The sequence below is a fragment of the Calliphora vicina genome, chromosome 1, assembly GCF_958450345.1.
Source record: "Calliphora vicina chromosome 1, idCalVici1.1, whole genome shotgun sequence".
Taxonomy (NCBI): Eukaryota; Metazoa; Arthropoda; class Insecta; order Diptera; family Calliphoridae; genus Calliphora; species Calliphora vicina.
The window spans coordinates 31,373,009-31,494,904 of NC_088780.1; the positions used below are offsets into that span (position 1 = coordinate 31,373,009).

At 31.3% G+C, this 121,896-nt stretch overlaps 22 protein-coding genes across 23 annotated transcripts; 15 read left to right on the forward strand and 7 right to left on the reverse strand.

Annotated features, from left to right (window-relative positions):
• Positions 1-469: 469 nt before the first annotated feature.
• Positions 470-11,920, forward strand: Ssdp (Sequence-specific single-stranded DNA-binding protein). Its single transcript, XM_065507062.1, has 2 exons — positions 470-621; positions 8,365-11,920. Exon 2 carries the CDS (start codon positions 9,654-9,656, stop codon positions 10,974-10,976), a length of 1,323 nt encoding a protein of 440 aa, XP_065363134.1. The 5' UTR covers positions 470-621; positions 8,365-9,653; the 3' UTR covers positions 10,977-11,920.
• Positions 11,921-26,222: 14,302 nt separating this feature from the next.
• LOC135948957 (uncharacterized) lies at positions 26,223-26,876 on the forward strand. Its single transcript, XM_065498408.1, has 2 exons — positions 26,223-26,554; positions 26,620-26,876. The coding sequence occupies exons 1-2, from the start codon at positions 26,243-26,245 to the stop codon at positions 26,791-26,793; spliced, it is 486 nt and encodes a 161-aa protein (XP_065354480.1). The 5' UTR covers positions 26,223-26,242; the 3' UTR covers positions 26,794-26,876.
• A 1,341-nt stretch (positions 26,877-28,217) lies between these two features.
• Positions 28,218-30,930, reverse strand: MED17 (mediator complex subunit 17). Its single transcript, XM_065507073.1, has 4 exons — positions 30,770-30,930; positions 29,368-30,711; positions 28,869-29,292; positions 28,218-28,348 (listed from the first exon to the last, which is right to left on the reverse strand). The coding sequence occupies exons 1-4, from the start codon at positions 30,862-30,864 to the stop codon at positions 28,265-28,267; spliced, it is 1,947 nt and encodes a 648-aa protein (XP_065363145.1). The 5' UTR covers positions 30,865-30,930; the 3' UTR covers positions 28,218-28,264.
• Positions 30,931-31,128: 198 nt separating this feature from the next.
• Positions 31,129-32,317, forward strand: LOC135956548 (RNA-binding protein 42). Its single transcript, XM_065507084.1, has one exon. It carries the CDS (start codon positions 31,222-31,224, stop codon positions 32,161-32,163), a length of 942 nt encoding a protein of 313 aa, XP_065363156.1. The 5' UTR covers positions 31,129-31,221; the 3' UTR covers positions 32,164-32,317.
• A 74-nt stretch (positions 32,318-32,391) lies between these two features.
• On the reverse strand, positions 32,392-33,777 carry Taf12 (TATA-box binding protein associated factor 12). 2 transcript variants are annotated; one of them, XM_065507101.1, is made up of 3 exons: positions 33,737-33,777; positions 32,874-33,087; positions 32,392-32,810 (listed from the first exon to the last, which is right to left on the reverse strand). In XM_065507101.1, exons 2-3 carry the CDS (start codon positions 33,048-33,050, stop codon positions 32,490-32,492), a joined length of 498 nt encoding a protein of 165 aa, XP_065363173.1. In that variant the 5' UTR covers positions 33,051-33,087; positions 33,737-33,777; the 3' UTR covers positions 32,392-32,489. The 2 variants fall into 2 exon arrangements, with proteins under 2 accessions (XP_065363173.1, XP_065363167.1); XM_065507095.1 differs by lacking the exon at positions 33,737-33,777 and having other exon boundaries at positions 32,874-33,470.
• A 1,650-nt stretch (positions 33,778-35,427) lies between these two features.
• Positions 35,428-40,152, reverse strand: LOC135963219 (zinc finger protein 568-like). The gene is given in 10 exon segments (XM_065514989.1): positions 35,428-35,460; positions 35,462-35,503; positions 35,505-36,318; positions 36,382-36,719; positions 36,784-36,976; positions 37,033-37,346; positions 38,172-39,063; positions 39,126-39,460; positions 39,525-39,741; positions 39,801-40,152. Coding segments are annotated over 10 exon segments (3,432 nt in total). The 5' UTR covers positions 40,055-40,152.
• A 1,970-nt stretch (positions 40,153-42,122) lies between these two features.
• LOC135963229 (zinc finger protein 62-like) lies at positions 42,123-43,653 on the reverse strand. The gene is made up of 3 exons (XM_065515000.1): positions 43,483-43,653; positions 43,117-43,418; positions 42,123-43,047 (listed from the first exon to the last, which is right to left on the reverse strand). Exons 1-3 carry the CDS (start codon positions 43,651-43,653, stop codon positions 42,165-42,167), a joined length of 1,356 nt encoding a protein of 451 aa, XP_065371072.1. The 3' UTR covers positions 42,123-42,164.
• Positions 43,654-45,839: 2,186 nt separating this feature from the next.
• Positions 45,840-50,618, reverse strand: LOC135963237 (zinc finger protein 208-like). The gene is made up of 6 exons (XM_065515012.1): positions 50,425-50,618; positions 50,059-50,360; positions 49,365-49,985; positions 46,973-47,138; positions 46,607-46,908; positions 45,840-46,533 (listed from the first exon to the last, which is right to left on the reverse strand). Exons 1-6 carry the CDS (start codon positions 50,593-50,595, stop codon positions 45,882-45,884), a joined length of 2,214 nt encoding a protein of 737 aa, XP_065371084.1. The 5' UTR covers positions 50,596-50,618; the 3' UTR covers positions 45,840-45,881.
• Positions 50,619-54,095: 3,477 nt separating this feature from the next.
• On the forward strand, positions 54,096-65,331 carry LOC135963245 (zinc finger protein 91-like). The gene is made up of 7 exons (XM_065515024.1): positions 54,096-54,281; positions 54,363-54,667; positions 54,723-55,609; positions 63,040-63,188; positions 63,259-63,647; positions 63,708-64,277; positions 64,352-65,331. The coding sequence occupies exons 1-7, from the start codon at positions 54,120-54,122 to the stop codon at positions 65,253-65,255; spliced, it is 3,366 nt and encodes a 1,121-aa protein (XP_065371096.1). The 5' UTR covers positions 54,096-54,119; the 3' UTR covers positions 65,256-65,331.
• LOC135956574 (zinc finger protein 271-like) lies at positions 56,013-57,890 on the reverse strand. Its single transcript, XM_065507112.1, has 3 exons — positions 57,598-57,890; positions 57,040-57,545; positions 56,013-56,977 (listed from the first exon to the last, which is right to left on the reverse strand). Exons 1-3 carry the CDS (start codon positions 57,754-57,756, stop codon positions 56,107-56,109), a joined length of 1,536 nt encoding a protein of 511 aa, XP_065363184.1. The 5' UTR covers positions 57,757-57,890; the 3' UTR covers positions 56,013-56,106.
• On the forward strand, positions 60,502-61,616 carry Ho (Heme oxygenase). Its single transcript, XM_065507123.1, has 2 exons — positions 60,502-60,670; positions 60,774-61,616. Exons 1-2 carry the CDS (start codon positions 60,544-60,546, stop codon positions 61,478-61,480), a joined length of 834 nt encoding a protein of 277 aa, XP_065363195.1. The 5' UTR covers positions 60,502-60,543; the 3' UTR covers positions 61,481-61,616.
• A 1,142-nt stretch (positions 65,332-66,473) lies between the features above and the next one.
• Positions 66,474-68,693, forward strand: LOC135963254 (zinc finger protein 91-like). The gene is made up of 3 exons (XM_065515036.1): positions 66,474-66,643; positions 67,136-67,702; positions 67,769-68,693. The coding sequence occupies exons 1-3, from the start codon at positions 66,474-66,476 to the stop codon at positions 68,616-68,618; spliced, it is 1,587 nt and encodes a 528-aa protein (XP_065371108.1). The 3' UTR covers positions 68,619-68,693.
• Positions 68,694-69,275: 582 nt separating this feature from the next.
• On the forward strand, positions 69,276-72,452 carry LOC135948878 (zinc finger protein ZFP2-like). Its single transcript, XM_065498330.1, has 4 exons — positions 69,276-69,402; positions 69,467-69,858; positions 70,770-71,363; positions 71,419-72,452. The coding sequence occupies exons 1-4, from the start codon at positions 69,319-69,321 to the stop codon at positions 72,332-72,334; spliced, it is 1,986 nt and encodes a 661-aa protein (XP_065354402.1). The 5' UTR covers positions 69,276-69,318; the 3' UTR covers positions 72,335-72,452.
• Positions 72,453-73,254: 802 nt separating this feature from the next.
• Positions 73,255-75,142, forward strand: LOC135956595 (zinc finger protein 235-like). The gene is made up of 3 exons (XM_065507135.1): positions 73,255-73,517; positions 73,598-73,953; positions 74,013-75,142. Exons 1-3 carry the CDS (start codon positions 73,371-73,373, stop codon positions 75,070-75,072), a joined length of 1,563 nt encoding a protein of 520 aa, XP_065363207.1. The 5' UTR covers positions 73,255-73,370; the 3' UTR covers positions 75,073-75,142.
• Positions 75,143-76,289: 1,147 nt separating this feature from the next.
• Positions 76,290-78,121, forward strand: LOC135948879 (zinc finger protein 670-like). The gene is made up of 3 exons (XM_065498331.1): positions 76,290-76,476; positions 76,541-76,908; positions 76,976-78,121. Exons 1-3 carry the CDS (start codon positions 76,330-76,332, stop codon positions 78,042-78,044), a joined length of 1,584 nt encoding a protein of 527 aa, XP_065354403.1. The 5' UTR covers positions 76,290-76,329; the 3' UTR covers positions 78,045-78,121.
• A 3,215-nt stretch (positions 78,122-81,336) lies between these two features.
• LOC135963266 (zinc finger protein 571-like) lies at positions 81,337-91,601 on the forward strand. Its single transcript, XM_065515047.1, has 5 exons — positions 81,337-81,522; positions 81,596-81,930; positions 81,996-83,022; positions 89,681-90,138; positions 90,539-91,601. The coding sequence occupies exons 1-5, from the start codon at positions 81,388-81,390 to the stop codon at positions 91,584-91,586; spliced, it is 3,003 nt and encodes a 1,000-aa protein (XP_065371119.1). The 5' UTR covers positions 81,337-81,387; the 3' UTR covers positions 91,587-91,601.
• Positions 85,317-87,527, forward strand: LOC135956603 (zinc finger protein 37-like). Its single transcript, XM_065507144.1, has 3 exons — positions 85,317-85,492; positions 85,574-86,016; positions 86,079-87,527. Exons 1-3 carry the CDS (start codon positions 85,343-85,345, stop codon positions 87,256-87,258), a joined length of 1,773 nt encoding a protein of 590 aa, XP_065363216.1. The 5' UTR covers positions 85,317-85,342; the 3' UTR covers positions 87,259-87,527.
• Positions 91,602-98,233: 6,632 nt separating the features above from the next.
• LOC135963272 (zinc finger protein 501-like) lies at positions 98,234-99,768 on the forward strand. The gene is made up of 3 exons (XM_065515061.1): positions 98,234-98,377; positions 98,450-98,727; positions 98,790-99,768. The coding sequence occupies exons 1-3, from the start codon at positions 98,234-98,236 to the stop codon at positions 99,766-99,768; spliced, it is 1,401 nt and encodes a 466-aa protein (XP_065371133.1).
• A 4,942-nt stretch (positions 99,769-104,710) lies between these two features.
• On the forward strand, positions 104,711-107,657 carry LOC135948880 (phenoloxidase 1-like). The gene is made up of 7 exons (XM_065498332.1): positions 104,711-104,890; positions 104,952-105,127; positions 105,201-105,381; positions 105,458-105,907; positions 106,352-106,979; positions 107,047-107,302; positions 107,371-107,657. Exons 1-7 carry the CDS (start codon positions 104,711-104,713, stop codon positions 107,564-107,566), a joined length of 2,067 nt encoding a protein of 688 aa, XP_065354404.1. The 3' UTR covers positions 107,567-107,657.
• A 2,909-nt stretch (positions 107,658-110,566) lies between these two features.
• On the forward strand, positions 110,567-113,065 carry asun (integrator complex subunit 13 asun). The gene is made up of 4 exons (XM_065507166.1): positions 110,567-111,472; positions 111,533-111,834; positions 111,913-112,541; positions 112,611-113,065. The coding sequence occupies exons 1-4, from the start codon at positions 110,636-110,638 to the stop codon at positions 112,961-112,963; spliced, it is 2,121 nt and encodes a 706-aa protein (XP_065363238.1). The 5' UTR covers positions 110,567-110,635; the 3' UTR covers positions 112,964-113,065.
• On the forward strand, positions 113,027-114,135 carry Mst89B. The gene is made up of 3 exons (XM_065507178.1): positions 113,027-113,182; positions 113,242-113,627; positions 113,734-114,135. The coding sequence occupies exons 1-3, from the start codon at positions 113,128-113,130 to the stop codon at positions 114,001-114,003; spliced, it is 711 nt and encodes a 236-aa protein (XP_065363250.1). The 5' UTR covers positions 113,027-113,127; the 3' UTR covers positions 114,004-114,135.
• Mat89Ba (nucleolar protein 6 Mat89Ba) lies at positions 114,029-121,447 on the reverse strand. Its single transcript, XM_065507155.1, has 8 exons — positions 121,344-121,447; positions 119,924-121,280; positions 119,571-119,859; positions 119,398-119,508; positions 118,650-119,329; positions 115,175-115,732; positions 114,699-115,102; positions 114,029-114,631 (listed from the first exon to the last, which is right to left on the reverse strand). The coding sequence occupies exons 1-8, from the start codon at positions 121,374-121,376 to the stop codon at positions 114,161-114,163; spliced, it is 3,903 nt and encodes a 1,300-aa protein (XP_065363227.1). The 5' UTR covers positions 121,377-121,447; the 3' UTR covers positions 114,029-114,160.
• Between the last annotated feature and the right edge of the window lie 449 nt (positions 121,448-121,896).

The window sequence follows — 121,896 nt, forward strand, 5'->3', positions numbered from 1 at the left end:
AAAAAGAAGAGCACTACCACCAACTACAATAATAACAACAATAATAAAAAAATATAAGCAGCAGCATCAAATGTATGTGTAACACAAAATCATAATGAAACAAAAAATGTGAAAAAAGTGCAAAAAAAAATGAAATATTCAAATCAGAAGAGAAATAAAGCAAAAATCCAACCAATTAACCAAATAAAAAAGTAAAAAAAAATTCATAGATATTTAACCAAATTAATTAAAAGCAAAAGCACACATAAAATCGCGCCTTTTGTCATGTCCCACTGTGTAGTATAGTGTATGAAATGAATATCACCTGAAAATAATTAATAATAAAAGAAATAAGCAAAAGAAATTGATTTTATGCACTTTACTGGTAATAATATCTTTACTTTTTGTGTCTGTGATTATTTCCTAATACATAATTATTAAAAATAATAATAAAATTTGTGTTGTCGTTGTTTTAGTAGATTCAAATTCAACCAACAAACAACTTGTTCATAAACAAATTTGGAATTTAACTAAACTGCATTCAAAATATGTATAAACATCTTGGAATTCATTAATATTCAACAAATGCAAAAAACAATTTTTATTTAATTTTTGTATTTATCTATAAAAATAGATACCAAGGTTTGTAAACATATCAAATCAATAATAATCATTATCTTACCATTGTTTTTTTTTTTCATATTTTTTCATCTGCTTTGAGTTGCCACCTGTTAATATTTGTTTATAATTAACTAAACTTTTATTCAAATAAGTAATAAATAAGTATGTGGATAAATAAATTAATCACTCATTAGTAAGAAACATCTTTTTAACTTTGATTAGCTAGAAAATATGCTTGTAGTCGAAATACAATTGAGAATTTAACTCTGATGTTCGGTACAGTGGGCTTTTTTTAATTTAATAATTTGTCGTAATTAATTTAATTGATTTATACCTATAGGGGTTTGAGGTATAAATTAAACGCTACAAATTAACTAAGCTTTTTAACTTTAAAATCATTTTAATACTGAAAACAGTTATTCAAACGTTTGTGTTTTATAATCTCCCATTGTTTAGGAGTAATATGCCTTAACAAACTTCCATAAAAACGCAAATACAGCTGCGGTCAAAATAATAGCACCACTTAAAAACTGTTATATTGATTTTTGTTTTTTTTTAATAAACTTTCAAACATTAATAAAAAAATTTTAAATTCAGAGACCCTATTGAGCGAAAAAGTATGCCCTTCTGAAAGAGGGGGACATGAAGAAAGAATGAAAGAAAATGATAGGTAGTGTTTTGGATATAGCAAAAGGAGAAACAAAAAGAGAAAAATCTGAATAAAAAGGACAAAAAATTGGTTACTTGGATTTGAATTCACTGTAAAACGTCCCTTAAATAGCCAACATATTCCCCTTGATAAAACCTAGTATGTTACCCAATTTACAGCCAGCAACACTCCTAAGTTCATCAAAAAATCTGTTACCTTAAATCTATGACTCTATAGTCTCGGGCATTTTCACATACTGTCTCCAACTACTCTACATAAACACACACCCTACAAAAATCCTGTATGCCATTATTCCATTTACCTATGAAGGCCCCAATTGAGCAGTGACCGGTTTTGGACAAAAGGCCTTGGAAACTTAACAATCCGTCCTACAATTCCAGGATAGGTTGGTGGAGTCATGGAATCTTTCACATATTTGTATAGTTCTAATCACTAGTGATGAAATTTTGAACCTTTTTCGGAAACCCTTCCATTATGGTTTTTATAGTGCTTTCTGTCACTTTGTTCGAACAGGTTGTCCATCTCCCACTAAAATCTACCACACTTTTGGACACCTTTTTTTGAGTTCTTATATGTATCTTTCTTATATATTTCGGTATTTAAAGAGCCCTTTGTAACAATTGTTTGGCTTGTTTAGCCGCAACTGCATTTTGCTTGCCGTACCAAGATCTTTTTGGGAAAATTTTCTGCTTTTGGGTCCTAAACTTTTCTACAACATTCTCTCGACTATCAGCAAAATAGAAATATTGACCTGGAGGCTGCAAAAAATTTGCCAACATATATTTCGTCATCCATTATTCAGCAGGTATATTTTTTTTAAAATATTTGACTTCAATTTTCGTGCTCTGTCTTAGGCCTCATGTCTGGAACTTTTTGTTTTTAAACCTGCATTGGTTTTAAATTTTCGTGCCAATTAATCCGAGTTCTGAACTAACCGGATGTGGTGGGAGCTCTTTTGAAAATGCTTTCTATTTATTGGCTATAGAAACATCATGTAGACCATTCCGACTACCTGAACGTTTTATCAGCGGACAAGTTCTCCCGCTACTGTTTAATAACATTGGAATCAGTTTGAAGGAAGACCTTTGATTGTTTGGCCAACTTTTTGTAGGACCAAGTTGGGTTTTGTTGAAAATATTTGATAATTTTAGTACGCACTTTATTCTGGTTACTCATTTTAATCAGATTAAACACAAATGAATATAATTGGCATTAAACATAATAACTGACATGCTTTACAAAGGTAACTTGATCAAAAAAAATCAAATACAGTGAGGCCTCGATTATCCGTAATTCGATTTTCCGGCAACATCAATTATCCGTGAAAGAAAAATACACAAATTTTGGATCGATTTCAACTTTTTTGCATCTATTAACCGTAATTACCTCTATTATCCGGGATTATAGCAAAAAAAATTTTCGATTATTTTTGAACAACAAACACAATATGAATAAAACGAAAAAAGGAGAATTCCCCATTCAAAACTGAATATATTTAGAGACTGCTGAAGAACCAAAAGTAGATTTCGCAGTATATGAATGGTTCTGGAAACAACGAACACCAATTTCTGGATTAATAGCAAATCAAAAGGCTAAAATATTCCACTCAAAATTAAACAAAAAAGCGACATGAAATTCACATATGTACTTAGGAGACAAATCTGCAGCTAATTAAATAGCTGCCACAATTTTTGTGGGGAAATTTAAATGAATTCATATTAATAGAAAAACTCAGCAATGAACAATTTATAAAATTTTCCACCAAATGTGACGTCTTTGATACAACCGATGCACCCTGATCCATCGCGATGGATCAGGCTGCAATATGGAGCTTTAAATGTCATTATCGAAAAACTATAGTGCAAAAACTATTCATGTCAGTCAATAGATAAGAATTTCAGAAGGCGGTTTAACACCACGAAAGCACGGTTGTCAATAAATAATGATTGGAACGCTATTACTTCTGCAATTTTGAAAAATTAGTGGAATAACTTACTCTGCCCAGAAAATGAAAGGGTGTGGGCATATGTACGAAATTAAATAAAATCCTTATATTATTTAAACATGTACATAAAATCCTTAAAAAAACTACTCAAAATTAACTGGGAAAATTGATTATCCAGAATGCTTTCGGTCCCGACCAACACGGATAATCGAGGTCCCACTGTAATACTTGAGTTAAAAGTTTTAATTAAAAACATGTGTTAAGAACTTTTCGATCTCAGTCCTTATGCTACTATTATTACAATCAGATTGTTGGTTCAGAAGATCTGATTTTCAGACCATTTCTTCGTTTTCAGATACAGTATCTCGAAAACTAGGTAACGGATCGTCATTCTTTATTCAATTGATGGATCTATTTATTATGGAAAATAAAAAATATATATATAAATCTCTATATCTGCTTATTATTCGTTTACCTAATGCAAAAATTTGAGCTGCTTATCCTTGCCGCATTTTTTTGCTAGAGGTAAATGTTTGAAAAAATATATGGTTCCAAAAACCGTGAAAACCCTCGGATTGTGAGCAATATTTTACAAAAAATTTAAAAATAAATTAAAACAAATTTTTTTTTAATCTTTCCTGGAATAATTTTTAATCATAAAAGAAAGCCTTTAAAAAGAAATATAAAAAATCAAAGATTTTAAAAAAATTTTTTATTTTTCTTCCCATAAAATTTATTTTTCCTCAAATTTCAACATTGCTAACCCATAAGTTGGCACCTAAAAGGCGTAGAACACTTTCCAAATACTCATTTCATAGATTGATCAATTATCTATTATATGCCTTTTAAATTGTTTGATTATCTCATTTGGTTCAAAAGTTTGTATTTTTACAACGAAAAAACTCTAACGTCGCCACTGAGAGATGATGCTATTATTTTGACCGCATAAAATCAAATATACCTTTATATTTGATTGAAAGTTGAATATTTCTTTAAGAAAACTTTACTCATAGAAGAAATACAGATTAATTAACGATTTTATATTATATTTAATTAAAATTACTATAGAAATAATAATAGTTTGCCAAGTTAATTGTTTTAAGGTTCTAAGGTGCTATTATTTTGACCGGCACTGTATGTTACATACATATTACTAGACCATTTCTCGCAAACTTTTTGAAATTTCTGCCAAACCATTCACCTAATTCCCAAAATGGTCACAAATCCTCTTAATATTTTTTCCAAAATACTCAAATTTATTTACATTCCAAGATTGTTTAAGCTATCCCAATATTACAGTTCCAACAAGTACACATTGGACCAGATATGTTATGTAGTATGCGAACCATTCACTCTGTTGCTAAAATGGTCACTAATAATACTCTCCAGCAATATTACATTTTTCAAATTGAAATTTCTCAAATTTCAATATTATTTCAGAAATCCAACTATTACAGTTCCAATAAGTACCCTTTGGATCAAAACTTCTATATAGTGTAGTATGCGAACCATTCACTCAGTTTCCAAAATGGTCACTAAAACTCTCCAGCAATATTACATTGTTCAAAACGAAATTTCTCGTATCCCAAGATTATTTCAGAAATCCCACTATTACAGTTCCTACAAGAACACCTTGGACCAACATATCTATATTGTATAGTATGTATTCGAAATATTCACGCACAAATTATCACTAATCCTCTCCAGCAATATCAAATTTTTCAAATTGAAATTTCTCAAATCCCAAGATCATTTCAGATATCTCACTACTACAGTTCCAGCAAGTACCTTTTGGACAAACACTATATAGTGTAGTATGCAAAACATTCACCCAATTACCAAAATGTTCACAAATTGTCTCCAGAAAATGTTTCAAAAAAAAAATTAAATTTTTCAAATATAAATTTCTCCAATCCCAAGATTATTTCTGATAATCCATTATTACAGTTCAACCAAGCACCCCTTGTTCTAACACGTCTATATAGTGTAGTATTCGAACCATTCACCTAGTTTACAAAATTGTCACAATTCTTCTCAAGCTTTTTATATCCTTCACTTTCGTTCGTAATTTCTGCAAAATCGGTCCATAAATAACGGAGATATGAGCAAAAAACCGGGACAACCTCGATTTTTGACCTATATCTGGATTACTAAGTATTAATATAGACGATATGGATATCTAATCTATATATACATATATAAATGAAATGGTCCATGTATGTAATGGCTTCACGTGAGAACGTCTGGAGCGACCCCATAAAGTATATATATTCTGGATCGTTATAGATAGCGGAATCGATATAGCCATGTCCGTCTGTGTGTTGAAATCAACTTTCCGAATCCCCCGAATAACTTACATACACGATTCATACATCAATGTCTCCGAAATTCTTCCGGCTCGGTCGCTATTTAAAATCGAGAAAATCGGTCCACAAATGGCTGAGATATAAGGAAAAAACTAGGACAACCTCGATTTTTGACCTATATCTGGATTACTAAGTCATTAATATATACAATATGGATATCTAATGATAGATATTTCAAAGACCTTTGCAAGGACGTATATAAGACCATAGTAATGTCAAAATCGGAAAAAAATATTTTTTAACCCGAATTTTTTTTCATCAAAATTTTTTTTTTTGTCATAAATTCTTTTTCCAAAAAAATTAATTAAAGAAATTTAAAAAAAAAATTTTAAAAAACTTTTTTTTAAAAAAAATTAAAAAACAATTTGGAAAAAAGAAATTTTTTTAAAAAATTTTAAAACATTAAAAAAAAAATTTTGATTTTGTTTCAATAAAAATATTTAAAAAAATAAATATTTTTAAGTATAATTTGGTGAAGGGTATATAAGATTCGGCACAGCCGAATATAGCTCTCTTACTTGTTTTTATTCGATTCGAAATTTTCAGGAGATGGTTTGTAAAAAAATAAAAATTCCGGGTAAAACTCGGAAAATTTTTTTTTACTCCATTCAACTCTAATAAAAAAAAGCCCCCTAAAGTATGCAGTTCAAATTTAGATATTTTATTTGCAAATAAATAAGAACAGGCAGGTGTATGTGGGTTGGAGAAACTTGAAGAACTAATATTAGTAAATAGCTACCGGGCGAAGCCGTGGCGGTCAACTAGTGATAGATATATCAAAGACCTTTGCAATGACGTATATAAAACCATAGTAGGTTGGACGTGCAATGGGTCAAAATCGGAAAAAATATTTTTAACCCAATTTTTTTTTCGCTAAATAATAAAAAAAAAATTTAAATTTAAAAAAAAAATCGAAAAATTTTCATTTTTTTCCAAAAAATTAAAAACTGAAAAAAAAATTAATTTTGTTTACCTAAAAATATTTAAAATTTTTATTTTGAAGTATAATTTGGTGAAGGGTATATAAGATTCGGCACAGCCGAATATAGCTCTCTTACTTGTTTTTTTTTTTTAAAAAACTCAAATCCCAAGATAAAAATTTTACAGTTCCAACAAGTACCTCTTGGACCACCATTTTGCATACTACAGCGAACCATTCACACAGTTTGCAAAATGGTCACAAGTCCTCTCAAGCTTATTTTTTCAAAAAACTCTTATTTAAATTCCAAGATTATTTCAGCTATCCCACTACTACAGTTCCAACAATTACCTCTTGGAACAACACTTCTATATAGTATAGTAGCGAACCATTTACCCAGTTTCCAAAATGGTCACAATTCATCTCAAGCTTTTTTTTAAAAAAAATCTAAAATTTATTTAAATTCCAAGATTATTTCAGCTTTCCGACTATTACAGTTTTAATAAATACACCTTTGACCAACATTTTTATATTGTATAGTATGCGAACTATTCACCCAGTTTCCAAAATGGTCACAAATCCTCTCAAGCTTTTTTTTTCAATATTCTAAAATCTATTTAAATTCCAATATTATTTCAGATCTCTTACCGTTTAAATAAGTTCAACTTTGACCAATATTTCTATATAGTGTATGTAGTAAGCGACCCATAAGTATGAGGCATAGTATATGCACAATATTTTTTGAGCTATTGAAACAATAATATAGATTCTCTAGTTCAAATCCATTTTCCATGGAAATTTGTGTCGGAAAACAATGAACTTAATTTAGATCAACAATATTTCTTTATTCTTAAAACATATGGAACTTGTATGTAAATAATTATAATCAAATTGATAGTGCACCACAAAAATAATCGATATTCTGGCAGAAAAACCAAAATTGACTTTTTGGTCTGCATTAAAATTCCATACTTTGAATTGTATATTAACACAATATCAAATTTTACTCTACTGCATGTGTATTCGATTATTTTTTTTTATTGTATCTTGCACCAAATATTTTTAAATTGTTTTATAAACTTTTGGCAACCCTAAAAAATACCAATTTACTCTCTCGCTCTCTTTCTATTAAGTTCTCTCACAAAATTTGTGTTAAATAAATAATGCTAACGTTTTAAAATGTGTGTTAAAATTAAAGCGATTTTAATGGTCAGAATGTTGTATGTAAATAATAGACTTATTTTTTTGTGTCCAAACAATTTAATTTCAATAATATTTAATAACATTTATAAATTACAAAGACTAAGATTAAAATTTAACAATAACAAAGAACGGACCAAAAACATTAATTTCACACAAGAATATCTCAAAAAAGCGATAAAATGCATTTCCACAGATTTTAAAAAATTATTAAATTTTATTAAAATTGACAAAAATTTTTAATTTATTCAATTAAACTTCCAATAAGAAATTCTACAAAGAAATAATTCTCAATGGATTGTATTCAGTACGTTTGAAGTTCTAAGGATTTAAGCCTATAAATTAACTCGTAAAGTGTTGTAATTGTAGAATTTTTTATATCTAGTTGATTTTGATGAAACCAAATCAAATAAATATTTGTTGTAGGAAAGAGTAATATCGATTTATTAGTTGTTACGCTTTCTTTGTCAAATATTTCAACAATAGAAACGTACTTTCAGTTTAATTAATTGTATATCTAGTTTAACTGTCGTTTAAAATCGCTATATTAGCAATATTGCTCGCACTGTACATTTTTGGCAATTCTCTCATTGTATCATTATTCTCATCTTCAATTTTATTTTCATATTGAATTTTTGCCTTCTTTTTTTTCCTATATTTTCAGTTTGCGAAACACACACAACAAATACCATTAAGGAAAAAAAAACAGAAGAAGAAAAACGTCACACAACCAAAAAGGGGGAAATTGGTGTGAGTGAAAGAGTGAACAAATCAACACCACAAAAATAACAACAAAAACAGAAGAAAAAAATAACACACATACACTAAAAAAACATACGAGGTGGTTGTTCAACTAGCGAATACGAAGAAGAACAAGCAGCAACACCATACAACAACCAGCAGTAGCAACCACAGCAACAACAAAAGTAGTAATAAAAATACAACAACAACATTAAACAAAATACACAAGCAAAAGAAACGGTAAAACGAAGAAGCAGCAGATACAAGAAGACAAATATGAACTAATTTTTTTTTTCTGAACGAAATTCACACAAAAAAGAAAAGTAACTGAACGGCAGAGACCGAGAAAGAGATACACAAAGAGTGAAGAAAAAAAAAACCAAAACGAAACGAACGTATAATGAAATATAAAATCATTTTTATTGTAAAAAAATAAAGCAAAAGTAAATTTTTTGATGGTACGCAAATTTCAACAAAAAAATTAAATTAAAAGAAAACGAAAATATTATTTGAACAGTAAACACATGATAAATATTCCAATTACAAGAAGAACCAATAAGATACTGAATTAAAAGTTATAATTAAAGCAAATCGTTTAGGACTTGAAATAAAAAATTTACAAAATTGAAATTGAAAAAGTTAATAAAAATTTCCTAAAAATGCTGGATGTTATAGAAACTAGGAGAACGGCTGCGTGAGCAGACACTCTCTCTCATCCATCCCCCCACAAAAGCACAATATTGTGTAAGTGCGAGTGTGTATGAATGACGGTGGAGCACATCACCAGCAAAAAGAATTAGCGGCCAGCAAGATTATCTCTACATTTATTGAAAGTATTTAACAAAAAAATAAAAAAAAAATATATAGAAAAGAAAATAATAAAAGCAACACAACAGAAACCAAACGAAAGAAGATAAACTAAACTAACTAGTGGAGTTAAATAAATAAAAAAGAGTGAGCGCCAATTAATAATAATTTTAAAGAAATCTTCAAGATTTAACACCACAACAAAACACAACAATAACAGCAAAAGCAGCAACATCAGCTGGAAAGGAAAAACAACAAACAAATATTGAAGAAGCAACAAAAAGAAAAAAGAGGACTTGAACCAGCTCCTTAAATAAACTACCAACTATACAATACCATACTAACTTTAGTAAATAAATAAATAATACACAACTTGACATCACATTTTTGTTGAAACCAAATAAAATGTATGGCAAATCGAAAACGTCGTCGGTGCCTTCAGATGCTCAGGCCCGTGAGAAATTAGCACTGTATGTGTACGAATACCTGCTGCATGTGGGAGCCCAAAAAGCTGCACAAACTTTCCTCTCTGAAATAAGATGGGAGAAAAACATAACATTGGGTGAGCCACCAGGTTTCCTGCACACATGGTGGTGCGTGTTTTGGGACCTATACTGCGCGGCACCCGAAAGACGTGATCAGTGCGATCATTCATCAGAGGCCAAGGCCTTCCACGATTACGGTTTTGTTAGTTCGGGCTATGGCGTTAATGGTATTGGCCCTGGAGGTCCTCACAGTGCCGGCGGTCCAGCGCCCAGTCCACTCGGACAAATGCCACCCGGTGGCGAGGGTCCTATGGGACCAGGCGGTCCAATGGGAGCGAATTTCTTCCCCAGTTCCACAATGAGACCTTCTCCACCAACACATGCGTCAAGTCCGCAACCCCCACCATCACAAATGATGCCTGGCCAGCCCCCCTTTATGGGTGGACCACGATATCCGGGTGGTCCGCGGCCCGGCGTGCGTATGCAAGGTATGGGCAATGAATTTAACGGTCCCCCAGGACAACCCATGATGCCGAACAGTATGGATCCAACGCGGCCGGGTGGCATGGGTCCCATGAATCCTCGCATGAATCCTCCCAGAGGGCCGGGAGGCATGGGTCCCATGGGCTATGGCGGACCAGGTGGCATGAGAGGTCCAGCACCCGGACCGGGTGGTATGCCGCCCATGGGTATGGGCGCTGGCGGAAGACCACCGCAATGGCAGCCCAATGCGACAGCACCTATGAACGCGTATTCGTCATCATCGCCTGGCAATTATGGTCCCGGGCCGGGCTCTAACGGTCCGCCCGGACCTGGTACACCCATAATGCCCTCGCCGCAAGATAACACACAAGCGGGCCCTGGCGGTCCTGGCGATAACATGTACTCGCTAATGAAACCAGAATTTCCCATGGGCGGAGGCCCTGACGGCGGCGGTGGCGGACCTGGTGGCATGGGTCCCATGGGTGGCGGTCCCAACTCAATGGGCCCTGTACTTAACGGTGGGGCCGGTGATGGCACCGGTCTTGATGGTATGAAAAACTCACCAGCCAACGGAGGACCCGGTACGCCCCGAGAAGATTCGGGCAGTGGAATGGGTGACTATAATCTGGGCGGCTTTGGGGGGCCCGGAGAGAATGATCAAACGGAATCGGCGGCTATACTCAAAATCAAAGAAAGTATGCACGAAGAAGCGAAAAGATTTGAAAAAGATTCAGAACATCCTGACTATTTTATGCAATAACCGCCCGGACAAAATATACCACCACCAGCACCACATCCCCCAACACAAACACCACAACAGCAGCAACAACCATCAACATCAGCAACCACAACAATTACACCACATAGTAATTCCTCCTCCAACTCCTGCTCATCCTACAGCAATTACCAACAAAACAATGCCACCTGTGCGGTAAGTGGTGCAGTAACAAACGATGACGAAACAAATGCAGCAGCCTCAGCCGCTGCCGCAGCAGCATTACAAGCCGTCAATATGATGAATAGCACCATTAAAGATCCCTCAAATTCATCATCGACATCAGCGGCGGCCTCGACTCTTACCACGGCCATGCTTCAGCATTTATGGTCATCTATGGCAGCAGCCACAGCAGCGGCAGCCTCCAAACATCAAGAAAAATTCTTAGATACTTAAGAAACGTATAAATGTATGATTCCTTCTCTCTAATCTAAAACTACTCTATTACTCTACTTTCTAACAACTCCACTCCATTCTAAATCAATCTCCAAGATAAACCTTATGATGATAAAAACATGAAAATGATGATGATGAATGATACTGAAATCTCTTCTCTCAAATGCATTGGCAACAGTTGAAGAAGTAAAACAACACAAAAAACCATTTTAACTTAAGCAGCAAAGATAGAAACAAAAACAAACATTATTACTGGTAAATGGCATTAAACAAACAAATAAAAAAAAATTAAATAATTTTTTTTTTTTTAAATTATTATTTTATTTTGTAAATTAATTATTTTTTTTGATGAGAAAACCTAAAAAACAAGATAAAAAAGAAAAGAAAAAAATAAACCACAACAACAATTATTATATTATATAAAAATTAAGCCTAAAAATTATATATATATAAAGTTTTATAAAACATAAAGAAAAAAACACAAAAAAAAATAAATAAATTATTTCAAAAATATTACAAAAAACGAAACCAAACATCCATTACATCCATTCATATAGATAATATATAAATAATAACAGTATAAAACAGACGATACGATAAATAAAATTAAAAAACTAAAATCATTTTCAAAACCACAGGCCACAACACAGGGACTAAGTTGAAGAAGTAGAAGTAGAAAATTTGAGGATAAACTAATTTTGAATTTCAATGTTTGTGAAATTGATTTAAATGAATAAAATATATTTATATATTTAAAAATCATGTAATTTCTCAGTTCAGATTCTCTCAGTTCCAATAAATTTTGGTCTAACTCTGTCTCATTTCTTTGTGTGGTCTTTGGAGTATGTTTATTCTGTTCTGAATACTATAAAGAAAGGCCGACTGTCCTGCGGATTCTAGTCTATGGCTTGTCTTGCTATGTCAGTAGATTCTCTGGATCATAGAAATTACAAGGTTAGCTGAAAGTAGTACTGGGAATGATTAAATGGTTTGAAGTGTGAAGCATGTTATTAACACGCAATCAAGTTGCTTTTTTACTCACATTGCTTGGATGAGATTGGCATCCCATCTTCCCTTAGTCAGTCTAATTATGAGCATTATTCTGATAATGCTTATAAAAAAAAGAGTTAACTGTAGTCAAAGAACAATTCTTAGCCTGGTTGTACAGCACGTTTTGCAAATAAATCAATATGATGATCGCCCGTGACCACCATTACTTTAGCATAACTGTTGGGATTGATGTAATGATTAGCAAAACGTGTAGCATACCATAGACATGTACTTGTCATAGACTTTGTCACGACGATTAGAAATTTCCATTTGTATTTCAGAGTTTTTAACATAGACAACAACTAGATAGGTAACTGAGAGCCAAAAACCTAAGTCTGTTGTCATAAACCTAATTCAAGAATGTATTGCATGTATTTTGATTTTGTATCACCAGTATGCAAGGTTGCCAATTTAGCCATTTTCCGGCTAGATCTAGCGATTTTATTTTCATTTAGCCATAAAAAATGGCTAGATTTAATCTAGCCGGAAGATCTAGCCATTTTATTTTGTCCTAGCCATTTTTATTTTATACTTTTCTTGAACATTTTTGTAATTTTTTAAAAATAAAAAAGTATTTTTTATCAAATGACAAAGAAACTGTATTTTTAAACAAATTCGTCTGTTGATGATTTGATGAGAATATTATTGGTTTTATGAAAACAGTCTTCTAAATAGTTTCAAAAAGCAAAATTTATCAAAAAGGAAAAAAAAATATTGATATTACAATCTTTAAGTCTGCTAAACCCCATTAACACGAAGTCGGTAAAATTTTTTTTTGAAAACTGTCAGTATAACTATTAGTTAACACATAATCAGACTTCGTGGTGATGGGGGGCAATAAATGTAATATTTTTGAATTTGTATTCAGTTATTTTTGGGTTTTAGCCATTTCTAGCCATTTTTAATTCAAAATATAGCCATTTTCTGAGCTGAAGAATTGGCAACCTTGCCAGTATGTGTGAAAAGAGAGTAATATTTTACTCTCTCCTTCCGTTCTATGCGTTTATTCTATGGTTTTTAATTTCTACTTAGAAAGTTATTAATTGTATTTCAGAATTTTCCAATTGTTTTTAATATTTTCGTATTGCTATTAGAATTTTCTGAAATACAATTGGAAAATTCAGAAATACAAATTGAAAATTCTGAAATATAATTGGAAATGTGTAGTAACATTTTCTTAAAATTTTTATTAAAAATTATAAATTGAAAAAAATTTCTTTGATTTTGTTAATTTAAACAATGAACAGATAATTGTTTTTTATGCACTGGCGATTTAAATAAGCAGCTGATCTAAATGATCTTCGAAAAATGTATGCTATAAGTGCTGTGAGTAATTTAAATGAAGTACCAGGTTAATTTTCATAATAAAATCTCTAAAAATATTAGAAATTTTAAATATGCTGAGAGCAAAACGCGAAAGTTTCAAAACATGCGATTTGACAATCGCGAGAGTGATAACAGAACATACCTGTAAGTTTTGACAGCAGTTGTTTAGCTTCTAAGGCTCTAGTATTGTAGATGGTTGTTGTAAAAGTTACACCCTTGTTCTTTCCTGGTGGAAAACACTGTCAGTTGATACACTTGATACTGGCTTGAAAATCTTTGGCAGAGTGAGACTCGTGTCGTTCCGGAGCGTAGATCCAATTATCGTGGAAACAATAATTGATGGTGGTAAATCATCCTGGTTGAACGTTATTATTTTAGGTATTTATAGACGACAATACTGAGTATTAACACTTTTCAAATTCAAAATATTATTGAAATCATTCGGTATTTCAAAAAATCGTTTCGAAAAAACATTTATTGTTTACACGATAATATTAAAAATATTTTTTTTCTTTGTTGATTGATATTTTTCTGCAAACTTTATTTTTATTTTATATTTTCTTGACATTTTGTTTGCCTTATTTGTTTTTATAAATACATACCCGATGCATATGAAAATAAAAAGTTTTTGAATTGTTTTAAACAAATTTTCAATACCGACCGTAAATCAAAAAAATAATTTGTATTTTTTGAAAATCTAATACAAGTTTTGTTTAGACTCTGAAATTGTATTATGATACTTGAGTTTTTGACAAATATTAATACTCAGTATTGCCGTCTATAAATACCTTTTGTAATATCTTGGTTGTGACATGTCCATATTTTCTAAAAGAACCCGCGATAATTTCCTTTAAAGTCATTAATGTTTGATTTAAACTGACACAATAAGATCTCATAGAAGTTAGTTCGTTCCAAATTAACATTTAGAGGGGACATTATCAGGTCTGTCACACATTTTGTTCTAAATTGTTTCAATTCCTCAATTTTTATGGCGATCGATTTAGATCGTATAATTTATTAATTCCAAAAATATTGATTAATGATTCTGTATTTCTGATTTTAATTTGACAGCGTTTTTTAAATTAAAACAAAAGTGAAGCTTTTGGTACAGAAATTTATTAAAAATTTTCGAAAAACAAATAATTACAAAGGAATATCAATTTCACTTTGAAAACTGAAAGTGGTTTCATTCCGAAAGAAATTTTCTTTTTCTGAAGAACCGATATACGGAATTAATTTCACTTTCGATCTAAATGGAATTCTTTGACAGGCCTGTATATCATGTTTTTAATGCTGTAATATCAGTTTCTGGTACAACAACAGATTTTAGATTGTAAAAGTGAATTTGGAAAACCCATTAAACACAAAAGTCGAAGGTATAAAAAAATACTCAAAATAATAGTTTTTTATTACTTATACATGCTCACCTCTTATGTTTTTGACAACTGAGTTAGGTCTTTGACAGGAGAAAAATATCCAAATCTCCTTATGTTGGGTTAGGTTCACAGATAGCCGTCCAAAAGCCTTTCGTGTTGTGTACAGTCCATGTGGGTCCATTGATTGTTCCCTGAGGAAAAGAAAATAAAGAAGATAAGAGATAGAAAAGCAAATAAAAAGGGAGGGCGATAAATTAAGTAAGAGTAGAGTTAATAAGAGAAGTTAGAGGAGAGAAGAATTCAAAGAGCTCAGACCATCATGCGACAGATACGGGTCCACTATTACGTTCCATTTGCATGCCCGGTCTTATTAACCATCTGCATAAGGCAGATTTAGAAAGACACCATCTAACACTTGTTTTGTAATGGTCCGGCACTAGGGGAATGATCGTTTAGAAACATCTCAGAATTATCTGGGAAGAAATTAAGGTGTATTTATCTGGGAAGAAATTAAGGTGTATTTAATCGGAGATGTTTCTAAAGGATCATTCCCCTAAAAGCCTGCCACGCAGATCACCCAGTGCCGGACCATTACAAAACAAGTGTTAAATGTTGTCTTCCTAAATCTGCTGGTGTGAAGTAAAACGATTTTCAAACTGTTTTAAACACGATTATTATTTGAATTCTTGAAAATTGCTTGTAATCATCATATTTTTTAAGTAATAATTGAAAAAACTTTGGTGTTATTGTGTAATATGATTTCGAAAGATTATTTATATTAATAAATATGAAAGATCTAACGCAACTGGAGCTGGTGATACCAGCAGGCTCCCACACTGTGTCGACTGTAAAATGTTTGAAAGTTTGGCCGGGCTGCCTAGTTCTTGTACAAAATCAAAGTTTCAGAAAAGGGAACATTTTGGAATCATTTCCAATTCGACATTTATTTTCAAAACGATTAAGGGGGTAAGCGAATTTGTAGAGGATTGAAATTAAGTTAACCTTTAGGAGAATTGATTTTTAACATAGTATATAATTTGGTAAATGTTGTGTTTTATTTATTGTAATTCAGTATATTTTTCAACATGATAGAGGAAGGAGGATGTTGATATTTTTAAACTAGTCTAGTTTGCAAAAATGCTGAGCAAGTGAAATTATGATTTCTTAAAGTTGACAATTAATGTAGTTAATATAATAAGGATGATTCTTTTACTTAGTCCTTGAGTTAAACACAAACTTCTAAAACATGTTAAAGATTTTAACATATAAAAAAGGACCATTTCTAAAAAATTAAACAAAAAAAAAAACATCCCAAAAATGTTTCAAAAAAAGAAAGAGTATTAAACAATTGTGTACAGTTTCCTTAATTGATGATAGCATATAATTAATTAATGTTTCTACACAGAAAAAATTAAAAAAAAAAATAAAAATAAACTTATGAAAATTGTATTATAAAAGAAAAACTAAATTTAAAATTAAACCAATTAAACTGTCTAGTGTTAAACTAAAATTCACAAATAAAAACTCACACTCTAAAAATTTGTAAAAAACGAAAAAAAAATTAAACATTTCTTAATATTTAGGTACTTATTTTTAAATTTAAAACTACTTAAAAAAAACCAATTATATACATATATAAAAAAATCCCTTTCTTGGCTTTCATATTTCATAAGATTTATATATATTAAATACATATATAGTAAACAAAAAAATACAATCTAAAAATTTTGTAATATAATTATTTTAAACTTTTTTTTCATTTTCTTTATAAATAATTTCTAGCAGAGTAGAGTTTTTAGGGGGTTTAAATTTAGTTTTGATTGTTAATTTATTTTCTTGATATTAAATATCTTTGATACTTTTACGTTTATTTATTTAGTTGTATGTAATAAACTCTGCCTAGTAATGTAATGAAAATAATGTACAGTTTTCAAAATGTGATTGGTGTTTATATTGTTTTTTTTAATATATTTATTTATAATACACAATTATTGTATAGATTAGGGGTGGTCAGATTCATAACATAATAAGCCACTTTTTATATTGAGTTATTAAAGTAAATAATATTTGCAAACAAACATATTCGATCCCAAAACTCTGGATGTAGGGTAGTAAAAATTTTCGAAATTATTTTCTGTTACAGTTGTTTTTTTATCCAAATATTTGTAGTTTCATGGTATTTTAAAATTTTTTAAAAAATTAAAATTCTGTTGTAAAGCTGTTATTACGTAATTTATTTGAAAATATAAGATTTAAATTTCAAATATTTCAAAATAGTTTTCTGGTCTAGTTTTTCTTTTTAATATAAATATTTGTTGTAACAGTTCCACTGTTGTCGAATGTTCTTTCCTGGGGGAAACATTATATTGATATAGCTGTCGTTGGGTTGACAATCATTGGCAAAGTGAGACTCCTGTAGGTCCGAAGCATATTATTCTTAATTTGTTACGTATTAACGCATTCAAAAAACACCCACTATTGTATTCTAAATTTCTGCCTTGATATTCCCAAATGGACCTTAAAGAGGAAGACATATAAAAGAAACTTTCTAAACAAATATAAAAGTACAAATACGAAAGACTTATGAGTCTACTGTGAATGGCAACCGAACCAAAGTTGCGTTGTGTCAGTTTCCAAAATGGTATTTAAGATGGCAACAGGCAGCTATTATTTTCTGTTGCCAAATTGGCATCCAGAAATATTTGGTTGTACTCTGACGACGCAACTGAAGTTCGGTTGCCATCCATAATCCACCCATAAGACTTTTGTATTTGTATACCAAGTTTCTTTTATATGTTTTCTTTTTTGGAGTGTAAATTTGGATATTATTGCTGGTGAGCACGTGAACTTGATTGATCCTGCTTCTATTTGTCGATATTTATAACCTCAATCATACTGTTGCACTCTGTCGTATGAAAAATGTTGGAATGTTTGGGCGGACTGCTTTTTCTTTTCTATATATTCCTCATTGGAGAATATACTTTGATGTTATTGTTGACGATCAAGTGATCTTGATTGATCACGCCTCTATAAATATCATAGATCTAAAGCAACTAGAGCTGCTGATACCAGCAGGCTCTCTCACTGTGTTTTCATCTGTAAAATGTTAGAATAATTGTGCAATTCCAATTATGGTTCCAAATCCACGTTTCAACAAATAGTGCACTGTTGGAGCAGTTTTGAAGGAATTTATCTAGAGTTTAACTTTTTTGAGTTCATATTTGAGTTTGATGGTCTTATTTTTCTCAGTTTTTATTTAAAAATAATCTAATTAATTCGTTTTAATTTAAAAACATTTTCACTTCATATTGAATTTGACGGTGTTGAAAAACACCAACAAAATTTTTCACTTTGTATACACATTTCTTAATCACTTTCTGAGTCTATTAAACGATGTCCGTCTCGCTGGTTGTCCTTGTAAACCTTGTGCGCAAAGTACAGGTCACAATTTTGAAGCTATGTATATCGATCAAATTTGTTACATACATTTGTTTCAGCCCAAGGATGAAGCCTATTGAAACTGGCTAAAATCGGTCCATTATTTCACTTAGCCCCCATACAAATGTCCTCCCGAAATTTGACTTTATCGGCCATAACTGTTTAATTTATAAAGGTATCTACAGAAATTTCATACCGATCAGTCCATAATTATTCATAGCTCCCATATGTATAAGACTAACTTCCGAAAATTATTCACCAAAAAAAATTATTGAACATTTTCCCCACGGTCTAACTTGATCCTGAGGTAGTAACATATTTTTTCTTATTTTAGAGAGAAATCGCATTAAAGTAGCTTCCTAAAACATGTAACTAAATGAAGTCCAGATTTTTAAAAAATTATGTAATTCCTTTAGCTCAATTATTTTTTTCTTCAAAGTTTTTGTTGCAATTTTTTCCGCGTACGTTAGTTCTTAATGTGTCCCTGAATTGTTTACAAGTTGATATAAATAACCTTTTAAAAGACACTTACAAAAACAAGACTATGTTCCACTACTAATCAGATTTACTGGTCAAACCTTGTCCGAATTAATCAGGGAGCTTACTGCGCAACTAAATCCGAAAAAGAAAATGTTTGGAAATGTGTGCTAAATGCATAGTAATTCGAAGAAGATTTCCTTTCGATTCGAAAGGATTTCTGCGGAGTAACTCCCCAGAAAACAACGGAACAAAGGAACGATTTCCTGAAAAAGAACCTAGAAATCTGACCAAACAAATTGAAATTAAAAAATTCTTATTATTTTTGGGAAAATACAAATTGAAGATGAAAATTCAATTTATTAAAATTGTATTTCAGAAAAGCAAGACAATATTGAGAACAGGGGGTTTATTTCCTAATTCTATTTCAAAGGAAATCATTTTGAAAAATCATTTGTATTATATCTGTATTGTTACGTTTTTACCTTTTAAAAAACGCTGGTTTATTTCCTTTAAATAAACCGGGTACTTTTTATTGCACATAAAAGCAGTTTAGTAGTTTAAAAATAGTAATAACTCTTAATGCAAAATTACACAACAATTTAAATAGTCACTTTATTTTAATCTACACTCTTATATTACACACTTTATAATGTACAAGTATAGATTGGTAATACAGTTGATGTTACTTCTAAACTAAACTCCGACTGCAACCGCAGCCACGATTTATAAACAGTGAATCTTCCTTCTAGTAGCATCATGAAAGTTCGACTTCTACAATGATCAACTTTAAGCTTTTATTCAATGTTGTATGTTCCATAGCTATGTTAATAATATCCACAGATATGTTAATTATGTGAACTGCTGTTAATTGCCCGGTAAAGAAGCCTCCTGAAATCGAAAGGATGAGAAACATGATGTAACTTTAAACCAGCCGTTAAAACCGTTATTTATTTTAATTCAAATACAATTTCGTAACAATATTAATATGGATATCTGAATTTCTATTTATTTTCCTCAATTTTAAACTGGATTTCTTATCTACAATTTTTATTTTCTCAATATTTAAGCGGATTTCTCATTTCTCATTTCCAATTTGTTTTTTTTTTTTCAATTCTAATACAATTTCGTAACAATATTAATATGGATATCTGAATTTCTATTTCTTTTCCTCAATATTAAACTGGATTTCTCATCTACTATTTTTATTTTTTCAATATTTATTTGGATTTTTCATTTTCAATTTGTTTTTTTTTTCAATACTAATTTGCTTTTCTGTATTCAAATTTAATCTTGATTTCAATTTGTATTTTGTAAATGCTAGTTTGATTTTCTTATAAACAATTTGTATTTTCTCAATTTAAACATGAAATGTTGTGGTACTGGAACAAAGCTATGATTTAATTATTCGAGTCCGGTCGATTATTCGGTTTAGGTCATAATTGGCCTAACAACAGTATTCTGTATAAGCAGGCGCGGATCCAGGGGGGTGAAAAAATGTAACTTTCAAGAGATCTGTTCCGGTTTCGGTCGGACTGTATTAATTAAGTTTCTTTTAAAATTTTTATTTCATTTTAAGGATTCTTTTAAAATAAGTGGAATTAATTTAGCATGTTTTCCTTGAAATTATATTTTTAAAAATCTTTTTATTTTATTTCACAATTCAATTAACCCTTTATGTTCGAAGAAAACCAACCATCTAGGCAAAATAATCATCCATTAAGGCCGGGTAACTTATCAAAATTTTAAACATAGTTAAGGCATAATCATTGTTTAAATATATTTTTTTCATACAAAAAATAATATTTAAACATTGATTAAGCTTAACTATGTTTAAAATTTTGATAAGTTACCCAGCCTAAAACCAATATTTATACCGTATAACAAATTGTAATGAGCTCCAATAGTACATTTAAAATATTAAACATAAAAAAGGAATTATAAATATAAAAATTATATATACCAGGATTTAATTTGTCCCCTCCTCCACCAAGAAACCATGCCCCCCTCCCCTACATATTATAAAATTTAAAACACATATTAACAATTTTATTGAGTAGTATTATAAACAAACAATATTTTTACTCAAAATATATACATACATTTAACAAAACAAAAAAACAAAACATGTTTTAGTAGAGTTTTTTAGAAAATTTAAAAAAATTTATTGAAAAAAATGAATTTCATACTATGAAGCAAAACTGATGATTTTATGATAAACCTGTAAGATGAAATAAATAGCATTTTTTATTGATTTCAATGAAAGTTTTTTTTTTTTTTTGTTAATGCTATAAATATTTTGTTGAACACTTGGTGGTTTATTGAAAATCATCACTCAATATACATAAGTATAGTAATAAAATTAATATCAATAAGTTAATCTATTATAATAATTGTACAAAAAGTTTAATATACATGCATATATATATTTTTTAAACAAAACAAAAAATAAATTAAAAATATATTAATTTAATAAAAAATATACCTAAAAAAAACTAACATTATTTACTTATCTTTTTTTATGTATTTATAAAAGAAAAATTATATACATACATATATTTTAATATTAATATATATTTTTTAAATATTAAAATAAAAGAAAAAGTTATAAAAAAATAAAGAATTTTGTATAAGGGTTATTATTAACAAACTTTTAAGTGTATTTTTAACCTGTTTTATTAGTTTGTATTTTAGCAAAGCAAAGTCTTATTATTTTTTTTTATTTTATTTTTTAATTTAATTTTAAAGTTTAAATATTCCTTTCTTTTAATATACATATTAAATTCTTTTCATATTAAATCAAAAAATATATATACAAATATTATTTAAAATAAATAATTATATACTAATAAACACTTTATATATATACAATACAACAATACAAACATACATACATATATTTAAAATAATTATTGAAATAAAAGTAATGGGAATTTTGCTAAAAGTAAATTATTATTTATAAAATAAATAATATTAAATATATATATAAATATAAAAATTATAAAAAAAAATCTTAAAAAAATTGAAAAATTTTTTGAAAAAAAAACCAACATCCACAAAAAACGACCGCAAAAAAAAAAAGAAACCAACTTAAATAGCCTATAAGAAAGATAAATTAAAAAAAATATAAATAAAATAAAGAAATGCATAAAAAAATTAATTATAATTAATAATTTAATGAGAAAAAATGTTTAAATAAGTATTTTAGTGTTAATTATACAATTAAAACAAAAAAAAAACAAAATAACAAAAAAGGAAAAGTAAAGTAAATAAAACATTATACACCACTCACACAAAAACAACTTTACACAAGAAATAACAACAAACCACAACAAATATATGCAGCAACACGTAAACAAAAATGCATTAGCAAACATCATAATGATGATGTTAATGTCATTATTATTATTATTATGATTTTTCATACATACATCCATACATACATACACATACAATATAAATATTCAGCTAGCACAACAACAACAATGATAATGATGATAAACAACATTGATAATGATGATGATGAATGAATGAACGGTCATACAAAAATAAACAAAAATAAAAAAATGAATAAAGTTTTAAAACAACAATATTTGTAAAAAGTAAAGAAAAAAAATTAAATGGTGTTTCATTTACAGAGAGAGAGGAGAACATAAAATGAAGGCCACTGTAAATGTAAGCCATCTTTGAATATTTACTGTTAGGTTAGGTTTGAAGGAGTTAACTGTTATTGCTGTTGATCTAAGTACATTAGGGTGGTCCTTAAAATAAAATTTTGTTATTTTCTTAACACGTAAAAATTACAGTTCCTCGATTTTTAAAATTATATGTCCAATAATAACGCATTTATATCCATAATTCAAAATAACTTATCAAATGTGAATGATTTTCATAAATGAAAAAAAATATTTATTTTTCTTGTTATTTATTGAATTTCGTTTACATAAATTCGAATAAATAAATATAAATTTAAACAATAACATTATTTAAAAATTTAGGTAACAAAATCTCAAGACCCTCACAAACATATAGGAACAAGGTCCACAAGGCAGTAGCCGCAGTACTTGGGATATGGACAAAGAAACCTTGCTAGTTACCTACAAGACGATTTGTTGGTCTGTGGTCAACTATTCTGCTCCAGTGTGATCGCCTTCGTTGAGTGATACTCAGTGGATAAAAATTCAAAGCAGTCAAAACACTGTCTTAAGGACCGTCACATGCTGCCTTTAAATTACCTCCAAACACGAAGAGACCAAGTTTATGTATAACGATCAAGGAACACAACGTCATTGGAGGAGTTATCCAAACTTCAACATCACACAGTTGGAGTATCCCCTGAGGCATGTAAGAAAGAGGGCCTACGCATATACGAGGATAGCATATATGACTGCTTTGAACGACATTCACAGAGACGCCATCAATTCCGCGGTAGCAGGATACCATATGAAATTCGTACTTGAAGATCAGGATGGAGCAATGAGCTTAATGCCCTTTGGTCCGCATAGACCGTGCTGTCCTGAACTTATGCCCAGATTGTGGTCCTCATGATACCCTCCACATATTCAACTATTCAGCCAAACCTATTTCACCTATGTCCTATGGATTTATCGCCAATTAAGGATCGTTTAAATATAGCCCAATTATGAAAAAAATTACCCGGGTGTTTTTTCCATTTTCTTTTCTTTAACATAGAATTTGAATAGGAAAAATTAAAAAACTCCCGTTGAAATTTCATAGGTGTAACAAGTATGTTACAATTTTATAGCAAAAATTAAGTCCACATCGATCGAATGTTTATATTAAATTAAAACATGCAAACAATCCCAAAAGAGCTTCTCTTATAAAGTTTGTTCATAATCATTTCAGATTTTGTAGGTGTTAGGACTGGATATACATATTTAAACGACATTAGGTAGGTGTTAGGACTGGATATACATATTTAAACGACATTTTTGATCTCATTTTGTAAAACGAAATGTCAAACGTAATAAATTTGAACTGCTTTATTTTTTATTTAAATAAAAATTCTATACTTTTTACTTTCTTCTAAATTTTTAACTAAAATGCGATATTCTGCCACTTAACGAAAGTTGCGCATTTTTAGGTACATTCTGAGTAACCTCGATTATTCTTGATATTTTGTTTTCCACTTGGCGTCGTGATAGATTAAAACTCTCTAGTCAAAGACCTAACTCAGTCGTCAAAAACCTAAGAGACAAAACTTAATTTTGGTTCAAGTTTGAGAAAGTAAAAAAAACATCATTAACAATTATGAAAACTTTGAAATAAATTTCAATTTGACTACTAAGACGCAATTTTAAACATGTGTTTAAAATACTGATATTTCGAGCAAGCTAGAAAATTTTTAATTTTGGTTTAATGAAATCTATAAAATTTAAATTATAAAATACCATCTTTGCACATATTTTGAATTTATATAATTTTTATTAAGAATTTTAAATAACAGCAAATACCGTTACCGCTAAATCACAGTTATCGAAATAATGCAGCGTTACAGTTGCATTTTTGCTCTTGATTTTAAGCTCTTATTAGTATTTGATGATCTTATTTTTCTCGGTTTTTATTTTAAAATAATCTAAATTCGTTTTAATTTACAGCACATCGATTTTATGCTCCTCTTCTATATCTTATCAATAATAGGTTATTTCCTTCCAAAACATCCATTTCTTTGCTTTTCGTTGCCACCTGAGTAGGGTTCCTACACGAAAAAAATGTACTTTTCGGTTTAATTTAGTATTAAAAAATTGAAAAGATTGATTAATTTGCTCCCGGGAAAGGAAAAAGTCCGGGAATATAGGAACCCTACACCTGAGGTAAAATACTTTTTCAAGTAGGTAGTTCTTCATTTATTAACATACGTTATTAGACATGTCCACAAGCGTTGCTTACGAAAAATAACTTATACATAATCCAATTTAAAGACGTTTCTATGCAATGACTCATGATCATCCCAATTATTTATTAAAGTAGCAGTAACAACAGGAAACTAACAAAAAAAAATTATACATAAATCTCATTCTTTAAGTGTCCTTAAAATAAAGTTTAGCGTCATGGTTGGCAGTGATTGAATGTCAATACAACAATGCATACAGTGGATGTCAAGAAGTACGAATGATATTTACAATGAATATCCAAAATACAAAATGCATTCATTTCTCAATAATAGTTCTTTAGTACAAATAAGTTGCTGTTCTTTTTTATGAAATGACCAAATGAAAATTGATTTTTTCACTTTTTGTAAATTTAAAACCATTACAAATTGTCTATTAATATCTAGTAATTTAATGACAAATATTGAGTTTCAGAAAATAAATCAGATCACAGAATTTAGCTGCTGCCAAAATTGATTATTTTAATTTTTCATAACATTAAAAATTCATTTTTAAATAAGAACAAGTTACAGACTCAGAAGGAGATCCCGAGCAGATTGGTATACTTTAGGGTGGGTGTTGGGATAGTATTGCACGTTACAAACATCAGCAATAATCAAATATACCCTCCCCAACAATGGTAGTGTAGGGTATAATTAAACAATATATAAGCGCATTATTCTATATTAAAAGAATTTCGTTAAAAAATACCAATTTTTCGCCATTGCGAAAGGACTTGAAAAAATACATGTCATTTGTACTACTGGACACCCACTGTATTGTATTTTTTTACAGTTAATTTTGTTTCTATTTTTGGTCAACCATGATAAACGAGAAACAAGGACAACAAAACCACCCTTAATAGGCGCAAACACTAAAACAAAAATAACGTACAAAAATAGCGGTACTGCTGAGAAGGAATAAAGCAATTAAAAGAGAACAAACAAGAAATTACTCCTACAAGAGGAAGAAAAATATAAATAATTTTATTATAATAAAAAAAAATCAAAGCGAATTTATGGTGAAATTTGTTTAAATTTTTAAATAATTATAAAAAAAATATAGTTAATTTTAATATGTAAATAAATTATACAGTGTTTGTTTAAGGGAAAAATTAACATTACAAGAAAAATATAAAAAATCAATAATTGGAAGAAAAGAAAAACTTTGTTCATACCACCAAAAATAACAAAAGGTTAATAACTTAATAATTTAAATTTGAAAGTGTAAAAAAACTTTAATAAATGTTAAAACAAATAGGTTCAAATAAAATTTTAAAAACTACTTTTATGAAACTATGACAAGCAATGAAATTATGTTAAATTCAATGATAAATAAATCAACAACAATGAAACAACATACTAGACGCAGTTTTCACTTGAGCGAAACAATCGAGGAGGAAGAGTCACCACCGGCACATGAAAATGTTCCGCATTTGAAACGTAACACACCCATACTCTTCTCCACCAATCGAGGACTACATTTAAGAACGACAACAACTAATACAACACTAACACCCCACACAGAAACTTCAATGGCTAGTAATTGTACAAGTACATCTCTGTTAAATTCCATCTATAATATGTCGTTTTGTGATTTAGAAAGATGGGTTGGTATTTAATAAATATTCTTTTATTTAATTCTTATTTTATCCTTTAACATTCTTTTATTTAGAGCACGAATCGCGCTAATACTATAAGTTTGGAAGATACCTTCACCATACCCAAACCGGCTTTTGTACCCTCATCTGCTGCCTCGGGTTCTCTGGCCTCTAACAGTTTACGATTTTTACCCCATAAGTCCACATCAGTACGTTTTAATGGCTACTCACGATTTGATGTGGAATAATAATTGCTGTTGTAAAATTTACTTACAAGTTAAGGGGTTACTTACTTACGTTGAGCAAATATTTGATATAATAAGCGTCTACCCACTAAAGGCCTGATTCAGAAACAAGGTCTGAAAACAAATTTGAAATTTTGTATGAAAAACTCTTAAAAGTTTTCAAATAATTTTTGAGTGTTTTTCATACAAACATTTTCAGCCCAATTATGAATAAAAAATTCCCCGGGAGTTTGTTCCCCGGTAGTTTTTTCCCATTGAATTTGAATAGGAAAAATGGGAAAAGGGGAAAAAGTCCCGGGGAATTTTTATTCATAATTGGTCTGTTTAAAAATGTTTTCTGATCGTGTTTCTAAATTGTGCCCCCTAGGGGTTTTTTTTATAATTTTGAACAATTAAGAGTCTGATTCAGGAACACGACTGGAAAACATTTTTAAAATGTTTGTATGAAAAACACTCAAACATTTTTGGAAAACTGATTGAATTTTAAATTGTTTTCTGGTAGTGTTTCTGAATCCGTTTCCCAAAGAAGCTTATTAAAAATCTCGTAGTTGCGAATTATTGAAATGCTTGCAAAAGAATTTTAATACGTTTAGCACTACTATGAGATAACCTGCTAAATTTGACATGCTGATATTTTGCCAAATGTGTAAGAATGTCTAGTTCGGAAGCAATATTAAGTGTTCCTATAACATGAGTCTATAAACTTTTCTTTCCTCAATTATTTGCTCAATGTAGAGTTGTGTAGCTCTAAACTGAAATGCCGTTTTTTAGAGATTCAGTTTAAACTGTAAACGTTGTACTACTACAACATACCCCTAAATCATTGTTTTAGTTCAGAGCTGCATGTAACCATAACTTAAAACGTGTAGAATATCTTCCAAGAAAAATATCTTTGTTATTAATGCGATTGAGTGAGACCTAAATCTAAAATGCAATATACATATCTAATATTTTTGTAGTCTCTAAATTCTTTGTAAATAGTAGTAGTATAATAATTAAAATGCAATATTTTCTTAGTTTTTTAATAAAATTATTTTATAAACGAAAATAAATGAATATAATTAATAAAATGTAATTTTAATTAAAATCGTAATTCTAAAAAATGCCTGATGAGCTTTGAAAAATAGCGAACATCTATCTATAACGATCCTAAATATACGTTATGGGGTCGTAAATGAAAAATGTGTAAATTACACTCATGGTAATGGGTATCAAAAGAGAAGGACATGGATAAATTGAATTCCATATGGATAAGAATCCAGATACATACTTCAAATTATTTTATTTACTACCATTTATTTTTACCTCGCCGGCCCTGTTTGAATTTTATTTGCCGCATTTTAAATCCAAAAAATTCGCAAATATACCAGGAGAACAGAATTGAGTAGCAAAGGTGTTTTCTCTAAATAATATTTATATTAAAAATACTTTTTTAAAATATATATTTTTTATTTATTATTCATAATTACTTAACTTAAGCCGAATTACTATTTAACGAAGCCATTAAAAATTCCATTTTATTAAGAAAACTTTTGCCTTCGATTTTATCGAAACGAACCTGAAAAAAATAAACAATTTAAATGAAAGGATATAAAAAATGCATATTTATCAAGTAAGATTGCTATATTTAAATTTACCAAATATTACATATACCCTTCTCCAAAATATCCTTTAATATAAAGATTAAAAACAAAAAAATTGTTGGAAACAATTTTTGTTGAAAAAAATTGTAATGGTGAAGATAAAATTTTTAGTGAAAAAAATGTTTGGGAAAAAAAATCGTGAACAAATTTTGAGTGAAAAGAATTTGTTGATGAAAATAAATCTGGGAGAAAAAAACTTTTTGATGATAAAAAATATCAGTTAAAAAATATTTTTTCCGATTTTGATCCATTATTGTCTACGTTAATGACTTAGTAATCCTTATACATATATAAAGAAATAGTTGTGTTTTTTTTCATTAATCTCAGCCATTCCAGAATATATATATACTTTATGCGGAAAAATGTGGATATTACCACTCATGGCGAAGGGGTATACATAATATGTAATTATGAAATTACATTAGTTCCACTTACCTCCTTAAAATGTCCACCCAAATTTTCCCAGAATTTCTCGGGCACCAGAGGATTTGGAAAGAAATCCTGTCTTGGACTTTTTGCTATATAAACTTTAACATCCATTTGTGATTGTGTACAGCGTATTTGCACCGCTATCATGCGATCACTGTTGGGTGAGGCCAGCAAACAAGAACTTGCATTGCCTAGAGGTTCCACTTTACCAATACCCAAGTGATTACTATTCGACAACACTTGCCAGGCCATACAGCGTGCCAAGTTCAAGAGACATGATATTTGATGGGAATTAATTTGACACAGTATTAAATCTCTTAGCTCTTGCGGCTCATAGGAGAGATGCATCACACGACCATCACGACAAATCGCCTTAAGAGATCTCTCGCGTACATGTATAACAAGAGATGTGCGGTTGATGGTGTCATAACTATAACGAAAAAAATATATATTTTTTTCCATTTTTTCTATTATCCTCTAATATAAAAAACATTTTCCCACTCACCCATGCGTTACAATATTAATTTTAACACACGACATTGTTGGACTAGTCATAGCATTCCAATGTGATACGATCTGAGGATCCTTAACATCTCTGGCCAGCGTATCCAATACATACTGAGTACGTTTGCGCATAAAAATATGTTGAGCTTGGGCAATAATTTGCTCCAGAATTGTCTGGTATTTTGTCATTTCAACCAGACTTTGACGATCAGCCGCCATGGGTCCGGCCAACATACGTTTTTTGCTCGGACCCATTGGTCCACTGGCTGGATGAGGGAAGGGATGATGTGAGTTTTTATGATGTACCTCACGTAAGAGTTGATGTAGCGAATGTTCTAAAACATGATCGTGATCATGATCATTGATGGGCGTAGGTTGGTTACTGTCCACTGTTGTGGAATGGCATAACGAAATAATTAGCTGTATGCCGGGTAAAAGCGTGGCTCGTATTTGATTGCCTATAACCACATGAGGTATGGGAGCCTGCAGTTGTATGGCTTCTCTAGCCAACTGGCTAAATAGTTCTTTGCAAAAGAGCACATTTTGTGCATCTTCTATTGTTTTTTGCCACACACCACCTTGTTGTGTGGTATTAGGGCCATGGCCCATTAAATTTACTGTAGCCGTACATAAATCCTCCTGATCTTTTTGTGTTATAACTTTAAAATAAGCCACCCCCTGCAATTCTGCTGGTACTATAACTCTTAAGGCGGAGTTATTTTTAGGCGACAGATTCGGTAGACCATTATTGGCGTTTGTAGTTGCGAGAGCAGATGAAGTACCTGCTGCCTCATCATCGGCTATATCTTCGGCCTTAGTGACTTCGAACGTGCCACTCATGCCAAACTGTGAGCCAGCCGTTCGATAACTTAAATCACCTATAATGGCATTCGATACCTTTTTCAAGCGCCAATTTTGTCTTAAACGTAACAGTTCAATGTGGAAATCTGAGACATTGCGATTACGCTGTTCTGTGTGCGTATTTTTAAGACGTTCAGCACCGCTCAGCAGTATTTGGGCAGCTTGATTGAGGGCTTTTTTGCGACTATAAACTTGTACTATAGCATTATTTTTTTCAATCTCAGTATCTGGCACTGGATCCAGCACTAAATATCGTTTGTCTTTAGCTATTGATATAACATCCGCTAAGACACATACTTCAGTGAAGGCATCATTTAGCTTGTTGCGCACTGAATCCCAAGGCCATAAACTCGGTTGAAACTGGGCATCTTTATCGGCTTCATCCGCTTGGGCTTTTTCTTCTTTTTTCAACTCTTCCAGCGAAGTTTTGCTAAAATCTATTTTAGCTGCACATTTTTTGAGGCTTTCCGAGAGAGTTGGTGGCCTGTGGCGTACAAAATAAAAATGTAATTTTAATTAAAACTGAGCAAATGTGCACTTACGGTTCATAAATTTCGGTGCCATCGTAGCCAATTTCTTGTATTTTACTTTCGCATGTTGTTTCAACCGAAACATTTACAGAATTTGTAAAATTCATACTTTTATTCCAATTACATATAAATGTTTAACTTATTTTTACAAACAACTCAACAAAAAAAATAGGCAAATGCTTGTTCTTCTTGTTGTGGGTCCAATCACAATGGGTGAGTTAAAAAATACAGTGTGGCCAGATATTAATTATTGCTCTTGTTGTGGGTTAATTCACAATACAAACATAGCCGCAGTAAATTTAAAAATCTGGCAACATTTTTAAAATTAGTAAAACTGTCATGAAACTGACGTTCAAACTGTCAAAAATACAGCCAACATTATCCAAACGTTTTAATACTAGCTGGTAATTTTTGTTGGAAATATATTTTAATAATTGTAATTAATACGAATAATTTAAATTAATATGGGAACAAAAAGAAAGAACATTGAGGATGAATTGTCACGGTTTGAGGCGGAAATATCAAAACCCGCCACAACAGCGGCACCGTCAACACGTAATCTTTTCGTACCCAACCAGGTGAGACCCATAATAGCAGCCAATACCTACAGCCAGGTTCAGCAAAAACTCCAACAGCAACCAACAAATACTGCAAGTTCAGTGGCACCACCTAGCATGCCGCCAAGAATCACTGTTCAACCACCTCCCATACCACCACCGGCGTTCATGCCAACATTTGTTCCCACACAAGCTGTAAAGACACACGTACCCGTTACAACCACCCCCGTGGTGTTAAGCAGTGCGCCGAAGTTGTATCAGAGTCGGCAGTCGGTAAATGTTCCTTCGGTGCCCGTTGCAATGCCAATAGATGTCAATTCCATACAGTTTGATGTTACACAGAAATTGAAAAAGTTGAAAGCAGAAAAATCGGGACCAAATCCCATTGCAGAAGAAGCCATTAAAGCGGCAAAAGCTTCGTCGGCTCTGCAGTCGTTCCAGTCTACCGAAAAGAAGAAGAAAGATCGTAAAACAGTACGTATAGCCGGTGGTCAGGTATGGGAAGATTCATCTTTGGCCGATTGGCCCGACGATGATTTCCGCATCTTCTGTGGTGATTTAGGCAATGATGTCAACGATGAAGTTCTAACGCGTACATTTAACAAATATCCCTCCTTTCAAAGAGCCCGTGTAGTACGTGATAAACGTACGGGGAAAAGTAAAGGCTTTGGTTTTGTTAGCTTTCGCGAACCGTCTGATTTCATAAAGGCAATGAAAGAAATGGATGGACGGTATGTGGGAAGTCGACCAATCAAATTGCGGAAAAGCTCTTGGCGTCAACGTAGTTTGGATGTGGTCAAGAAAAAGGAACGTGAGAAGCAATTGTTGCTGCAGTCATTCAACGCTTAATGGAATACTTTAAAGCAGTAGAATTTTTTAGACTATTTGGCTCAAATTTTATAGAAATAAGCTTCAATTCAGGCCCATATTTTTGGATTATGAAAAAAATAATGTACCTTTTCTAACAAAATCAATAAACAAAATTAAAATACAATTAAGAAAACGAATACGTGTTTCAATAGTTGCAAATAGACAATAGTCCTTAAAAATCTAAATAAAAAATCATTAAAACACACATTTTAAATATTAATTCTATAAAATATGTATTTATTTTCCCTACACGAAATTAAATCTTACAAACTAATAAATATTTAAAAAAAAACGTATAGTTTCGATCAATATTTCTTAATAGTTTTTCGTATTAAAGCCAAACGCTGTTTGTGGGCTTCTGTAATGGCAGCACGTTTATATGGTCTTAGTTCATCCGTACCAAATCCAGGAATCCACATATTCCATTTCCGTTCCAAATGTAATTGCACATCGCGTACTTCGACCTTAGAAACTTTACGATGTTTGGCAAAGGCACAAGTGGCCTTGACAGCATCTTCAACAAAATCATCAGCTATTTGTAGCAATAACTCTTCAACATCTTCATCCAGTTGCGCTGTTGTATCCACTTCACGTACCAACTCCAGAAGACGGGCCTTCGTTAAAACCTACAATGTGTTAAATCGTTAAGAGATGTAAAATATTTATAAATTAAAATGCATTCTTATTACCGGTTGACTTTCGGGGCCTGTTGAGGGTTTTGTATTCGCATTTGTAGAATTTCCCGATGAGGATGAAGATCCTGTATTATTTGTCATGGTATTGGATGCACCAGCTCCTCCTCCACTTGTTCCTGTCGAATTCGAGTTATTGTTGGCCATGGGGCTACTTTGAGATGGTGATGCCATTATTATATCTTGAGAATCGTCACCACCAGCACCGTTACTATCGAAATTGTTAAAAATATCCGACATTTTGTATTTATTTTTCAATTTATATTTTTTTTTTACCCAAAACCGTTATTATTTTTTAAGGAAATTATAATTTCAAGGAAGGATTATAAATAAAAACAATACTGCTTATGGAGCAAATATAAAATAGTTGAAAATTTACTAAATGGAAAGTGCAAACATAAAAAACCAAAAGAATAGTAGTGGTGGGAAATGTCAAACAGATAAGTGTTTGGATTATTTATTTATAAAGAGTTGATAGGTTGTGGTGGTAAGGTGTTCAGGTGATATTGGTATAGATGTATAAAATAATAAAAGAATAGGGACCGGATGGTTGGAGTATTGGCGTTTTTTGGTATATTTATAAATAAAAAAGCTGAAATATTTAGGTATTTAATAAAAAAGAAAAAAACAATAAATTACAATAAACGAATTAAAATATTTACAAATGAGGTATAAATAAATTAGGATGGTCAGATTAAAAAAAAATATAATGTTGGAGTAACCCCAGATAAATTGTTTACCTATTATACCTTTAACTTTATGAATATTATGCAAATAGTTATTTACAACTTAAAATTGTGTTTACTTAATATTTTTGTTTTTTATAAAAAAAAATTGTAACAAAACTCAATGATGCTTACTTTTTCAGGAAAATAATAAACTGAAATAAATTTTCTTCTTCTTATTAATGATGCCATTCACTTTGAAGTGTTAGCATTTATAGCATGAAGCAGGGATGTAATTTATGAAATGTGTAGTGGAGCCAAATCAAAATGGTACTTTTTAGATATTAAAAGTACTAAAAATGCTTGAACCATGGTGTAATGATATACAAGGTGACATTAATCAAACAGCTGATTATTTTTTTGCTCGAGTTTGTTTACAACTTCAATCTTGTCAAAATTTTTTTTTGCTGTAGTTTGTATACATTATGTCAGTTGTTTTTGACACTATAAAAGTTATTTGTTTTTGTATTGTTGTATTTGTTGCCGTAACGCATACACCTTATAATCATTATGCATTAAACACATTCAAGACAGCAGGCTACCAACTTCAATCTGTCAAAAATAAAATGCACACGTTTATATGGAGACGATTATTTTAACGACAGCACAGCTACACGGCCACACGACTACTCATGCCGATGTAGCCGAATTAGGCTAATTTCTATTTTTGTCAACTACAAAACAGAAATAGTGTTGCTAATATAATAAAAAATGTAAATCAAATTAGTGCTTAAAAATATATATTTTTTTACTTAATTAAGAGAAGTTTCTGATAACCATATTGAAATAAATTAATAACAAGTACATAATTGATTATAACCATATATATATTTTTACTCAAAATAATTGTTTCAATCTTAATTACTTTGGAATTTTGTACGGTTATTTTTTATTAAAGTGGCACCACTGAATTATAAATCAGCTGTTTAATTGTAGCTGTCGTCTTTAAAATAATTCAGTAGCTGACACACGACTACAACTGTAACCAGCAGAATTTGTGTTCGTGTAGTCGTGTAGCCTGTTGTCTTGAATGTGTTTAATGCATTACGCCATGGCTTGAACATTGCTTCAAAATACCTGGTGAACCAAAAATTATATTTTAAATTTATAATGCGGTTCTTCAGAATATTTTTATGTACAGAAAGTGTTTTTAGTTCATGAAAATATGAACTGTTATTGAGATCTTGACTTGAAATTCCCTTAAATTTGCAGAATATCTCTAAAAAAAATTAACAGGAATTCCCAGAAAAGTGTTCGACTTAAATATATGACTCTAAATGTATGCTATTTGTTCAAAATTTAAATCGAAACATTATGAGAAGGACGAAGATCAGCTACTCAGATAAAATGTTTCGGCGTTGATTTTTTGATAATCCTTATTGTAGGTGTAAAATATTAAAAACAATTTGACCTGAACAGTTTTCATAAGAATATGTCTATCCTAATTGAAAATTCAAGCTTTTTTAAATGATATAAAACATTTGAGATCGCATAATTAATTTAGGAAGAGATATTTACGATTTTAGGGAACAAATCTAGTTTATCGGCGCCAAGGAAAACAATCTTGAAATATCGGGTAAAAAGAGATTTTGGAAAAATTTTATATTTTTTATTGACCCATAACTCGGAATAAGAAAGTAAATGTGACCGTAAAAAACAAGAAATTACAACATGTCCAATTTTCAAACTCCCGAGGCCTTATTTGTTCGCTTAAATAAAGAACAAAGAAATTATTCTTCTAGAATTTGTTTAAATTTTTTACAAATGTACTTCTTTGTTTATTTTAAATATACCTATCTTATTAATTTGAAAATTATTAAAATATACTACTTTATATTACCATTCTTTAAACAGTGATAAATAATTTAATGAAGTTCTCAATGAGAATGCTTCACCACAAGGGTTTGTAAGCAAACGACGTTTGTCCCGTATGTATGTTCATATGGGTTCGTAATACATTTGGATACTTAAAAGTCTTTTCACATTCATTGCATTTGTAAGGTCTTAATTCGGAATGTACTCTCATGTGAATTTTTAACTTATCCACTCGTTTAAATCCTTTACCACACTCCGAACATTTATGGGGTTTCTCATCACTGTGTATAACACGATGTAATTGCAAGTCCTTTAGGCGTTTAAAAGTCTTACTGCATATTTCACAGGAAAATGGTCTTTCCCCGGTATGCGTCAGCATATGACTTTCCAAACCGCAATTGGTACTGCATGATTGTCCGCAATAAGTACAAAGAAAACGTTTTTTATCCTTAATTTTTTTTGTTGGCTTTTCTTCTTGAGAGGGATTGTTTAGATGTTTTCTACTAACATGCCTGCGCAGACTATCTATGCGGCTATATGAACGAGAACATAAATTGCAGGGGTATTTTTTAGCCGAGACAAGTACAGGTTTAAAATATTCCGTAACTTTATCGGGGCCATGCACTAAACCCATGTGCACTTTTAAATCCGACGAACGGCTGGCTTTGTAGCTACACAATGGGCAAGGTAGTTTATCTTCTTCTGGCATGTGAGTATAGCGCTTGTGTATTTTAAGAAATTTCTCATTTAGATATACCTTGTGGCATATGTCACAACATCTAGGTAAAGTTTCATCATTTATATCCTCATCAACATCTTTTACTGATTCTGGTTCGTCACTATCTTCGTCATTTTCAGATGAGTGCTCGGTCGTATTGGAAACAGAAATCTGTAAAAAATCTCTAGGGTAATAGATAATATTTAGATTTTAATTACTTCATATTTTGTTGTAAGTAACGGTATACTTTTCTTCTTGTGACTCCTCATTGTTTGAAATCATTGGCAAAAATACTTCACTTTCCACTATTTCTTCTTTTATCTCCACGTTACATTCTATATCCAAAGGTTCAACCTTTAGTTCATCCTGTAATTGTTCGGCGATTGGTGCCGATATTTCTATTAATGACTCTTGTAAAAGTTCAATATTTTTAATATCTTCTTGCGTATTCTGTTGGTCGATTAGTTCGAGATATTGTTTTGAAACATTACATGCCTGCTGTATAAATTTGTAAGCATTTCTTAGTTGAGCTCCACATTTCTTACAGATTTGTTGAGGCATATTGAATTCCTGATATGTAGATAGCTAAGAATATCAGAAAAAGGAACACTATTGTTAATCTGAATAAGTGGTTTTAATATCAACTTACACTAAGTTTTGTTAATTCATATAAGAGATCCTTGTACGTTTTTTCAGCTGTCTTAATAAAATCATCAAGTTTAATGAAATTTGCAGTTGGATTTGAGCAACAACGACATTTCTGGATAGATGTACCACTGGTATTAATTGGAGTTTCCCACACTAAATCTGGGGGACAGATTTTTTCTGAGCTTATGTCCTCACTAAAATAAATACATACTTTTATAATTGTCATTTTTAACTAGAGTAATGAACTTACTCTGGCAATGCAACTGGACTATTGGCTTTAACTGGCAGAACAAAAGGTACAGCGTTCGGCATTAATGAAACTTTGTTTGCCCGATTTATAATATCAGATGATGAAAAGTGGTCCACACATATCCGTGAATTTGGTGTGAAGTTTATGCGACAAACCTCACTCCACTTTTTTCTTATCCGCTCGTCTTTTGGAATGTTGAAAAACATTCCATTTTTACTCTCTACGTTTTTATTGCAAAGGCAACAGCTACGCATTTTTTCTATTCCTGCTACGTATAATTTACAACATGTAATTCCTTGCAGTAATTGCTTCAATCATCAGTAGTACTTAATTTTGTCATAAAAGTTATTATTTTAGATAAATAATTCTCAAAATTTTACTATACTTTATTTTATAGATATATGTATAAACAGATTCGCCAAAACTGACGTTTACTGAGATATAAGTGCCAATCACTTTAAAGTGATATCGTTTATAACATGAAGCGGGGATAGAATTTATTAAATGTGTAGTGGAACCAAATCAAAATTGTACTTTTTTGATATTAAAAGTACTAAATTATCTAAAATTATTGAATAGTGCTTCAAAATACCTTTCATATGATATATAAAACAGTTAATTAACATTGTGATATATCCCAGTGTTCAATGACAATACGACCGGCCGAAGGTCAATAGAAAATATGAATATTAACAGAAAAGAATTATGAACTGTTATTGGGATCTTGACTTGTATCGAAAAATACATTATAAATAAAATTTGAAATGGAACTCCCTAAATTTACAGGATATGCCTAAAAAATATTAACAGGAGTTCCCAGAAATATGTTATTATGTCGAACATCGGATTCGCTAAAATATTTTTATTGACCCATAACAGAAGAAAGTAAATGTTACCGTATGATACGTTTAATAAAAAATATTAGGATAAAATTAAAATATTTGTCTTTTTATCTCAATAATTTTTGGGGGTTTCATTTAACGTAGCATACGGGTCAATAGATATGGGCCTCGGGAGTTTGAAAATAAATAAAGAACAAAGAAATTAATGTTCTATAATTTGTTTACATTTTTTACAAATGTACTTCTTTGTTTATTTAAAAAATGTCTTCTTAATTTAAAAATGATTACTACATATTACTTTACATGACCATTCTTTAAACAGTGATTATTTAATGAAGTTCTCAATGAGAATGCTTCACCACAAGTTTTGCAAGCAAACGGCGTTTGTCCCGTATGTATGTGCATATGGGTACGTAATACACTAGGATACTTAAAAGTCTTTTCACATTCATTGCATTTGTAAGGTCTTAATTCGGAATGTACTCTCATGTGAATTTTTAACTTATCCACTCGTTTAAAGGCTTTACCACACTCCGAACATTGATGGGGTTTCTCATCACTGTGTATAACACGGTGTAATTGCAAGTCCTTTAGGCGTTTAAAAGTCTTACTGCATATTTCGCAGGAGAATGGTCTTTCTCCGGTATGCGTAAGTACATGACTTTCCAAACCGCATTTGGAACTGTATGATTGTCCGCAATAGGTACAAAGAAAACGTTCTTTATCCTTAGGTTTTTGGGGTTTTGTTTTTTTTGTAGGCGTCTCTTCTTTAGAGGGTTTATTTAGATGTTTTCTTCTAACATGCTTGCGCAGACTATCTTTTCGTCCATATGAACGAGGACATAAATTGCAGGGATATTTTTTACCCGAGTCCAGCACAGGTTTAAAATATTCCTTAACTTTGTCGTGGCCATGCACTAAACCCATGTGCACTTTTAAAGCCGAAGAACGGCTGGCTTTGTAGCTACATAAGGGACAAGGTAGTTTATCTTCTTCTGGCATGTGAGTATAGCGCTTGTGTATTTTAAGAAATTTCTCATTTCGATATACCTTGTGGCATATGTCACAACATCTGGCCAAAGTTTCATCATTTAGATCCTCATCAACATCTTTTACTGACTCTGGTTCGTCACTATCTTCGTCATCTTCAGATGAGTGCTCGTCAGTATTGGAATTTTGTAAAAAATCTCTAAGGTAATAACAAATATTTAGATTTTTATTACTTCATATTTGTTGTAAGTAACGGTATACCTTTCTTCTTGTGACTCCTCATTGTTTGAAATCATTGGCAAAAATACTTCACTTTCCTCATTTTCTTCTTTTATGTCCATGTTACATTCTACACTCAAAGGCTCAACTTTCAGTTCATCATGTAATTGTTCGGCGATGGGTGCCGATATTTCTATTAATGATTCTTGTAACTGTTCAATATTTTTAATATCTTCTGGCGTATTCAGTTGGACTAGTTGAAGATATTGTTTTGAAACTTTACATGCCTGCTGTATAAATTTGTAAGCATTTCTTAGTTGAGCTCCACATTTCTCACAGATTTGTTGAGGCATATTAATTTCCTGATATGCAGATATCTAAGAATATAAGAAAAAAGAACATTATTGTTAAACTGAATATGTGGTGTTAATATGAACTTACACTAAGTTTTGTTAATTCATATAAGAGATCCTTGTACGTTTTTTCCGATTCATCAGGTGTCTTAAAAAACACATCAAGTTTTATGAAATTTGCGGTTGGATTTGAGCAACAACGACATTTCTGGTTAGATGTGCCAGTTGTATTAATTTGTACATACTCTATTGAAGTATCCAACATTAAATCTGTGGGACAATTTTTCTCTGAACTTATTTCCTCACTAAAATAAATAGGTACCTACTTTATAATTGTCATTTTTCATTAGTGTAATGAACTTACTCTGGCAATGGAACTGGACTATTGTCATTAACTGGCAGAACAAAAGGTACAGCGTTCGGCAATAATGAAACTTTGTTTGTCCGTTTTATAATATCAGATGATGAAAAGTGGTCCATACATATACGTGAATTCGGTGTGAAGTTTATGCGACAATTCTCACTCCACTTTTTTCTTATCCGCTCGTCTTTTGGAATGTTGAAAAACGTTCCTTTTTCACGTTCTACGTTTTTGTTGCAAAGGCAACAGCTACGCATTTTTTCTTTTCCTGCTATGTACTATTTACAACATGTAATTCCTTGCACTAATTGCTTTAATCATTATTAGTACATAATTTTTCATAAAATTTATTATTTTTGATAAATAATTCTCAATTTAAATTAACATAAATAACAGAGTTTGACAGCCTGAATAAACAAAAATAAACAGCTGGGATACGAAAGTATAAAGACGCCTTGATTTAGCAGTTCTAGAAGATAATTAGGTGGATATTTTATTTAACAAAAGTATCTATTGAATTACCTACATATTAATAAATTAAAAATATGTTTCTCGGATTTATTCCTTTTTCCATTTGTTGTTATGTTTTGTTTACCTTTGTAAAATATGTAAACAATAAATATTATAGTTGCCAGACGTTTTTTAATCAAGACCCGTCAAATAGGGTCGCCCTGAGTAGCTTAATGGAATATATTTTGCTTTGTTCTAATACAGATATGCAATAAATGACAGTTCTCAAAAAGTAATATCGAACAGTTATTTTGACGTTCTACAACCACTTTTCAATGGCTGTGGCATTATATCTCTGGTTGTTTTTTACAGAGCTAGAGAAAAAAAAATACAATTTTCAATAGACGAGTGTGATATTTATTTGTCCCTCTTTCCAAACCACAACCAATTTGAAATTTTTTTTTTTCTATTTCCACATTTCTGGAACCAGCTGATTGGTATCTGTGTAATCTCCCTGAAGGAAACCTGGGGACAAGTGTCTCCAAGTCTACAATTTTGTCGACTATTTGGCGACATTGACAACGAAGCATCTACATTTTTAAATTTGTCTTTGATAAGTATTAAAAGTGTAGACTAGAATTACTAAAATGTACTAGTGAGCCTCTGGCTCCAATTTCTACATATGGTCCCAAAAGAAGTACCAAGTCAATAGCACTATCTTCATTAGTAAAATGTCTAGTACTGGTGACTGCTTCAAAAGTAAGTCAGAACAGTTTCACTATTGACATTTCCTGCAGGGCTGTGCCATAGGGCAACATAGAGCTGAGGCGTAAAAACCTAACTCTCGCAGCAACAAAGTACATGTTGCTCAATGTATTTTGTTATTGTATCAGACATATATATATGATTTGTGTTATTTTAACTTTGTCTGTGATATTAACTTTGTTCTGGATATTTGTGCTGGTATAATCAAGGTATATTCAGCCCAAATATGAAAAAAAAATTCACCGGTTTTTTCACTTTTATGTTTTTTAAACATTGAATTGGAATAGTAAAAATGGGAAAAAATTCCCGAGGAACTTTTATTCATAATTGGGATGATTATGAATTCCAAAGAGAATTTTTTTAAATTTATATTAGTTTCAACACTTTATTAAACAAGTAAAGTGTTATATTCGACTGTGATGATTCGCATGTACCCTACACTTTAAAATAAATATTAAAAAGAATATTAGTGAAAAAAAAGTTGGAGAAAAAATTCGAGAAACATAAGTGAAAAATCGAGATATACATCAGCCATTTATGGACCAATTTTGACCCATTGTAAGTCCGAATTTCTATGGAATTATATACGTTGGTACGGTATTTGAAACTTTTTTCATTTGATATCACCATACTGTATATGTAATCTTACTAATCGAGATAAATTTTTAAACAAATCGGTGTATTTGTGATTTTGAACAACCGAACCAGGACTTTACCCAATATATTGATGTATTAATAATGATTGTAAGTTATTTGGGGGCTTCCGGAAGTTAATTTCAAAAGACAGACGCACACTGCTATATCTATAGAGAATATATGTATACTTAATGGGGGCGGAAATTACAAACGGAATGACAAACTGATATATACCCTTACCATCAAAAAAGTTGTGCACTTGCAAACACCTGTATAAAAATGCGCTTTGGTTCAGACAATTTGTTAATACTTTTTCATTTTATTCGGAATTCATTCTCAGAATAGTGAATTCCTTTTAAATACGCAATTACTCCGCTCTAGTATAGTCAGATTTACATATTTTAGTGCGAAATTGTTAGAATTTGTCGACAAAATCACAAATTATTTCTGGCAGTACTGGAACAGAGCTTAGAATTTTGTTCTAAAAATCGCATTTTATTTATTTTGTTACATATTTTACTTCTCATGAGCATTTTTTAAACAGTGATAATTTAATGAAGTCCTTAATGCAAACGCGTCCCCACAGGTTTTACAAGCAAACGGCAATTCTCCTGTATGCATATACATGTGTGATTTTAAAACGCTGGCGTACTTAAAAGACTTTTCACATTGACTACATTTAAAAGGTCTCAATTCCGAATGGACTCGCATATGAAATTTTAATTTACCCATTATTTTAAAACCTTTGCCGCATACATGGCATTTATGAGGTTTCTCATCACTGTGTATTACCCGATGCATTGTTAGTCCAATTGAACGTCTGAAGGTTTTATTACAAATATCACAGGCAAATGGTCTTTCGCCCGTATGTGTACGTATATGAGATTTTAGGCTATTTTTAAAACTGTACGACTTTCCACAGTAGGTACAAAGAAAACGTTCTTTTTCTTTTGGTTTTTCTGCTTTTGAAATGATGTTTTCCGTTTTAATTTCATCTTCTGGCGTTTTTTCTACATGTTTTCTACGAATATGATTGCGGAGACTGTATTTGCGTACATAGGAATTTGAACATAAATTACAAGAATACTTTCTAGCTTTTTCTTTCACAACAGGCTTAAAATATTCACATACTTTATCCATGCCATGCTCTAAGCCCATGTGAGCCTTTAATGCTGATGATCTACTGGCTTTGTAAATACATAGGGGACAGGAAATTTTATCTTCCTCCGGCATGTGAATGTAACGTTTGTGTATTTTAAGAGTATGTTCGTTTTTGTATATCTTAAAGCAAATGTCACAGCGTCTAAGTGTAGGTTCTGCAGAAAGATCGTAATCATTTAGTGATTCTGGCTCATCGCTGTCTTCTTCAGAGGAGTTTTCTTTGCAGTTGTCAAATTCTCTATTATTAAAGAAGTATGAGATAAATCAATATAAAAATTATTTTTAGTTACATACAAAGTGTAAATACCTATCCCCATTGTCTGGTTCACTATCGTCTGTCTCTGCATTAGTTAATTCGATGAATTCAATGTTTATAGGTTCTATTTTGATTTCTTTGTAATCATCCTCTACTGTAGGTTTTTCTGTTATTTCCATAAGTGTTTCTTGTAAACTTTTAAAATCATCTTGAGTATTCTGCTCTTCTCCCAGTCTTAGATATAGCTCAGTAACTTTACAGGCCTGTTGTATAAATTTATAGGAATTGACAATTTGTGTACCACATTCCATGCATATTTGTTGAGGCAAAATATGCTCTTTACACGGCGGTATCTTTAAAGATTTAAGATATAGATATTAGAATAGATTTGGTTGCAATTTGCTTTAACATACATACTCGCAGTACATCGAAATTAGTGATTTCATTAACAATTTCCCTGTAGGTTTTTTCCATATCCCCACAATTGTTCACAAACGTCTCCAGTTTAATAGAATTTACAGCAGGTTGTGTGCAACACCGGCATTTGTGACGAGCCTCAATTGTTGAGGAAAGTTTTAAAGAACTCATTTTGTATTGTAAAACAATCTAACTTTGCCAATAGATTTGTGTATACTTTTATGTATATTTACATTTGTTTACTTTTTTATAACATATGTTTAGTGTGCAAATGTGCTAAGTCTCTTTTTATAAATTTTAACGAAGAGACAAAAAATGTTCTAAAATCGTTTGTTTTCAACTAATCATCAATCGTTTTGTACTAATTTACCAAATTTTCCTATGACAAAATTTGAATTATTTGTGTTTAAATAAGGTTAAACCAAAAATTAATAATTAATAAAAATTTAATTGTTAAAAGCATTCCAATACTAAATTCGATTTGATAAGTTCTCAATTTTTAACTGGAGTTTAAATAGTTTATGCAAAAGGTGTAATTTTACTTACTCTAATCTAAATTTTAATAAAAAGTGGACTTAGCTGATTTAACCAATAAGCAAACGATAAATAAATTGTGAAACATTTTTATCAAAGTTGCCATATTGTTTTCATATTATGATATTTTTTAGTGAATGGACGGTATTTGTATATATCTGTGGTTTATAATACAATGGAAACTTTTCCCAATATTTATCTAATAGGTCAAAATTAAAAAAAATCGTATTTTTTAGTATTTCATTACTACATAAGGGTGATTTCAACTTTTAAAATCGATGTCTTCCAATCGGGATGAAATTTGCACCAAAGTTAGACCTTTACAGCCCAATTATGAATAAAAATTCCCCGGGAGTTTTTCCCTTTTCCCTTTTCTCATTTCGAAATTTTTTTTTTTGGAAATCAAAAACTTTTTTGACTTTTTTTTAAAATGGGCCCATTTTATTTATTTTTTTTCAAAAGAAAGCTTAGATAGTTTCCTTAAAGACCTATTTGGTCGCTTAGTGCGATGCGAGTTCGATATACCTATATCAAAATAAAGGTTTTGTAACTCAAAACATACAATTTTTGATTTTATTTGCAAAATCAAAAACTTTGATTTTTTTTCCAAAATTCCACCTTCGTGAGAAGGATTTGTCAATAAGTTTGTCATTCCGTTTGTAATTTCCACAATATTATTTTCCGACTCTATAAAGTATATATGTATATTCTGGATCCTTATAGATAGCGGAGACGATTAAGTCATGTCCGTCTGTCTGTTGAATTCCACTTTCCGAAGCCCCCAAATAACTTACACGATTCATACATCAATAACTCCGGAATTCTTCCGGCTCTGCTGCTATTTAAAATCGACCCACAAATGGCTGAGATATAAGGAAAAATCCAGGACAACCTCGATTTTTACCTATATCTGGATTACTAAGTCATTAATATAGACAATATGGATATCTAATGATAGATATTTTAAAAACCTTTCCAACGACGTATATAAGTTGGAACTACAATGGGTCAAAATCGGAAAAAATATTTTATAGCCCGATTTTTTTTCACCAAGTTTATTTTTCGCTAAATATTAAAAAATTTAAAAAAAAAATAATTTTTTAAAATTTAAAAAAATAAAAAAAATTTAAATTGAATAAATTTTTCCAAAAAATGGAAAAAATAAATTTGGAAAAAAAATAAATTTTGTTTACCTAAAAATATATAAAATTTTTATTTTGAAGTATAATTTGGTGAAGGGTTTATAAGATTCGGCACAACAAAAAAATACATTTTTTGACTTAATACTATTTTTGTGTAAAATATTTCGAATTAAAATCATAAAGTAAAACAAATTTTATAAAAAAAAAAGTAGTAGCAAAAAGTAAGTAGTAAAAGTATTCACTACATTATCACGAAAATGGTCTCAAATGTGGTTTTCGAATTGAAAGAGTAATCGGAATACGTCAAAATTATTACAGTATATAGAAGATATTGATGTTGTTAGATGATTTTTTGCAAAAAGTGAAATTTACTTACAAAATTTAAAAAAGCACTCGTTTCTATTATTATTTTTTCCAACACTGTATATATTTTATGGGGCCGGAAATTACAAACGGAGTGACAAACTGATATATACCCTTACCATCCAAACAATTGGGCACTTGAATGCACCTGTATAAAAATGCACTTTGGTTCAGACATAGTGAATACCTTTTAAATATTTTAAATACGCAATTACCCCGCTCTAGTATAGTTAGATTTACATGTTTTAGTGCAAAATTGTTAGAGTTTGTCGACAAAACCACAAATTATTTCTGCCAGTACTGGAACACAGCTTATAATTTTGTTCTAAAAATTGCATTTTATTTATTTTGTTACATATTTTACTTTTCATGAGCATTTTTTAAACAATGATAATTTAATGAAGTCCTTAATGCAAACGCGACCCCACAGGTTTTACAAGCAAACGGCAATTCTCCTGTATGCATAAGCTTGTGTGATTTTAAAACGCAGGCGTACTTAAAAGACTTTTCACATTGATCACATTTAAAAGGTCTCAATTCCGAATGGACTCGCATGTGTAATTTTAATTTATCCATTATTTTAAAACATTTGCCGCATACATGGCATTTATGAGGTTTCTCATCACTGTGTACTACTCGATGCATTGTTAGTCCAATTGAACGTCTGAAGGTTTTATTACAAATATCACAGGAAAATGGTCTTTCGCCCGTATGAATACGTATATGTGTTTTTAGGCTATTTGTAAAACTGTACGACTTTCCACAGTAGGGACAAAGAAGACGTTCTCTTTCTTTTGGTTTTTCTACTTTTGAAATGATGTTTTCCGTTTTAATTTCATCTTCTGGCGTTTTTTCTATATGTTTTCTACGAATATGATAGCGGAGATTGTATTTGCTTATATAGGAATTTGAACATAAATTACAAGAATACTTTCTAGCTTTTTCTTTCACAACAGGTTTAAAATCTTCTTCTTCGGAGGAATTTTCTTCTTTGGAGTTGTCTATATAATCTCTATTATTAAGAAATTTGAGATAAATCAATAAAAATAATAATGTACTTTTAGTTACATACAAAGTTTAAATACCTATCTCCATTGTCTGGTTCACTTTCGTCTGTCTCTGCATTAGATAAATCGCTAAATTCAATGTTTAGAGGTTCTATTTTGATTTCTTTGTAATCATCCTCTACTGTAGGTTTTTCTGATATTTCCATAAATGTTTCTTGTAAACTTTTAAAATCATGTTGAGTATTCTGCTCTTCTCCTAGTCTTAGATATAGCTCAGTAACTTTACAGGCCTGTTGTATAAATTTATAGGAATTGACAATTTGTGTACCACATTCCATGCATATTTGTTGAGGCAAAATATGTTCTTTACACGGCGGTATCTTTAAAGATTTAAGATATAGATATTAGAATAGATTTGGTTGCAATTTGCTTTAACATACATACTCGCAGTACATCGAAATTAGTGATTTCATTAACAATTTCCCTGTAGGTTTTTTCCATATCCCCACAATTGTTCACAAACGTCTCCAGTTTAATAGAATTTACAGCAGGTTGTGTGCAACACCGGCATTTGTGACGAGCCTCAATTGTTGAGGAAAGTTTTAAAGAACTCATTTTGTATTGTAAAACAAGCTAACTTTTCCATTAGATTTGTGTATACTTTTATGTACATATATTTACATTTGTTTACTTTTTATAACATATGTTTAGTGTGCAAATATGCTAAGTCTCTTTTTATAAATTGTAACTAAGGGACACAAAATGTTCTCAAATCGTTTGTTTTCAACTAATCATCAAGCGTTTTGTACTTATTTACCAGTTTTCCAATGACAAAATTTTTATTATTTGTGTTTAAAGTTAAACCAAAAATTAATAATAACACCAACAAATTGAGACTTTTTGATTGGAACAGAATAGCGACACTATAATTCTGAAAGGGCATGTTGAGTAGATCATTTTTGTAGAATAAACTTATAGTCCACCTGGTCTGAATTTTTTTTTACAGTGGGTCAAAGTTTTAAATGTTGTAAGTTAATGTCTAAGAGAATTCTTATTGTCAGAGTTACAATATTTATATTTTAAATACTAGCTCATTCGGATCATAAATAGATTTTTGTTGATTATTTTAAAAAATGTGAGACCAAGGTGGCGTGTAATTTTGCTAATTAAGCGTAAAGAGCTTTATTTACATCTTTGGTATCTTTGGTGACCCCCACTGAAATTTTCCGTCAAAAATTTTTGTAGAATATTTTAATCCTTAAATGTCATTTTTGAACGATTTTTTTTTTTATATTCTCGGAAAAAAGGTAAAATTGACCCCTAAAGAGAGGAGCTAGAGGGTTAAGATCTTCCCCAAAAATGATCCCCATAAAATTCCACAATATAACTCTGACAATAAGAATTCTCTTAGACATTAACTTAATTTTTTTCAGTTAGTATACTGCTCCCTTCGATCAAAGAATTAAAACTTTGACCCACTGTAAAAATAAATTCAGACCAGGTGGACTATAAGTTTGTTCTACAAAAATTATCTACTCAACACACAAATGCTGTTGGACAGTGTAATTTAATTGTTAAATACATTCCAATACTTAATTCGATTTGACTCAGATGATAAGTTCTCAATTTTTAACTGGAGTTAGAGAAAAGTAGGAAAAATGGTTTATGCAAACGGTGTAATTTCACTTACTCTAATCTAAATTTTAATAAAAAGTGTACTTAGCTTATTCACCCAATAAGCTAACGATAAATTATGAAACATTTTTATCAAAGTTGCCATATTGTTTCTTATGTTATGACATTTTTTAGTGGATGGACGCTATTTGTTATAAAATAAATTATAAAATACAATGGAAACTTTTCCCAATATTTAACTAATAGGTCAAAATCAAAAAAATTCTTATGAAATTTGTTTAATTTTTTAATTTTTACAAAAATCCTTTTAGTGTCTCTGTATTTTGTTGGATATCCCTTAACCATCTACACTTGCTCTGCGGCAAACAGTTCGAGAACAAATTTTCAATTTTAAATTATTGAAAACACCTCGGGGAGTATTTTTTTAGGGAGGGATTTCGTAATATCTTTGCTATAATATTATCTTATCTTGGAGTAGTTTTACGAGGACTTCCTCCCAAATGATGAGTTGTTACAGTACCTGTCTCACACATTTTTTGAGACTTATTAATTGAATATTTATCGCAGACATTTTTTTGCTTCAATCCACCATTAAAATTGAAGGTAGCATTATACTAACTGAAACAAATTTTGTAAATTAATATCTGAGATAATTCTTATTTTCAGAGTTATATTGTGGAATTTTATGGGGATCATTTTTGTGGAAGATCTTAACACTCTATCTCTTCTCTTTAGGGGTCTATTTGACCCTTTTTTCGAGAAAATAAAAAAAAAGATTAAAATATTCTACGAAATTTTTGGCCGTAAAATTTCAGTGGGGTCCCCAAAGTTACAAAAGTTGTAAATAAAGCGCTTTACACTTAATTAGCAAAATTACACGCCATTACATGTAAAGCACTGTTTCTATTATTATTTTTTCCAAAACTGTATATATTTTATGGTGCTAGAAATTACAAACGGAATGACAAACTGATATATACCCTTACCATCAATTAGGCACTTGAATGCACCTGTATAAAAATAAGCTTTAAATATTTTAACTACGCAATTACTCCGCTCTAGTTTAGTTAGATTTACATGTTTTAGTGCAAAATTGTTAGAATTTGTCGACAAAACCACAAATTATTTCTGGAAGTACTGGAACACAGCTTATAATTTTGTTATAAAAATCGCATTTTATTTATTTTGTTACATATTTTACTTTTCATGAGCATTTTTTAAACAATGATAATTTAATGAAGTCCTTAATGAAAACGCGACTCCACAGGTTTTACAAGCAAAGGGCAATTCTCCTGTATGCATAAGCTTGTGTGATTTTAAAACGCAGGCGTACTTAAAAGACTTTTCACATTGATCACATTTAAAAGGTCTCAATTCCGAATGGACTCGCATGTGTAATTTTAATTTATCCATTATTTTAAAACCTTTGCCGCATAAATGGCATTTATGAGGTTTCTCATCACTGTGTACTACTAGATGCATTGTTAGTCCAATTTTACGTCTGAAGGCTTTATTACAAATATCACAGGTAAATGGTCTTTCGCCCGTATGAGTACGTATATGAATTTTTAGGCTATTTGAAAAACTGTACGACTTTCCACAGTAGGGACAAAGAAGACGATCTTTTTGTTTTGGTTTTTTTTCCGTTTTAACTGGCGTTTTTTCTATATGTTTTCTACGAATATGATAGCGGAGATTGTATTTGCTTACATAGGAATTTGAACATAAATTACAAGAATACTTTCTAGCTTTTTCTTTCACAACAGGTTTAAAATCTTCTTCTTCGGAGGAATTTTCTTCTTTGGAGTTGTCTATATAAGCTCTATTATTAAGAAATATGAGATAAATCAATAAAAATAATAATGTACTTTTAGTTACATACAAAGTGTAAATACCTATCTCCATTGTCTGGTTCACTTTCGTCTGTTTCTGCATTAGATAAATCGCTAAATTCAATGTTTAGAGGTTCTATTTTGATTTCTTTGTAATCATCCTCTACTATAGGTTTTTCTGTTATTTCCATAAATGTTTCTTGTAAACTTTTAAAATCATCTTGAGTATTCTGCTCTTCTCCTAGTCTTAGATATAGCTCAGTAACTTTACAGGCCTGTTGTATAAATTTATAGGAATTGACAATTTGTGTACCACATTCCATGCATATTTGTTGAGGCAAAATATGCTCTTTACACGGCGGTATCTTTAAAGATTTAAGATATATATATTAGAATAGATTTGGTTGCAATTAGCTTTAACATACATACTCGCAGTACATCGAGATTAGTGATTTCATTGAAAATTTCCCTGTAGGTTTTTTCCACATCCCCACAATTGTTCACAAACGTCTCCAGTTTAATAGAATTTACAGCAGGTTGTGTGCAACACCGGCATTTGTGACGAGCCTCAATTGTTGAGGAAAGTTTTAAAGAACTCATTTTGTATTGTAAAACAATCTAACTTTGCCAATAGATTTGTGTATACTTTTATGTATATTTACATTTGTTTACTTTTTTATAACATATGTTTAGTGTGCAAATGTGCTAAGTCTCTTTTTATAAATTTTAACGAAGAGACAAACAACTTTCTAAAATCGTTTGTTTTTAACTAGTTTTTAAACTGTCATCGAGCGTTTTTTTTTTTTTGGACATATTTACCAGTTTTCCAATGTCAAAATTTTATATTTTTTGTTTAAAATTAAAACAGAAAATTAATAATTGTTAAATGCATTCCACTACTCAATTAGATTTGACTCAGATGATAAATTCGCAATTTTAAACTGGAGTTAGTGGATAATGTATTGGAAACGTAGAAACAAATTGTTTATGCAAACGGTGTATTTTTAATTATTTTAATATAAAAAGTGGACTTAGCTGATTTACCCACTAAGCCAACAATAAATAAATTATGACAAATTTTTATCAAAGTTGCCATATTGTTTTTCATGTTATGACATTTTTCAGTGGATGGACGGTATTTGTATATACAGTGGGGAGCTCAAATGAGTACAAATTTCTATTGTGTGCACTTCTTATGGAATAAAAATAAAACTAATAAAGCAAATCCAAAAATTGTTTCTGTCATTTATTTTATGTTTAATATGTAACAAAATGAATTACAATTCAAACAAAAAACATCCAGTTCTAAATAAAAAAACAGACAAAACTAAAATAACTCGCATGTACTCAATTTTGCACCCCACAATAACCTTAGGGAAGAATTGCATTTTTTAAAAAAATTTTCAAAATCCTTTATTACTTAAATAAAATTTTACACGCATTGGCATATTTTCTATAAATTTTTCATTAACTTTTTTTGGAATACTCTCTCTCTCGTGCTCAATCCGCTGTTAAAGCTCGTACAAATTGGTAGGAGTTAATCGGTATTGTTTCAACCGCCAATTCACGATTCACTAAAAATTCTCAATAGGATTGAACTCAAGACATTGAGCTGATAACTGCATTAATAAGAAATTTTTCTAGGAACACCATTCTTTACGATTTTTGACGTGTGTATTGGGTCACCATCCTATTGAAAAAATACTTCTTCTGCGGGATAAGCGTTATAATCTACAAAGTCAAAAGACGAATGTGAAAAAGACAAAGATGATTACGTATTGAGGTCGGTATATCGAACTGGACACTATTTCGGTAGAAATTTTGCTCACTAAACCATTTTTCAAAGTTTTTGATGAGTGCTTTAATTCGCCGTCCTGCTGTAAAATAACATCTTCGACATGATTGGCGCTCTTATCTACAAAATCGGAATGGCAAGTCTATAAATTTGGTATGATTAGTCTTCAATATACGCAGATAGTCTTCTTAACTCATTATTTCGCCGATTTTTTCAAAATTGGTGACACAGTAAGGAAACAGTAAAACACGGTAATGATATGGGGTTGCTTTATATCGTGCCACCTTGGACCAATGCAAAGAATCAATGAAATAATGGGAAAAGAAAACCATCTGCGTATTTTGCAGACTCACCATACCGATTTTGTAGTCTCATCATCACGTATTTGTATATAAAAGAGGAAATCCTGCAGAAGAAGTAATTTTTCAATAGGATGGTGACCCAATACACACGTCAAAAATCGTAAAGAATGGTGTTCCTAGAAAAATTTCTTATTAATGCAGTTATCAGCTCAATGTCTTGAGTTCAATCCTATTGAGAATTTTTAGTGAATCGTGAATTGGCGATTGAAACAATACCGATTAACTCCTACCAATTTGTACGAGCTTTAACAGCGGATTTAGCACGAGAGAGAGAGTATTCCAAAAAAAGTTAATGAAAAATTTATAGAAAATATGCCAATGCGTGTAAAATTTTATTTAAGTAATAAAGGATTTTGAAATTTTTTTTAAAAAATGCAATTCTTCCCTAAAATTATTGTGGGGTGCAAAATTGAGTACATGCGAGTTATTTTAGTTTTGTCTGTTTTTTTATTTAGAACTGGATGTTTTTTGTTTTGAATTGTAATTAATTTTGTTACATATTAGACATAAAATACATGACAGAAAAAATTTTTGGATTTGCTTTATTAGTTTTATTTTTATTCCATAAGAAGTGCACAAAATAGAAACATGTACTCATTTGAGCTCCCCACTGTACATATCTGTGGTTTATAATACAATGGAAACTTTTCCCAATATTTAATAGGTCAAAATCAAAAAAAATCTTATTATATTTGTATATTTAATTATATTAACAATAACAAATAAGAACATAATTCAATTCTGCTAATATAAAACAACCTAAAAAGTATTTTTACAAAAATTGTCTGGTCCTTTTAGTGACTCTATATTTTGTTGGATATCCCTCGTTATTTAATACCGCGTCACAGCAAAAAATCAATCATCTCCTTTGAAATATTATAGACTTATAACCGCATCTGATAAAGCTTCCTTGGTGGTCTAATTTTGCGATCTAAAATTTCCTATACGTTTTTAATGTGATTGAGATCTGGCAATTGGACAGACCAATTCAAAATAAGCACCTATTTAAATTGTAACCATTCGATTACATCCCTAGCGGTGTGTTTGGGGTCATTGTCGTCGTGGAATATCCAAAGTGGCATATTTTCCTCCAGTCATTGTATATTTTACGATTGTTATTTTTTGCACTAATAAAACAGCTCTACCGACAAACTTGACTGTCATGGAGTCCAGTCACTTTCCCTTCGACATCTTACAAATGATCTTCCATCACTGCCTCGTAAGTTCTTATTGAATTCATACGAAAAAAATCGTATTATATTTCTGTCCCGACCAGTTTAAATATTCTTTGGCAAACTGAGTTTTTTTCTCTGCGGCTAACAGTTCGAGAACTAATTTCCAATTTTAGATAGCCCCGGGGAGTAATTTTTTTTTTCAATTCAGCATTAAAATCGGTTATTATTTTGCTTTTTAAAATTTCGCAAATCTTGACTCTATCCATTTTTAACAACTATTAAAAATAAAAAAATTGTGAGCAAATCTTTATATTGTTTAAAATCAATAAAATCCTTGAATATAACAAGTATTTATTTATTAATTAATAAAAAAAATATGTATTAAAGAACTACTCAAAATTGGTACTCAATTAACCGAGCAAATTGATTATCCAGAATGCTACCGGCCCCGACCATTACGGATAATCGAGTTCTCATATATATTTGCTAAAAGGTTATGTTTTTCAAAACAACAGATTTAAAAAATGTTTTCATTGTACATGTGTCATGGTACATACCTTTTTTAAAAATAATATTTGAGATCATTGAAACACTATTATCTAAATGTACAGCTCCTTAATCGACTGAAATCTATTTGAAATTTGTTTATTTTACAGGAAATTGAATAATAAGAAATATTCATCCACTGAGAAATATCAACATAAAACATTTGGCAACATTAATAAGAATTTTTCATAATTTAATTAAAAGATAAACAAATAAAAATTGTACATATTAATTTTGTTTAGAAAAATGAATACTTTAAAACTTTCCACAGAAAGTAAGGTACTTAACAAATGTCGTTGTTGCATAAAACCTGCAGTAAATTGTATAAAACTTGAGTCCCTCATAGACAATTGTGAGGATACAGGAAAAACATACAAGGAAATTCTGAATGAAATTACAAAACTTGATGTAAGTTTAATCATAGTACATATATATGTACATATATCCAAAGGGGACACAATGTATTAAATTTATCTTAAACTTTAAAAGATACCTGCCTGTAAGGAAAGTAGTTTGCCTCAACAAATTTGCAAGGAATGTGGCGCACAACTTATAAATTCCTACAAATTTATTCAACAGGTTTGTAAGATTTCCCAGCAATATCTGAGAATAATAAATGAGGAGCAAAACCCAACAGATGAGTTTAAAAATTTACATGAAACATTCATGGAACTAAAAGAAATTCCCATATCAGAGAAGGAATACAAGGAAATGAAAATTGATTTGTTGATCATGGAATGTAATCCTGTAATTAAAGAAGAAAAACAGGAAAGGGAAACAGTCCAGCAGAAAAGGTATTTAAAGAATATAACTAAAAATTATGCTACTATTGATAACTCTTTTTAACAGAGATTTTTTTGCTAACTTTAAAGAGGAAATATCTTCTGAAGACAGCGACGAACCAGAATCCCTAAAAGATTATGATCTTTCTAAAGAGCCTATAGCTAGATGTTGTGATATTTGCCACAAGGTATATAGAAATGAACAATTTCTTAACATACACAAACGTTACACTCACATGCCGGATGAAGATAAACTACCTTGTCCCTTATGTACATATAAAGCCAGTAGAACATCAGCTTTAAAGGTTCACATGGGCTTGGTTCATGGCATGGACAAGGTGAGTGAATTTTTTAAGACTGTCGTAGAGGAAAAAGGAACAAAATATCCCTGCAACTTATGTGCACATTCCTATGCACGCAAAGATAGCCTTCGAAGACACATGCGTAGAAATCATCAAAAGAAAACATTAATAGAAAAACACGAAACAGATAAGACGACCACAAAATCATTAAAAACTAAAGAAAAAGAACGTTTTCTTTGCACCTACTGCGGAAAGTCATACAGTTTAAAAAGTAGTCTAGAAATTCATATACTCAGTCACACAGGAGAGAGACCACATCCCTGTGAAATTTGTAATAAAACCTTTAAACGTTTAATGGATCTGCAATTACATAGGCTGACACACAGCGATGAAAAGCCCCATACATGTACTGAATGCGGTAAAGGTTTTAAACGGGTCGACAAGTTGAAATTTCACATGCGAGTCCATTCGGAATTGAGACCTTATAAATGTAATGAATGTGAAAAGAGTTTCAAGTATTCCAGTGTTTTAAAAACTCATATGCATACGCACACAGGAGAAACACCATTTGTTTGTAGAACCTGTGGAGAAGCGTATGCATTAAGGACATCTTTAAATAATCACTGTTTAAAATATGATCACGAAAAATATTGTAAATAAATTAGAAAAAATTTAAAGTTTTAATAATTTGTCCTAAAAAATATTCTTGGAGACTTTATACGGTAAGATTTTACAATACATTTGGCACAGTAGCTTATTAAAGCATACTTACGACTTACGACTTCAAAGAGACAAGATTGCTATGTTCACATATGTTGAGGCAGACAGACCATCGATTTCACTATAAAGCCCCAAATTTTACTAAAAATTAGTATTTTTATACCCTTCACCATGAGTGGTCGGATTTTTTATTCATGATTGGACTGAGTATATCCGCTATACTCGCTACTAGGTTGCTATTTAAATTCGGGTAAATCTCCCCACAAATGGCTGATATATAAGTAATAACTCAGCCATTTAAAAGCCGTATTTAGAAAAACCAAACAAATAATATGTAATTGTGAATACTTATTTTATTTAATTTTTTTTCATTCTTAAATATAGTATTTTACAAATTAATCTTATATTTATTTAACCAGCTTAAACGTATTACAGATGTCCATTTCTTAAACAATGAGTATTAAATGATGACCGTAAGGAAAATGATTCGCCACAAGTTTTACACTGAAATGGATTTTGACCCGTGTGTATTAGCATGTGTGTACTTAAAACGTTGGGATATTTAAATGTTTTCTCGCATTCATTACACTTATACGGTCTTAATTCCGAGTGAACTCTCATGTGAATTTTCAGCTTATCGGAACGTTTAAATGCCTTGCCACATTGTAGGCATTGATGGGGCTTTGCATCGCTGTGTATTATACGATGCATGTGTAAATCCTCAGGACGTTTAAAGGTTTTCTGACAAATTTCACATGGAAATGGTCGTTCGCCAGTATGGATTACCACATGACGACTAAGGCCATATTTCGTACGGAATGAGCCACCACAATAAGTGCAAAGAAAACGTTCTTTTTCCTTGGTGACTTTGGCTTTAATGCGCGGCTCTTTGGGTTGAGGATTCTGATGTATACGTTTGATGTGTTTCTGTAGAGTGTCTTTGCGCCTAAATGTTTGCTGACATATGGAGCAAGGGAATTGTACACCATTATCATCTGCAGGCTTGAAAATCTCTTTAACCTTATCGGCGCCATGAACGACACCTATGTGCACCTTTAAATTGGATAAGCGACTAGATTTAAAATTACACAATGGACATGGTCGTTTCTTTTCATCTGGCATGTGCGTATAGTGTTTATGTGTCCTTAAAGCTACTCTATCTTTATAAATCTTATGACAAATATCACAAGATATGGCTATAGGTGCTTTAGATAGATCTTTATCAAAATCATCCTCTGAAATCGGATCTTCAGCGTCCTCATCATCTTCGGAATCGGTGTTGAAACTATCGAAGTGCTCTCTTTTAAAGAAACAAACATTTGTATGTTTTTTGACTTAAACAATTTTACTTTTAACATTTACCTTTCTTCTTCATATGTGGGATCTGTTGTAGGATCTTCAGGCAATAGCTCTATGGTTAAATCGGTTGTTACACCTTTCTTTTCTGTGTTAGCAGAACTGGCGCTATTATAATCTACATATTCCGGTTTTTCTTCTTTAATATCATTGTCACTTGGTAAATTGTCGACATTCATTAACTCTCTTGCTTTGGGCAAGCATTCTACTGTCAGAGGTTCTGTTTTAATTTCATCAGCTGACAGAGGACTTTCTGCTGTGGCTAGAGGACTTTCTTTTGTTCCAAGAGGACTTTTCTCAACAGTGTTAAGATCTATGGGTACCTCTATAAGCGGCTCGGGTATATTTTCAAAATCCTTAACCTCCTCTTCCACACCTATCTCATCAAGTGTTAGTAAATATTGCTCATAAACGTCTCTAGCTTGTAAAATAAATTTATAGCAATTATTTAATTGTGTAGAACACTTTTGGCACACTTTTTGTGTTAGAGATTTCTCGTGATGATTGGAGACCTAGAAAAACCAAAATACTTTTTATAAATACTATAAAATAACTAATACATACTTTGATGTTGGTTATTTCATATAAAACATCCTTGTAGGTTTTATCTGTTGCAAAGTTTTTACTACTGGCCGAGTCTAGTTCAAGGAACTTGGAAGATGGATTTGTACAGCAGCGACATTTTTGAGATTTTGTTGCACCCGTAGTCTTTGAAGGACTCATTTCATTCTACAAATTTATTTTGTACAGAGTTTAATAATTGCAATTTATTATTTTGTCAAATGTAAATAAAATTTCACGGTAAAAATAAATTTTGCACGAAAAATGTAAACAAAAATTGTTGTCAGTTTGACAAATGGAGTAGTTGTTACAAAAAAAACTAGAAGAAGAATACACCAGTACCCTGGTTTGCGTCGCTAATTGGAACCTGAGAAACGCGACGCAAACCAAAGCACGGTTTTCCACACATTTGTATTGATTTTTATTTAATTGGTTTCGAGATTCATAATTTTATCTGAAAAAAATTTATTTTTCAATAAAAAATAAAATTTTTTTATTAAAATAAAAATATAAAAATTCATGTGAAAAACGTAAAAAACAACATAAAATTAGGGTTAAAAATAAGGAATTCATAGTATAAAGCAAAAGTCTATATAATTAGATGACTCAAGAATATATATTTTTATATTATTGAGTCATCTAAATCGATTACCATTTCTATGGTTGAATATGACAGCCTTCAGATACATATTTGCATTAGACTTAAATGGGATATCCCCTTTTTCTGTTTTAGCTTTGTACAAACTGAAACAAAAACGACGCAAATTTGAAATCAGATATTTTAAAAAGAGGCAATTTCGAAACGACGCAACCCGGGGTATTGGTGTATAGTAATAATAATGTGCTGCCAGATTGTTAAACTTTTCACTCTGGCTCATCTGGCAGACGTCAAACTCAGTTCACACACACACCACACATTTGTTAGCCTATGTCTATACCTGATGTATTTTTGTCATGATAAACGTCAAAATGGTTGTCAAGATAAAAAATTAACTGGTATATTTCCCATTTCTAACCCCCTGTATATACCTGATAAATTTGTATCATGATAAACGTCAAAATGGTTGTCAAGATACAAAATTATCAGGTATAGTCCCATTTATTAGTATTATTGCTTCGTTATGACAAACTTGTTAGTGCTTTTGCTCAGACAACTTTGTCTTGACAACAAACGTCATTAATTGTTATTAGTATTATTGCTTTAGACAACTTTGTCTTGACAACAAACGTCATTAATTGTTATGATAAATATTTGTCAAGTATAGACAAAGGTTTGAAGACCCCCCATTTCTTACTACGAAAATCCCAATATAAAACAAGTAAGAGAGCTATATTCGGCTGTGCCGAATCTAATACCCTTCATCAAATTATACTTAAAAATATTTTTATTTAAACAAAATTATTTTTTTTTTTTAAATTGTTTTTAAAATTTATTTTTCCATTTTTTTTTAAATTTTTTTTTTAATTTTTAAAAAAAGAATTTATGACAAAAAAAATTTGTTGATGAAAAAAAAAATTCGGGTTAAAAAATATTTTTCTTGATTTACACCCATTGTAGGTCCAACTTACTATAACCGTATATACATCGTTGCAATGGACTTTGAAATATCTATCATTAGATATCCATATTGTCTATATTAATGTCTTAGTTATTCAGATGTAGATCATAAATAGGCCATAAATTCAGGTTTTCCCTAATATCTCAGCCATTTATGGGCCGATTTTGTCGATTTTAAATAGCAACCGAGCCGAATTAAAAAAATGTGTGTTAAATAAAACTTGATATTGCCATACATTTTGCCAATCATTTACAATTTTTCCCTTTGCAAGGGGTTAAGATTTACACAGATCTGGTGATGCAAGTGTGGAACTTTGATATGAAAAAAATCAGCCAGCAGTGACTATAATAGTTAGAAATCCGAACTACCAAAAGGTGAAAATAATAATAATTAGGTAACTTAACTGGCGTTATATTTTAAAAAAGATAACTCACTGTATAGTCTGGTTTTATTTGAATTGAAATGAGATTTTTTTTTTAAATTGGCGTTTTAAAGTTACCTTAGTGCTTTTGTGGGATAACACTGACTATTAACTTATTCTATTACATTTTATAATTTTTGCTCATGACCCTATAACAGCATCATATTGCGATGGTATTATGCGTTTCTGCTGTTGTTTGTAATGGTCAAAAATATTAATGCAATACCTTAAAGTATTCCGATCGACTCAGAATCACTTCCTGGATATCCATGTCAACATTTTGCAAAAAGTATAGGTCGCAATTTTGAATATATTTTGATACAATTTGGTACATACGTTTTTTTTTTGGCTCAAGTAAATTTGATCATTTAAATTGGTCGAAATCGGTCCATTAAACAGGACTATATCGGTCATAAATGCCTGATTTATATAAGTTTCCACACAATCTTCGTCGCAAATAAGTTTTATATACCTATAAAGAAACCATTTTTAAAAATGTTACCATACCTTCCTTATAAGGCCCACCTCCGCAAATCATTTCAGAAAGCGTAAAGGTCCCAAATATATTAGTATCCAAGGCCCACTTCCGAAAATAACTTTTAATATTATAAGTGTTTACAAATTTTGGTGTCTAAATAAAACAGCTATAAATTCTGTGGCCACGAAAAACCAATAAAAAGAAAACGGTTTTTATTATAATTCATATATTCTGTGTAGGGTTATTATATGGTCGGGCTTGACCGACTGTACTTTCTTACTTGTTTATATTTTTTGTTATGATTTTCCAATAGTTCTATTATATACACAAAGTTGACTGACTTTTTGCCGTTCTTGTTAAATAATACGTAGATAATACACCATTCGAGTTGTAAGAATTATATTTGCTAATAAAAGTCATTTAGTAAAATAGAATACAAGTGAAAAGAACAAATTCTACTCTAAACACATACTATAAGAAATCATAAAAAAATGTCTACGCCCAAGGAAAACGATAAGGCTGCGGAGCCGGACATGACCTTTACCAAAGAATTAAGAGCCGCCACAAAAGAAGTCCATAAATTAAGTGATGTCTTAGTTAACGCTAAATTTGCATTTGGTATGTTCGAGAAAATTATGAATTTTCTTTGTGTATGTTTTGTTGTTCAATATTTCCTTTGTTAATAATTTATAAATTCCTTCCCCCGCATTTATATATTTAGCTCTATCTGATGACTCTGTTTGGTATGATGGTTTACTAAGTTTCTATGAAATTTATAAATTTTTCGAAACTCATCTACCCGAAGAATTGTTACCAAAGGAACTTCATCGCACAGCAGCATTTGAAAAGGATTTTGACTATTACTATGGAGAAAACTGGAAAGATAGTTATGAAATACGTCCAGCTGTTAGAAAATATTTGGATCATTTGGAGCAAGTCAATAAAACTGATAAACTTTTATTGTTTGCCTATGCCTATCAAATGTATATGGCTCTAATGTCAGGTGGACAATTGTTGCAAAAGAAACGTATGGTTGCTCGTAAATTATGGCCTGGTAGTAGTAAAGACGCAGCAGTGGAGGAAGAAATTGATGAACAATCTGAGAAGCCTACAGATCCCGATGATTTGACGACACGCCCAATGCCAACACAAGTTTCCATTTGTCCAGAGGGTTGTGCTGCTACATATTTTCCCGAAAAGATTTCGGTGTTAAAGGACAAGCTAAGAACTACATTGAATAATAATTATGGAAAATTTGATGAGCAAATGAAGGCTGATTTCATAGAAGAGAGTAAAAATGTATTTCTGTTTAATAGTGATGTCGTACGCTCAATTAAGGGTGTAAATCGTGCTAATTTACGTAAATTAGCCATTGTTATAGTATTTGTTGTTGGAGTTTATTTTGCCTTTAAGTTGGCTAAACATTAAAATATTTATTATAAATACACAGATCTTAATGAATATTGTAAAGATTCATAAAAAGACAAAATTTTAAAAATCAAGTTTATTGTAGATTGAAAATTATTGAAATAAATTAGCCTGATGTACTAAACTACTAAATTAATATGTTAGTCTTTTTTATATTCTGGGGTTGGACGATTCCAAGCGTAATAATAACATCTACTTACATATCTTGTTATTATTTGCATATCTTCAATAATAATTATTATTCGATCATCGTTTAAAATGTCTTAATTTTGCATCTATAAAAGATATGATTTTTTTTTTACAAAAGAGCACTATATCAAATTTTGATCTTACGTACATATAAACAAGTTAGAGCACTATATTCGGCTATGCCGATTTTTAAATACCCTACACTTAAAGATGATGAGAATTATAGGAATTACATTTGTATAAACTCTTTAATATTCTTTGAATTATTACGGATTATTTATAATAAATGAACTTAAGCCTTCAATATTTGTTATTAGGACTTAGCTGCGATTATGACGACTGTTACAACGTTATGTGATAGTATTTTATATATTGTTAGAAAAACAAGTTTACGCAGATTTTTTATTAAAAATGTATAGAAATGTTATCTAATTCAGCAAATTAGAAAAAAAATTGTATTACGATAGATATAATTTCTAATGAAAACGCTTTTCGTTTAAATTTGTTGTATATTTTACGTACGATAATTATCAAAAATCGGTGCTTATTTTTTTCCGTGATGAAGTGTTTTTGGCTCAGGGGTATATCACAATCAGCTTCGCATAATAATATTTCTCCGACACATGCAAAGACACGACTTTTATTACTTGATAACTTCTAAACCAAAATAGAGCAGGAAAACCAATTTATACCATTGGTCTTAGAATCGGAAAAACAATTAATGGTGGACAAATAGAACAAATCAGGATTTGTTCAGTTATTATGTTTCTGTTTCGGTGCTTCGGTCGGGCGCAGGGAATTTAAACTCTGGGGTGTATTGAACACCGGCTTCACTAAAAACACGTTTTCTCTATGTCAAAATTATACTATATTATATATCACATGAAAGATATTTTGATGCACTATTCAATTATACCCATAATTTTCAGATTCCTGTTGTTCCTATAAGGAGCATAGGCCGTAAAATTGAATATAGGAGAAATTTATTGTTATTAAGAAAGTGCAATCAAAAATGTTAACGTTTTTATGCTTATAATTAAGAGATCAATCAACACAAAATAAATAATTAAAATACAAGCTGTTGTCATGATCTTAATTTATGCAAAAAAAAAAAATACTGAGATTGTAATTTAAGCCAAATTCTTCAGTTATTAAATAACAAGAAATATTTTTATTAGTCAACAAGAATTTTTCTAGTTTACGAACCACTGTAAAATTAATCAGATGTCCATATCAATTAAAAAAACCATGTTATCAATTCATAGTGAGTTTAAAATAAAAAACAGAATTGTAAACACAAAAAAAAAAATACAGAACGCTTATTCAATATTCAATAAATAAATGTACTGTATGGTCGTAATTAAAAAAATATTGGTTTAAAATGTCGGAGAATTCTGTACAAAAGTGTAGGACTTGTCTTAAGAACAGTACAAAAACTTTTCCTCTAACCAAATATGCCATAGGAAGTAACCCGAAGAAGACCTATGGTCAACTATTAAAGGAATATGCCAATTTACAGGTATTTGGTATATGTGGTATACAAAACAACAAACTATTTTATAAATATTAATGCAAATTCTATGATTTAGTGTCCAATCGATTATGAGCGTTACATGCCACAATATTTATGTTTATTATGCTGCCGTGAATTGCGGAACGTTTATACTTTTATTCGGCAAGCCCAATATTGTAATAACAAACTAATAAATGTTATTGCTAAACAATTAGCTAGTCTGAAAGAAAAGGCAATTATTTTGCCACAAAATGGAAACAAATTGGAAAAATCTCTTAACATCAAATTGGAGAAGAATATTGATGATTGTAATACAAATCAGCAGCAGGTTTCTATTATTAATGAGTTCAGAATTGTAAGCACAAGTGTACTTTTAAAGTCGGAAGTTTTGGAAGAAACTGCAGAAAATGAAGGACCAATTCAATATTATGTTGATGATAATGACGAAATGGAAATTAATGAAAAGTAAGTTACTAAAACTTTTTATAAAAATATCTATAGATAAATTAATTATTTTATATGTAGCGATAAAAATGACTCCAATGATTCTACGCTTGACTGTTCTATGACTTCTGATTATAATATAACTGCCAAATGTCTAATTGAAAATAATGACGATTCTCAAATTAACACAGTCTGTCCGATATGTGATAAAATTATTTACAGACATGATAATTTAGTAACACATATGCGTACTCAACATGATTTTGAAGTGCCTAAAGAATTTTTAAACATACCAAAGCCAGTGCTAAAAGCTCAAATGTTTGCCTGTAAAAAGTGTCCTTGTAAATTTGCCACTAAGATCAAGTATTTAAATCATGTAACAGATATACATGGCAGTGAAGAGAAGAAAATAAAACAAAAGCCAGTGGATAAAATTATTAAATGTCGTTTTTGTGACTATACATCTCGAAATTATTCGGCTTTGAACTTCCACAATCGTTCGAAACATGGAACCGAAGCAGATAAATTCAAGTGCAAATTTTGCCCCTACATGACTTGGAAAAAATTTAGTCTGTTAACGCATGTAAAAAATTCACATAAAGAATTGATAAAAACACTTAAGGCTGATGCTGAAAATAATACGGATCAAGGGTAAGATATCAGAAATTTCAAATGAACTTTTTGTTGAATGATAAAAATAAATAAGCACCATTTTTCAATTACAGAGAAACCTTAAATAATGTTAATACTACAAATACTAATGTTTTAACAACATCTCAAGAAGACGTAGATAATTCTCTACATGAAAATGAAGATTCTTCTACCGATGATGATACCCCTTTAGTCCAAAAAAACTTTAAATCTTATGAAACATCTGAAATGGAAGATAATAAAAAAGAATTAAGTGAGGAAATGTTTATAAGAAACATTTGCAATATTAAAAAGAGACAATGTAACACAATTTCAACAAGATCTTTACCCAGACGATGTGATATATGCGGAAATATTTATAATAACTATAATGCTCTTAAGACCCATCAAAAAACCGTTCACATTGGCATAGAAAAATACTGTGCATGTTCACATTGTGGAAAAAAATTTAAAAGAAAAGCTAATCTTAGGATTCATATTAAAAATGCTCATGTACCAAACAAATCCACAGAAATTGTTAAACAACCAGCTGCTCCTAGAGAGAAACGTTTCATGTGCACAGAATGTTTCTATGTTTGTGGTACAATAACCACATTAACGATTCACAGAAATCGTCATCATACCGGCGAAAAACCCTTTAAATGTGACATTTGTTTTAAATCGTTTATTGTGCCGTACGACTTAAAAATTCATCGTTATTTACATACGGGCGAAAGGCCATACAAATGCCCGTTTTGTTCAAAGGGTTTCCGATGCAGTGCTCAATTGATTAAGCACAAACGCATACACAACAATGAACGACCGTACAAGTGCAAGGACTGCGGCAAAAGTTTTACACAGACCTATAATTTATCGCTGCACAAGCGAACACATCTTAAGGAGAAAAAACTCAATTGTACGGTTTGTGATAAATTATTTGAAAATCAATCGTTGTTAAATTTACATCGTATAAATGAAAATCATCCAGATGAAGTATGAATATAAGATTGATTATTATTTTTTTCATTTTATTTTTAATTAAAAAAAATTTGAATAAAAAAATATAAATATATCACACGGTTTAGCTTTGTTTGTCCAAATTATTATTAAAATACGATAAAATTGCTCCAAAATCCAAATTTTTCTACAGCATGTAAGAGAGCTATATTCGGTTGTGCCAAATTTTATATACTCTTCACAAAAATATACTTTTTTCTTTTTGAAAACAAAAAAAATCTGTTTAAAAAATATTTTTCCCGACTTTGTCTTATTGCGGTTCGAATTTCTATGGCGTTATATAAGTTGTTGAAAAGTTCCCTGAAATGTCTATGAACGTAAAACCCCACGAACCTATTATAGATTTAATCGTATCTATAAAGTGGTCTGTATGTTGAAATCAACATTCCGAAGTCACCAAATAGCTTACATTGCTATAGTCCAACTTAGGTTTGATATTTAAAATCGAGAAAATTGGGACCACAAATGTGTGAGATATAAGCAAAAAAACCGCGACTTCGATTTTTTCATAGTGTTTAGATTTGCCAAAAATTTTAAGTAGTTTTTAAATTCCGAGTGTATTTTTCTTTTTTCATCCGTTAAACAATTTTTCAGTTCACAAAAATAGTTTTGCACCCACGGTACAATGAAACAGATTTACTCAACAATTAAAAATGATGTTATCAATTTATAGTGGATTACTATTAAAACAAAAACCTCTACGGCTACAAACTTTTATTGTAATATTTATTAATAAACCTTAAATGATCAGAAAATTAAGAAATATATTAAAAAAAATGAATGAAAACTCAGTACAGAAATGTAGAACATGTCTTGAGATCAGTGAAAAAATGTTTCCTTTAAACGAACACGCAAGAGGAAGTAGTCCCAAGAGGACCTATGGTCAACTACTAAAGGAATATGCCAAATTAGAGGTAAGAACATAGATTAATGAATGGGAATACATACTACTATATAACAATTTTATTTACTAATTAGTTTACATCAGATTATGAGCATCTCATGCCTCAACATTTATGTGCTTTGTGCTGTCGTGAGTTGAGGTCCACTAATAAATTTATTCGACAAGCCAAGTATTCCTATAATGAACTTATAAAGCTTATTTCTAAAAAATTGGATTGTCTGCAAGAAAAAACTATTGATTTGCCACCAAATGGAAACGAATTGGAAAAATCTCTTGATATCAAAATAGAAAATGATATGGATGAATACCAGGCGATAGAACCAAAAGGCCAAGATAATACAATAGATGGATTCAACATTGTAATCACGAGTACTATGTTGAAGTCTGAAGTATATGAGGAATCAACAGATAATGACAAGCCCATTAAGAAGGATGAAGATATTGAAGAAATGGATATTATTGATAAGTATGATTATGGAATTTTAGAATGAGACTTTTTAACTTGATGAGAATTAAGCTAAAAAAACACGACTATCTACATATATCTGGATTTTTATTTGAATATAAGTTTTTTTTTGCTTGCTAGCTAGACCCGAAACACGTTGTTCTGCCATACAAATTATTTCTAGTGAATGTTTTGGTTCTAGCGGAATGAAATATAATTCACAATCTATGCTGATACTTACCAAATACACATACAAAATGTCATAAAAATCGGTAGAACCGTTTCGTTCTGTTTCAAATTCAAATTCTGTTTGAAATTCAAAAAAATCAGAAAATTATAGGACCTTTAAATAGTTGAATTCAACCAACAGAATGACTACGTTAAATCAACTTCCCAATTTATAAAGATCCAGACTGTATATTCTCTAATGACAAACTTATAACTCCCTTAACACTTGTGGTGAAGGGTATAATAATATAATTAAATTTCAAAATGATTTTTGTTTTTCCCTAGTGACCAAAATGATTTACCGCCAGAATGTTCTACGACGTCAGATAATACTATTGCCTCACATTTAAATGATAATGCTGAAGAGGAGCCTTCGGAATCCCAAATTGACGCAGCCTGTCCCATCTGCGGTAAAATTATGAGCAGACGTGATAATTTATTAAAACACATGCGTACACAACATGATATAGAAGCGCCCAGTACATATTTAGACAAACATAAACTTGATTCAAAAGAAGTGTTTGCCTGTAAAATATGCCCAGATAAATACATAAATAAATACACGTATTTATATCATATACAAAATAAACATGGTGGTGATGAAAGAAAGGAAAAACAAAAACCGAAGGATAAAATTTTTAAATGTCGTTCATGCGATTATACAGCTAGAAATTATACGGCATTGAACTATCACAATCGTTCCAAGCATGGCTCCGAAAACGACAAATTTAAATGCAAATTTTGTTCATACATGTGTTTGAAGAAATTTGACCTATTAACACATGTGAAAAAATCACATATAGAACTGATTAAAACACTTAAAGCTGAGGCGGGAAATAAAGTGGATGAAAGGTAAAAATTGGTTTTAGTTAAACGTGCACATATAAAAATACTTTAAAATGATTTTTTCGTTTTCAGGGATGCTTCAAAGGACACTGGTAGTACTAATGCTAACTTAAAGACTTCTTCTAAATATGTAACATCACAAGAAGAATACTCTTCCAGTGATGACAGTATTCCATTGGCACAAAAAATCACTAAATCCCATACAAAGCCCACAATAAAGACTGAAATGGATAAGGAACAATTTAGTGATGAAGAGTTTATAAGGGATTTTCTAAACATTAAAAAAAGAAAGACTAAAAAATCAGCACCCAAATCATTAGCCAAACGATGTGATGAATGTGGTAATATTTATAAAAACAACAAAGCTCTTTATGCCCATAAACGTCATGTACATATCAGCGAAGATAAGTATAGCTTATGTCCACATTGTGGTAAAAAATACAAACGAAAAATCGATCTTAGGCTACACATTGAAAAGACTCATATTCCCAAAAATACAACTGAAACTGCAAAACATCCAGCAAAAGTTAGAGAGAAACGTTTTATGTGTACAGAATGCTCGTACATTTGTACCACACTAACCATCCTGAATATTCACATAAATCGTCATCATACTGGCGAAAAACCACATGAATGTGATATTTGCTTTAAATCGTTTATTGTGCCGTACGAATTGAAAATTCATCGTTATTTACATACTGGCGAAAGGCCATACAAATGTCCAATTTGTTCGAAGGGTTTTCGAGACAATTCCCATATGAATAAACACAAACGTATACATAGCAGTGAACGGCCGTACAAGTGTAAAGATTGCGGTAAAAGTTTTACACAGTCGTATAATTTATCGGTGCACCGACGAACACATCTGAAGGAGAAAAAACTGAATCATCTTAATGAAAATCATCATGATGAAGTTGTATAAATGTAAAAAGAGTGATTATTATTTATGTTCTCGACAGAAAAATATAAAATACATAATATGATGATTAATATAAAAGAGTGATTATTATTTCAGTAGAAAATACACATATAGTGAAAACTTTTGTTTGAAAACTAAGATTATATTCGGCTATGCCGAATCATGGTGTATTCATTAAGGTGAAGTTACGAACACAGCTGAGAATGTGTTATTTTTAATTAAAAATCGAGAAAAACATGTTTAATTCAACCTTCCGAAGCCCCCAAATAACTTACATACATGATTGATAATCAACATATTTGCTATAGTCCAACTTAGTTTTGCTATTTAAAATCGAGAAAATAGGCCCACAAATGTGTAAGATATAAGCAAAAAATCGCGACTACATACCACGATTTTTCCAAAGTATTTATATTTGCCAAAGTTTTTAAGTAATTTTTGTTTTTCATTCCCTAAACAATTTTTCAGTTCATACAACTCTTTTTGCACCCACGGTACAAATAAACAGATTTTCTCAACAATTAAAAATGGTGTTATCAATTTATAGTGGATTACAATCAAAACAAAAACCTCTACGGCTACAAACTTTTCTTGTAATATTTATTAATAAACCTTAAATGATCAGTAAATTAAGTAATATATTAAAAAAATGAATGAAAAACTAGTACAGAAATGTAGAACATGTCTTAAGATCAGTAAAAAAATGTTTCCTTTAAATGAACCTGCTAGAGGATGTAGTCCCAAGAGGACCTATGGTCAACTACTAAAGGAATATGCCAAATTAGAGGTAAGAACATAGATTAATGAATGGTATTACATACTACTATATAACAATTTTATTTACTATTTAGTTTACATCAGATTATGAGCATCTCATGCCTCAACATTTATGTGCTTTGTGCTGTCGTGAGTTGAGGTCCACAAATGCATTTGTTCGACAAGCCAAGTATTCCTATAATGAACTTATAAATCTTATTTCTAAACAATTGGATTGTCTACAAGAAAAAACTATTGATTTCCCACCAAATGGAAACGAATTGGAAAAATCCCTTGATATCAAAATTGAAAATTATATTGATGAATACCATGCGATAGGACGAAAAGTCCAAGATAATACAACAGAAGGACTCAACATTGTAATCATGAGTACTATGTTGAAGTCTGAAGTATGTGAGGAATCAACAGATAATGGCAAACCTATTAAAAAGGATGGAGATATTGAAGAAGTGGATATTATTGATAAGTATGATTATGGAATTTTAGAAAGATTGTTTTTAACTTAATTTTCATTTTTAAATTCGGGAAAATCGGCTCACAAATGGCTGAGATATAAGCAAAAAAACACGACTACCTCGAATTTTTTTATCAATATTAACAATATTATTACAACAGACACTATGGATATCTAATGATAGGCATTTCAATTACCTTTATAACGACATATACAATTTTTTTCCAACAAAAATTAGTCGGCACATCCGAATATAGATCTCTTTCTTGTTTTTACAAATATATTATAACCACTTAAGTTTTTGACAACTGAGTTAGGTCTTTGGCAGGAGAGTTTCAGCTCTATGTATATTTCTCTATCTTAAGATTTGTATTTACATCCTAAAAACCATTTAGATTTTTGTATGTACTTTAGAAATACTAGCTTAACTGGAAAATACTGCTAGTTTAAACTTAGGTTTAAAACAAGATAAACAGCATTATAAATTTAATCTGTGTTTAATCAAATTTGATTAAATAGTTATTAAAAATAGCATTATATATTACTAGGACCGCCTGGTGGTCAAAATTCGACCACTAATAACGATGTTATACAGTTACTTTTGAGTACATATATGCAAAAATATTTATCACGTGTGTGTACAAATGCGCGTGTATGTATTTAGATGTGCATAAACATGTTGTTGTTTTTCAAGCAAATTTAAAACGCTTTTTACCACTTTTATGGAAAAATTGTTTTAAAAAAATTTATATTGTGCACATCTATAAAAAATAACCTTTTAAACCATATAAGTTTCATCAATATTGGTGGACAATAACATACTTAAAAGTGTACCACAAAAAAACGTGTAGCTTATTTATATATAACATTAATTAATTTAAATACTATTAATTAATTTATATAACATTCTTGTTTTTTTTCAGTGTTCAAAATGACTTAAACGATTCAACATTGGAAACATCAACGTTGACCGATACTAATAAAACTGTTCCATATATAACTGATAATGATGAGGAGTCTTCTGAATTTAAAATAAACACAGTGTGCCCGATAAGTGATCAAACAATACGCAGTTCTGATAATTTATTAACACTCTTGCATACACAAAATGATATTACAGAGGATAGCAAATCTTTAGACGCACAAAAACCCAAATCAAAAAAAGCACTTGTTTGTAAATTATGTCCCATGAAATATAGCAATAAAACCACGTACTTGAAACATTTAAAGAAGAAACATAACATTGATGAGAAACCGAAAATCAATAAAGCAAGCGATAAAGAAGATCGGACGCATAAAATTTATAAATGTCTTTCATGTGATTATACAGCCAAATCTCTTCCCACTTTAAGTTACCACACTCGTGCGAAACATGGCAGCGAAAAGGACAAACACGCTTGCAAATTTTGTTCACAAAAATTTTTGCAGAAATTTGATTTGTTAATGCATTTGAAAAAATCACACAATGAACTGATAAAGACACTTAAAGCTGAAGTAGAAAATAAAACGGATCAAGGGTATTATTTGGTATTTTTTAAATTAAATAATTTTTATAAAAAATGTCCATTACAGGGAAAATCTAAATGATGCCACTACTACAAATATAAATATGTTGGCACAAGAAGATGATAGTTCTCTTGATGAAAATGAAGACTCTTCTAGTGATGACAGTATTCCTTTGGCCCAAAAAATCGATAAATCACATTCAATGTCAAACTTAGCCACTGCAATGGAAGTAGAAAAGGAGGCGTTTAGTGATGAAGAGTTTATAAGAAACATGATAAGTTTAAAAAAACGAACACCCAAATCGATAGCGAACAAATCTCTAGCCCGGAGCTGTGATAAATGTGGAAAAGTTTATAAAAACTATGAATCTCTTTCTGCCCACCAAAGATATGTTCACATCAGCGAAGAAAAATACAGTTTATGTCCACATTGTGGTAAAAAATTCAAAAGGAAAACTAACCTAAGGATTCACATAAATAATGTTCATGTTGCAAACAAATCTAAAGAAATTGTTAAAAAATCCACAGCACCTAATGTTAAAGAGAAGAGGTTTATGTGTACGGAATGTTCCTACGTTTGCGGTACAATAACCACATTAACAATACACAGAAATCGTCATCATACAGGCGAAAAACCTTATAAATGTGAATATTGTCCCAAATCGTTTGTGGTATCGTACGACTTGAAACTTCATCGTTATCTACACACCGGCGAAAGACCTTTCAAATGTTCGATATGTTCAAAGGGATTCCAAGACAATGCTCATCTGGTTAAACACAAACGCATGCACAACAGTTTACCGCCTAACCAGTGTGACGATTGCGGTAAACGTTTTACCCAGTCGTACAATTTATTAGCACATAAAAGAATTCATCTGAGAGAGAAAAAACTAAATTGTACGATTTGTGGAAAAGTATTTGAGAATAGATCGTTGTTAAATATACATCGTATAAGTGAAAATCATCATGATGAAATTATATAAATCTTGGTATGGAAAAAATTGAAATATGCCTACAAATATTTAATAAATAAAATAATAATATTTAATAAATTGGCCTAGGAAGGCTTTTTATATTACTGTGAATAAATAAATAAAATAAATAAAACTTTTATTTAATTAGCCATAAAGATGTATGGATGTGTTTTTAATGGTTTTACACTCAACAGTTCTAGGAGACTGCCCCGAACTAGTGATTTTACATATAATTTAGGGTGACAACTCGTTACATAACTAGTTATTTTAACAGGTACATGTCCTAAGCATGGGGTCACTCTAATCCAAATCACATACTCACTAGCTATCTAAAGCTGGCCACACACGGAATGATTTGTTCGCCTGATTTGTGATTGAAAATTTTCAATTACTTGTGATTTTGTTCGCGCACAGCCCCATTAACAAGTCGAACACGAACAAATCGGACTCACAAATCATCCGTGTGTGGCCAGCTTAACTGGTTACTTGATCAGCTACATAACTAGTTACTTTCACATGTACAGGTGCTAATTGACCTCAGTTAAAAAGACATCTCGTAGACAGTCCTATAACCGATTGCTTATAAACAAACCTTTTTCCGACAACTCTCCAATAGATTACTTCTGGTAGGTAAAATTACAACGAATTACTCACAAAAATGTGCAGTACAAAAAAAAAGGTTAAACTATTTCTGAAAATAGTTTATCCGTTCATTGCTGAAATAATCCTACATTTCAGGAGACATATATTGTCCTCTAACTCTAAAACTAAGAGAAAGTAGACAAACGTGTTTAAGTTGTTACATTTACAAATAAGAGAGCTATTCCAACAACACTTTTTCCAGCATATTTTGTAATACAGTCAATGTAATACAATACCTGTAATTTCTCTAACTGCAGTTGTTTTTTACGTTATTAGTCAACTGTGAATGCCAGAGGAAGAACAAAAAAAGTTTGTATGCAAAAATTAATACAAACAATATATAGATAGATATTTTAAGCATAAAACCAGAAAAAATTTCACATAAAAAATCCCAATCAATAAAATGAGTAAAAATAGTAAATTTAAAAATAAATGCCGTACGTGTTTGAATGGTTCTAAGGGATTTCAACCGCTAACGAAAACGGTAAACGAAGATAAAGAGGAAACTAAATCTTATGGTGAATTGTTAAAGGATATAACACATATTGATGTAAGTAGGAAAAGTTACCCAAAAAAAAAGCTAGAGATATTAACATATCAAAGAGATTTTGTATTTTATAAAACAAAAAGATGATGGATGAAACTTTTAGCGAAATGCCACAAACGATCTGTGGATGCTGCATACGTAAATTGAAAGCTGCCTACACTTTTGTACAACAAGCTCATGAAGCCAATGATAAACTATGGGCTATGCTGAATGAAACGGATAATGATGACAAACCTATAAATTGCTTGCAGGAAGCTCAAATAGATATACAAGATTGCTTGGAGATAAAAATGGAGGATGAGGAAGAGGCGGGAGAAAACAAGCAAGCACTAGCGAAATTCGAAGTAGAATTAAAAAAAGAAGAGCCTGATGATGGTAATGGTGACGTGAACACGACTACAGGCAAATCAAGTGCTAATAAAAAGGAAAATAAGGAAACGTAAGTTTTCATGATGAATTTTTTTATTGAAAAACCTAAAAGTAAACTCTACATTTTAGAGCTCCTCCTAAAGACGTACTTGAATCGAAATCCCTGTCCGAGTGTGAAGACGACTATGATGATGATAAATTTGATACAGACTTTCCAAAGCCAGATGGCGAAATGTCGGACAGTGATAGTGAATCGGATTCCTCCAATGATTCAGAGTGGGCCGAAGAAACTAAAACAAAAGACACCAGTGATAAATCGAAAACTCCAGTTAAAAAAACCAGAAAAGTAAAACAAACAAATGTGGATGATGATATACCCACCACCTGCGAACAATGTGATAGAGTATTTCCCAATGCTAGTCAGCTGAAGCGTCACAAGCGTATTACACACGTTCCCGAAGAGTTAAAAGTTCAATGTCCATATTGTGCAGGCAAATTTGGACGCCGCCACAATATGTACGCTCATATGAGAATACATCACAAGGACAAACCCATAGAAGAGCACATAATACAGCAAAGAAAACTTCCGCGACAGTACGCATGCGAAAAATGTGATGGCACATACACTACCAAATATTATTTGCTGGCTCACATGAAAACCAAACACAATCCGGATGCAGAGAAAAAACCACAACGAGTATTATTACCCAAAAAACGTTTCCTTTGCACATTGTGTGGTGGCAAATTCGATACACAGTATTATTTAGAAGTTCACATTCGAAGACATACCGGTGAAAAACCTTTCAAATGTGATATCTGTGATCGAGCTTTCTATAGGCCTTCAGATGTGCAAGCCCATCGTCGTTCACATACCGGAGAGAAACCATTCAAATGCACCATATGTGAGAAAGGATTTGCAAGATCGAATAAGCTGAAAGTTCATATACGTACACATTCCAATGAGCGTCCCTATAAGTGTACTGAATGCGAGAAGGCCTTTAAACAATCAAAAGATTTGACTATACACAGACGCATACACACTGGCGAAAGACCGTATGTATGTGGTGTGTGCCACAGTACATTTACCCAAAGTAATTCTTTGAAATTACATCAAACCAAACAGCAACATTTTGTAGTCGATCAAGTAGTGCCCCCAGTTGAAAATAATTTCACACCATTTGTAAAATAGTTTTAAAGAATATATGATTTTTTTAAAATAATAAATAAATCAAATTTAAATCCGAACAATAGAAAACAAACTGTGGTACATTATATTTGGAATACTATTATTTTCAATTAAGTTATAATTTGATGTGTCACAGACATCAAATTCTTTCAGCTCTATTATTTTTAATTCATGTGAAGTTAATACACTGTGCTCCATATATATATTCATTGCTTTATAATTTACTTTCTTTCGTTCCTATTGTTAAAAGCAGGATTAGATATTCTAAGGATTGTTGGATGAAATCTAAGCCTATTGTTTTTTCTATATCTTTAAGGGATTTGGCTTTTGCTGTTTATAGACAAGACAGGTCTACTAGAATTTTTTTTTTTTTTTTTTGCAAATATCGTAATAAGGCCAAAAAAAGTTATTCGCAAAGAAAGAGTTAAATTCACAAAAGTCACGATACTCATAAACTTGCTCTATCAGTAACTTATTAATTTCAAAAGCTTTGCATATGGAGGGCATGATGCGAAATTGCCGGACATATAAATTGGTCGGAGAATGTAGGTCTTAAACTGTCACTAACCAGCATAAAGTCGATTAACGACGTTGAACCATGTGACACATCAAAATGTGTAGTCGCTGCCTACAGAATATTAAGATTAAGTCTCATGTTGAATAAATTATAGTTGAAATCACCAACAATTACAACGTTAGAATAATTTGATAGAAATTGAAAATTATAGTTTTCAAAAACTATCAAATCACCATAAGGCAGATATACCACATCAATTACAAACTTCACAATATCACTAGAAACGTAAAAGCGAACAACACCATCTCTAGAGAACCAAAAAAACTATATCCACGGATATTTACCGCACGATTCGAAATATACAATAGAAAATTTGATGGCACAATATCGACCCACCCTAATAGACATAGATAATTATTATGGTCATTCAAGTCACCGTACACAATCATACGTATTATTTATATTGTTGTTGTGGTAAAAGACGGTGACGTGAATTGACTTAATATGTTGAAAGAATTAAATTTAGAAGTAACCGTTTATACAAATGTACATAAATAGTATTTTCAACTATATATGTATATAATTTCTCTAAGTGCTGATACTTTAACGGTTATCAATCAATAGTGAGTGCACAATGAAAAATCAACAAAAACAATTTGTAAACAACAATTCATATAAACAATAAAACCGATATAATTTTAAGGATAATACTAGATTATTGCATATAAAAACCATTCAACAAAATGAGCAAAACTAATAAATTAAAAAATAAGTGTCGTACATGTTTGAATGGCTCAAAGGGTTTACAACAGCTAACAAAAATGATAACCGAAGAGAAAGATGAAACAAAATCTTATGGTGAATTGTTAAAGGACCTAACCCATATTGATGTAAGTAGGAAAATAAATAAAAAATACATATTTCATTAAATGTAATTTCTATTTTGTCCAAAAGATAATGGATGAATTATTTAATGAAATGCCCCAAACAATTTGTGGATGCTGTGTACGTAAAATGAAAGCTGCTTACACTTTTATACAACAAGCTCATGAAGTCAACGATAAACTTTGGTCTTTGCTCAATGAAACGAGTAGTGTTAATGAAGACAAACCCATAGATTGCCTACAAGAAGCTCAGATAGATATACAAAATTGTTTGGAGATCAAAATGGAGGATGAGGAGACGGCTGAAAATAATAAACAGGAGTTAACAAAAATAGTTGATGTAGAATTAAAACTAGAAGGATCTGATGATGGCAATGGTGCTTTAAATACAAGTATAGACAAACTATCAGGGGCAATAAAAGTTGATATTAAAGAAGCGTAAGTTGGTCAATTAATTGATAAATTAACGATTTTTTTAAGCCTAAAAGTGTGCTATACATTTTAGTATGCCCCTAAAAGATGTACTCGAAACCACATCTCCCAAGCAGAACGAATCAATGTCTGAGGGTGAAGACGATTATGATGCTGATGATATTTTTGATAAGGATTTTCCAAAACCTGACGAAGGATTAACCGATAGTGATATTGAATCAGAATCATCCAATGATTCAGATTGGGCTAAAGAAACTGCAACTGCTAAAACAAAAGAAAATATATCTAAAGCTAAAACTAAAAATTCAGTGCGATCCAAGAAAATAAAAGAAAATCATGTTGATGATAATATACCCACACCATGTGATCAATGCGATAGAGTTTTTCCAAATTCTCGTTTACTGAGTCGCCATAAACGTCACACACACGTCCCCGAAGAGTTAAAAGTACAGTGTCCCTATTGTACAGCCAAATTTGGACGCCGTCATAACATGTACGCCCATTTGAGAACTCATCATAAAGACAAACCCATAGAAGAGCACATAACACAACAGAGAAAATTTCCCCGGCAGTTTGCTTGCGAACAGTGTGACGGCACCTATACCAGCAAATACTATCTTCTGGCCCATATGAAACTTAAACACAATCCTGATAGTGCGCCCAAAAAACCAGAACGTGTTATATTACCCAAAAAACGTTTTCTTTGCACGTTATGTGGTTCCAAATTTGATACACAATCAAATTTAGATGTTCACATCAGACGACACACCGGAGAAAAACCCTTCAAATGCGATCTCTGCGAACGAGCCTTCTATAGGCCCTGTGATGTGCAAGTCCATCGTCGTTCACATACCGGGGAGAAGCCATTCAAATGTACAATATGTGAAAAACCGTTTGCCAGATCAAATAAGTTGAAAATCCATATGCGTACACATTCCAATGAACGGCCCTACAAGTGTGAGCAGTGCGAGAAGGCCTTTAAACATTCGAAAGATTTAAATATACACAAACGTATACATACCGGTGAACGGCCGTACACATGTGGTGTGTGTCACAGTACATTTACACAAAGTAATTCGTTAAAATTGCATCAAACCAAACAACAACATTTCGAAATTATTGATCAAGTAGTATCCTGTTGAAATAGCATTTCGCATCATTTGTAAAGTAGATTAATAAAAATATAATTCATTTATTTTTTATTTATAAAAATTTCACTTCAAAATATCATATTTTCTTGGGGGAAAAAAATAAGCTTAATTAGGTTACGTTGGGTTTTTTTAAATAAAAACAACCTGAGGTTAAAGAAATCTTTAATTAGTTCCGCATTAATAGCATTTTTAACACAAAAAATTTTAAATGAACTATACTATACTGGTAATAGATCAACTTAATTTGTTTATACAAAAAAATTTAAATACAGTTTAAATTTTGGTAAATTAATAACGCAACAAGCTAGTTTTTACAATAATGGCTAACTAGAATCTTCGGTAAACGTAGTTAAAACTTACTATGTTGTTTTTGAATTATATATATATTGTTTAAAAACAGTTTATGGACAGTTGAGTTTTTTTTTACATACTAAAATAAAAAAAACTTAAATTAACTCTTAATTATTTTTTTTTAGAAAAAAAAAAATCGACCAAAACCTCAAGAAATTTTTTTCTGGGAACAACTGGTATCGAAATCGTTTTTAGCCTTGGGAAGGTAATATTTAAATAAAAATAAATCAGCAGATTTTTTTATTACCTAATAAAAAAACCTTAGTTGAGAAAAAGTTAAAAAAATTAAATTTGGGCGCCTCGAAAATTATTTTTTTGATATGTCGTAGTGAAACTTTTTTTTCTCATACCAAAACCTATTGAAAAAAATAGTTTTTATTTGGATGGAGACCCCCAGAATGGTTGGATATAGGGTTACAAAAATAATGGAGGTTGCTCATACATTTTACCTCCCTAGGGGTGACTGCTGAGTAGTTACGAGCCTTTTTCTATCCATTTCCCCCAATTTCGTTGCCACCTTTTGTCAAGTTTTGTATACCCTTCACCTTCGTGAGAAGGGTTAATTAATAAGTTTGTCATTCCATTTGTAATTTCTACATTTTTCATTTCCGACCCTATAAAGTACAGTACGGGCTCGATTTGCGCAACCGAAAGGAAATCGAGGTTGTTGCGATATTCGAAATGTTGCAATAAGCAACCACTATATACGCTATTATTTTTTATTATTTTTTTTAACAAAAACATGCAACTTAATTAACAAAAAGTAATTAATTCATATATTAAACAAAACAACCCAGCAAAAAAAGTGAGGAAGAAGATGCAGAATTTTCACAACAAATAGCATGCTTGATGTACTTCCAATTTTGGTGAAAAAGCTATGAATTTTACATTAGCTTGTCATTGGAGGGATGTTGTTCATTTTTGACAACTTTTTACTTAATAAATTCGATGCTTTCGATGCGATTAAATTTCGATTTTAAGGTGTTATTTTAATGTAGGTAGTGGATACCTATATTTTTTGGCATCTTGGATGGAAATATAAATAATAGAAAAAAAGTGATGTAATTGAACATTTATGAATTGATTTTAATGTAGTTATAAAATTTATGAAACAATGGTTGATTAATTTTAATGATTAAAAAATGTAAAAATTGTTTGTATACCAATTTTTACAGGTTTTAATAAATTTTATAAAATTCAAAAAATGTAGGAAACAATTACATCAACGAAATATGTATAATTCAGTGTCAAATACCCATATTTAAAATCACATCTTCAGAGGTAGAAAAGATTCATTTGCAACTTTAGATGTGATTAAAATGTCATATGTAAAGATGCACTTCCATTATTTTTACTTTAAAGTAAAAATAATTGGTGTAAATAAATCTTTTAATAAAAAATAACTGAATAAACAGCCAAAATTCTTTATGAGAGCAGTGTCGTCGTGAAAGTATTTTTTAGGTGCCTATGATTTGGCAAATAGTTTTGAATTACGCTTCTGATTAAAAAAACAACCAGAATAAATAGGGAAGAGAATTGAATAACTTCTGAATAATATTACATATGAAAAAAAAATAAAGTTGCACTTATCGCGTCTGTTTTTTGAAAAAAGTTGCAGTTATAAAGACTCTAATGTTAAAAAATAGGCTGTTGCGTTAATCGGTCAGTTGCAATAATAGGTAGTTGCACAAATCGAGCCCGTACTGTATATATATTCTGGATCCTTATAGATAGCGGAGTAGATTAAGCCGTGTCCGTCTGTCTGTTGAAATCAATTTTCTGAAGACCCCAGATATCTTCGGGATCCAAATCTTCAATAATTCTGTCAGATATGCTTTCGAGAAGTTTGCTATTTAAAATCAGCAAAATCGTTCCATAAATAACGGAGATATGAGCAAAAAACCGTGACAACCTCGATTTTTGACATATTTTTGATCTATATATGGATTACTAAGTCATTAATATAGACAATATGGATATCTAATGATAGATATTTCAAAGTCCATTGCAACGATGTAGATAAGGCTATAGTAAGTTGGACCTACAATGGTTCAAAATCGGGAAAAATATTTTTTAACCCGAATTTTTTTTCATCAAAAATTTTTTTGGTCATAATTTTTTTTTTTTTTTTTTAAAACAAAATAAAAAATTTGGAAAAAACTTTTTTTAAAAAAAAATAAATTTTGTTTACCTAAAAATATTTAAAAAAAATGTATTTTAAAGTATAATTTGGTGAAGGGTATATAAGATTCGGCACAGCCGAATATAGATATCTTGTTTAATACTAACCTCACACAAAACTGCCCTTCGTTTTTGAAAAATTTAAAATAAAACAAGTAAGAGAGCTATATTCGGCTGTGCCCGTATCTTATATACCCTTCAACAAATTATACTTCAAAATAAAAATTTCAAATATTTTTAGGTAAACCAAAAAAAATTTTTTTTTCAAAGTTTTTTGAAAATTTTTTTTTTTCAATTATTTTGTTTGTTTTTTCAGTTTTTTTTAATATTTAGCAAAAAAAAAAATTTTGGTGAAAAAAAAATTCGGGTTAAGTCAAAATAGGTCAAAAATCGAGGTTGTACTTATATCAGCCATCGATTTTAAACAGCAACCGAGCCGGAAGAATTCTGGAGACATTGATGTATAAATCTTGTATGTAAGTTATTTGGAGGCTTCGGAAAGTTGATTTCAACAGACAGAGAAACGGACATGGGTTAAACGACATCCGCTATATATAAGGATCCAGAATATATATACTTTATAGGGTCGGAAAATTATATTGTGGAAATTACAAAGTGAATGACAAACTTAAATATACCCTTGCCACTCATGGCGAAGGGTATAAAAATAAGGTCCACCTAACTGCAGTTGTTTTTAAGCTATTAGTCAACTGTGAATGCCAGAGGAAGAACAAAAAAATATATGTAGATATTTTAAGCATAAAATCGTAAAAATTTCACATAAAAAATCCCAATCAGTAAAATGAGTAAAAATAGTAAATTTAAAAATAAATGTCGTACGTGTTTGAATGGTTCTAAGGGATTCCAACCGCTAACGAAAACGATAAATGAAGGTAAATCTTATGGTGAATTGTTAAAGGATATAACACACATAAATGTAAGTAGGAAAAGTAAAAAAAAACAAAGCTATTCACATATCAAAGTGATTTTGTACTTTATAAAACAAAAAGATAATGGATGAAACATTTAGTAAAATGCCCCAAACAATTTGTGGATGCTGCGTACGTAAATTGAAAGCTGCTTACACTTTTGTACAACAAGCTCATGAAGTCAATGATAAACTATGGTCTCTGCTCAATGAAACGAATAGTGCTAATGAAGACAAATCCATAGATTGCCTACAAGAAGCTCAGATAGATATATATAATTGTTTGGAGATAAAAATGGAGGTTGAAGAGTCGGCTGAAAATAATAAACAGCAGTTAACAAAAACAGTCGGTGTAGAATTAAAACTAGAAGAACTGGAAGATGGCAATGGTGATTTAAATAAAAGTATTAAATATGCGTAAGTTGGTCAAATAATTGATAAATTAACGATTTTTAAGCCTAAAAGTGTGCTATACATTTTAGAATGCCCCTAAAAGATGTTCTCGAAAACACATCTCCCAAGCAGAACGAGTCAATGTCTGAGGGTGAAGACGATAATGATGCTGATGATATTTTTGATAAGGATTTTCCAAAACCTGACGAAGAACTATCCGATAGTGATATTGAATCAGAATCATCCAACGATTCAGATTGGGCTAATGAAACTGCAAAAGCTAAAACTAAAACTTTAGTGCGATCCAAGAAAATAAAAGAAAGTCATGTTGATGATAATATACCCACATCATGTGATCAATGTGATAGAGTTTTTCCAAATTCCCGTTTACTGAGTCGCCATAAACGCTACACACACATCCCCGAAGAGTTTAAAGTACAGTGTCCGTTTTGTACAGCCAAATTTGGACGCCGTTATAGCATGTTCGCCCACATGAGAACTCATCACAAAGACAAACCCATAGAAGAGCACATAACACCGCAGAGACAATTTTCACGTCAGTTTGCTTGCGAACAGTGTGACGGCACCTATACCAGCAAATACACCCTATTGGCTCATATGAAACTCAAACACAATCCAGATAGTGCGCCCAAAAAACCAGAGCGTGTTATATTACCCAAAAAACGTTTTCTTTGCACGTTATGTGGCTTCAAATTCGATACACCATCAAATTTAAATATACACATTAGACGGCACACCGGAGAAAAACCCTTCAAATGCGATCTCTGCGAACGAGCCTTCTATAAGTCCGCTGACGTGCAAGTTCATCGTCGTTCACATACCGGGGAGAAGCCATTCAAATGTACAATATGTGAAAAACCGTTTGCCAGATCAAATAAGTTGAAAATCCATATGCGTACACATTCCAATGAGCGTCCCTACAAGTGTGAGCAGTGCGAGAAGGCCTTTAAACATTCGAAAAATTTAAATATACATAAACGTATACATACCGGTGAACAGCCGTACGCATGTGGTGTCTGTCACAGTACATTTATCAAAAGTTATTCGTTAAAATTGCATCAAACCAAACACCAACATTTCGAAATATTTGATCAAGTAGTATCCTGTTGAAATAATATTTCGCAAGATTTGTAAAGTAGATTAATACAAATAAAATACATTTATTTTTTATTTATAAAAAATTCACTTAAAAAATATGTATTATATTTTCTTGAGAAACATACAAATTATGCTTAATTAGGTTACGGAAGTAGTTGCGGTCATCCACAGACAGACATGGTTATATCGTTTCTATAATGATCAAGAATATGCACATCGTCATTTAAAATGCAAATTAACGTAACATCACTTTTCATAAGTTTATAGGAGAAGCAAAAAACGGTATAAAATGAAAATTACTTGAGATATTGGAACAAAATTTTCAAATCTGAATTACACTTTATGCTATGTGGCTTACGTTTTTTTTAATAGTTTTCTGAAACAAAAAACGTATCATCAATATAAATTTTTTATGAAAAAATAAAAACTTAAAAATATTTTTATTTATTTTAAATAAAAGTTTGTATATGCGGCATTTCATGTCAAGTGAATCAACTTTTGAAATCGATGTCTTCCGATCGGGATGAAATTCGGCACCAAGGTTACTTCTATTGGATAGTAACTCAGACACAATTTTTCAATAAGATCTGTCGAGAACTCTCCGAGTTAGAGGGGGTCAAAATTTGAGATTTTGGGCAAGCAGGAGTTTTTTCTTATCCATGTATCTTATTACCTATTGTTCTTAGAAAAATGTGTCGCAAATAGCTTAGATAGCTCTTTCTTAATCTTTAGAAAAAAATAAAACATTTTTAATATTTTTTTTTTCCCAAATCAAAAACTTTTCTGACTTTTTTTTAAAATGGTCCCTTTTTTTCTTAAAATAAAGCTTAGATATTTTCCTTGAAAACCTATTTGGTCGTTTAGTGGGATGCGAGTGGGATATCTGTCAAAATAAATATTTTGTAACTCAAGACATACAATTTTTGACTTTTTTTGCGCAAAATCGAACTTTCTTAACCAACAATAATAGCTTTGTTCGAATACATTAATTTCTACTAGTAAAATAAAACAAGTAAGAGAGCTATATTCGGCTGTTATACCTATACCCTTCACCAAAATAAAAATTTTGAATATTTTTAGGTAAACAAAATTTAATTTTTTTCCAGTTGCTTTTTTAAGTTTTAAAATTTTTTTTTTAAATTTTAAAATTTTTTTTAAATCTAATAATTTTCTTTTTAATTTAAAAAAAAAATTTTTTCAGTTTTTAATTTTTTTTATAATATTTAGTGAAAAAAAATTTTGGTGAAAAAAAAATTCGGGTTAAAAAATATTTTTACCCATTGTAGGTCCAACTTACTATGGTCTTATATACGTCGTTGCACAGGTCTTTAAAATATCTATCATTAGATATCCATATTGTCTATATTAATGATTTAGTAATCCAGATATGGGTCAAAAATATGTAAAAAATCGAGGTTTTCTCGATTTTAAATAGCAACCGATTCGTGTATGTAAGTTATTTGGGGGCTTCAGAAAGTTGATTTCAACACACAGACGGACATGGCTATATCAACTACGCTATCTATAACGATTCAGAATATATATACTTTGTGGGGTCGCAAATGAAAAATGTAGAAATTACAAACGGAATGACAAACTTATATATACCCTTGCCACTCATGGTGAAGGGTATAAAAATATTCTCAAAAATTCAAAAACTAAACAAACTAAGATATTTTTGCGGTTAGGGCTCGATAATTCCCCGTTTATGAAATTGTTGTCACTAACATCTGCTATCAATTAAATGTGAATACCTATGTAAAGAAGAAGTTTATATGTAAACAATTAAACAGAGATGCTAAACGAGATGGTACCAACTTAAATAAAAACTGTGTACGTTTTATCAAATTAAGTACCTACATGAAGAATAAAGTACATATAATAAAAATGAATTTGGTAGGTTTCAGTGGATTTAATAAGATTATTAACTATTTGTCTAATTGTGGAGTTTGAAAAATTGCAACGTTTTACCATACAACATTTCTGATGAAGATACATACTCCAAGTTCCTCTTTTATACTTGCTCTTAAACTAAACCATTTATCCATTGCTAATTGTCAGCATATGTGACACACAGTGCTCGGTAGAACCGTTCCACTAATCAGTCAGCTTGTGGATGGTATGATGTTGTAAAATTGTGAGATATTCCCAAGTTCTTTGTTTTCTCTTTTTGTGACTATCTCGTTCATGAAGTACGAATTGTATTGAAAAAGTACAATTGTTTAAAATAAAAAAAAATCCCAGTATTGAAATCACTGAATTTCAGCTATAGCCTTTTCAGAATCAAACAAATTAATTTATTTTACTTTTAATAAATATGAAAGAAACAAATTTTTTATTAAACATTGAATGTCGTACATGTTTTAACGCTAGCAAAGATTTGCGTCCTCTTACAACAAAGATGAGTTATTATAAGAAACGATTGAAATCGTATGGTGAACTTTTAGAGGAAGTCACAAAAATTAATGTAAATTTTAAGATACAAATGTGTAAATAGGTATAATGAATAAAATAAATTTCTAATTTCTTTACATTGCTTTAACAAAAGATTAAAGATAACAAACACCCAGAATTTCCACAAGTAATTTGCGATAAATGTTTACGTCGTCTAAAATCAGCTCATACTTTTATAAAGCAGGCTGTAGAAGTTAATGAACAACTCTACTCCATGCTAAATGAAAAATTGGATAGCTTGCAGCAGGAAACAAAAATCAATGTGGAACATGATATAGAAATTAAAATTGAAAGTAATGGCCAAGAACCAGAAGAAAATTCAGACTGCCTGCACGAAACACAAATCGATGTAGAAACTGTTCAAGACATAAAAGTTGAAAACAATGATGTAGAATCGACGATAGCATATTTGGATCGTTTACAGGAAACACAGATGCATGATGTAGAATCTACAAGAGAATTTAAAGATGAACACAATGGACAAGGACAACTGTTGATAAAGGAGAGTTTCGTGAATAGTACGGAAGCCCTAGACATGTAAGTTTTGTTGATTAGTGCTGGAATTAAGTCTTCAATAACAAAAACACATTTCTTTTTAGAAATTTTGATTTGGAAAGTAAAACAAAACAAACGGAGTTATATAATGATAACTATTACTCTGAATCTTTGCAATCGCCTGATTCTGATTCAGATTCAGACTGGAAAGAAAGTGAAAACCAAGCGAAAAGAAAATTTATACAACAGAAATCGAATCAAGAAAGTAATGCGGAAATCTCAATAGAAAATGAAGAAAATATTGATCTGGAAAGTCAAGCATTTAGAGAAAAAAGTCAAGGAGAAAGAAGCAAGACCAATGAAGAAGATAATGATTATGAATCTGTATCTGTGGAATCAAATGATTCAGACTGGAAAGAATGCGAACAAGAATCTAACCGAAAATGTATAAAAGGCAAAAAGAAATCCGTAAGCAATGTTCAAGTCTCGGTAGACAATGATAATGCACTACAATGCAAAACATGTAATAAAATATTTAAAGATTCCAAAGCATTAGCATTCCATCTAAAAAAAAGTCATATACCGGAAGATAAAAAATGTACATGTCCTTTGTGTGGCAATAAATATTCGCTTTATAGCAGTCTTTATGCACATATGCGAGCGTTACATGGACCAGAGACAGTAACATTTCAGAAAAAACCTAGACAGGAAAGCGATTGCATATACATTTGTGATAAATGCCCCCGAAAATATAGCAGAAAACACAGCTTAGTTGAACACAAAAAATTAAAGCATCCGGAGACTCGAGTGGAAATAAAAAAAAGAAGGAAAGAAAGACCGGTGGACCCTGGTTCATTGTGTCCCATATGCGGCAAAGTCTTCACTACCAGAAATCATTTAACCGCTCACTTAAGACAACACACGGGCGAACGACCTTTTCAGTGTGATTGGTGTGAACGAAAATTTTTGGTTGTCACCCAACTCAACAGACACAAACGTCAACATACCGGTGATAAACCCCATAAATGTCAGTTGTGTGGCAAAGGTTTTGCATCGCCTAAAGATTTACGTCAACATATGCGTTCGCACAGCGAAGAAAGACCGAATAAGTGTTCGTTGTGCGAACGTAGTTACAAATTTCCAACAGATTTAAAAGTCCATATGCGTACACATTCTGACGCAAGACCATTTGTTTGTGATGTGTGTGGAGATAGTTTTCAACGACCAAATTCTTTGAGAGCTCATCGCAAAATACATGAGAGAGCTGTGCTATCTACACAGTGATTTGTTTTACACTATATCTCCCATAATATTAGGCTGATTAATACAATGTAAATCATATGTTTCATCTTATTATCCTCCACAACCAGAAGCAAAACACATACATATATTTTATTGAATTGAAGTTTTAAGTGGAAATAAGAGGGTGATAAGCGATTTTTGTTTGGTTTAAGATATATTTATTAATAAAATCGATTTTGTTAATGAATTAAATTATAAAAGAAATTAATTGTTATATTAATAAACATTACTTTTTATTTATAATCCCAAAAGCGCTATCCCAACATTTATTTAAATTTAATTAATTTTTTAAGAATTTAAGATACATTCCTTATTCTAACAACTATATTAGATTATATTTTTCATATTAATATGATTGTTAATTTAATTTTTTCAATGCGGACAAAATAATAAGAAATTATCAAAAATCATTTTATGAAGTGTTATATATTTTAGTTGCAGCTGCGAACTGGCGGGATTTAGAGCACAAAAATCATGCATAGATCATATTAATAGCCTTCGAATCATTATCAAACAATCTGTAAAATATGGATCACTTCTCTACCTAGTATTTATCGATTTTGAAAAGGCTTTCGAAACACTTTCCCCACTTTGCTATTTGGAGTACCTCTTGCCTGTAATGGTGTACCTAGAAAAATAATCAATATCATCCAGGAACTATATAGAAATGCAAACTGTCGGATACTACACGAGAACTTTGTAAGTGATACGGAGAACGTTAGAGCTGGTGTAAGGCAGGGTTGCGTCTTATCACCTTTACTCTTCAAGTTAGTTTGGTAGAAAATTAGAAATACATTTTAAAATCACTCAGATATGGTAGAAAATTTGAAAGTAAAAGTAAAAGTTGAAATACTAAAACGAAATTGGGGCTGGATAGGACATGCATTACGCCGCCCTACTAATGATAACACCCACAATGTCATAGACTGGAACCCCAGGCAAACAGAAGAATCCGACGCCCGGCTCACACTTGGCGTAGACAACTAACTCTCAAAGTTACCAAAACTGGGAAAAGCTGGATTGAAATCAAGAACATTCGATACCCATATTGTCAATGCTAACGACTTATTGTAGTAATCCAGAAATATAGCATATCTCAGCCATTTTTGGTCCGATTTTCTCGAAGAGCAACCGGCAAAAGGCATGAAAAGAGTGTAGTAGTAAAAGAGTATAGTAAGGTGCCTTACTCCCAGTTTAAATATTCTAGATAAACTTGTTGAAATTTATTGTTGGGGGAGAATCTAGCTCCTATGTTATGTAAGTTCCTATGTGTATTCTAAGCAACCATTCTTAGGGCAATTCGCCAGGAAACCTAAAGGCTTTAGGAAAGGTAAATATACATATAACAAGTAAAAGAGCAATATTCATTATTATACTTCAAAATACAAATTTTAAATTTTTTTAGGTAAACAAAATTAATTTTTTTTTTAATTTTTTGGAAAAAAAAATTTGGAATTATTTAAATTTTTTTTAAATTTTTAAAAAAAAATTGTTGTTTTTTCGGTTTAAAAAATATTTTTTTTTCGATTTTGACCCTTTGTAGGTCCAACTTACTATGGTCTTATATACATATGCACGTCGTTGCAAAGGTCTTTGAAATATCTATCATTAGATATCCATATTGTCTATATTAATGACTTAGTAATCCAGATATAGGTTAAAATCGAGGTTGCCTTGGTTTTTTCCTCATATCTCAGCTATTTGTGGACCGATTTTGCTGATTTTATTGAAGATTTGGATCCCGAAGATATCTGGGGTCTTCAGAAAATTGATTTCAACAGACAGACGGACATGGCTTAATCGACATATCTATAAGCATCCAGAATATATATACATACTTTATAGGGTCGGAAAATTATATTGTGGAAATTACAAACGGAATGACAAACTTATATATACCCTTCTCACGAAGGTGAAGGGTATACAAATAAAACGTTTGATTACAGTCAAGCTTTATTTGTAAAAATTTCGCTAGAAAGTAATTAGTTCAAACAAGTCGAATGAAATCCCCTTTAACTTCGATGTTAGATTTATGGCAATACTTTTTGCAATTCACTATGAATAACTATTTAAATAAGAAGAAGATCTCATGTAAACAAAAAATATTACAATAGCCATAGATTTTTAAGAAACAAAAACAATAAATTACATTCTACTTAATTAACATAAACTAAACAAAATATGACTGAAACTAACAAATTATTGGACAATGAATGTCGCACCTGTTTTAAAGCTGCTAAAGGTCGGAATCCTCTTACAGCTAAAACGAGGGATTTTAGGAAACGATTAAAATCCTATGGCGAAATGTTAGAGGAAGTTACTAAAATTAATGTAAATATATTTTAATCATAGACAAAAGGAAACAAAAATAAATTTATGTCTATTTTTTTAACTTTAATGAAAGACCAAGGATAATAAATACAAAGAATTGCCACAACTTATTTGCGGTAACTGTTCACGTCGCCTAAAATCAGCCCATTCATTTATACAGCAAGCGGCGGAAGTCAATGAAAAACTTCATGCTATGCTAAATGAAAATTTAGAATGTTTGCAGGAAATGCAGATCGATATAGAATCTTGCAGAGACATAAAATTAGAAAACAATGAGCAAGAACCAAAAAACCAAAATTTGGAATGCCTACATGAAACACCAATCGATATAGAAGAACCTTGTATAGAAATTAAGGTTGAAAACGATGGACAAGAAATAGTCAAGGAGAATTTTGATTGTCTGCTGGAAACACAAATTGATGTAGAACCTGGCAAAGAAGTTAAAATTGAAAACAATGGACATGAAGGGAAACAGTATACATTGAATTGTGTAAAGGATAGTGCTATAAAAAATACAAAGATGTTAGAAAAGTAAGTTTTAAAGGAAAGCAAAAAAAACTGTTTATTTCACTAATTAATAAGGAATATTAAATTTGTTCCTCTACAATTTATTTTTTAGGCCGCTACTAAATTCTATATATAATTTATTTTTTAAATTTTTGCATTATTTGCAATTTCATTAAAGATATTAATTTTTCATTAAATAAAACTTATAGATAGAAGCTTTAGAAATTGTTTTCTTGAAATTTATACCACAAACATGGGCTTCTTTGCCGAATATTTTGCCACCAAAAACTTATTTTCATGTTAATCTAAGATAGAGAGATAGAGAATATAGTCACTAGATATTTATAACGACTTTATTCTACTAGATATTTAATTTATATGTATATACGCTATTTGTAGTAACAAAAAACTTTACTTTTTTCAGAAAATCACCTACGAACAAAGAAGATCGGAGTACTCCTGACAGTGAACTTACAAAATGTAGCATAATAAAACAATACCAGTCAAATAGTGATGAAGATGACTCGGAATCTATGCAATCAGATGACACGGACTGGAAAGATAGTGATAAACCAACCAATAGAAAAAATTTTAAAAATATACTACCATTAACAACAAGCACAGCGAAAACTTCAACAAAAACTGGTGACATTTTAGATATTGCAGTACCGTGCACTAAATGCAATAAAATATTTAAAAATGGCAAATTATTGGCTGTACATCAAAGAATAAGTCATATTCCGGAAGAGAAAAAATGCACTTGCCATTTGTGCGGCAATAAATTTACACGCTATTGCAATATGTATAAACATATGCGAAGTTTTCATGGCCCCGAGACGGTAACATTAATAAGCAAACGACCGGAAGAGGATTACATATACAAGTGTGATAAATGCCCGAAAAAATATTCCCGTAAAAAGAGTTTAATTTATCACACAAAGTTAAAGCACTCAACAGTCGAAATTATTGAAATAAATGAAAAGAAAACGAATAATCGTGAGGAAAGAAAATTGGCAGATAAGGGTTCACTGTGTCCCATATGCGGCAGTTCGTTTACCAGCAAAACTCAACTAACGGTGCATTTAAGACGTCACACCGGCGAAAGACCATTCAAGTGTGATTTATGTGAACGAGCTTTCTTACTGGTAACACAACTCAACAGTCACAAACGCCTGCATACCGGAGAAAAACCGTATAAATGCAAGGTGTGTGGCAAAGCTTTTCGCGTGTCAGACGATTTACGTCAACACATGCGTACACATACCAATGTGAGACCGCATAAGTGTTCGCAGTGCGGACGTTGTTTTAAACATCCACAGGATTTGAAAATTCATTTACGTTCGCATACGGGTGAACGACCGTACATTTGTGGTGTGTGTGGTGATAGTTTTCAACGGTATAACACTCTGAGATCACATCGCATAAGAATGGATCATTTGGAGAATTTAGAACATAATGATAATAAATTATAATAATTTTACTTATCTATATTAATTAATGTATAGCTTAGAATAAATGTTGAAGTATTTAATTAATAAATACATATATGTACATATGAATGAATATATTTTAAATTCTCATTCGATTTGTAATTTCAGCAATATTCTTGAACTCGACCGAAAGTCCCAAATAAGTTGGATATATTATACAACAATATTATTACGTTTTCACCTTTTAAAAACGTTGATATCACGGTGCTACGATGGAAAAAAATTGGAAAACGACCTAGCGTGGGTTATAGGGCTTGCTGAGTACATTACAAATTATGTCAAAAAATTTCAAAAACACCCTCAAATTCAGAAGTTATTCTGAAAAAAACGTTTTAAGTGATGTTCGTCAACTTATATGTATAGATCTGTAACTCAGTCAGTTTTTGTCCGACTTTAAATTAGTTAATGGGTTTGGAAAGAAAACTGTTTACGCTTTAAAATTACGTGCAGTTTTTTATACATTTGTAAGTTATAAGTATTGTTTTTCTTAAGAATATCTAAAAGAAAAACAAAATGTATCAACTTTTTTGATTTTAGTCGCTTTTCATTGCTTATTTTGATATGAAAGTTTATAAAACTTTATACCAACATATATAGGAAATTTAGTTCTTAATAAAACATGGTTTTAATTATTCAAATCGGATTAAAATTGTAAAAGTTATTCAACTTTTAATTAACACCATTTTTAGTATTTTCTCCCCCAGCGCATATGAATAAAAAAAAAAAACTGTAGAAAAAAAATATTTGTAAAATTTTGAATTCACAAGGTAAATTTTTTCGAACTTTTTTCAAAAAAGTTAAATAACTTTTGCAAATATAAACCGATTTTAACAAGTAATATCTCATTTTTTCCCATATAAAGTTGTCTTTAAAACACTGTGCAAAAAAGAATAGGTTTTTATAGAAAAAAATTAAAATAACTATTGTTGAATTTGAAAAATTATAAAAAAAATAAAGCGAAACTTTTTATAAAAACTTACGCATTTTTTTCATATACATTTTATGCATACATTTTATGAAAGCTTAATTCTTTGTCTATCCATAGTTGTTTGAAATCGGTCTAAAAATGTGTAAGTTAGAGGTACTACGACCTACCCTAAATTTTTTTTTTTTTTCAAAATATCTCAAAATTTTGAGGGTGTTTCAAAATCTTTTAAAACGGTTGTAGTATGACCTCACCTAGGCCTACAACCCTCATTATGTCGCTTTCCAAGTTCTGACAAAAAGTGTCATTTTGTAGCAGAGTGTATATTACCTTTAAATAAAACGTGATTATTTTTAATTGCAAATTAAAAGCGCCGTGTACAGTTGAAATTCCAATTATTTGTTATTAATTCAAAATTACACAACAATAGTTTACATTGGCACTGTATGTTTTCAAACATTTTAATATACACACTTCCCTGCATTTCTAGGAGACTGCCCCGAACTAGAGATTTTACCTATCATTTAGGGTGACACCTAGTTAATAACATGACTAGTTATTTTAACACGCATAGGGTCAATTGACCCTTTTCGATTACAATGAGACTGTCTGATAGCTGGTCCAAAGTTTTCAACGCATTGGATTCACATTACATAGATTCAGTTACTTCACTAGCTACCTTGCTCTACACTTGATCAGCTACATAACAAGTTATTTTAGTAGCACCCTCAAACAGTCAATTAAAAAGACATCTCATAGACTGTCCCATAACCGATTGCTTGGAAATAAAACTTCCTTCGACTACTCTCCAATAGATTACTTCTGGTGGAGAAAATAACTACTTTTTAAAGTGCTGTACAAAATAAACGTTTAAGTTTAAACTGACTACACTCTAGGTTACTTATAGACTCAAAAGTGACAATTGACTTCACACTAGGTTACATGGGATGTCAGTTAAGCAAAATAAATATAAACTGTTTGAGAACTATATCAACACAATTTGTTTAAAACTAGTTTGTACGAATTACTCACAAAAAAAAGTGCAGTAGAAAATAAACGTCTAAATGAGAGTAGTCACTTGATTACTTAGAGATACTTAAGTGGCAATTGTCTTCACGATAGATTACATGGAATGTATAAAGTAAACAATTGACTTCTATCTGCGCTACAAAGAGCACATACGTGTCAAATGAACCAAACTATATAAACTGGTGTCAGCCAAGTTGGCAAACATTAGTCTACATTGACTACAAGCTTAACTGCTGGGTTGTATTATTTATAACACTTCGATGTTGTCTCAATCACGGCTTCTTGTTATCGCTGTCTCCATTTGCATACCAGCGGCATATATATTGAATATGATCCCTACAGTTTTGCATTACAAAATCAACAAAAATCGGCCAAAGTTGCTGAATTATTATGAGCCAAAAATATATATTATTTTAATATGCAAATTCTGGAAACACAAACCTATTAAAATTACTTTCTACAGTCAAAAACTAATCGATTCATTAAATGACAGAGATACAAGGTGGCGCAAAAGTAATCCTCCTATCAGAAAATGCTATAAATTTTGCGATTGGCCCCTAATGTCAGTTCTGTTTTGACATTTGTGTAGTAAACAAATGCGAAATACACGTTAATAAACAATGTTACGCTACACTGCTCCAGAACGTGGAATATTGCTGACTATTTATTTGACCAATAATCGGTCGGTGACTTCATCAAAAATAATCATGAGTGATGAGGCCCATTTCCATCTTAGCGGGTACGTAAATAAGCAAAATTTGGGCACTGAACATCCGCGTGTAACCCACGAAGAGCCATTACACCCACTGTATGGTGTGCTTTTTTCCCTGGAGGAGTCATCGGACCTTTTTTCTTCGAAGACGTCGAAGACGTCTGCACGTGCCACAACCGATATGCTGAAGGATGCATTTCCCTGGCGCCTAATCTCCCGTTTTGGCGATTTGCACTGGCCAGCAAGATCGCCTGATTTGACCGCTCCAGACTTCATTTTGTGAGGCTTTTTGAAGTTGCGGGTTTATGTCAACAAGCCTCAGACTCTTGCAGCTCTTAAAGACAACATCGGTCAAGAATGTGACGACCTTTCGCCGGAAGTTTTGGCCAAAGTGATGGAAAATGCCATAAAAAGGGCTCAAATGACAATCAACTGTGGAGGCGGCCATTTACATGACATCATATTCTTGACATGACATCATAACTTGATGTAAAAAAAATTAAAAGACCAAATAAAAATAATCCACCAGAAGAATCAATGTTTTTAATTTTTTTTTTTTTAATTACAGACAAAAAACATCAGAAGTCTACTTTTGTGCCACCAAATCACCAAAAACCCGATTTAAACAAAAAAAAAAATTATATAAAACCGACTTTCACAAAATATCCTCATTACTTGTTGTTGTAACAGTTCTGCTGTTGTTGGAAGTTCTTCCCTGAAAATAAATATTCACAAATTTTAGGACTCTATTTCTAACTTCACTTTCTGGTTAATATAGGTGGCGTACGAAGAGAAGTGAAGGAGGCTGTCGAAAATGACCCCTAAAATCTTCGCGTTCTGAACCGTATGGATATGTCTGTCTCCGACCGCGATGGACGTATCCCTACGGATCATTACTTGTTTCTGTAAGGAGTCATTACTGGATAACAATTTTGGTTGATAAAACTGTAGTTGAGTTTAAAATCTTTCCCTGAGCGAACATCCAATTGTCGTGGTTATATCCTTTCTAACAAAATCATTAACGCCAGAGCTATAAGCAAAACTACGGGTTTTTTTACAAAAAAAAAAAACTTTCGCTATAGCTCGATCAGCATCATCTTCATTGTATGTTGTTATAAAATTTCACTGTGTCAAGAGTTCTTAGTTGACAATCTTAGGCTGAGTGGGACACGGTTCGTTCAGGTCTAATCAGAACGTTATAAATAAAATCCTTTCAACAATTTAATTTAAATTAAATTTAAATTTTTCCTTTATATAGGTTAAGTAAAGAAAGGAGACCCATAGGGTCCATTGTGATTCCATTCCAGAATGATAGGAAGATTTTTAGAAAATAGTGCAGTGTATAAGATATGTAAAGTTTATTCTCTTTGATGATTAGTATGTACAGTGCACTCGCGGTAACGTGAACTAATTAAAACCAAAGGAGTTCATGTTAGCGAAATTGTTCACGTTAGCGATTGTCAAATTTCATGAAAAAAATATCAAATTTTACAATATAAATCTGTGTTTTACACGCTTGAACGTGAAATTATTTTATTATTATTTACATTATTAAAATAAAAAACTAAAATTTTTATTAAAATCCATTACAAAACAAAACGAGATCACGAGAAAATATCCATTGAAATAAAATTACATAGCAATTAAAATTACTCATTACATTTATGCATTAAAGAAATTCGTTATCTAATAGCAGAAATACTGCTTTCTCCCTTAAGCATCTAAGTACACTCATGTCACTTTGATCCACCGTTGCATCTCCTGCCCATTGCAATGCCTTGTTAAAGATTTCAATTGCCTCACGTGCGGCAACTTTTTTAACAGGATCATCATCGACAATGCAATCATCGTCATCACTTTCTGCGTTTTGCCCAATTTCATGGATTTCAGTGGTATCATCAACCCAGGTATCATTATTCCACTCTTGAACCATTGGCAAGGTAAACTCAACCTAAAAGTTAGTAAAACAATGCTTTAATTGTGATTTCAAAGTTTATCGTACAATTCTTACCTGTGGACTTAAGTCCTGAAGGAGATCGGCTGACATTTGCATTAAAGAATTAATTTCTGCATCCCATTTCTCTTTTAGGATACTTAGTGGAATGTTATCTTCAGGGTCTGCTGACCCGATCCTATGCGACAGATAAAAGGGTGACAGCATCTTTCAAAGTTACATTTCTCATTGATTGAAGCAAATTAGAGTTTTTAGCTGCTATCGAAGCTAACAAGCTGTTTCTATAGTATAATTTTGTTATTTTAATCGCATTTTGATCCATTGGTTGGATTAGGGGGGTGACATTTGGTGGCATAAACATGGCAATTATGTTTCCATCTTCAGTTCTTAATTCTGTTTCGCTTGGATGAGAGGGAGCGTTATCGATAAGTAATAGCGCCTTCATTGGCAAGTTCTTCTTCTTTAGGAACAATTTCACCTAGTCAAAAGCAAGAACTTTCAGTCATACATATTTACATAAGTCAACGAAGAATTTGCTTACCTGTGGTACAAAGGATTGATGGAACCAATGCTAAAAAAATGGCTGACGTCATCCAGACCGATTTCGAATTTTTATAATCCGTAGGACAAACGAAGTTTTTAAAACTGCGTGGATTTTTGGCCTTACCAATTATCAAAAGTTTAAGTCTATGTGCACCTGATGCATTTGCGCAACACAGGATCGTTACACGTTGCTTCTCCATCTTTGTACCAGGAGCACATTTCTCTTGCATTGCAACGTACGTTTTATCTGGTAAAAATTTCCAGAATAAACCAGACTCATCAGCATTATAGAGTTCATAACTCCATTTCTTCAATTTTTTGTTTCAGTTTTATCTTAAATGGATCCACCAATTCAGGCTGCGATGAGAGTTTTTCTCCGGATACTTTAAGAAGTCTACTTTAAGAAGTCTAGTGACGGATGGCTGAAGCCATCCGTCACTAGCAATGAATCCGGTCTCGTTTTCTTTAAGTTGGGAATGTAATTCCTTAGCTTTTTCTTTTAGCATTAGTCCACTTACAGGCCAATTCCTATCACGCATTCGGAGGAACCAACGGTAAAGAGTTTTTTCCATAACTGGAAGTTCTGATGACTTTAAAGTTTGTCTTTTTCCCGGTCCTTGGTATGTGTTGTTTACACAATTTAAAATTGCTTCTTTTTTCTTTTTAATACTGCATATTGTTGACATTATAATTTTTTGCTAAACTAGTCACACTTGTTCCTTTTTGCAAACTATGTAAAATGTCTGCCTTTTCTTTTAACTCCAAACATTTAGATTTTTTAACACTCATGTCGACTGATTCACTTCACATAAGAAACTAACTTCTTTGCCATACAAACAAAATAATTTAGGGGATATACACTCATTATTTATATAAGGGTATTCCCCAAATTTTAAAAATCGAATTTAATGTATGTATTTCAATGTTGTCTACATGCTTAGATATCATATGCAGTGAAAAAAAATTGTTCACGTTATAGAGCTTTCTGAGTTTGTTCACGTTACAGAGTAGTCAATGTAAAAAAAATCTTGTTCACGTTAGGCGGTGTTCACGTTAGACGATGTTCACGTTACCGCGAGTACACTGTATAACCAAAATAGAACTCGGATGCTCCTCGTGAACCTTACGATTTCCCCGTTACGTCATCATCTCGATCGTAGAAACGACTACCCAGACATATAAGCCTATGTCTATACAGAGGCTTATATGTCTGGGTAGTCGTAGTCGTTGTTTTGAATATCCGGAGCCACAATGTGGATACCGCACAATATTTTTAACAGATGAATATTTCCCATAGAAAAAACATAAAAACAATTCAATCATGATATATTCTTCGTGTGTCTCATCGGTTACATTATAGAATCGATTATTCCACATATTTGGTACTCAATACCTTTACATCACTACTTACTGTAAACAAAATAAATCCCAATAATTAGCTAGAGTTTGTTAGTAAATAAACAACAATGAATTCAAAATCTCGCAAATGTCGCACCTGTTTAGATGGCACCAAAGGATTACAATGCCTCACAAATCCAGCTGTGGGCGTGGATGACGACGACCAAAACAAGTCATATGCTGACTTGCTTATGGAAGTGGTCCATATTAATGTAGGTAATAAAAAACATACATTATGGCATTTGCCATCAATTCATTTTATTATCTTTAATGAACTGAAATAGACACTGGAAGATAGCGGAGATATTTGGCCATATTTCATCTGCAATTGTTGCTCACGAAAATTAAAAGCAGCCTATGTATATATACAACAAGCGCTTCACATAAATGAAATACTTAAATCATCGTTAATAGAATATAATGGAATACATGGAATAGTTACAGAGTATATGGAAGTTAAAATGGAAGCAGTTGAGAACTACCACAAGGAGGAGGGGGAGGAGGAGCTGGAGGTGAAAGAAGAGCACATTTTAACAGCAAATAACATTAATTGTGAAAAAGAGTAAGAGGCAATTGAAAAGTATTATAAATCTTTATATTGTAAACATATTTTATTTATTTAAGCAATATCCTTCAAGATTCCAAAAGCAGTCTATTTCCCAATGAAGAAAGAAATGAATTATGTGGTACATTTGCAGATATTAAAGAAACTAAACATGAATCCCAAGTTTCGGGCACGAGAAACGAAAAGAAATTGAAAACTTTACCTAAAACAAAATGTAAAAAATCCACTAAACTTTTAAAAACCAAAGACACAGAGGAACAGAAGCAAAATGACACAATTGATACCCCAGTCAAGTGTAATGATTGTGATAAAATATTTGAAAATTCTCGACAATTAAATAGACACCTGCGTAGCGCTCATGTACCTGAAGAATTACAAGTTCAATGTCTGCAATGTGAGGCAAAATTCGCCAGGCGTCATAATATGCTGGCTCACCTGCGATTATTTCATAAGATCGACAATATAGAAGAACTTGAACTAGCCACTACAAATACAACATTCTGTGATAATCCTATGGCCACAAATACCTCTCCTAAAAAACGTTTTCTCTGCACACTTTGTGGTCTAACGTTCAATAGTCAGTATTGTTTGAATATACACTTCCGCCGTCATACCGGTGAAAAGCCTTATAAATGTGAATTTTGTGATCGTGCCTATATACGTTTGTGCGATGTTCAAGTCCATCGTCGTTCGCACACCGGCGAAAAACCCTACAAATGTCATCTATGCGAAAAGGCCTTTAGTCGTGCGAACAAATTGAAAATTCACATACGATCACATACTAACGAACGTCCTTACAAGTGTACACAATGCGAAAAGGCCTTTAAGCAGTCGAAACATTTGAATGAGCACATGCGTACGCACACAGGTGAAAGGCCATATAGGTGTGGAGTGTGTCAAAGTACATTCACGCAGAGTAATTCATTGCGGTCACATCAAATCACGCAAAAGCATTTAGAAGCGACAAATACGACGGATGATTTACCAGATCAGAGTAATGAGGATCTAAATATTAGTGATCGAAATTTATTGGTATAATATGAAGTGTTCATTTGAATGTGTATAGTTACTTTGAAGTGTCTTTAAAACATTTTACCAAATATAAATTGTATATAAAAAGTTAATAATTTGGGCGACCAAAAAAAAGCAACGTAAATAATCTATAGTAAAAGTAAGTTATGGTTATTTAAATAACCATTTATTTTAAACTTTGTAAATTATTGATTATATAATTGATAGCAGATAAGCTCCAAATCGATATTAGCAAATCCACGGCGTGCCGAATTGCATCGCGATTTCATCTGAGTAACAACGTGGATAGAAACTCAGAAAGAGGAGATCCACGAAAAACTACTGCTAGCCAAGACCGTCGCTAAAGACGGCAGTAGATGTTGCAAGTTACGCAAATGGCGTTCACACTGCTAGATCTTGATAAACTGAAATAAATTTGTTCGACAGACGACCCGCCAAGAAACCACTCACAAGAAAATACAATAAAATGAAACGCCTGCAATTTGTTAGACGATATATTGATTGGAGGAGGAGTGTTGTAGAGCAACGAAAGCTAATTTCATTTATTTGGATCAGTGAGCAAAAACTACGTACGCATGCCACCACAACAAAGATATTCTCCTAAAAATTAATAGCAAACAGAAAAAAATTTAAAAAAAATTTTGTTTACCTAAAAATATTTAAAACAAAAATTATTTTAAAGTATAATTTGTTGAAGGGTATAAAGATACGGCTCAGCTAAATATAGCTCTCTTACTTGTTTTACAGTTCACTTGATATTCGAAAGTAACTATATATTTGGTTACTTTTTTTCTACCCTTCACCTTCGTGAGAAGGGTGAGGAAACAACCAGGACAACCTCGATTTTTTACCTATTTTTGACCTATATCTGCATTCACCACAAATGCTGGTGTGAAACAAGGATGCCCTTTATCGCCTTTACTATTTGCAGTTACCTTGGACAATATAATGGTTGAGATTAGCAGAAAAAGGAGAGGAATAGTTTGGAATCTGCACAATCATTTAGAGGACCTCGATTTCGCGGACGACATATGTGTCTACTCTCTCACACACACGGCGATATGCAAAGCAAATTGAATGATCTTACAGTTCTCTCCAAAGCTGTAGGACTTGAAGTGAACATAAGGAAAACCAAGGCAATGTGCATTAATAATAACATTGTCGATTCTTTTATAATAAACAACCAGGAAATTGAGTTTGTGAACACCTTTTGTTATCTTGGATGTATGATGACCATAACCGGTGGCATAGATGAAGATGTCCGTTCCAAAGTAGGCAAAGCGAGATCAGCGTTTGGAAGATTAAAACAAATATAGCGCTCACAGCAACTATCTCTCCACACCAAGTTGCGCATCTTCAATGCATGTGTAAAATCACCGCTGCTTTATGGAAGTGAGACTTGGTTGATTACAAATACAATCATGCGGAAAGTACAAACGGCCAAACACAATTACCAATACAGACCTTTGGAGGAAAACCAAAGAAACACCCATCGAAAAACAAATCAAGAGAAGAAAATGGAAATGGATTGGGCATACACTCCGTAAGCCCATCGAAAGTATATCCAGAGCTGCACTGGACTGGAACCCGCAAGGCAGCAGAAGAGGACGGCCAGCGAACACTTGGCGAAGAACAATACTAACGGACGCAACAAAGCTAAATAAAACATAGCAAGAAATCAAAAATTATAGTAACAATAGAGTAAGATGGAATAATCTTGTCGAAGCCCTATGTTCCCTAGAGGAATAAAATAAAGGAAAAAAAAAATCTGGATTACTAGACAATATGGATATCTAATGATAGATATTTGAAAAAATTTTGTTTACCTAAAAATATTTAAAATCTGTATTTTGAAGTATAATTTGGTGAAGGGTATATACGATTCGACACAGCCGAATATAGCTCTCTTACTTGTTATATCTATTATGTGCAATGGTAACATAATAAGTCATGTCAAGCTTTACTTTAATTCTTATAATTCTCCAGATATTCAATTACATAGAACTATTTTCTTTATATAAGAGGGGCCAAGCCTCCCAATTTCAGCCAAACATCGACAAAATATAAGAAAGTGATTCAGACTAAGCTTAAAGACTTTTGAAATTACAATTATCTTTGTAATGGCGGTTCCATATCCAATGTTCTGATTAGCTAAACTTCGTATAGTGGTAAGGAATAAATCCGTACTAAGGATTTCACAATTATTGTTCACCGAATATTCGAAAATAACTATACATACACATCTGCTCAAAATAATAGATACACCAAAATTTATTTTTTAAAAACGAAAAAAAATAATGGTATATTGTAAAATTATAAAAAAATTCAGTCGATTTTTATTTATAGTTAAAAGGAGAGTAAAAAACAAAAACAAAATATTTCATAATTAATAATAAATATTATAAAGTAAATTAAATTTCTTAAATTTCGAAAAATTTGGTGCTCATAATAATAGATACATTTTTAAAAATTCTTATTAAACAAAAGCTAATAAATTTTATCTTAAAAAAATTAGTTTATTATTAAAGTAAAGCTAGTATCCAGTATATCCACCTTTGTTTTGTAAAACTTTCTCCACTCTTCTGGGCATACTGGATATCAAGTTCTGACACTTCTCCAATGGAATCTCGTACCATATTTTTTGCGTTTTCTCCCATAAATCGTCTTTATTTTTGAAAACTTCCTTGGAAAGCCTTATCTTTAATTCACTCCACAAGTTTTCTATTGGGTTTAAATCAGGGGATTGGCTGGGCCAGCTTAAAACAGGTACGTTATTCTCCAAGAACCAGTTTTTAACTAATCTTGAACTATGTTTTGGGACGTTGTCCTGCTGGAATGTCCATATTAATGGCATATTTTCCGATGCATATGGAAGCATTACGTTTTCCAATATGTCTATATACCCACTAGCATTTATGGTATCTTCTATTCGGAATATCGGGCCAACACCATTCCATGAAAAGCAACCCCAAACCATTATGTTTCCCCCGCCATGTTTTACCGTCTTTTTTGTAAATTTAACGTGGAATTCTTTTCCTTTTGGTCGGCGTACATTTCTTTGGCAGTCGTTTCCAAACAAATTTATTTTTGTTTCGTCGCTCCATAAAATATTTCTCCATTTTTTTTCGCCTTCACACCCGGACCATTGTAAGTGCTCTTTAGCAAATTCTAATCTTGTCTTGATATTTTTTTGGGGCATTAGTGGCACTTTTCTGGCAATTCTTCCCGGCAATTTAGCTTGTAAAAGACGACGACGAACTGTTTGTGGACTGATTTCGTTACATAGCTCCGCAGAAATAGCTTTCGATGATATGAAAGGGTCTTTTTTAACCATAAGGACGATCCGCCTATCTGTTTCTGGACTGGTTTTCTTTGGTCTACCGCGAGTTTCTCTTTTTTGTTTTTTAGATAAAGCATTTTGGACAAAATGTAAAGATCTTCCTATGCTCTTTGCTATTTCCCGTAATGATTTTCCTTGATTTCTCATCGTTTGAACAATTTTTTTCTCATCTTCGGTACAATGATGATTTCGTCCCATTTTCTTCAAAAGAGTCCTATTTTTTATAAAATTGTTGCTAAAATTTAAATTATACTTACTGTTTCACGTAAATAGGAACAAAAAATTGCACAAAAAAAAAATTGTATATAAACAAATTACAAATTACTGATGTGTATCTATTTTTATGAGCAAATAATTTTTTGTAATTCAAATAAATTCGTTTTTAAAAATCAACATGAAAGCAAATAGTTGCCAGATTTTTGACTGACATGACATTGCCAGATAGAAATTTTAATAATATGATGTATTCTTAACGCTTGCGAGGAAATTTTCAATGTTACCGCCATTTAAATTTTTTCCAATTAGGTGTATCTATTATTTTGAGCAGATGTGTATATGTAGTATGGGAGGTGCCACGCCCACTAATCCAATCCCGCATAATACAGTTTTCTCAATATAGATCACTATTTGAGGTACCACGTTCACTAATAAAAATCCAACCATTTTCAGTCAAATTACGTAAAATTATAAAAAAATTACTAAAAGTTTGAAGAATCTCGGAATTCTAATTACTACAAATATTCAAAATTGATAATGAGCTTTGTATGTATGTACGCCAACTGCTCCGATTCTTCCCATATTTGGGATTCATGCACTAGTAATAAATTGAATGATGTAAATTCACAATTATACTCGTAGTTCTCTAGATATTCGAAATTACTATTTACTTGGGAGGGAGGTACCATTAACACAAATCCTATGCCACCTATTTTCATCTAAAGCTTCGTAAAGTAATATGAAATTGATTCGTAATATTTTAAAATAGTTTTACAATTATATTGCAGTTTTCCAGATATTCGAAATAAACTATTTACTTTGTATGAGAGGTGCCATGAACATTTTTATCCAAACTATATAAAATGATAAGAGAGAGCTAGAGCTATTTGGACAAACTATGAAGAATCTCGCAATTATAGTTCTAAGAATATTTAGAAATGACTATTTACTTTGTATGAGAGCTGGCTCAAATTACATGCAGTAATAAGAAAATGATTTATTTAAAGTTGAAGACTTTTAAAATTATAGAACTCCAGTTATTCTAGTATATCCATTAAACATTGACTTGGCATACAAAAAAAACCTAATTAATTATATTAAATGGTTGTGGTCACAATGAAAAACAAGATATCCCAGCAGTGAGATATCCGATAAAAACATTTTCAATTCACGCACATTCATATCTATGCAAGTACACCAAACTAAATTTTGTGGTTAAATTAATATATTTCACTATTTTTTTAATTTAAATTTATTTAGTTTTAGAGTATAAAAGGGTTTTTCTAAACTGAATATGTCATCAGTGTATTTAAAGTTTGCAACAAGCGAACTACATACATATTTTGAAAGTAATTTTTAAACTCGTAAAAGTTCATTCATATTTTAATAGCCATGTCTAATAACACTGCAAAAGCTTTACAGCTGCTATTCCAACGTCCTTTAGAACCAGTTTTCACCTCACGTGACAACGGAAAAGCTGCCATTGATGTGCCAGATAGCTATTATACTGAACGCTACAGCGGCACTAAAGTTGAACTGCAGAGTAGGTTTGGTGATAACGTGGATGTGAAGGTATTTTCAGATTTTAATCAAACATACAAGGATCGCATAACATGTAGTATTTTTCTTTTAGATACCCTTACGTGATATCCCCAAAAAACCGGATTTAAGTTTTGCCAAACAAATTGGAAAAAGGAAACAATTCTCTTTATTTCAAGACCAGCATAAGAAAATTGCAAGCCAGTTAATTAAGATTTTTCTTGATGCTTCGAACGTTGAAAACTTTGCCTCATTATGTGCTTATACAAAGTAAAATTAAGCGTTGACATGTATTTGAGAAATGATCAATTAATAATATTATTTGTATTTATCTTTTGTTTAGAGATCGTGTAAATCCTTTACTGTTTCAATACTGTTACTCGGTTGCTGTACAACATCGTCGGGATACGCGCAATATTCAAATTCCCCCAGTAGCTGAGATATTTCCCGCTAACTTTGTAGAACCATCCGTGTTTCAGGATGCCCGTGAAGAAGCTTCCCTCATAACCGATCCAAATAGTCGTGTAAGAGCTGAATCTTTAAATTTAATTAATTTGATTTGAAAATATTAATAGCTATTTCCATGAACTTTCTATAAAGGCTCGGATTGAGATACCTCGCAATTATACTGCATCGGACCGCGAAGAGGAGCAACGTTTGGCTTATTTCCGTGAAGACATTGGTGTTAATATGCACCACTGGCATTGGCATTTAGTTTATCCAACTGAAGGTCCTCTCGAAGTAGTAAAAAAAGATCGCCGCGGCGAACTTTTTTATTATATGCATCATCAGATTATTGCACGTTACAATGTGGAGAGGTTTTGCAATAACCTAACACGCACTAAGGAACTGAGTAATTTGCGTGAACCTCTATTTGAAGGATATTTTCCCAAACTTCTAAGCAGTGTAAACAGTCGTACATATCCGGCTCGTATGTCAAATTCAATTCTATATGATGTAAATCGTGAAAGTAATGCCATTGAGATTGCAGACTGTGAACGTTGGCGCGATCGTATTTTGGCAGCTATCGACAAAGGATATCTCGAAGATGTGTGTACCAGTTAATTTTAGGGGTTGTCATAGAATCCAATTAGAATTAAATTCCTTATCGATTAAACAAAAAATTACATTGAATTTCCTCAAATGTACATTTTTTGTCGTTTTCAAAACCGATTCCGACAATGATTGGATTCTATGACAACCCCTTGTATATGTACATAAGTCCTGATCTAAATACACATAGATCGGAAACTCTACTATCAAAGGCCTAACTCAGTTGTATATATTAGTAAAAAAAACTATGTGAAACTCAAACAAAAAATTACTCCAAATCATCAAACAAACGAGAATTGTTTTCATATAGTTCTTTTTTTTCTAAAACATTCTCACCAATTAAGGTTTTGACAATTGAGTTAGGTATTTAGGACAGGAGAATTTCCGATCTATGTATTTTTAACTATGATAATTAACTATTTTTTTTATCAAATATTTAAGACAACTGGCAAACGTATTCCATTAGATGAAGTACGTGGTATTGATTTGTTGGGTGACATAATGGAAGCATCATCATTATCTGTTAATCGTCAATACTATGGCAATCTACACAATATGGTCCACAATCTTATTTCATTTTGCCATGATCCCGATTCACGTCACTTGGAAGAATATGGCGTAATGGGTGATGTCACCACTGCAATGCGTGATCCGATATTTTACAGATGGCATGGATTTTTGGATACTATTTTTAACAAATTCAAGACATTATTGCCTCCATATAATCAAAGTCATTTGGCCTATCAAGGCATTACAATTAACAACGTAGAAGTAAAAATCAACTCACGCACTGCACGTCCGAATGTTTTGTTAACTTATTGGCAAAAGTCCGAAGTAGATCTAGCCGCAGGTCTTGATTTTGGACCAAATGGCAGTGTTTATGCTTCGTTTGAGCATTTAAAACATGCTCCTTTCGACTACACTTTCAAAGTTTCAAACAACAGTGGTTCTCTTAAAAAAGGAACATGTCGTATATTTATATGCCCAAAAACCGATGAACGTGGTACTGCATTAACCCTCGAAGAACAGCGACTACTTGCCATTGAATTAGACAAGTTTACTGTCAATCGTAAGTTGTAATCAAATTATAATTAATAAAGTTTGCTTTTGAATTTTTACATTGATTTACATATTAGTACAACCCGGCAATAATACCATTCGACGTCGTTCGGATGAATCTTCAGTAACCATACCATTTGATCGTTCATTCCGTCGCATTGGTGCGGAATATCAACCCAAAGCTGAAGATGCACTGGCAACATTCCGCTTTTGTGGATGTGGTTGGCCTGAACACTTGCTCATACCCAAAGGTAAAGCCGAAGGTATGCCATTCGATCTATTTGTTATGATATCTAATTATGCTGATGATTCCGTGGTGCAGTCAAACAACAGGTACTAATAAATTTCATTTCGTTTATGGAAAATTCTGAAATTAAGTTTTTTTTTATTCTATATTGCAGTCAAGACGTTTGTGGTGATGCCTATTCGTTCTGTGGCTTAAAAGACAAATTGTATCCCGATAGACGTACAATGGGTTTTCCGTTTGATAGACGCCTGCCTGGCAATACACTCAACGCACTAACAGCCTCATTTTCAAATATGGTGAAGACGGATGTTGTAATTATATTTAATGATCGTGTAATCGAAAATAACTAAATATTGATAAAAATGGATCAATATAATAGTGCACCACTTTTTATATGTATAACCAACCTTCTTTTATTCAAATAAAATATTGACAACCAAAAAAAGGGCTCTTCGTGCAAAACATCTTTTGTTTATAATTTTATCACGTTGAATACAAATATGGAATAAATTTTAAAATCGTAGGTCCAATTTTGAGATATTTGCACTTTTAGGTTTTCAGTAAAAACTATGCTTTTTAGAAGTTTAACATTTTATTTTGTTTAGAAGTTAAAAAGTTAAAAATACCTTTATTTGTATTAAGGACGACAATGTGGAAAATCTCAGTTTGCCACAAGTAATTCAAAATTTTCAATTACAAATCAGGCGAACAAATCATACCGTGTGTGGCCAGCTTAACACGAAGTCCGGCCGTGTTAACTAATAGTTAAACTGACAGTTTTCCTACAAAAATAATTTTAACCGACAGTAAACTATTAATTAACACATAACCAGACTTCGTGTTAATGGGGGTGATAATGTTATCAGGGTAGCGTAATATAAACACCGCTGAAGGTGCGGATTAAAAAAGCTCGCCACACCTACGCTTTACCTCCCAAATACCCAAATAACATAAAATTCGAATATTTAGTGCAAGCGTTAAATCAGTATTCCGGAAATGAAACCTGGAAGGTTACACACTCGATCTCCAAGAGACTACACGTTTATATAAACAAAAATTTAAGGCGGATATTTAAAATGTCTTGCATTCCGAGTAAATGTGCTACACAATACCTATAGATACAGAAATCTGTCCAAGAAAATGGAAGAGTATTGGCCACACCCTAAGAAAGGACAACAACAATATTGACTAATCATATCTTCAGTGGAACCACAGGGACGTAGAAATCATGGTATATGAGTTTAGGAGCAAAACTATGATGGGCGTAACTCAGAAATTTAAAACAAATCTCAGAATTTTGTGCACAATACATCTTATGTTTTATCCGTCATATTACAACCCGAATAAACCATTTTGCTTTTTTCAAAGCTTCAGTGAGGAATTTGGCATTTTTATAAATTAAGAACAAACTTCAATAAATTAAATTTAATAAACTTACCGCTTTTTCTTCACAATTTAATGAACTAAGCATTATCTTAAACTTTAAACAATTCATATTTACAACATCCAAATTATTCATTTGATTCACAACATTTTAACACAATTAAAACACAAATTAATTATTTTTCAAATAAATTAAGAAATTTTCTTCATAAAACTTCACAAGCGCTCTTCTAAAATTAACGGTACTAAATAAAACACAAGGTTGTATCAAGCCGAGTTTATAGAAGATGACGATAGAACTACAACAACTACTACGGGATAATTGAACTGTCAAAGTTTCCTATTGTTGTTTTTTGTTTTTGAGTTTGTTGACAGTTCAAACTACTAACCAAGTGAATCCAAAAAAATAAACAGCTGTTCTTCTGAGGTCATCTTCTATAAATTCGCCATTTGTTGTATTTTATACGGCACATAATCAATGTGGCCAACTATTTCGACAAAAACGCTGTAATATGGTTTTAGTTGACAAAAACCAAATGAACTCATTCAGCATAATTATAAAGCCCAAAAGTTATTTTGGTACAAATCAAGATCACAAATACAGTTTATATTTTCATAATTTTTTATTTGATAATAATCATATTTTCTGTATTGCCGGCCCTTGGCCGGCCGAAGGGACTTCAAACTCTGGACACCGGCTTCGCTAAAATCGCTTTTTCTTTATATCAAAATTTTCTGAAGTCAAAAATGAATTTTCGGTTCACAGTGTTAATAACGGTGCGTTTACACATGCAAGTAGATTGAGGAAAGTTGAGAATACGTATTATTATCGAAAATGTCGAAAATACATCGAAATGTCTACAAGTTGCTTGAGCGTTTACACATGCAAGTAAAAGTTCATTTTAAAAATGTCGTCAAAACGTAAACACATTATTATTAAGAGTTGCCTAGGATACCACATACATATATTTGTAGGGAAATAATTGTTATAAATAATTATTATTATTACTTTAATGAGATTAGTGCTCTTAAATTAATTTAATAGCGTTCTTTATTCATATTTGAAGAGAAAAAACAATTTTTTTTACAAATATACATAAAATAAGTTAAAAATATAATAATTATTTTACCACAATCCAGTAATTTTTTTTAAATTTTTTTAGTTAGGCAACTCTGTTTGTGTTTTTGACACTTTATTGCAGTAAGCAAGGCGAATTAATACAAGGTGGTGTTAGTTCTACAAAAACAACGATTGGTCTTAACAAATGTCAAAAAACCAAAATGAAAAATTTAACAAATAAGTATTTAAACTTAATATAGTGTAGATAATTGAATAGTGAGGGCTTTACTTATTTATGTAAACAATAAATATTTTGTTAATAAGCTTAGAATATGTAGATATTTAAATATAAAAACAAGATTTGACAATTGTTAGAACCAAAAAGCGAAAAAAAAAATTATCAGCTGTTTGACTGACTCCACCTTGTATAAATTCGCCTTGGCAGTAAGTGTCAAAAAATCACTGTCCATCGAAATTCACTAGGCAGTGAGCTGTAAGTGGCTGCATGTGTGCTTGTGTTAGTGCAAAAGTGTGAATGTATTGTGTTTTTCGAACTGTTACTTGCATGTGTAAACGCTAGGTAAACAGTACCATATTATATATCATATAAATCGTATTTTATTAAAGCACTATTCAATGATACTCATAATTTTCAGATCCTTTTCTATATCTATGAGAAATTTACTATTACTTTAAATTTACTATTCACTTTAAATTCAAACTGTTTCGACGATCTTGATTTATGCCGTCTATAGTTTTTATATTCCAGTTGTTTGATAGGCCCCTATTGTTTACACATAAAATTTGACATACATTAAAAAAAAATCCCCCAGCTGTAGCGAAATATTTAGCTACTGGTAACCCTGGTCTAAATGAAAACAAAACTGTTGCAAACACAATTATTTTCAACCTATTTTTATTTATTTTCCTTTTTTAATACATTTTTCATCTGTGGTTTGGTTAAAAACATCTAAAAATGTACGATTTAAATCAGAAAACCATATTTGTACTGGATCACACACAATACTTTAGTATTTCAAGTGAAGATTACATACCTTTAGACTTCCTGAAAGGTAAGACCGGTGCAGCAGATCCTCCAATGACGTCTTCAGCCGCCGGCAGTTCAACTGGTCTACAATTCAGCAAAAGTCTGTGGACTTGTTCCGTTGAATCGTCCATAGAATATTGTCGCATTGTTTGGGATCTGTTTCCGCGCGGCAAGTTAATACGTTTCATAGTGAGTGATACGGCGGCACACATAGTGAATACCTGGAAATTTGCCACACAAAATATGTCACATGTTTTAAATGCAATGGCCTTGGTGGGTGTGCCACCACGTAATACACCCCAATCGTCGGACTATTCGGTCATACATGGCCTAAGGGCGGCCATTGAAGCACTGGCCGAGCCCACAGAACATCAAGTGAATCTAATGCAGGCGCAGGATAACTCGAATATAACCAATGAAAAAATACCCAATAAAGGTAGAGTGATTTGCATAACATCGGCTCGCGATAATCCCAGTATGAAGAGTTTAGAGGACATTTTCCACAATGTATTAATGCAGCAGAACACATTAGCCATGACCCAGAAGAAGCTGCTCAATATAGATCATTGTCATTTGGTTATAATAAATATGGTGCCAATGAATACAGATAGTTTGGTAACGAACCGCAGCAAAATTGAGCTATCCTCATGTTTATCCACTGAAATACATACAACTAGTGCACCGGAAATATCCAACAAATTGACACATCTTATAATGAGCCATTATGATTTGGCCAGTACTACTGTAACGGGGATACCCATGAAAGTAAGCAAAATTAATTGTTAATGGATATTTTATTTAAATTACTATGATTTTATTTAATAGGAAGAACAAAATGCCAATTCTAGTGCCAATTACGATGTAGAAATTCTACATGCTCGCAATGCTCATACGGCTATATGTGGCAATGAGGCGTTATTGCCTACCAGCATTAAAGAGGGAGCCGAATATGAAACGGTTACCTTGAAATGGTGTACACCAAGGGGCTGTGGTGCTTCCGATATGTCTGCTTGTCCACCTTGTTTAGCCCAACATCGTGTTACACCGGTAGATGTCACCTCACGTCCTAGTTCTTGTTTAATTAATTTTCTATTAAATGGCCGTTCGGTTTTATTGGAGATGCCAAGGTAAGTGTTGTGTCATCAAGGTACATATTGTTCATCAGACATTTTTTCAGAAACATTTTTGTTTTTTTATTTTCGCAGAAAAGCTGGCGGTAAAACTACTAGTCATTTATTGTCCGCTCGGGGCGGTGAAATTTTCATACATGCTCTGCAAATCACCCGTTCTTGTCTTGAAGATCCACCCTCCATATCTGAGGGACCTGGTGGCCGCGTTGCTGACTATCGTATAACAGATTTTGCAGCTTTCATTAAGGCACATCGCTTCCTGCCGCTTAAGTCCAAAACGAAAGCGGAAGAAAATCTACGAAAAGCTAGAGAACGCTTATACACGCGAACGTTCTATTATCCCTTAACTTTAAGCACTACCATGGTTTTCAATTTACAGCGCAACGTGCAATGGTTGATAAATTTTCTCCGGAAATTAATCAAAGAAGATATGGACAAGGCAGATGAAATACAATGTCAACAGAATATATATGAACTGTATACGGCATCGACGAGAAAGGAATTGTTGCCATTTCAAAATTTAAGCGCAAATCGTTTGAAAGGTCACAAGAAAATCGATCAATACAAACTGTTGTGTGCCGAATTAGAGATTCTAATCAAGGGTTATGCCACAACACCTTATCATAAGGTTATTCTGGAGAGTATACAAAACGTAAGAGCGTCCTGTGGTGATGCTACCATCAAATCAGAAACAGATTTAGCACGTAAGTGAAATATAAAATGAATGTTAGAAATTAATATGTAATATGATAAAATTGTTATTAAAATTTTAGGTGATGCTGCTGGTAAAGCAATTATAAGAGCTACTACTGATTCACCTTTATCGCCACCCCATTCCATGGACACTAGCAGTTCGGGCAGTACACAATTGTTAAAGGCTAGCAAACGTAATTTTAGCAATGTGGGTCAACGTTCACTATTTGATATAGTGGCCAGTACGGAACGTTCGCAATCGAATAAGCGTGCAGATTTTTCGGGACGTTTATGCACGCCCATGGGTCAGCTGGCAAAACTTTATCCTGATTTTGGCTCTAAAGAAAAAGAGACTGGTTCTGTTAATGCCACACCCATTAAAGATGAAAATTTAGCCATAAAATTAGAGGTTCCCGGTACCATACGTAACTAGAACTTTAAAAACTTGTTTATATTATGAAAAACTACATTTAAATACATTAAGATAACACTTTCAAATCACAATAAACAAAATTAGTATTTCAAAACATAAAAATTTCTTTAGTTTTTCTATTTCCAAAAAAAAAAAATTAAATTTTCTTTTTCAAAAATCTCCTTATGTTACCACAAAAAATTACACAAATTTCCGAGCAAGCTTTACCTCCAGTTCATGGTGGGTCAATGAAATCGTTTATTGGTTTAAAAAAAATGCATTATTTTCTCTGGATTTAGTTCCCTTAATTTTAGGCAATGAATTCTTTATTCTCTCCCAACAAGATGTGCGCAAATTGGAAGAATGTCGTTTATTTAGCATTAACAAATTAATGCCCAATGGTGATTTAAAAACTATTAATATTCCGGATCCTAATTATTGGTTGTTACAAATTTTGAAGCAAGAAAATTTAACGTGTAATCAAAATGTCTGGCAATTATTGGAATTTTTAAATGGTAAGAGAAATCAGTGTCAGCCACCTGTAACAACGCTTTCACAGCAACGTCAATGTACTCCAGACTTTCCTCAACCTATGGAGATATCAAATGTTGTTTGTGAAAATCCCACCGTAGCTTCTATTGAACAACAACTACAATGGAATAAATGTGTTAATACTTCAGCGCCAGTAAGTAAAACTTAAACTTTTCTCGCCCTATTTATACCAACATAATAGTGGTGGGTTAATATTAAGGTTTTGGCAGTTTTTACACAAAATTTTCTCAAAATTTCAGTTTCCTCTTACCTACAGCCTTGGAACTTCAACGACAGAAATTAATTGCCAACAACTGGTTGGCAAACATCTAAACAATATACAAACAAGTAGTTGCTGTTGCTGCTGTACAAAGTGTCAACGTTGCTTTCAGTTTAAAGAACTCTGTAATAAATGCACCAGCACTCAGGGACTACAAAATGAGGCCAGCAAAAAATCATGTGAAATTATGGGAGCTAGAGAACAATTGAAAAAGAAAAAACTAAACTTTTGCTTTGACTATATAACCTAAACAAAATTATTAAACACTTGATTAATTTGTAATTAAAAATATAGTAAATTTGATATTGTATTTCTGGACAGTAACATTAACGGCTTGTTAAAAATTAAAATAATTTAAACATAATTTGTATACACTAACTAATTGCATAACATTAGATTATTATTATTTAGTTTTTAACAATTTTCTTAAGGGCTTTATTTGCTTTCACTTTAGATTTGAATTGGGATTTTGCTTTAAACTTAGTGGTGGTGGCCGGCTTTTTGTGGTGTTTATTTTTTGCTATCACAGCTGGTTTCTTGTTTAAGGCTGGTTTTTCCTGTTTTCTTTCTGTTTTATCGTTTGCTCCAAAATATCTAGCCTTATTTCCAGTTGTTTTTTGGGGTGTATTGTTGTTGGCTTGTCTAACAAACTCCAAAGAACCCATGCGTAAGTAGAAATCTTTTAAAATAAATTTAAAATCTTCAATTAAAACCTCTTTTTTGGCTTGCACACGTTTGTGATCGGCTGTCAAAGAACAGGCGGTAACATCGTTGACTTTGAATTCTTTAGCATTGAAGGCGGAAGGTTTCCATATGACAGCAATTTCTTTGCCGCCACAGGGATTATAGAAAAAGGCAGCAAACTCAGAATAGGCTTCCTGTACAAGAGAAATATACATAGGTTAGGTTACAATTTAAGGATTTCTCTCACAATGATATAATTACCCTTAGTTTGTTGACAGCATTTTGTAGAAAATTGCTACCAGCCAAAGGCATATGCCAGTTGGGTTTTGTAAATTCTACAAAAGATGATCCAAACTCAAAGCTCAATGTATTGGTTACCTTATCGGGACTTAATTGTATAACAAAATCATAACCTTGGGTGGGTGGCTTAAATATCTTGACGGGTCTAATAAATGTTAAAGAGGAGGATAATAGTGTAGATTCTATAATTTCCAGAGACTGTCTAGCCAACAGCGTAACTCTGGCCAAAACATGGACATTGGGTTGTTGCTCCGAGCTCCATATTTTGCCATAATGTTTCTGATCATATGAAGTAGCCAGGCAAAGGGGTGGGAATGTGTCACGTTCGGTAGCAAAGTGTTGCTCTAAATCAGATATATCAGTTTCTAGGGAAAAAAATAACAAGTTATTTTAATTTCGTTTTTTAAATTAATTATAAATATTTTTTTTAAATTTACCCTGCATAGCACTATTGAAATTTAACAAAAACAATTCCGACTTCCAGTCTGTATTGGCCAACAATTGCAAAAATCTTATAAAACCAGTTTGCGGAGAATTTGTTATACATTTGGCAGCAATTTTCATATACTGCGAGGCTATCAACAATTCCGTACACTCTTCCGGCCACAGACCATTGTCTATAAGTTGACTATATAGCCATCTTTTGGCTATCATAACGGTGGCTCCAAACGAGGAATGATTTTGATAGAGAGCTTTTAAAGCGCCCGTCACTTTGGGCAATATATAATGACGTTTCTCCAGGGCAATACTTTCCGGACAATCAATGTGTGTTGTTAGACCCTTAACAGTTTTTTCCTTCTTCAGCAGACCCACCTCTTTGGGATGGGCTATCTCTAAATTGAAACAATAGCCTTGCTTCAAAACCAACACACCATCGTAGGTAACTTTGCACGTAAGCTTGTATTTTTCCTGCAGCATTTCGGCAATTTGCAGGTAAAATGCTGTTTTCAGAGCACGCAAGGCGGTAAGTTCACTGGGCCATTTGCCACTTTGACCTATAAATAGGAGGGAGTAAAGTAAATTAGTGAAATGTTAAAGTTTTTAAATGAGAAATATTTTTGAAAGTTTTTAGTGAATTTTCTTAGTAAAAAGTTTAATGAAACAAATATTTAATTGATGAATTTTTTTAATGGAAAACTATTTTTGGAGAATTTTTTAATAAACTTTTTAGCGAAAAAGGTTTTTGATAAATTTTTTTTACATAAAAAAGAGTGGTAGACTTTCGAAATAAAGTTTGGTGAAATTTTTTAATGAAAAAAAAAATTGGGTGAATTTTTTTAGTACAAAATTTTGAAATATATTTTTTTGTGAAGAAGATTTTGGTGAAATTTTTCAATAATTAAAAAAATATTTTTTAAAAAATTTTAAAAAATATTTTTAGTGAAATAAGATTTTGGCGAAATGTTTTAAGAAAAGATATTGGTGAAACTTTTTTATTGAAGAATAAAAAAATTTCAAACAAATTTTTAGTTAAAAAATATTTTGGTGATGTTTTTATGACAGATTTTATTGAATTTGATGATATTTTTTTAATGAAACAAATTGTTGGTGAAAGTTTATAGTGAAAATGATTTAAAGAAAAACAATTATGTTGAAATTTTTAGTGGAAAATATTTGCTGAAATTTTTAACGAAAAAAGATTTGATGAAATTTTTATATGTATTTTGGTAAAAAATTTTTTGAAGACTTTCGATAAAATTTGGTGAAATTTTTTAATGAAATAAAATTTGGGTGAATTTTTTTTCGTAAAAAATGTTTGGTGATATCTTTAGTGGAAAAAGATTTAAAGAAAAACAATTATGGTGAAATTTTTAGTGAAAAATAATTTTTTTATTGAAGAATATTTTGGTGAAGTTTAATCGACAGATTTTATTGAATTTGATTTAAAGAAAAACAATTATGGTGAAATTTTTAGTGAAAAATAATTTGGTGAAATTTTTATATTTTGGAAAAATTTATTTAATGAAAAAAAAAATTTGGCTGAATTTTTTAGTAAAAAATGTTTGGTGATATTTTTAGTGGAAATAGATTTTGGTGAAAAGTTTTAAGAAAAGATATTCGTGAAATTTTTTAGTGAAAAAAAGTTAGTGAAAATTTTAATTGAAGAATATTTAGTAAAAAAAATATTGATGAAGTTTTTATCGACAAAATGATGTAATGTTTGGTAGTGTTAACAGATTTTAGTGAATTTGATGAAATTTAATTTTTTTAATGAAACAAATTGTTGGTGAAAGTTTTTAGTGAAAAATGATTTAAAGAAAAACAATTTTGGTGAAATTTTTAGTGAAAAAAAGATTTTGAAAATGATTTTTGATGAAATTTTTATTTAAAAACAAGAATTGGAAATTTAAGTGAAATAAAAAAAAAATTTGGTGAAATTTTTTAATGAAAAAAAAGATATTGGTGAAATGTTTTAAGAAAAGATATTCGTGAAATTGTTTAGTTTGAGGTGAAAATTTTTATTAAAATTTTTTTTGGTGAAATTTTTATTTAAAAAAAAGAATTGGATTAACATTTTGGTGAAATTTAAGTGAAATAAAAAAAAAATTTGGGTGAAATTTTTTAGTACAAAAAATTTTTTGTGCAAAAACATTTTTGAGAAATTTTGTGTTATTTTGTAACGAAAAAAAAAATTTTGTTTTAATTTTTATTGTGAAATTTTTTTTAGTTAATCGACAAAATTGTAGAAAATTTTTTAGTGAAAAATTTTTTTGGTGAAATTTGTATAAGAAAAAATATTTCGGTGAAAGATGCTGAAATTTTGTAATGATTTGAATTAGTGAAAAGAAATTTTATAGAAAAAATAAGTTAGTGTAATGTTTGGTGAAATTTTATAGTAAAAACATATTTTTTATAAATTTTTAAGTGATAAAAGATTTTTGGTGAAATTTTTAGCAAAACAAATTTGGTAGTGAAAACAAATTTTAGGACATTTTTAGTAACTAAACGATTTTGGTAAAATTTTTAGTAAAAAAAAAACATATTGGAGAAATTTTATTTTTGGAATTTTGAATGAAAACTATCTTTGGTGTGATTTTTATTAAAAAACAATTTTTGGTGTGATTTTTATTAACAAAATTTTTTAGTGAAAATTGGAGAAAATTTTTTAGTGAAAAATTTTTTTTGGGGGAAAAACGGATTTTGGTGAAATTTTTCACTAAATCAACAAAGTTGGAGAATATTTTTTAGTGAAATTTTTATTAAAATATTTTTTTGGTGAAATTTTAGAAAAAAAAAAATTTGTGAAATTTCGGTAAAAAAAGGTAAAATTTTTTATAAAAGATTTGTACATTTTTTTGGAAAAAACAGATTTTGTAATTGTGATTTTTTTTAGTATACAACAAAATTGTAAATATTTTTCTGTGAAAAAATATTGGTAAAACAAATTAATTGTTTTGTGAAAAATTTTGGAAAACAATTTTTGTTTCAAAATTTATTGAAAAATTTTTTTTAGAAAAAAATTTTTAGTGAAATTTTTGTCTGGGGTAAAATACAATTTTTAAGGAAAATAATATTTTTCCTGATTTTGATCCATTGTCGCTTCAAATTTCTATGGCATTATATATGTATGTAGTTAAAAAGGTCTTTGAAATATCTATCATTAGATTAATTCATATATAGATCAAAAATCGAGGTAATAGTGGTTGTTTGCTTATATCTCAGGCTTTTATGAGGCGGTTTTCCCCAATTTAAATAGCAATCGAACCCGAACTAAAGCTGATATACCTATTGATGTTACTATCATGTATGTAAGTTATTTAAGGGCTTAGAAAAGTTGATTTCAACAGACAGAGGGGACAAGGCTATATTGACTCCTCTATCGATAAAGATCCAGAATTTACTTTATGGGGTCACAAATGAAAAATGTAGAAATTACAAATTTTGTTGAAATTAAATAAAATATGTCCTTACCTAATTGTACAACACCATACTGTATATGATCGGCGAAAATTTGCTCCTTAATACACCTGGCCCGTGGTAAAATCGGTTGAGGTTCACAATATCTTAAAACTGGCGATATACCCGCTATCGACACTATTTCCAAGGGTAACTCCTTCAGGTCATTCAATTTTCTAGCCAAATCATCGAATTCTCTTATCACCAGCAAGGCCATGGCCTCGGCATTAGTGTCTTGGTTTATTTTCTGTTTGCCAAACTTTAAATTGTCCACTTTAAAACCTTTGGTCAACTCGAATACCGTCTCAAATTCCCCGGCTACATACTCGACATCTTTGTCTTCCAGCTGGAAATGATGTTGCAACAGATACATAACAATGCTGCGCACAATTAAACGTTTCTTGCTAAGATCATCATTGGCGGCGGCCCATACAACAGATTCGGTTATGCTGCCATCTTGAAAACGTCTTAGTTGGGCCTTTTCACCCCAAAATGCACGAAATTTGGCAGCTTCGTCATCTATAGACTCGGGACCTTTATCCAATATTTCGTAGGCATGTTCAGGATTAAGTATGAAACCCAAATGCAAATGTTGTGGAACGGCAGTGGCTGATTCATTTACACTCCATGCTGGTGTTAATTGTTCGAGAGGTAACATGAATTCCACACGTTTGGAAAGACCTTTTTGTAGCAGACTAAGTTTATGAAAAATAAATGTTAAATTAATTATAGAATTTCATGGGTTTTAAATAAATTATAGTACCTGCTAATCACTTTCAATAGTTGTGGATAAGTGTAGCCGGCATAGTTGTATTTATCCGCGGGTGTTACATGCATTTCCAAGATTTGTTCTATAGCATCGGGTTTATTGATTCTAAGAGAAAAAAAATATATCATTCAATAAATACATTTTTCAAAAAAGTTTTTCAAACTCACTTTAAAATATGATCCATTTGCGTGTAAAGTGGCATTTTAGACATGAATAAACATTGAAAACTATTCAATTTCATATCGTTTAACATGTCCACCGCCAGTTTAGCCTCCAAACAAATTCTCTTATACACATCAGCACTAACATTCGAACAGATATTGTAAAATCCAGTAGCATCTATGAATACAACAGGATAGTAGCTATGAAACTGTTCCAATGTGGGTTGATTGGCTATAGAGTTGAAGGTGTTGCACAGAGTAATGCCCTTGTTGCTTTCATGCCATGCAGAAAAGGCTAAAAAAACAAACAATTCATTAAAAAGAAAAACCTAAAATAAATTCTTTTATTTTCCACTCACACAATTGATTCCAAACATTACGTGCCACCTGATAACTGCTCATATTGCTGTGCAGTTTACGCTGCTTAAACAGATACGCCACAAACATGGCCATAATATGGGCATTAAAACCACCATAACCCACATCCAGTTGACGTTGACGCAACCACACCTTGAGCAGTAATAAGCCTTCTTGAAAGTTGTTATGTGGAGCGAATACTTCCTGCAATAGCTTTTGATTTTCGTGCATAGTCAAATCAAATAAGATATTGGCATTGTAGCTGGGCGTGGCCAAGGGTACAGACTCTTCATCCTCATTAGAATCGAATACAGAAGAACGTATATTATTATTCCAGGGTACAAAGCGATTCAGTTTAAATGACTGCTGTTCACTGGCTATGAAAATGCGTAAACATAATTTCTGAGCCAAATGTTTACCCGCCTCTGCGGGGGGAGTTATCTCCAATACCGGTTTCAAAGGATTATTATTGTAATAATTGAATTTAAGCTGATCAAGGCTTAAACCCGCTATCAATTTGGACTCCAATAATTTTTGTGTTAAATAAGTCAAATAGTAGGCTCTTTTCTGATCATATTGCAAATTGAGATAATTCTCTTTTTGCCAACACTCAGCTGGCATTAAGACACCAATGTCCGCCTGCAATTTGGGACCCAACAAAGTGTGGGTGTTACTGGCTCCCAGGAAAAATGGCTCAGTAGTTGGTTTAACGAATTGAAATTGGAATACCTTTTGCTGCTGCACCTTTAATGATTGAAGATTTAAAGGTACCGAAAGTTTGGATTTTTTTAACCACAATAATTTATCCATATCTTCCTTTTCGGGCATATTTTTCAATGTTTTAACGAAAGTCTTAAATTGTTCCAAAAAGCTGTTTATATAGTTGGTATATTTATCTTTTACTTTTAATTCTTGCAACATTTCCTTGACCTGCAGCCGAAAGATGTTGGAGTGAAAAAGATTGCGTGTTTCTTTCAATTCGTTTATCTCCTCCAAGGTGGGAGCTTTAACTTTTTCGGGTGCAAAGGGATTGGTAATTTTAGATTTTTTATTTTGAGCCACTTCTTGCTGAACTTCAGGTTTTCTTTTATTTGTCTTTGCTACCGCTTGCTCCACTTCCTCCTCTTCTTTGTCGGAAAACCCATCATCACTACCACTTTCTTCTTCAGAATCTGTTGCATCCTCCTCCTCATTTTGTTGCTCATTATCCGAATCACTTTCCTCACTGGTACCATTTTCTATCATAGAATCATAGCCCTCTGCATCCACCACCATTTCTTCTTCCAATTCCTGCTTATTTTTTTGCGCTGTAATGCTCTTTTTACCATTAACCATTTTTACGGGTTTTTGTATTAAACTCTATAAAATAGAAAGATATTTTTTATTTAAATGATTCTGTTTGTTAATTTATCTAAAATTTACCTTTTTATTAGTAGTTTTTTTAGTTTTAACCATATTTTTTCTTAAAAAATATTAAATTTTAACAAAATTTTAAAATAAATCGACTTGTTACTCGCACGTGTATGTGGAAAGAATGATACTCACTCATTTACTATTCTCTTAAATTGAGTGGAAAAAATGTAAACACAGAGTTGCATTTGAGCAAAACAATTATTTTAGTACAATAATACAAATCAGGGGATAATGCAGTGTTCATTTAATTATGTAAAGATGATAATACTGTGTTTTTTAAAATATATTACCCATTTAATTTATTTCTGTAATATTAATATTAAGCTTAAATGGCCAAAATAACTATATTACATAGTAATAAAATAAGTTTTATTTATGATTAACATTATATCAAACAGATCTTCGAATTAATTAATTCAATCTGATCTTAATTCACTAAAATCTTAATTCGGAATTAAAAAATTTCAGCTATTCTTTCTGTAATTAAAAAAAGTAATTATTTAGCTTCATTCATCTCAAATGATTTATATCTAATCCAAAATTATTTATATTTTTTCATTCA

Coding starts and splice junctions, on each gene's coding strand:
- Ssdp (XM_065507062.1), top strand. CDS start 9,654: ATGTATGGCAAATCGAAAACGTCGTCGGTGCCTTCAGATGCTCAGGCC.
- LOC135948957 (XM_065498408.1), top strand. CDS start 26,243: ATGACAAGCAATGAAATTATGTTAAATTCAATGATAAATAAATCAACA. Junction 26,555..26,619: donor TTTGTGATTTAGAAAGATGG/GTTGGTATTTAA, acceptor TCTTTTATTTAG/AGCACGAATCGCGCTAATAC.
- MED17 (XM_065507073.1), bottom strand. CDS start 30,864: ATGAATTTTACAAATTCTGTAAATGTTTCGGTTGAAACAACATGCGAA. Junction 30,712..30,769: donor GGCACCGAAATTTATGAACC/GTAAGTGCACAT, acceptor TGTACGCCACAG/GCCACCAACTCTCTCGGAAA. Junction 29,293..29,367: donor ATTAATATTGTAACGCATGG/GTGAGTGGGAAA, acceptor TTTTCGTTATAG/TTATGACACCATCAACCGCA.
- LOC135956548 (XM_065507084.1), top strand. CDS start 31,222: ATGGGAACAAAAAGAAAGAACATTGAGGATGAATTGTCACGGTTTGAG.
- Taf12 (XM_065507095.1), bottom strand. CDS start 33,116: ATGTCGGATATTTTTAACAATTTCGATAGTAACGGTGCTGGTGGTGAC. Junction 32,811..32,873: donor CAGGCCCCGAAAGTCAACCG/GTAATAAGAATG, acceptor AACACATTGTAG/GTTTTAACGAAGGCCCGTCT.
- LOC135963229 (XM_065515000.1), bottom strand. CDS start 43,653: ATGAGTTCTTTAAAACTTTCCTCAACAATTGAGGCTCGTCACAAATGC. Junction 43,419..43,482: donor CTAATTTCGATGTACTGCGA/GTATGTATGTTA, acceptor AAATCTTTAAAG/ATACCGCCGTGTAAAGAGCA. Junction 43,048..43,116: donor GAACCAGACAATGGGGATAG/GTATTTACACTT, acceptor CTTTAATAATAG/AGAATTTGACAACTGCAAAG.
- LOC135963237 (XM_065515012.1), bottom strand. CDS start 50,595: ATGAGTTCTTTAAAACTTTCCTCAACAATTGAGGCTCGTCACAAATGC. Junction 50,361..50,424: donor CTAATCTCGATGTACTGCGA/GTATGTATGTTA, acceptor AAATCTTTAAAG/ATACCGCCGTGTAAAGAGCA. Junction 47,139..49,364: donor TTAAAAAATGCTCATGAAAA/GTAAAATATGTA, acceptor ATACAAAATGAG/TTCTTTAAAACTTTCCTCAA.
- LOC135963245 (XM_065515024.1), top strand. CDS start 54,120: ATGAATACTTTAAAACTTTCCACAGAAAGTAAGGTACTTAACAAATGT. Junction 54,668..54,722: donor GAAACAGTCCAGCAGAAAAG/GTATTTAAAGAA, acceptor TCTTTTTAACAG/AGATTTTTTTGCTAACTTTA. Junction 63,189..63,258: donor AGGAATATGCCAATTTACAG/GTATTTGGTATA, acceptor TCTATGATTTAG/TGTCCAATCGATTATGAGCG.
- LOC135956574 (XM_065507112.1), bottom strand. CDS start 57,756: ATGAGTCCTTCAAAGACTACGGGTGCAACAAAATCTCAAAAATGTCGC. Junction 57,546..57,597: donor ATGAAATAACCAACATCAAA/GTATGTATTAGT, acceptor TGGTTTTTCTAG/GTCTCCAATCATCACGAGAA. Junction 56,978..57,039: donor CCCACATATGAAGAAGAAAG/GTAAATGTTAAA, acceptor TTTCTTTAAAAG/AGAGCACTTCGATAGTTTCA.
- Ho (XM_065507123.1), top strand. CDS start 60,544: ATGTCTACGCCCAAGGAAAACGATAAGGCTGCGGAGCCGGACATGACC. Junction 60,671..60,773: donor TAACGCTAAATTTGCATTTG/GTATGTTCGAGA, acceptor TTATATATTTAG/CTCTATCTGATGACTCTGTT.
- LOC135963254 (XM_065515036.1), top strand. CDS start 66,474: ATGGATGAATACCAGGCGATAGAACCAAAAGGCCAAGATAATACAATA. Junction 66,644..67,135: donor GAAATGGATATTATTGATAA/GTATGATTATGG, acceptor GTTTTTCCCTAG/TGACCAAAATGATTTACCGC. Junction 67,703..67,768: donor GGAAATAAAGTGGATGAAAG/GTAAAAATTGGT, acceptor TTTCGTTTTCAG/GGATGCTTCAAAGGACACTG.
- LOC135948878 (XM_065498330.1), top strand. CDS start 69,319: ATGTTTCCTTTAAATGAACCTGCTAGAGGATGTAGTCCCAAGAGGACC. Junction 69,403..69,466: donor AGGAATATGCCAAATTAGAG/GTAAGAACATAG, acceptor TTTACTATTTAG/TTTACATCAGATTATGAGCA. Junction 69,859..70,769: donor GAAGTGGATATTATTGATAA/GTATGATTATGG, acceptor GTTTTTTTTCAG/TGTTCAAAATGACTTAAACG.
- LOC135956595 (XM_065507135.1), top strand. CDS start 73,371: ATGAGTAAAAATAGTAAATTTAAAAATAAATGCCGTACGTGTTTGAAT. Junction 73,518..73,597: donor AGGATATAACACATATTGAT/GTAAGTAGGAAA, acceptor TAAAACAAAAAG/ATGATGGATGAAACTTTTAG. Junction 73,954..74,012: donor AAAAAGGAAAATAAGGAAAC/GTAAGTTTTCAT, acceptor TCTACATTTTAG/AGCTCCTCCTAAAGACGTAC.
- LOC135948879 (XM_065498331.1), top strand. CDS start 76,330: ATGAGCAAAACTAATAAATTAAAAAATAAGTGTCGTACATGTTTGAAT. Junction 76,477..76,540: donor AGGACCTAACCCATATTGAT/GTAAGTAGGAAA, acceptor TTTGTCCAAAAG/ATAATGGATGAATTATTTAA. Junction 76,909..76,975: donor AAAGTTGATATTAAAGAAGC/GTAAGTTGGTCA, acceptor TATACATTTTAG/TATGCCCCTAAAAGATGTAC.
- LOC135963266 (XM_065515047.1), top strand. CDS start 81,388: ATGAGTAAAAATAGTAAATTTAAAAATAAATGTCGTACGTGTTTGAAT. Junction 81,523..81,595: donor AGGATATAACACACATAAAT/GTAAGTAGGAAA, acceptor TAAAACAAAAAG/ATAATGGATGAAACATTTAG. Junction 83,023..89,680: donor ATTTCGAAATATTTGATCAA/GTAGTATCCTGT, acceptor CTTTAATGAAAG/ACCAAGGATAATAAATACAA.
- LOC135956603 (XM_065507144.1), top strand. CDS start 85,343: ATGAAAGAAACAAATTTTTTATTAAACATTGAATGTCGTACATGTTTT. Junction 85,493..85,573: donor AGGAAGTCACAAAAATTAAT/GTAAATTTTAAG, acceptor CTTTAACAAAAG/ATTAAAGATAACAAACACCC. Junction 86,017..86,078: donor AGTACGGAAGCCCTAGACAT/GTAAGTTTTGTT, acceptor ATTTCTTTTTAG/AAATTTTGATTTGGAAAGTA.
- LOC135963272 (XM_065515061.1), top strand. CDS start 98,234: ATGAATTCAAAATCTCGCAAATGTCGCACCTGTTTAGATGGCACCAAA. Junction 98,378..98,449: donor TGGAAGTGGTCCATATTAAT/GTAGGTAATAAA, acceptor GAACTGAAATAG/ACACTGGAAGATAGCGGAGA. Junction 98,728..98,789: donor AACATTAATTGTGAAAAAGA/GTAAGAGGCAAT, acceptor TATTTATTTAAG/CAATATCCTTCAAGATTCCA.
- LOC135948880 (XM_065498332.1), top strand. CDS start 104,711: ATGTCTAATAACACTGCAAAAGCTTTACAGCTGCTATTCCAACGTCCT. Junction 104,891..104,951: donor GTGATAACGTGGATGTGAAG/GTATTTTCAGAT, acceptor TTTTTCTTTTAG/ATACCCTTACGTGATATCCC. Junction 106,980..107,046: donor AGACAAGTTTACTGTCAATC/GTAAGTTGTAAT, acceptor TTTACATATTAG/TACAACCCGGCAATAATACC.
- asun (XM_065507166.1), top strand. CDS start 110,636: ATGTACGATTTAAATCAGAAAACCATATTTGTACTGGATCACACACAA. Junction 111,473..111,532: donor TAACGGGGATACCCATGAAA/GTAAGCAAAATT, acceptor TTTATTTAATAG/GAAGAACAAAATGCCAATTC. Junction 112,542..112,610: donor ATCAGAAACAGATTTAGCAC/GTAAGTGAAATA, acceptor TTAAAATTTTAG/GTGATGCTGCTGGTAAAGCA.
- Mst89B (XM_065507178.1), top strand. CDS start 113,128: ATGTTACCACAAAAAATTACACAAATTTCCGAGCAAGCTTTACCTCCA. Junction 113,183..113,241: donor AGCTTTACCTCCAGTTCATG/GTGGGTCAATGA, acceptor CTCTGGATTTAG/TTCCCTTAATTTTAGGCAAT. Junction 113,628..113,733: donor GTGTTAATACTTCAGCGCCA/GTAAGTAAAACT, acceptor TCAAAATTTCAG/TTTCCTCTTACCTACAGCCT.
- Mat89Ba (XM_065507155.1), bottom strand. CDS start 121,376: ATGGTTAAAACTAAAAAAACTACTAATAAAAAG. Junction 119,330..119,397: donor CTATTGAAAGTGATTAGCAG/GTACTATAATTT, acceptor TCATAAACTTAG/TCTGCTACAAAAAGGTCTTT. Junction 115,733..118,649: donor GTATGGTGTTGTACAATTAG/GTAAGGACATAT, acceptor TCCTATTTATAG/GTCAAAGTGGCAAATGGCCC.